This window comes from Musa acuminata, chromosome BXJ2-8 (genome assembly GCF_036884655.1).
Source record: "Musa acuminata AAA Group cultivar baxijiao chromosome BXJ2-8, Cavendish_Baxijiao_AAA, whole genome shotgun sequence".
In the NCBI taxonomy this organism is placed as follows: domain Eukaryota; kingdom Viridiplantae; phylum Streptophyta; class Magnoliopsida; order Zingiberales; family Musaceae; genus Musa; species Musa acuminata.
The window spans coordinates 46,430,853-46,566,987 of NC_088345.1; the positions used below are offsets into that span (position 1 = coordinate 46,430,853).

General features: G+C 38.5%; 8 protein-coding genes across 13 annotated transcripts; 3 read left to right on the plus strand and 5 right to left on the minus strand.

The window, feature by feature from the left end:
• Positions 1-1,624: 1,624 nt before the first annotated feature.
• On the minus strand, positions 1,625-14,420 carry LOC103995261 (elongator complex protein 2). The gene is made up of 10 exons (XM_009415811.3): positions 14,187-14,420; positions 13,994-14,081; positions 12,394-12,479; positions 11,082-11,235; positions 10,337-10,497; positions 9,579-10,250; positions 9,137-9,446; positions 7,916-8,133; positions 5,665-5,842; positions 1,625-2,422 (listed from the first exon to the last, which is right to left on the minus strand). Exons 1-10 carry the CDS (start codon positions 14,313-14,315, stop codon positions 1,932-1,934), a joined length of 2,487 nt encoding a protein of 828 aa, XP_009414086.2. The 5' UTR covers positions 14,316-14,420; the 3' UTR covers positions 1,625-1,931.
• A 1,243-nt stretch (positions 14,421-15,663) lies between these two features.
• LOC103995260 (potassium channel KOR1) lies at positions 15,664-30,483 on the minus strand. Its single transcript, XM_065122016.1, has 14 exons — positions 30,075-30,483; positions 28,729-28,953; positions 28,577-28,640; positions 26,776-27,115; positions 24,777-25,072; positions 24,318-24,398; positions 23,005-23,103; positions 21,620-21,841; positions 21,276-21,464; positions 20,353-20,428; positions 19,977-20,271; positions 17,626-17,747; positions 16,372-16,660; positions 15,664-16,107 (listed from the first exon to the last, which is right to left on the minus strand). The coding sequence occupies exons 1-13, from the start codon at positions 30,305-30,307 to the stop codon at positions 16,425-16,427; spliced, it is 2,478 nt and encodes an 825-aa protein (XP_064978088.1). The 5' UTR covers positions 30,308-30,483; the 3' UTR covers positions 15,664-16,107; positions 16,372-16,424.
• A 6,552-nt stretch (positions 30,484-37,035) lies between these two features.
• LOC103995258 (dihydropyrimidine dehydrogenase (NADP(+)), chloroplastic) lies at positions 37,036-43,292 on the plus strand. The gene is made up of 7 exons (XM_009415809.3): positions 37,036-37,347; positions 38,932-39,195; positions 39,281-39,451; positions 40,761-40,873; positions 40,977-41,163; positions 42,018-42,127; positions 42,888-43,292. Exons 1-7 carry the CDS (start codon positions 37,075-37,077, stop codon positions 43,042-43,044), a joined length of 1,275 nt encoding a protein of 424 aa, XP_009414084.2. The 5' UTR covers positions 37,036-37,074; the 3' UTR covers positions 43,045-43,292.
• Positions 43,293-44,352: 1,060 nt separating this feature from the next.
• LOC135619738 (DNA-directed RNA polymerase I subunit 2-like) lies at positions 44,353-72,121 on the minus strand. Its single transcript, XM_065122018.1, has 27 exons — positions 71,781-72,121; positions 71,603-71,676; positions 71,401-71,520; positions 70,205-70,281; positions 65,264-65,327; positions 65,022-65,092; positions 63,589-63,666; positions 63,461-63,506; positions 61,732-61,912; positions 61,610-61,662; positions 61,410-61,483; positions 61,177-61,294; positions 60,109-60,196; positions 57,750-57,862; positions 55,745-55,872; positions 55,586-55,665; positions 54,865-55,106; positions 54,629-54,793; positions 54,360-54,524; positions 54,200-54,274; positions 53,348-53,451; positions 53,191-53,266; positions 50,373-50,498; positions 50,142-50,285; positions 48,466-48,678; positions 47,583-47,837; positions 44,353-45,166 (listed from the first exon to the last, which is right to left on the minus strand). Exons 1-27 carry the CDS (start codon positions 71,938-71,940, stop codon positions 44,747-44,749), a joined length of 3,510 nt encoding a protein of 1,169 aa, XP_064978090.1. The 5' UTR covers positions 71,941-72,121; the 3' UTR covers positions 44,353-44,746.
• A 12,590-nt stretch (positions 72,122-84,711) lies between these two features.
• Positions 84,712-87,567, plus strand: LOC135619739 (plasmodesmata-located protein 7-like). The gene is made up of 3 exons (XM_065122019.1): positions 84,712-85,645; positions 87,139-87,240; positions 87,345-87,567. Exons 1-3 carry the CDS (start codon positions 84,916-84,918, stop codon positions 87,353-87,355), a joined length of 843 nt encoding a protein of 280 aa, XP_064978091.1. The 5' UTR covers positions 84,712-84,915; the 3' UTR covers positions 87,356-87,567.
• A 4,151-nt stretch (positions 87,568-91,718) lies between these two features.
• On the plus strand, positions 91,719-94,300 carry LOC135619740 (probable inactive receptor kinase At1g48480). The gene is made up of 2 exons (XM_065122020.1): positions 91,719-93,182; positions 93,320-94,300. Exons 1-2 carry the CDS (start codon positions 91,814-91,816, stop codon positions 93,925-93,927), a joined length of 1,977 nt encoding a protein of 658 aa, XP_064978092.1. The 5' UTR covers positions 91,719-91,813; the 3' UTR covers positions 93,928-94,300.
• Positions 94,301-100,535: 6,235 nt separating this feature from the next.
• LOC135585039 (DNA repair protein RAD4-like) lies at positions 100,536-119,967 on the minus strand. Of its 4 annotated transcripts, none has more exons than XM_065122024.1 (15): positions 119,818-119,967; positions 119,685-119,741; positions 119,462-119,586; positions 118,703-119,002; positions 118,498-118,590; positions 118,332-118,424; positions 118,149-118,250; positions 114,952-115,001; positions 109,956-110,711; positions 107,309-107,696; positions 107,028-107,222; positions 106,795-106,947; positions 105,878-106,087; positions 104,416-104,823; positions 100,536-100,854 (listed from the first exon to the last, which is right to left on the minus strand). In XM_065122024.1, exons 1-14 carry the CDS (start codon positions 119,861-119,863, stop codon positions 104,434-104,436), a joined length of 2,958 nt encoding a protein of 985 aa, XP_064978096.1. In that variant the 5' UTR covers positions 119,864-119,967; the 3' UTR covers positions 100,536-100,854; positions 104,416-104,433. The 4 variants fall into 4 exon arrangements, with proteins under 4 accessions (XP_064978096.1, XP_064978094.1, XP_064978095.1 ...); XM_065122022.1 differs by having other exon boundaries at positions 118,703-119,017; XM_065122023.1 differs by having other exon boundaries at positions 100,536-100,927; positions 118,703-119,017.
• Positions 119,968-121,406: 1,439 nt separating this feature from the next.
• LOC135586155 (uncharacterized) lies at positions 121,407-129,990 on the minus strand. Of its 3 annotated transcripts, none has more exons than XM_065122027.1 (5): positions 129,479-129,990; positions 123,224-123,399; positions 122,855-123,121; positions 122,679-122,747; positions 121,407-122,582 (listed from the first exon to the last, which is right to left on the minus strand). In XM_065122027.1, exons 2-5 carry the CDS (start codon positions 123,344-123,346, stop codon positions 122,265-122,267), a joined length of 777 nt encoding a protein of 258 aa, XP_064978099.1. In that variant the 5' UTR covers positions 123,347-123,399; positions 129,479-129,990; the 3' UTR covers positions 121,407-122,264. The 3 variants fall into 3 exon arrangements, with proteins under 3 accessions (XP_064978099.1, XP_064978098.1, XP_064978101.1); XM_065122026.1 differs by lacking the exon at positions 129,479-129,990 and adding an exon at positions 123,893-124,676; XM_065122029.1 differs by lacking the exons at positions 122,679-122,747; positions 129,479-129,990 and adding an exon at positions 123,893-124,676 and having other exon boundaries at positions 121,408-122,582.
• Between the last annotated feature and the right edge of the window lie 6,145 nt (positions 129,991-136,135).

Sequence of the window (136,135 nt, forward strand, 5' to 3'; positions counted from 1 at the left end):
AGGGTGGGGGGCGAGGGTGTTCGTTTAGGCGCGTTCGCCTTCTGGGAATTTGGCAGACGCCGGAGATGGCGAGCGCGTTGACCACCAGTGGAAACTTGTGAGAAGACGGGAATGGCCTCGGTGGTTTGACGGAAGGACGCTCGTGTTCTCCGTCCCCCATCCCGGCGTCGTCTGACACGAGACGGCTCGAGGGCCGAGGTCACGGGAGGCCGCCCGGTGCGCGCGGTGACGAAGACGGCGCTTGCTTTTGTCGTTGCGCCATGTGAGGCTTCGCGTGGGGATCCTCTCCAAGTGCAGGTTTTAACGAAGGAAGCTCGACTGGCTTCATAGATATCGGCCCCACCTTCTTTTTGTCAGTCGGGACTCATCGAGCCGTCAGATCGTATGACGTTCCCCCATGGTCATTGGACAGGATCTTCCCGCCGGACGCGAAAGACTGTGTTTAGCTTCCCACTTCGAGTGGAACCGGTAATCGCAGGCAGTAAAGAAAGCCATTGCTGCGTCAATCAAGTGGCAGGTTGCCGTGCGAGTATCGTTGGAGGGGGGAAACGCCAACCTTTGTCTTCCTTCTGTTTATTGTTCTTCTTCTTCTTCTTCTCCATTTCTTACCAATAACAAGTTTGAATATATAGTTGATCTGTGTGCTTCTTTCTAATATATTTCATGTATTTCTCGTCAGAGGCATCTCAGGTTCTTAATTTCTTGGATCGAGTGTCTTTACATACCATGCCATATTGGACGAGATTTGAGTTCCTGTAAGGTGTTGGGTTACATCCCGTCCAATCTTATACCACCCGATTCGACAGTGCTAAAATGGCTGATATTGCGTATCATGCAGTTGCTTTGGGGGAAAATATATATATATATATATATATATATATTACCTATAAAAGCTTTTAATATTAAATTTCCATCAAATGATAATCTCCTTAATTAATTTTTATTTAAAATATTATTTTTATCAATTTGATGAAAATATTTTCTCTCTGACATTTTGGCCGCCATCCTTTAGTTTTTCACGGTGAGCAATATCTCTTTTTCTTTCTTTTCCTTTTTTTCTCTGATAAAAAAAAATGAAAGATCGAGAATATTTTTATTAAATTAATAAAAAAAATTAATTAAGAAAGCGCCATTTGATAAAAGCCAAGACTATTCTAGATAAAATGTCAAAAAAATCAAACCAGCACACGAGAAAAATGAGATTATCTTAAGCTTTTTGGATAGCAAGCAAAATCAATGCACAGCCTCACGTGAAAATGAGATTATCTTAGCTTTTTTGGATCCGTTCAGCAAGCAATCAATGTGCAACCTTGCGAATTATCTTACCAAAACTAGTGAAAAACACATAAAAATCAAGCTAAGCAAAACCTCAAGCAATTGTACAAGAAATCAAAACCAATAAGCAACAAATGATCTCATGAGGAAGTTGTTGCGGCTCACGAGGGCCATAATACCTAAGTTAGGTTCGTGTATCCCTCAATCAGATTTGAGATGAGTAATCTGAGATGAATCAGGAAATCCTTTGCATTATTTTAAAAAATATGTTTAATTTGCCATTCAGATCTGATTGAATCGGACGAAGATACTTAACCTGTTATCCCAATGGGTCATCCATATCCAAATGTGTCCTTAACGATGAACCTTTTGATTCATGAAAGAAAAGAAAAAGGCTAATACAACACATAGTAGTCTCAACAGAACCCACAGACATTTTGGTTACAAGAGGTAAATTAACATTCTTGCTGCCATTTTTGGGTGCACAACCAATAACAAGATAACAATACACGATACATAACCACCATCGGCAAAATCATACTAGCTGGAAACACATTTCATGAAACCCTATCTGTTCCAGCAAACCCTAGCTGGAAACACATTTCATGAAAAATGACTCTGTTTAACATTGGGGTTAGTACACCTGACAAGCATCTTCAATAATCGCAGACCTTGAACACCCTAACACTTTGATCCGCTCCGCAAGATGCAAGTTCCGTGGCCCTTGAATCACCAGCGCATCGCTCCCTCCAAGCTAAACGGAGCACCGTCGAAACATGGCACAGGACAGGATCAAATCGAATCGAAAGAACAGCACTAAATGCTGATGGCTCTGAGTCACGACCAGCGGCGGTTTTTCCAGCGGAGACACTCCAAAGTTCGATGAGACCATCATCCATGCCAACAGCAAGAATTCCAGAGTTAATGGAGCGTTCACGGCCCACCCAAGCTAAAGCTGTAACACTATCATGGAACTGGGGCAAGATAGAAAGCTGCTTGACAGAAGAGGAACCGTCAACAGCCCAGATTTTGACAGTCTTATCCCTTGACCCTGTTGCAAATTCATGGCCGAATGGGTTCCATGCACACGCCCATATTATTCTTTTGTGTGCCTCCTGCTTGGCGATCAGATGATGACTGGCTTCCCCTAATTCACAGAAGGATAAAATCATCTTTTCAGCAAAACATATTATAAGGTTCACCTGAATGAGGTTACTAACAAGTCATAAATATAAGAGACTATTTCAAATAAAGATTAAGGAACCAGAGCCAAGTGGAGATTCTTCAAATTAAATCACAATCTCCGGTAAAAAATTCTAGTATATGATTAACATCAGATTTCAGAGAAACATTCGAATACTAAAAAGATAAATATGAATCACATTATGATAATGATAAGATTTTCTTTTGGTAACAGTGACAGACAGTAATTGGTTAAGAAGCCCACAAAAGTCTATTGTGATCAATTGAGTAGCATATGTTGCCTTCCTATATAGTCATTAAAATCGCATAAAAGGCAGCTCAGAATGTTTGTATGTTTGTATGTGTATAAAGACAGATTTCTAATAATAATCAAGAAACAAAATCTACCATGTATATACAGATGTTTATATGTGTTTACTGTTATCATATAATCTACACTGAAATGCATAAAATATGTCTCAGATGCGAAAAGAAAGATTAAATAGTCCTCCGTGGTGCTTATGCATTCATCAACAGGCCCAAACTATTTCACTTTTCCAATTAGGTATGTAATAGACCATACTTCTAATTTACTCCAAACAGGCTCAAGGGTTGGCCATCATTACAAACCATATAAACTATGAAATGGTTTTCAAGGAAAACTTTTATGTTCTGTAAATGCAATTACTGGTTATTCAGGTAATCAATGTGGTTTACTCAGCTTTCCTTTGTGCCAGTATTTTAACAGCACAACAGTCTATTCATGGTTCCAAACTTATTGGTGATGACTAAAATAAGGGTTGCACAGTAATCACATCAAATATTTAAGTTATGAATTTATTTTCTTTCCTTACTTGTTATTATAATTTAAGGAAATCTTAATCTACTTCCTTGTTTGTTGATATGAATTAAGGAAATAACTATTAAGTATTCCAAATATGATAATATCATATTTGTTAGTATATTAAATGAAAATAATTTATATTAAATAAATACGAAAATTAAAATAAATTTCCCTTAATAGAGGCTCATCTCCTCCTATTTAAAGGGAGGGATTTCTCTCCTTCATTCCTCACCTAGTCGAGCTTGACAGCGGGAGGAACGAGGAGTTACACCCTGTTGACAAGAGGTAGGTTTCCCTATCTTTCTTAAATTTAAAAGTTTTAGTTTTTATTTTGATTCTTTAAATGTTAAAAGTTTTATAGTTTGAAAAATATGTATCAATTCTTTAAATGTCAAACTTTTTGTATTAAAATAATTAGTTAAAGTTTTCATAATATTTTTTGACCCATGATTAATATTTTTATTGTAGAGTTAAATATGTTAAAAATGTATTTGTTTTATATGATATTTCTTGTATTACAGTTTATCTTTAATCTTATCTGGATTAAAATCTTGTTAGATTAGAATATGTTATCTAAATTCCTTTTTGATATTCTTTGATCTGAAATTTAAAATATATTATTCTAAATGATTTAAAATATGACTAGAATATATTGAAATTTTATATGTGTTGAAAACATGATTTTTATTTGAATTTAGAAGGCTATTTCCTTGTATTAAAACTTATCTCCCAATCCCTCTTTTAATGTCTTATGATTTATAGTCAAATTTAGAATGTTATTTCCTTATATTAAAGCTTTTCTCCTTGTCTATCTTTTAATGCATTATTATGTTTTTATTTATATTGTTAATGGGTATATGCTATGATATGAAATTGAATATTAATTGGAATGAAATTTCTCACAGGCCAGGCCCAACCCACGGGTCAAGCCTTGGCCCGTAGGCTACCCCAGCCCAACTATTATGGGCGGTCATATGCGACGCACATGACTAGTCCATGGGCCAGGGCTAGGTCAGTTTTGTGTAATGCATGCTCAATCATGTATAATGCACATGACCAGTAGATGGACTGGCTCAATCTAGCCCAATGTTATTGTTGAACTTGAGCCCAAATGTTGATTGAACTAAACTAGACTTGATTAGTCTAGATCAATTCAGGGTGATTCCGAATTGATTGACTTATTCAAGTTAGTTTAACCTAAATTGAACTTAATCTAGTCTAAATTATACTAGTCTAGGGTGGTTCCAGACCAGTTCAATAAGGATTAGAGATCAGTTCAGTTAGGCTCTAGTAAATCAAGTTCAATTGAATCGATTAAACTAGAGTTCAAGTCAATTGAGGGCTAATTTATATTACTTGATATTGATGATATTTGAAAGAGACATTTTAAATATGTTATTTCATCCCGAAATGGACATGATCAATATGAGATTATATTATTTTCCTACTGAGAGCAGGTACGGCGATTCCCTTCGGGGATTAGCGGGCCGTCAGACGTGGCGACTGGACGGTTCCTCCATCCGCTGTTGGGAGGAACGTGTCCCCACTTTGGCGGGCGTGGGACACCACTCCATCCGCTGTTGGGAGTGTGATATGAGTTTGCCTCCATCCGCTGTTGGGAGAACACAAACTCATCCCGTAGGGTAAAGCCTCTTCATCCGCTGTTGGGGAAGTGCTCCTTCGGATATTTGATATACGCCAATGGGATGATTGATTGAATTTTGATCATGTATATATTTTGAGTTGACTTTTGGGGTTCCTACTCAGCGTTGCTGAATTTTCGTTGTTTTTGATTTTCAGAGCAGCCTCCCTCTAGTACTAAATCAGATTCCAGTGGAGAGCGCACCTTCCTCTACCGTTAGGTAGAGCCACTTGGATGATTCTTGAAGTTAACATCATCATGTTTACTTTTCTATTTATGATTCGATGAATAAACGGATTGTAATAAATGAATTGTAATAAATGTTTATGAATGATGAATAAAGTGATGTTTATCTATTTGACCTAAATGTGTGGAAAGATTAAATAAAAAAAAAAAAATCCAGGATGTGACATGCGCTTACTGCAGCACCATGAGATGTAACCGAGCACCTTCTGACAAGAACTCACATCTGGTACAACATGGCATGGTATGTACAAACACTTAATACAAGAAATAAGATGCCTCACATATCATTAACCTTGGTCAATGAGCAATATTTTAAAGGGTCAACGTCAACTCTCAATGTTTGGATATAAGACAATTTGGTTTTATAGCTGACATGCTCTAATGTCAATATTGAAATACTTATATCCAATGTTTAGCTATAAGACAGATTGAAAAAAGCAAACATCTATCTTCATTAATAATCAGAAAAACATACTGGATTTTCCAATTGAGAAGATGGAAAAATGTCGATCCCTTGAAACAGACAAAAGAAATGCATCATCATGAGAGAATTCCAGCTGTGTAACTGTTAAGTTGTGGGATTGTAAGCGACCAACTGGTTTCCAAGATCCAACCTGCCATAGCCATATTTCTGCTACAGTTGCTGACTGCGCCTGCATGATAGAAAAGAAAATATATATCTTTGCTGAAACCGTAAGTATAGACAACTGACAACGGAGTCTGTTAAAAATAACTTATTGAATTTAGTGTCATAAACAAACTTATCATAAACATTGGCATTGTCTTAGATAGAACCTGAGTAAAAGAATTGAATGAAGAAAAAGCTATCAAGCATTAAAATGTCAATTTAAGAGTCATATGTCAAAAGCACGTAGAACTTTTGGGAAAAAAATATTTTCTAAAGAACAAGTTCAAACTATTTTACTTGCTATACAGATGAAAAAACAAACCATTCACAATTTCTAGCTATGTTAAAAGCAACACAGAAGTCGAAAAATACATTGTGATTATGGGGAACGGTATAAAATGCAAGAGGGTTCAAACCATAAAATCAACATTTTTGAGAGGGATAAAGCAAGAAAATGTCATCCAAATCATAATCAAGAACCTTAGAGAAAATGTGGTATGAGGTAGTTAACCTGGCTATGGAGGACCACGAGAATTAAGACTTAATTAACCACTTCCTCTGATGTAGAGTCTTTTTCTTTAGAAAAACATATTCTCTTTTATCCTATCCAAAGCTTTTCAAAGAAATGATTGGTGCAAGGTTCAACATATCGCCCCAATTGGTCTGTACCAGATGGTATTTAATGGTCCAATGAAAAATGAAGGGTGGATTGCCACCATTTAGGCAGTTCGGGACCTATATAGGGGTTACAGCCCGGTAATCTATTAAAACCTGTCTTACTGTCTGATTCAAAATAGTTAATTCGGTCCAAGTATTTAGGGTTAACCCCCCTTCGTACAATGGCCCCACTCTCGTATTTGCCTCCCTCAGTCCACTCATCACCACGAAGTACTCCTCTCCTCAATGGCCTCCTGACCTTCTCTCATCTTCTCCTCTTCCCCCTCTTATTTTCCTTCTCCCCTTTCTCTTTTTCTTCTCCTTCTCATCCTTCCCCTCTTTTGGTACTATGGTACATACCGATGTATAGTATGTCAGTATTCCAGTACATACCTGACCCATAGCAATACAACCAGGGACTCACACGGGCCCGGTATCCTAGATCTAGACCCATGTATGATTAAAAATGTCATAAATCGATGCGTAACATGCAGTATTACTAGTCCGAGGCTAAACTGACATGCAGAACAGGGTTTTTCACCTGGTTCCATCTGCTATCCAGGTTATTGCCCCAGTCCGGTTCAGTATCAACATCATAAATCGATACGTAACATGCAGTATTACTAGTCCGAGGCTAAACTGACACGCAGAACAGGGTTTTTCACCCAGTTCCATCTGCTATCCAGGTTATTGCCCCAGTCCGGTTCAGTATCCAGGTTACCACTCAGTAATCTGCATGAACAAAGTGGTAAACTCACCCAAAGGACGCTTGAACCAAGTTCGATAGTTGTAGCTATCTTTTAGGTAAGATCTCTCATTCACTCAGTGCTATCTTGTCGCCCCCTACTCACTACATCCCACCTGCTCAATATATCTCTCTGTCTCCTCATCCTCCTCCTACTCTTTTTCTTTTCCTCTCCCCATATCGCTGTCAACCAATATACTGATGTACCATGTATCATTATATTGGCATGTACCAGACCCATATTGGTCCATCCAAGGTTGGGTATGGGTCTGATAACCAAAATTTGAAGTCATGTTATGTTTTACACTATACTAGCTGATCAAAGATCAGATACATTGATTTTTGGACCAATCTTAAATCAGGTCAGCCAATCCAAATCAAGATCATTTGATTTTAAAATGATAGCTAGATGACTAGTCACACCATAAAACGGAATAATTCAATCGGATTTAACAGTAAGGTTACCCGTGTGGTCTAACCCGAGGGGTAGAGGGACCATGGTGATATTGAATTGAAAGTATTAAGAATCAAATTGACTAAATATTAGTCGATGGATAAAATCAAAACATTGACCCAAACTTCAGGGACCAGTTGTCATTATTCCAAATATTAATAGACAACAAAATGAGCAAACTACAGCTTAATAGGAACAATTTTTCTATATTTGAAAAGATCATATCAGTAACATGAATATACCTTGCATGAAGAAGCAACCAGCTTTCCCTCATGGTCACAGCAAAGAGAGAACAATTCATTTCCATGACCATAAAGTTTGTGAGACTCGGGCCACAATGTATGCCATGATAGTTGCTCCTCAACGGGAGGTTCTGTAAAAACCGTGGGCACCGCATCAGGAACTGTTTCCAGAGAGTCGGAAGCATCACTCTGAAGCCTGCTTGGAGTGTCAGTGTTAGCTGCACATCAACACAATAATATCAGGCACAACTATAACTCAGACATCACAATATAAATAAAAAAATTATACAGACAACACATGAGTACAAAATCCTAGAACAGAAAAACTGGGTAGAAGAAGGCTGAAAGTAATATTCATTACTGTATGCTGGTATGTAGTTGGATACTAAGACTAACAATCAGAAGTAGCAATAATATCATTTACAAAACCAAGGATGCTGGATTGAGTCGATATGCATTTATGATGGTTTGGTCACAGCAACTGAAAAGAATGAAATTGCATGAGGCATAACAATCACAAGAAAAGAAAATCAGATATTGAAACTTACTAGACTATAATATACATATATATGTGATTGTATTACCTATGGTTCGCCTTATCGGTCCGTACCAATATAGTGATCACCTATCGGCACAGTATAGCTATAACGAGTTATACTGAACGTACCAACACATGGTACATGGGGGCATGCCGATGTATCACCTGTACCAGTCCCCTGTCAAACTGGTATGTACTACTCGTACTGAGCAATATGTCATGGAATGACGAATCTTGGTATTACCGTAGGCGATTGTCCTAGATCTTACATAGACAATCAAAACCACAAGAAAACAAACCAATATTATGAGCTTCCAAGGAAGCAAAATGCAAAAAATAGTTCATAAATATTCAAAATTTCCAATATTTTGAAAAAAAAGATAGTCAAATTCCACAAATTGGCGGCCTAACAATAAATAAATTATGCACACCTCTCATAGAAACATTTCTTAGGAATTAAGTGGCACTACTTACAAGCCACAATGTTAGTCAGCTATAGAAATCAGCCCAAATCCAGATATTATTTGGTCACTTATTAGCATGGGTATACCACAATTGATCAGGCAGCCAAACAATGGAACCACAATTTAGCATGGGTATACCAAGTACCAACTATATGGACCAACAATACTATTGACTAAACTCAGGTATATATCACCAAGTGATCAGGAAAAGAACCTCACCATGCATATAAATGGGCTTCTGTGATAATCCAAGAGCAGACATGTTAGCCCCCAAGATCTGTACATCTTCATTAATATCCTCAAAGCAGACGGATTTTTGGACTGCATGCATAAGAGTCTTCAAAAATGATAAAGGAGACTCAAAAACTCTAGCAACTTTTTCATCAGCGCCACTAACAAACCGATGATTTCCAGTCCCTTGTATGATGGCGACACAATTAATATCGTGACCATGAACTTGTGGACGAGCGATTTCATGCCAAGGAGTCCTATCACCGTCGCTATGCCATGGAGCAAAAACCCGAGTAGTCTGCAAATAAAGAATTGACATGACATTAATGAACTAAACAATGATGACTCTTGTAGAACCAGCTAAGCATGCAATTGACACAATGATGACAAAGAACAATCAGAAAGCTACATGATGAGCAAAATTACTAACTTGGTCATGGCTAACAGATAGTAAATATTCACCATTCCTGGCCCATGCAATGTCTGATACAGAGGCAAAATGACCAGAGGGGACCTTTTGTGGCTGCCAATTTTCAAAATCCATGCCAGTGTTTCTCCATAAATGAAAAGATCCACCATATCCATGAGCAAGAATTGATTCACCATCCGGTGCCCAGTGACCACCATAAAAGCCCAAGGCAGAGTGACTTAACTCACCAACAGTCACCACATTTACCCAGATACCAGTGTTTTTCTCAGGTCTCCATATCATCATTGTCTTGTCCATAGATGCTGACAAGATGCTCATCGGTTGGTGAGCTTTACTTCCATTAATAAATGGAGATTGCCACTCAACAGAGTATACCCAATCTTCATGCCCAACAAGCAAAGATTCCAAAGAAACCTGATAACTAGTAGAACCAGCCAAAAACAAAGGGCCTTCAATGTATGATGTCAAGCCAATTCCTTCGTCCTTCTTGTACGGCACCTGAGAATTAGATGAAGAAAGATGCATAACCATCTTCCATATGCGTATGCTTCTGTCCTGAGATGAACTTGCAAGGAGAAGGCTTTCATTTTCACCATCTAAACAAAGAGGTAAAGAAAAGTCCAAACTTCTGATCCAATCTGTATGACCTTTTAGCTCACAAGCACAAATAAACTGAATATGTAAAAATTACATCAGTTATCAATTTGAGTAAAAAATGGAATAAGAAAAAGTGAAAACTCTGGGCAAACTTCACTTACATTCCCTTTATGATCACCAAGGTAAATGTGAATCTTTTGGTCTAGGCCCCCCATTGCTAAAATAACATGCCCTGATTCTCCTGGCAAATCTGCTAAAGACAGTGCAACCATAGGCTTTGAACCCACAGAGAGAGACTCCAAGCAAGAAATTTTGCAATCTCCTATCACATGATCAATGTAAGAACTCAATTAGTCAAAAGATATTGATGAAAACTAATGAAAAAATCATTATTTGTAACAAAATCCATAAAATTAAAAGCAGCATCCTAGTGCAAAAGGCACCCACCAATGTGGGAGCTAGGGATGGTCAATGTAGCAACCTTGCTCTGGCAAGCAAGCTAAGAGACTTTTTCCAATGACTCTACCCTAGTCATCCAAGTTGCAAAGTCACAACTTTACTAAGGCACCAAGGTAAGCTAAAAATCAACACACTCAGTATCAGTATATTTTCAATAATTCCAGGCCAAAAGAATTACCAATGACACAAAAATACATTATTGCCTACTATGACTTGCTTCCTTTCCCTACCATAGTCTTGCAAGTCAAGATTCTGGGGAAGAGGGCAGTCAGGCAACCAAAGTTGCTTTCACAGATCTGGCCGAACATATTGGCTGCCAAATCAATCAATGAAACTCATCAATCATCATGCATGAAGAGAGTATGTGATGTGCTTTCTTGTTATTATGCATCATATTAAGTTCAATAAACAGTAGAAAAAATTAATTTAGCATAGATATTAACTTACGCAAAGTAGCATATGGAAGAACCAATTCCCATATAACAACAAGGCCATCAGAAGAAGCAGAAGCAAACATTGCTGTAGTATGGGAAATTATCAGGCCACTTAGACATGTAACACCTTTCTTATGCACGTCTGATACTTGTAAAATACTTCTCCACTGTAGCATAGACCATAAGAAAGAAAAGGTAAATTATGATGTTAGTTAATTGGCATCATCAATTAGATAAACTAAAATCATTTGAATAATAGAAAATGATGGAAAGAGATATTAAACAGTTCTTTGACCAGCACTTATTTTAAAAAAGTTCAAAACAAAGCGACTAAAATTAAGATTAAAGAAGCTTCTCAATGAAAACTAGGACAACTATCATAATTTCCTGAATATATACCAGACTGGCTCTAACCCTGAACTAGTGCACAGCTTTTAAGTTAAACCAATTTGATCATTGTCTATAAAGTAGCCCCTACAACAATTTGCAGGGTCAAGCACTACATTACATATACAATAGCACCTTAAAGTGTTTTCGACTTATGGTGACCGCTATAATGTTCTAGTGGTCAATGCTTGCTACATTGCATGCATGTAAAGGTTGCTTGATGCCCAATTCAGCATAAATATTTCTTAAAAAAAAATAAATGCCTATACTATTAAACCTCCACCACACTCTACTACAAGGCCCAAAACTCTACCCTGATTAAGTTAAAAATTAAAATTGTTATATTTTGATATAATGAATTTCCATTTCAATATCATAATACAACTACTCAACATAAAGCTTGTAACCTCTAACATGGACATTTGGAATTTAAATCTTTGTTATATTGAATTACAGGATTTCTTTTAATAGTATGAATCATAATTTACGTTAGTTATCTGCTTTAGACTTGTGATGCCCGGTATAGCAACCACTATACTATTTGCCATGAAAGCCCTTTGCCACTGTGTGTCTGCTATTTGTTATATATAACATCAATTTGGTTGACTCTAAAGTTCAAGTATCCAAGAATTTTCACTTCTTGGCAACCAGGACAAAGAAGAGAAGAAAAGAATGTACATTTTTTTCCTCCCTCAGTTTAAAAGCCTTTAGATCTTTTATTTCCGACTGGTATCAGTTAACAGCAATGAGATAACTGTTCAGAATGGCAGGTGCAAACCAGTATGACTAAAAACAGTACAGGACTAATATACCAAAAGGCAATCCTTGACAGTGACCACAAAAATATTAATGTGTCTTCAAAGAAGAAATTAGGAGAAAAACAGATGCTTCAAAATTCAATATCTACAGAATAATGTCAATGTTATCTAACTGAATACCTCTCTTTTCTTGAGGCCTATTTCCCATACAATGAGGACACCATCAGAACTTCCTGACAGAAGATAATGCACCTCGGCATGTTGAACTGTCACAAACATTTTTTAGTAATTTTAGAATCCACAAGAATTATTTAAGAAGTATACATCATGACCAGACAGTTGTGATTCTTCTTCCTATAAGGTGCATTTAAATAAAAGAAACAAATATAAAGGCACTTTTAGACCCGTATGTCTTTAAGAAATCATCTGTACAATCTGACTACAGGATAATCTTTCACCATTTGGATGCAAGGATCTCCTACAATGAATCATAAAATAACAAATATGAAAGAAGATAGTTCAGTTGAAAATAAATAGTCCTAACGGAAGAGAAAGATGGACAAAACATAGAATAGGTAAGTATACATCATTCAGCCTTTCAGGTCTCATCTCCATTTATATCCGTTTTTTCCATTCATTTCTCTATAAAAATGTTGTCAACGAGTAAACATAAAATGGGTAAGTTTACATTCATAAAAAATGATTTTTAAAATAGAATAAACCATGGATTGTGCCAGTGGTCAGTCAGTAGAGTAGCTAACCTCAAATTTTCAAAAGGCAGGGGAGAAAACCATGGAAAAGATGACTTATTTGAATAACCCAGTGACCTACCAATTGGCTTGAGAAAATCAGGGGGGTCCTTCCCCCTGAATAAGGCCTCAAAGCTGGTGTATAATCCACCTTCTTCCCCTTGGGTAGAGGAAAGGTGTCTGAGGCAAGCCCTTTTTTGGACCTCCAAAAACATGTTAATTCAAAGCTTCCAAACTAACAAAAGGTGGGCACCATCCTTCTTGTCAGCTCTTTCAAATCAGTGATATTCCCTTTTGATCAACATAATTATCTAAGCAACAGCTTTAGCATTCTTTTCCAGGACATACAAAGTAGAATTAGAGGCTCAAAAATTGACCTGCATGGTGATATGTTAGTTTCACACATCCTCCCTTTGGGTGGAAAGTATTAAGAAATCTTTGGATCCTCTTTTCTTTGTATATATTGTACCAAAAGAATCCAAAGCTTTGTCAACCTTCACAATTTTAAGATCCGTTTCCATCTAATAAATAGGTCCTAGATATCTCTTCACTGGTTTAGCAGATAGTCACCAAAGAACTGAACCAATAGACCAGAATATATGTTAATACTAACCAGTTATCACCAAAAAGTTCAGCTGCTTGCTGATATTTTTAGTAGCCAATGAGTTAAAAGTTAAAAATATCACAAGAAAAGCTAAATTTACTGATCATATACAAAAGATGACGCCTTCACAAAGCTGGTCCAACTAACTGGAAGATCTCATCTGAAAATTCTGTGAAGAATCTAAATTCTAAAACTATAAGGAAAAAAAAAGTAAATAAATATCTAGGCAAGTTAATTTGTCCGGAAATCAAGTAAACAATTTGAAGATTTCTTCTAAATAATTAATAATTGCTCAGTTACATACAAAAAAGTCACTGGCGATCTGAATTAACCACCTTTTTTTGTCATGCACACAAAGAAATAGCGAGAGTTTATCCTTATGATACTGAAGAACATCATAATATAAAGAAAAGAAGAAAGGTGACACCTTTGAAAGCATCTTTGCTAGAAGGAAGCCACTGAGTACAGTTAACGACGGCCTTGTGCCCAGGAAGCGTAGTCAATATCTGAGCAGTCTGCAACATAACCACAACAAAGGAGAACGAACGAATGAGAATCGAAAGAAAGCGGTCGAGAAACTAAACGAGGACAGGAGAGAAGACATGGAGTAGTTCACTCACCTGCGGGCAGAAGATAGCGACGGCGTTCTGGGCGCCGAAGGCCACCAAGCCCGAACGGCCCCAGGAGACATTGTTCACGATGCGGTTGCAGCCGGCGCCGATGAATTCCCGTTCGACCGCGAGCGCCATCGCCGTCGCGGCCTCTTTCGTGGAGAGTATACGGCTTCGGAGAGGACGACAGGACGCTCTATTAAACCCTACCACGAACACCTCTTGCGGTTTCCCGGCGTGGCTTTCGGCTCGGTGAATCGGATTGTGGATCAACCGGTAACCCGATTTCTCAATCCGAATCCGATAACATTTATTTGGCTGATGTGACCTCAACTCTGACGCATCCCTCTCCTCTACCCGTCCGAGCTCACGCTTTTTAGGACTCGCCTGTGCTACTCTTCATTAACATGATGCTATGGTTTGATCATTATTATTTTTTGGTTAATCAAGATTCATAATGTGAAGTCTACTCGATTCAAATATGATATGGACATATCATGTAGGCCTCGGAGACGAAAAAAGATTAAGTTGAATATATTATATTAGTATCATATTTAAAATATATATTTCTTTTATTGTCACTTAATATTTTATAAGCGATGATAGTTATGAGATTAGTAATCTTTTCGAAATATATTTTTGTCTCTAATTAATTAAACTAGATTTGATAAATAAATACTTTGTAGGTCTTTTTCACCTGCAATAGTTCAAACAAATTTTATAATTATAGTAGCGTTAATCTAAACAACCTAAGATATGAGATATAAATATTTTTTACCTAACAAATTTTTTCGTCCACCCACAAGTAACGCATCATCAAAAGAGTAATTTTTTAATCTTTTATATACGTTATAATATTTGAAAATCAAATCAAATTAGATCAATTTTGATAATGTATATTTTAGGTTCAGGCCACGTCACGATTAATGCCACGCCATGCTACTGTTAAGTTAGTAAGAGGAGCATCCTCACACGTCGAGCCAGAATCCGTATCAAAACGTTGCTCGGTACGTCCCGGGACAACAACCGCACAAAGGTACCATCTCACCTCTCAAGGATCGATCATCACGCCAAAAATCACAATTGACCATCGTATAGTAGTATAAAAACTCCCAACCGGCATTTGGTCTAGGGGAGACAAAAAATAAATCAATCCAGCATTGACTTACTCGTCGAAGGGGCCAAAGTTGGCAATTACCCGACGAGGCCCATCCTTGCAGGAAAGCGGCCACCCCCCGAGCCACGAGCATTCCGACCAAGAATCGTCAACCAGCATCCCGACGATGAGCCGCCAACCAACGTCCGAACCGAGAGATACCAATCAATATTTCGACGCCACACACCTCGTTTCGAGGGCTTGACCGACCTCGACAATCAGCTCAGCCGACCAAAGGCTCCCGACATCAACCCGTGGACCAGGTCGTGTTGACTCATCAGCCACGACGCATCAGTTCATCAACATTTTTCACCGGATAAAAAATGATAGTACACACAAATTTTGAAGAACATATTTGCATCATGTAATTAGGATTGACGACCAATAAAGAACTCGTACGTTTCATCATATCCTTTTTTTCAGAACTCGAACACTACTTGAGTTTGTGAACCAATTCTAAACCCACCCGATTTGAATGTTTATTTTACTTGACATATTCATTGAAAACATAGATTAATGAGAACAATAATTGGACTCGTAGGTAGGTGCGAATACCCAAAAAGAAGCACTCCGCTGCTATCCCTACGTATGTACTTTACAGGTATGTTTCCATCCACCTCAGAGTCCACGCTTTCTCACACTTTCAGCCACCGTTATAACATCAACCTTACGTTTCAATATGTTCTTCACAGTTCCTGTCTATTTTATGTTGTTTTCCAATGCCTTGAATCGAACAAGTTGATACTGTCTTTGATTCCTGTCACCATTGCGTACCTGAAATATCAAGCTTAGAAATGTCAGATGATTTGGAAACATCAAGTTTGCATTTGTTACTCAGTGCCTTGTTGAATACGGCTGACTGTTTATGTCAGATCACACGTCGTAATGTATCAGTAGATGATTGATCAACAAGAAATTTAATTTAATGATTTAAATCATTAATGATTTAATGATTTCAACTGTAAAAATTGTTCGGCCGACGGCTTGCCATGTGATACACATTTTGTATGATACATGTGACAAATAATCTGATCTCACCTCTGTGTTAATAACGTAGGGCAACTGAGCTGGTTATTCTTCGTAGCAGTGTCTTAATCTGCAACAAGGTACAGCTTCTGGTTGTCACATATCATGGCTACATCAGATATCCTCCCTCCCTCCTCTGATAGAATTCGTGAGCCTGAGCAGTTTAGCAGCTCTTGCGAGGACTCGATGAGTTCTTCCATGGTGAGAGGTACCCACAGCACTACTCCCTCCTTTCTCTTTTCTTTTGGGTCCCATGGGTGGAAAGGGAACACCGTGCATCTCCTCCGGGGTTGGGTTTTGTCTGAGTGGAAAAAGAATGACAAGAAAATGTCAAAATATAGTGTTTTTGTACATGTAAAATGTTTGGTGCAAGCCGTATAAACAATGATGCACACAGGACTTGAGATAATAATTTAGGGGTATTTATAAAATGCCAAGCAGTTATTTACAGAAAAATAGATAAATTAGGGATTACTTGGTCAAGACATTGGTTGCAAATCTGACAACCCAAGCAGTATTTACAGAATAACCATAATAAATAAGGATTTCTTATGGATTGTAACATTTTATTTTGGTCAAGATACTAGTTTATAACAAAGATTTAAATACTAGTTCAATATTGGCAACCTGTCAGACTGGCATGGTACCCAAATTCTAAGTAATATTCTGATAAAAATGTCAGGATATTAGTTATAACAAAGATTCTGGTAAATACTAAGTAATTCAATTTTGATAACCTGGTATAGTACACAAATACTAAATAATATTCTGACCTATTACTATCTTTTATTTATCATTGGAATCGATAATAAAAAATGTGATATGTCCAATGATATTTGGCTATATGGAACACGATGTATTAGGGATCTTTTATGACTGGTGACATTGTACTTCAGTCAAGATATCAGTTGCTGCAAATATTACTGCCAAGAAAAATAATATAAAAAAAACTGATATGTCCAAATGGTACTGAGCTATATGGTTCATTTTTTGGTGCTTTCTTGGATGGGAACAATGATTGAAATATTCGGACCTGATTGGCATATTAAGTGGGTGTTGATAGGAAAGTGAATGATGTATAATGTTGCAATAAAAAAATGGAATAATGATGGATACCAATTTTAGCATTAGTTGTGGATTCAAACTAAAAGTCTAGGGTAGAAAGCAATTTATCCTGAAATGTAAAACTAAATTTAAGAATCAGCTATGAGAATGCAAGATCTGAGAAGCAATGTGGAAAGTGTTTGAGAGCTACAGTGCATCTACCTTGAGTTTGTGTACCACGATCAGGAAACTTGGAGAGCTCTTCAAGTTTTGCATCTTCCAGCATCATCATCAACGATTGGCTTCCACATTTTACTGCTTCATCTAATGGAGTACTTCCCCACCTGCAGTTTAGCAATTTCTGCGACTAATGTTTACATTCATAATAGAGACTGCTAGTAAAGAAAAGCATAGCAGAGAGATCCATACTGAATGCCAAATCCAGTCTATCAAAAGAATAAGAAGAGTTTTGATGTCTCTTAAAGCTTTGGCATGATATTTGTGACAAGTAAACACTTGGGGAATTGCTGCAAGAATTGGATCCAAAAACTAGTATCCAAGATTTGCAGTACACAGGTTTGCTTCTACAAGAAAAAGCTACTTTGTTTATTTTGCATGTTGTTGTCAGACTGCTTTATGAAAAGTGAAAGAAGCATTTATTGTATTCATGAATGGATTAAACAAATATATAAATTGATTAGAAAAATTTCATATATAGCCACAAAAAGTTCACTCGATAAGAAAAGCCAGAAAAGAGAGCAATGTAGGTTACTAAAGATAGGTAATATTACTTAAGTGCTAATTATTCCCAGATTTTTTTTAAATTATTTTTTCCTATTAGATTTGGATAGAGTATTACATGCTTTTACTTAGTTTAAAACTCCTAGTTCTACATAGTCAAATAGTCAGTGTAATTGGATCCTACGACTGTATAGCCTCATGGATAATCTCTGTTCAAGTCAGTGTAATTAAGCAAGACAGCTGAATTTGACCTTTGATTGGAAACTCCTCAAAGAGATTGTTGTTGCTTTTTCTCTGTTTTCATGTTTGCTTCTTGATAGAAATATATGATTTTACCTAATTTAAAATCTCTAGTTCTACGGAGTCAAATAGTCAATATAATTAGATCCTACAACTGTATAGCCTCATAGATAATCTCTATTCAAGCAAGACAGTTGAATTTGACCTTTGACTTCAACGTTGGAAACTTCTCAAAGAGATTGCTGTTGTTTTTTCTACTGTTTTCATGTTTACTTCTTGATAGGAATATATGATTTTACTTAGTTAGGAATATATGATTTTACCTAGTTTAAAATTCCTAGTTCTACATAGTTAGGAATATATGATTGATTAGTTAGGAATAGTTAATATAATTGGATCCTAGCCTCATGGACAATCTCTGTTCAAGCAAGATAATAATTTGACCATTGACTTTAATATTAGAAACTCCTCAAAGAGGTTGTTGTTGCTTTTTCTCCTATTTTCATGTTTACTTCTGAATAGGAATACTATCAAAATCAATAATCCTATCCACGCTCCTAACATCCTACTAAAGAGGATATAGCATCACAGATCTATAATTTCATTAAATTTTTATAAGAAAAAAAGGAGCATATTCGAAATTCAAAGTATAAAAAGATTTAAATATATTACCATCTATAAAATAGACATGTGGAGAACCGTATGTATCATGGATTGGACACTTACAAATTAGATAATGCATAAAACACTTGTTAGATTCTTCGTATAAGGATGTGTTTTTATAATAGAGACTGGAATAGTTCAAAGCACTGTAAAGGACACTTGTTCGATTCAATTTCTTAAATGTATTGAACTACACATGACTTAGATAATGTGAGAACTAGGGGCTCAACAATATAGATAATGTATTGAACTACACATGACTTAGATATAAAAGGAATATTTACTGGGTATATTCAAATATTCAATATTTATTAAAATAAATAAAATGACAAAAAAAACTCAGACATAACTGAGATCAAGATTCAAATTGCTAGAAGCTACCACAAAATGTGCTAGGCACTACAAATCAATTTGTGCACATGAACTTATGATGTACAACTAGGCAGACAAGATTAAGAGTTGTTGCAATCTAAAGTCATTCATTCTATTCAAGAGAATAAGTTTCCTGATGATCCATGTGTTGAGAGTGAACAATATTATGAGTAACAATATTTTAGCAGTAGCTTGTCTAAATGGAAAATGTTGTGGATCTGTTATTCATTATATCATAGCAATACCATAAGTGTTAATAATGGTATTCATATTTGTACCATATTATACACTTTCAAGGAAAAAAATTGTGTATCTCCATCCCATTTCTGTCTGTAACTATGTTTCACTAAATATTGTCAACAGTAACAAATTTCAAATATACACCATTTTTAGAAGCACAACAATGATGCTGAAACTATATTATCTTGACATGTGAAAGAAATTCAAAAATTCATGATAAAGCATTGAGTGTCACAAGGTAATCATAGTTGAATAAAAAGGGACTTAACAAGCACATGTCAAACAGATGCAGAAAATGTTATGTATCAAGATAGTACCTGTCAATAGCAAAAACACTTGCCCCAGCTTCTAAAAGTATTTTTGCGATAGAATATAATCCGTCAGCAGCAGCTATGTGGAGTGGTGTACGATGATCATAATCGCTTGAGTTTGGATCTACTCCATACATCAAAATCCTTCTAATAAAATCTGAGTCTCCTCTTGCAACAGCTGCACAAAGTTGACTGCCAGCATCTTTAAGATCTAGTTTGGCCCCTTTACTATGGAGTAAAGAAGCCACCCGGTCATGACCATGCTTCACAGCTTCTAACAGTGGTGTGTTTCCGAAGTTATCTGATGACATGGATAATGCATAAACATTAGCAATGCAAAGATGCTTTGTGTAAAGTAAATTGACATGTACACAAGGGGTACCAGAAAGGTTGATATTTACGCCTTCTCTAATGAGGAATATTGTGATGTCTTCAAACCCTCCTGAAGCTGCAAGATGCTGGGCAGGATAATAAAGTTAATAGGTTCATACAAAAACTGAGTAAATTGAAAGAAATATCATGATAGTTTGACCTCCTATCAAGTATTTAATCATATGGAATAATAAGTAATGGTCTTTTGTGTAAAAATAGTCATTGCATGACAGTTGAAAGTTTCAACTTGAAACATGTAACTTTCTTCCTGTGTTCATAAAATATTTTAACCAAAATGATCATTGTTAATGATGCATGTTTTAATTGGTATGTCCCTATTTACACCATGAAATACTCTAATACATACAGATCCAATCATCCTCCTTGTGTCATGCATGCTAAAGTCAAACACTAAAAATGAAATTACAAAAGAATTACAAATTTCAAGGGAATCAACATAGGTCAATATGGTGACTTAATGATAAGAACTCAAGAAGCATGAGCAATCCTGACAAATACCATCTGAAATACTAAGGTATCCTTTATTTAAAGAGAGTCTTTCCGTAACTAATAAGCTTAAACCGAAAAGGATAACATTCAGATATCATTGTAGTTTTTCTTGGTCCACTTTTCATTTTGAAATTATTATCTACCACTCCAGTGTTAAGGTATTTCAGAAGTTACAGAATTAATGGAATTGGGGAACTGGAAGTTTCAGCTTTGGGTTGATTTTCTGGCTGATGTTATCCCTCTTTCTGTTAACTTATGAAAGACCAAAGTCACCAAGCAACTAGAAAAACTTGCCATTTAAATTATATAATCAAAGAGAAGAGAGAACACGAATACACATTTAATCATAATCCACTGAAAGAAAATGATTAGTATGCAATTTAGAACTAAGAATGTTCTAAAGTGTATTCCATTAATTCATACCAAAGGTGAACGCCCATCATAGTCTGTCTTCTTCGGATCAGCTCCCGCTCTTATCAGACCTTTTAGATGACGCAGATCTCCATAGTAAGCAGCACTATTAACCTTTAAAGCAAGTTCGGCTTCTTGCTTTCCGATATGAGATGTGATATCAGATTCCAGTTGTTTGATACACAAAGTAGATTCGTTTCCCTTTCATGTACAAAAATGTTCCATTAATAAACATTTAAAGAATTGTGGAAGAAATTAGTGGATATGAAGATTCTAGCAAAGAAATGCAGAGGAACAAGCATTAGACAGATATTCAAACAAAGAATTGCCTGACAGTAATGTGCACAAAACTTTACCTCAAGAAGGTTACTCAATATTGTCCTTCCATCCACAAAATACACCTCCAGAATATTTGTGAAAAGTTGCTTATCAAGGCGCAAGAGTCTACAGAGTTCACAGACACGAACTGTATAAGGCTGAGGAATGTTGCAAAGAATGGCAATTTCTCCAAATGAGCTGCTGGGCTCTAATTGCGTAACAGTCTCTTCTGATCCATCTTCACCAACCGCTATTCCTTCCTGGGGGAAGAAAAGTGTTAAGAGATAGAAAAGGCAATGTCCATAATGTAATTTTCTCAGTTGGACTTGGAATTGTACATGTTTAATCCAATTTTATTATATAATCCTAATGTTTATGGGTGGGAAGAGAAAGAAACCCACATTATACCTAATAAAATCCAAAACATGAGGGTTATTTAATGCTATACTAATTCCTTTTCATGTGTGGCAGGTGTCACCTTTTAATACTATTAGGTCTCACAAAAAAAATCAGATTATGTCCACCTTATTCCTTTTCATGAACTTTTCATTTGCTATAAGATCATCTTTATTTATCAAACATCACTTAATACCAACATAATGTCATGTCCTACAAAAAAAAATTGCACCTTAATGTATGAAACCATTTCGTGGCATCCATTTAATCTTATGAACAAGCAAATATAAATGGTTCAAAAAATCCAAAATTTATAGTTTGTAATAGGGTTTTGAATACCGATTCGTACAGGCATACCAAGCTCTTCTCCGTACAGTATATACTGGTATCCACCGTCAATACACCAAGGCATATTGACGACATGCTCTAAAACCTTAAAAATACCTCAACCTACCACACCGTACCTCGATAACGGTTGAAATCCGAGGTGGTACTAGTCGGTATGCCTCGATACTAGTCGGTACACCTCAATACCAGTCAAAACACTAGTATCACCCAGTAGAGAGTGGTCCATGTATTGGTACTTTCTCGGATCGGTATGCATTGCTCGTACCAGATGGTACACATCGAAATTGAGAACCCTGATTTGTAAAATCCCAAAGAATTCTATTCTGCCTGTACCGATCCATAATAATCAGTATATAGTGGTCCAAGCATGAACTGGTATATGAACCACCCCATTTCAAGCAGTTCAATCCAGTCCAATAAAAAAAATATCTTTTAATTTTAAAGCCCCACTCCTTTAGGGCTTGTGAATAGCCAAAGTGAAAATTGTTATGCACCATTAACAAAAGTTATGTACACTGCTTATTCAAATACATAAAGCGCTCAAAATGAGAAATGTTTACTATGCTAACTATTGTATATAATTAGAATTCCTGCTTAACTATGACCATAAGTTGGACCCTAACAAATAAAATATCTAAAGAGAAGAATGATGTACAGAATCATAGATTATGATTGTTACCAGAACACCATGGCAAACAAAATATAGCTGGTCAACTGCATTGCCCTGTTCCAGAATCAGTTCACCTGGAAGGAAAAACTCTTCCTGCAGCCTGATTACCTGCAACATCATATCAATGAATTAAATACTGTTTTTTAATTGAAATAATCTAGAAGAACAATCTATTTTTGGACAACATGAGACAATGCCTTCCCAGTTCATTGTGTTAAAATCACCAGCCAATAAAATTGAAGAAGAAAAAGCAGTTTGGTTCAGAGGAAGAAGATTTGCAACACAAGATGAAGCATAATTTCTTTAAAGTTTTTATGACAGGATTGTATTAAATACATGGTCAGTAGTACATTCTTAGACAAAAGAAAAAATAGAGGCTAATTGAGGAAGCTTCAGAATGTTGATTTGATGCATCCCTTACATGACCTGAGTTAGAACAATTTGGGAGTTGATTGGATTTATTCTAGAATCAAACCATTCTGTCCTAAGATTATGGAGCTAAATGCACTAATTTAGTGAATTAAAACATGTTCTATGTTCATTAAAGTAAAACCAACTTTTAGATTTTTTATTAAGTAGGACTAAGACTGGATATATGAAATACAAATTTATTAACACAGAGACAAAAACTTATCATTAAGATTGATGGATAGTAGGGTCGAAAAATTGGAAAGGGAGTATTGAGGGTTGTGTTATGTTCGTGTGACCTTTTGATTAAAACAAAAATTTTGCAAAATAGTTGAAACTTGTAAGGCCAGTCATTCGTTACAGTTCAGTACAAATGAGAATCTCAAGTTAGAAGTGTGCAGTTTCTGTATATGTTGTTTGCCCATGTGAATCTCACTGAAATGACAGCTAAGTTCAATGAGGTTCTCACTTAAGTGGGTTCTAGAAGGGTGAGTTTTATGAAGCCTTGCTCCTGCATGTGGGATGCTGACTTTATAATTTGGGTACATGAAGCCTAAGTCACAGGCCCACCCACTATATTAAAATGCCTTCCAGTGAATCAAGAACCTTTTTTGTTTTCTATGTGATTCTCCAATGGTCAATGATGTTAAAAATCAAACAACCTATAAAATCGACATCATGAGTAGTAATCAATCAAAAGTGTATTCTATGAAGCAATCTTTTAAAAGCCAATACGAATATATCATGGGGACATGAAGGCAACAAGTATTCATTTTAGCCGTCAAGAGGGAACATGATATTTATATGAATGAGGCATTCAGCACTTGAATGATTTATTGACAGTAATTACAACATAATGTGGAAAATTTTAGCTATAAAATCACTTGCTTAATAACAAGATAGAGAAGGCTTACAATCTGATTTATGAATTCTGATGAGCATCCCTTTAAGAGTGGAACATTTTCAATGCATGGTCTGTATAAAGTTTGAGAAATCTGCAAAAAAAGGATCAGTTTGTTATTACAAAATATCACAAAAAATAAGGTATGGAGCAAAGACATCAACATCATCAACAAAGGATATGATGAATGATATAACAGTTCTACTAGAACTTGTAAGTTTTTTTTTCATTCTTTTCAACATATGAACAGGATATGCTATACTGGTAAGCTGCAAACTCATACAAGAATAAGTAATACAAGATAAATTTTTCCGTCCTAACAGTTCAGGAAATAAGAAATTTAGGACTCAAAAGTCTATAAAAACATAAGTATCACGTAATAAGGTAGACATGAAACACCAGAAAATGGAAATGGAATGAAGAGTTGTAACTGTTTTACTCATAATGGTCCAGGGATTCTTGTCATTTGCACCTTAGCACGAATTGAAGCTGGAATATCTTGGAGAACTGAAGCTTCAGTATAGCTGCTTTCATACTGCAAGCGCACATGTCCTTTAATCTGGTCACGTATGTCCTTCCCTAATCTGTTTCTGTTCATGTATCGTATAAGATCTTTCATTTTGTCTCTAAACCTTTCTGTTTTTGATCCTTTCACAATCAGTGCAGTCATATTACCAATAAGATAAGCTCCCAGAATCATATCAAAAGAGACATAGATCATAATAAATACCATTTCTCTGGGATTGACTGCATGTATGTCTCCATAACCTGTAATCATCAGAGTAAAAAAATTGAGAATTTCAGAAAGAAAAAAAATCATATAAAATTATGACAATCTGTTGTAAAGTAGATCATTAAATACCAATTAGATGAGTCTTAGATGACACATCAAGAGTATTAAAGCTAGTGTTTGGAGAACATATATGGTAAGAAAAGAAGAAAATTTCACATACAAATATCATACATATTTGTATATGAATATATAATATTCATCTGATATATTTTTTGCAGTTTCCAAATTACATGACACCTTTGCTCTTTTCTTCTTAATTTAAGACATCCAACTTCAGAGATCAACGTTAGAATTTATCTTCAAACAATGTTTATTGTTGTACTACTTTTCATTATTATCCTGAAAAGTTTTGTGCTTCAAAATCCAAGCCAGCACAGCAGAACAAATTAATCTTCCACAGTAATATGATGTTTTAACTAACTTGTCTAACAAGCTTCCAAGTGACTAGATTAAGCTAAATTTATAATACAAAGATCCAACCGAGAAATATTATAGTTTCATCAGCTAGAACAGAAAATTATTAGAGAAAATTTATTTATTAGAAAAAATGAGAATTAAAGGACAATAAAGCTACGTGAACAGCTCAAATGGCCAAAACCTTGTCCATAAAAACTATGAACGTGAAGAATTAGGTTACATATGCAAACTATAGTTTAGTTCAAGGTATACAGTTTCGAATGGTACCGAGCGGTATGTATCGGTTCGATAGTAAACTGGTACGCGAACCGCTCGCTATCGGACGATATTTATTTTATATATATATATATATAGAGGCGACGTCGCCTCATTTTTCTGCAATGTCACCCCGCCTGGGGAGAAGAGAGGCGACATCACACATTTTTTTAAAAACTTTTATATATAAATATACAAATAAATAGATATATAAATAAAAGATTATATATATATATATATATATATATATACACACACACAGAGAGAGAGAGAGGCGATGTCGCCGAATTTTTTTTTTTTTACTTATAAATATAAAATATATATATATACCGAGCGGTATACCGCTCGGTATATAGTACCGTATCATACTGAGAGAATGTCAAAACTTTGGTACGGTACAATATTTCAATCCTTGGTTTAGTTATACAAAAAACTGTCCATGTGTATATTGAATGTAAAAGAAATTTCGTTGCATAAGCAAATTATTGCTTAATTGTAACAGAAAATGCACAAGAATTCATGGATCATGTCAAGTTATCAACATAAAAGACTTGCAGCAGTTAGGGTCTCAAACAGTTGTATAACACTGATGTCCAAGTAAGATAAAAGAGAAAATGGAGGTTAGCAAGATATGGGATGTCCAGAAATACAAGTTGCTTCAGAATGAGATAACAATACATCAAACAGATGCTCCTGAACATTTTTGGCAAAATACAATGTCAAACTTCATACTTGTAAGCACAAGGTTGGTTCTGCATGTACACACTTCAGCATAAAACTAGTTAAGGATACCACAAAACAACATGAAGGTCTAAATAAAAAACTTGACAATTGATTTTTGCATATTTAGGAGAGTGCAACTTGGTATGTCTATTTAGAAGATGATTGCTCTGTTTCTTGATGAAAGGAATAACCTATAGTAATAGAGCCTCTCTTATTATTTGTGAAACACATAATTGCATACTTATATTTATTTTTCTTAAATAAAATGTTGACGAATACTTACCAACAGTTGCCATGGTTACTATGGCAAAATATAATGATGTTATGTAGCGCCTCCAAAGATCAATCTTTCTGAAATGGTTATAGTTGTAATCACCCAGCTTTAAGCTTCCTATCCACGTATAACTTTCCATAGATTCAGGCAGAGTGGTTGCTAGGTAATAAAAAATGCAGGCAGCTGTATGTGTGCAATAGAGTTCCACAACTATAAGTTTAACAATTCTTGTGAACAAGTAATTGATGCGAATATCCTTCTCCATCTTCTGAAAAAAAGCTGTGACTTTGCGAACCCGAGTTAATCGAATCCACAGTAGGTATCTTATTTCTTCTTTATTTCCTGAAGCCTGTATCAGCAAATTGAACAATAGAAACTCTTGACTAAGCTTATACATGCAAAAAAACAACCTAAAGTAGAAGGGTCAAAGGAAAGTAAGTTACTTGAGAGTTGAGACATCAAAAATAATGTAAAAACCACATCCTTTTTTCTAATGACTTTGATATATTGTAAAGTAATAGCACTTGTTCACCTTTAGTTTGCTAATAACGCTCCTTTCATTCAAGCTTAATAATAAGTTAATAGCAAACAATCATGAAAGTCAACTAATATGGAGAAGGGCCAAAAAGTCACAAATAAATGAGCCAAACATTTTTTTCAATAATAACCAAAGCTCAAAACTTGAACACTCAATTCAAATACTTCCCTAGCATTTTTTCTGCCAGTTATTTTATTTACATATTAAGGTCCTTTAAGCCCCCAGTTTCAATTTGGCATGCCTTCAATTTTCAAGGCAATTAATAGAAGAGGAATGGTCTTTGGAGTTACAGGTTCAATAATTTTACAACTTAGTTAATACAAAAGGAATGGTTTTCGAAATTGCTGGCTTGAATTATGGTTGATCTTGCCTTCTGCAATTTAGATTTCTCTTAATCCACTTTATTAGCAAGATTCAAGATTTAAATTATTCAAAAATCTGCTTGACAGTTATTCTAGTAACTCCCATCAACCAAATTACTTAATTGTCAATTGACAATAACTTGAATAAATCTCGAGTCAATGTTTAATTCCAGAAGCATCTAAGAAGATTTATAAAAAGGTATTATAAACCAAGGTCTGTCATACCGAAGCGTACCGCCTATACCGGGCGGTACATACTGGGCGGTATGTACCGGTCCGACAGGTTACCGGTACGCGGACCGTCCGGTACCGCTATAGTGCTACAGTTTTTTACTGTAGCACCGCGGCAATGCTACAGTACTATACTGTAGCACTACTACAGTATAAAAAATATAAAATTGCTCGGTATACCAGGGTGTACCGCTCGGTACGCCCTGATGTACCGCTCGATATACCGGTACCGTATCATACCAAGCCCGGGTCGAAACGTTGGTACGGTACGATACAGCGAACCTTGCTATAAAGTATAAACTAATTACACTAATTTTCTTCTTTTAGTAGCAGCTTTTATATTTAGTTTTAATTGTCCAGTCCTTATTATGCAGACAGACATGCATACAATCTAATAGGACTTCACATTCTTCATTTCCATAATGGTTTTGAGGATGAAGGTGAGCATGAATTCTTTGTACACCTTTGCCATAGTTTTTTCATATAGTTGAATTATTGCCGATTGATGATCTTGTGACTAAGTAGAAAATTCCAAAGACTGATCGACGTCCTAAAGGGCTCCCAAATACACTCTTGTTAAAGGTAAAGCAAAAAAAAAATCCGATGGAAATTTTGCTGGCAGAAACGTCATACATCATCTGCTTGAACCAAAAGCAGAGATATGAAATTAGAACGTTACCTTATAAATATAATCCCAAGGAAGGCAGCCGAGCAAATCAAAAACAAAGTTCGATTTCATGTACCTGAGAACATCAGGAAAACCTCAGATGAAAATTATTTCCGAAGTTATTAATCCAAATGCATAAGGAGTATGAACAAAAACGAGATTACCGCAAGGCAATGGCCGTGGGGTTGCGTACCATGCGGTACGTGTGGGGATCCCGGTAGGCGAGGAGGAATTGGACGAAGATGTCGACGAGGAAGGCGACCTGTCCAGCGACGTCGAGAAGGAATAGGTTCTTCGGAAGCCCAAGGAAGAAACCGAACTCCATCGGCGTGAAGAAGGACGAGTACACCGCCCACAGCAATATGAACTGCGTCCATAACTGGTACCACCTGCACCACCACCACCACCACCATCAGCGCCTCGGCCAGTTGTACCGTTAATCGAATCTCACCGAGAGTAACCATAACACAATTGGGCCTCAACTGCGGCTAACTCGTTTGGAAACGTGAACTCGGCCCCGTGGGTTGGCAGCTCGAGGTCCACAGGACAGTAGGACCCACCATTTTGTCCAATAAAAAGTAGCCATGTCTGCAAATTAGATGTACCCTGACATGGCCAAAACAGCTGAGGTAGTACCAACATGCGGCACAGGCACTTCTTGTACAGCGCAGCTCTGCACTGGTCGCCTAAGCGGCGAACAGCTGCAGACGATGTACCAGTACGTAATGCCATTTTAAATTTGCGAGGATCGCGGAGTCTAAGCCATACAGCGAAGTATATATGCATATCCACAATATAAGTTAAACAGGTCTTAGCAAGAACATGGAACGTAGCAACACGACAAATTTCTGATCAACTTCAAACGTCGAACATCTCCACCAGCTGGAAGGCTACACACAAACCACACCACGCAACCCTTGTAAGTCTATTTTACCATCAATTTAGCTGACTCTGAAGAGTCGATTGAGGTTTATGCTTTTGTTTTCTTTCACACATGACATGTATGTGTGAAACTGATAGTTTTCTTTTTCTAACCTTTGTGTGTCCGTGTATGGAGAAGACAATCCTGGATTCAACTCTTGGTTAATGAACATGACTAGTTTTTACACTTTATATCGTGATTTGCCAGAAAGTTCACGGCAATCCGAATTTGATATTGATGCATAACAAGGGGACTTCGATAAGGTTCATTGACCAGTCTCTTAAGTTCTCCTTTCACATGTTATGAAAGGGAGGGTTGGGTCCCGCACGGACCCGCCAGGGTTTGGCCAATCCGTTGATGGCATCAATTTGTATTACTACTTAGTGTGAACTAGACAGAGAGAGTTATATGATACTTCTGTTGAGATGACGCACTTTCTAACCGTCCGTTGAAGTGCCATCTTAACGCTACCGTCGACGTCCATTTCGTGGATCGCAATCGAGTTTGCGGAAAAACTCATCTAAGACTAAAAAATAGAAGGAGAAAAGAAAGGAAGGAGCGAAGGAAGAGGGAGGGGGAAATTGTTACCAGTTATCAGGGAGGATGACGAAGCGATCGAGGAGCTTCTCGCCACTGGGCCTGCAGGCGATGCCGAGCCGGAGGTCGGACGCCAGGAGCGCGATGAGGCTGCCGCGCGACGACCCCATCGGCTCCTCCAACTCCTCGTCCGCCGCCACGTCCTCCTCGGCCTCCGCCAGCCGGGGCGCCATCACCGCCGCCAGTGCCCGCCTCCACCGGGCCCGTGCTCTCTCCCTCTCCATGATCGGGTCGGATCGGAACGGAAACCTTTATGGCGGGCGGATCTCGATGGGAGGGCGAGGCGAAGGCTCCTCCTCCGCCGTAAGGATTAGGAGGGAGCGAGAGAGAGAAAGAGAGATGGGGTGAAACGAGAAGGACACAGCGGATAAAGAATTTGGAGAATTTATAGGCGCGCCGCGCGCCACAGGAGAAAGGGTGAACTAAAATAGGTCCCCGGGCGCAGTTTAATGGAGGCTGCTGCGAGAATAAGGCTTCTTCCAATGCACCTGCGGCATATCTTATCTTATGATATTAATATTTTATTTATTTATTTTCTATATATTTATAGTAATGCACCTATATATATATATATATATATATCCATCTCGAAGTGTTTTTTTAACGAATAAATCGTGTGAATCATTAATTTTATTTGTTAACTTAATAGTTATTGGTGAATTTCTGAAGAAAAAAAACTTTGAGTTTTTCACGTAAAACGTTTGAAATATTTTCAGATAGTTATATGAAGATACTTTTTTATCTTTATAATATTAAAAAAATTATGCATATTTCTATTGCTATAGCTCAAGCCCTAGTTATACCTTTATCTACATCTAACCACTCGACCCACTTACCATTAACAATGTCACTAAGAGTTAGTCAAGAAACCCTATATGGGTATGGTTAGGCCTCACATAAGGACTATAAGGAATGGGGCAATCTTGTGTTTGATAGAGAAAGATGATTAACCTTCGTGTGAGAGCTATAGGTGACAATAGGGCTTTGCACAAGAGTTGCGAGCAATGATGGGATGACGAGAGCCAAGGGAAGTATTAACGAAGGGGGAGGGGGGGGTGGGGCGATACAAATTTGATAGGCCCTCACACGAGGGTTGTAGGGTAACGATGGGCCCTAATACAAGGGCTATATGTAATGATAAAACCTCATGTGAGAGCAACGAGGAGATGACAAAGGCCAGACAAGGTTGCTAGGCATAGGGCAAAAGGGTATGACCAACAAGTAGAGAATAGTGATTGACAAACGTAAAATGATCATTTCTAAAAAATGAGTGTTCTCAAAATTTTTTTAAACTTGGAACACTCTATAGAATAAAAAATAAAAAAATCAAAATTAAAGAGCTTTTTTGAAAATTCGCCATGAATGTCAGATTTTGATATATGTCAATGTCATATGAATTCAGACAAAAATTGTTGTGCCATGTCTATCAATAGTGACAACAGCACCACCATATATAATGGATGTATTGATTGGATATAAGGATCATTTTCCCTTCATCTCTAGTCATGTAATCTTATCATCTACTTTAACATTTTTATACATGATAAAAAAAATTCATCTTGATTTTACTGCTTTCTTATGCAACAATGAAGAAAGGATGGATTAAGAGTACACTAAGTTTGTGTTGCCCTATAAGTTAATCGATCTTTCTCTCACTAAATTGTGGTGTCCACAAGTTGAAAAGTTGGGTTTCGTTGACAATGATGCTTTTGTTTTCTTAAGATCAATTGCTTGATATTTTTGGTTCTTTCTTCAATGACACCGTAATTATGGAGCAAAGGTTACCTTTTCAAACAGTCGATTATCACAATCACATATATTTCATGAACATAGCTCATTGTTCACAATATCATTTTCTACTGTCCTTATAACATTCATATACGGTGCATTAATTGCGTATGGCACATGTACGGTACGAGAAGCTCATAATCACGTATAAAAAAATAAACTAAGTAGGTCATTAACTTCACGAAAAAAGATCATTATACCCCACAATTTCTGAAGTCTTTCCATATAGCACTCATAGGTTAAATATATTTTTTTTATTCGACTTGATAATCTTAGCGTCCTAACATCCCATGTCTAGGAAACGCATGTAGTGTTTTAACCATAATTATTATCTATCAATAATTAATTAAAATATCTAGAGCCTTTTGTAGTACGATATACGATGATCATTGGTTGAGATTATAGTTAATGTCGGGAATAATTATGTATAACGTCTAACCATCGATTCACCCACTGTTTCCACATGTCATATTCTTTAATTCTAATTCCATTTTCATGTCAAACCTATGTTTCTGGTTTGGATGCATTCCCAGTCCAAATGGCAAACCAAACCCACCCACTGTTTCTTCTAACTTAATATGTGGTCAGAGAGAGACTCCATTTGAGCGATGGAGGATACTTCCTTCCATATAGTATTGATCGGTGGCACACGGACCAGCACAAGTAATGAGCTAGCGTGAGTAGATTACTTGGTTAATACTTCTTATTGCATGCGAGCCCTCAGTATAGACTAATGAACTCCAATCCTCACTACAGAAAGACCTTACGAGTGCCAACAAGAGAGAGAGAGAGAGAGAGGGCGTTAGTGGATCTCATTAGGTCAGGTGGGAAACAACTATACTGCGAGCCTGTAATGGGATCTTAGTGGAGATGAGCTCAATGTCATTAAGGACATGTCTAATCAAGGGTTTGCATATTTAGCTGTAATGGCACACAAATGGAGGATTAAACAAGAAGTCACTGGTACAAAAGACGCATCATTTCCACGTCAGGAGTTGATTCCTTAGAGCTTCAAGTGAAATATTCTATCACAAGTGTGATCATAGTTTGCTTACAGGCGAACTATAATAAGAGATGTCGTATCTTGAACTTGTAGACTACGTTTCAGTGTTCTCCGTTCTTTTCTCTCACGTACTGTCTCATCCAACCATTGCTTCCTTTTTCCTCTTCTGCTTTCCAGGCTATATGTAGTCCTTACTACACCTTGTAATATAGTATCAAACTATGCTTAACTTGTGACTACTATCTAACTTATATTGAGAAGGACATTCGATAATCACGTCTCATTCTCATCATATTACGTGGGGCTAATGGGAATCTCAACACCTATCCCCAACCCCCATCAAAGGAGGAGATTATACTATATATATATATATATATATATATATATATTGCCAAAGTAGTAAAAGTGCCAAATTTATATTGCATGGAAAGAGAAAATGATCCTGAAAACTTGCTAATCTAACTTGCGACTTGCTTGATCAAAGTAACTCAACATGGTTTGCAAATATTGATTAGTAAAAAAAATTTTAAATTGAAAGTGATTTTTTTATGACTCCACTTTTAATTTAGGGCAACAAAAGTCCCCTTTCTTCCATTGGAGTTTACATTTCTTTTTGTTCATAGATGGCCATGGAGATAAAGATTGTGTTTTACATTCAAATTTTATATTTAAAGAGAACGTAATAAATTCATGCTTAAAAAACATGGAGAAATATATAAGATTTATTATCTAGTCTTGAATCGATTGAGCCTTCAAGTTAATTTAACTTGGATGAATTTTTTAGTTGAATTATTTATCAACCTATGCTATTGTTGCATGCATGTATCATTAAAGTGCTAGAACAAATTATTAAACCATGGAAAATAAATCTGATTGTAAATGATATCAACATAAGGAATATTCAACCTCAGTATTTCAATTAAGTTACCCATTTGATCAAGCATTCTCTTGTCGGTGAGCATATCAACGTTTAGATGATACTGCCAATCGATTCAATGCAACAAACGAAAGCTATGAACTGAAACGCAGCAAGCCATCCATTTCTATTTTCTTCTCTCTCTCTCTCAAAGTTTTCTCCGACTATGTTTCCCTTCTTTAAGGAACTTAAGGCTAAGAGTCCATAAGATGTGAACTTATGAGAAGTGATATATGTAACAAGAAAAAGTAGAAGTTGATGAGACGTTGGAGATACTACTTTGGACTCCAACTTGGTATTTTACATAGTGCACATTGATTACAAGACACCCACTCTGGCTAAAGAAGTGATACCCCACTGTACAACTGCATCCCATGCACGTCTTGGCCATCTCTTCTGTAAAGGAAGAGGCAGATGAGATGATCCATCACTTCAATAAATATTTCTTGGTTTGGACAGAAGTGTAGCTTCCATACTTGGGAGGTCAACAAGACGAGCAGCCATTTGCATTGCAGTTGAACATCTCTTTCACAGGTAGAAAAGTGGCCTTTTTCCTGGTGTTCATGACTCATGCACCTATCGGCCTTTTCTGAAGCACCATCCTGATGATGTGATCCCCCATGCTCGGTTTCTGCACACTGAAACCACTGAGTTTGTCTCCGGAGGAAAAAGGAGAAAGAAAAGGAAGAGGATAATTTGATAGGTACTGATCCATATGAGATCAGTATGCATTGAAACACTTGAAATGACTGGGAGAACTGCACCTCAATCCAGTTGACTCATATATACCATTAGAGTTATTTTAATTCTCATGTATTCCCAGGGATGAGATATTGGCATGTCTCTTCAAGAGTCAAATGGGGTTGCTTCTTTGATCTGTCCCTTTCCACAGTGCAGTCGCAGTTAGTGATCATCCCTCAAGAACACTCTTTTTTGACTGGTCAAGCTAAGTTGTAATGGTTGGTGCAGTGTTATCTGAAATGAATTAGCTTAATAAAAAAAAAAACAGACCTAAACTTGACCTAAATAAGCTATAAAATAATGCATCTTAAAGTAACATTTTCAAGGCATATCATAGTATTTTACTCAAGTGAAACCAAACTCATAAAGATTATTTCACACATATCTTGGAGGTCATTTCTTGCCTTGTATTGTATTCTAGTGCAGCCTTATGCTGTCACCATCTCATGCAAGTTGTGCATCTACATAAGCCACTTTATCTAAACAAAGACTGTATTGGTGCTATGCCCTATCTTTGTCTCAATCTTAATATTCTGATAGCTGCTGTTTTAGATTACGTGGTTTGACCTAATTCTTAGTGTTTTCTTCCACAACATTTCTTATACTAATAATGCTATTTTTTTCCGGATGATGTGGTCTCTTGGATGATACAGTGAGAGAGCTACTAAAGTATAGAATCTTCTAATTTTTAGCACAATTAGCTAGCTAGAAACTCTAACAATTGGTTGCAAGATATATATCAAGATGATCAATAGATACCTAGAAATTAACATGCATTTAAGTGAATGGACATGCTCCAAGAAAATATGGTTTTAGATATGAACTGATGTCAATGTCAGATGAGGTAATCTATGCAAAAGATAACTTATAATCGTCAATCTCAAGAGCTTTTACATCTTCAGATAACTATGAAGCATTAGCTTCGACAGGGCATGACATGCCTCTTACGTTGTAAGGTCACTTAGCAGTGATACCATTCTATTGAACAAAATATAGAAAATATTGCAACTAGAAAAAACTGTATGTATATCATTTTTCATAGCATATGATGGCATTGCAAGATTTAGTTATCATTATAGCAGCAATCATCAAAATGTTCTTTTTGAGATGGCTTTGTATTGGCTTAGTGGCTTCTATGGCCACTAAGTGTTCAAGTAGAACTCTCCTTGGATGAGCAGTCACGGAAAATGAGCCACCATTGCCATTCCTAATATAAAGATGGAAGTTTGAAAGGCCATTCCTACTGGAAATGAAGGTTAAGAGTGTGTTGAATCTCATTTGACAGTAGCATTATTGATTATAATTAACCTTATGTCAGATGAATATAAATTTTGATTAGAAAAGGAAGTATATAGTTATATAAAAACGTATGTATATTTCTTTCTTACATTGATTGGGTCAACCCATTAGACAAATTGGTTGCATTAGCTAAAGAGAATAACAATAAAAAGAGAAGATAACAAGCCCGGAAATACGTATATGTTAAATTTTGTTTGATAAACTATTTTTAGGACCGACTAATAAAGATATTATTTGTGAATTTTAACATTATTTTATTAAATTAACGAGGTATTAGAAGTTTTATATGATCGTCAAATATTTTTTATATTTTTAAAAATATATAAAATTATTTTTAGGCGCATCATATGTTTATATAGTTAAGATAAAAATATTAAGATGGATGTATAGAGACTTCACAATCTAACATAACATGAATACTTAGAGCTGAGCATATTGCAGCTTGTAACTTAATCATGGTTTTTGAGAATATACTCAGACCAATTGGAGGTAATTATGGTGTTAAAGTCCCTGTTCTTCTTTCTAGGCTTGCCTTCGTGGGCTTCCATGGGCTATGAATCTTCTCTCTCTCTCTCTCACTCTCTCTCTCTCTCTCTCTCTCTCTCTATATATATATATATATATATATATATATATAATACGAAGTTCCATAGAACATGCAACGTCAAGTAGTGTCATACTGACACCTGGCACGGACGGCGACACTTCTCTTAATTATATTCATATTTTATATTAATTAGATAGTAATGATTTATTTTGTCTACAGGTGTGCAGACCATTTGCTTCCATTATCTCTTTATATCTCTACGATATGTATGATTATAATATGATTTTTTATATTATAATGAGTTACGAAAACTGGACGAAGAATAATGGTGAACAGAATCTTTGCACTTCAAGAATTGCAAAGAAATAAATGAATGAATATAAAGATATGGATTCCGTCTCCCACACACAAAGTTCTGCCAGCGAATTTGTCTTTGATTGAATGAGTAAAGAATTGAATGCTGAATCACGAGTTAGGATCGGCTCCAACTATTCTCCGTCGTCTTAATAAAGAATTTGATTTTTTCGCCGATCAATTATGAACGGTTAGTGTAGCTATTGACGGTTTCGATGTTGAAGTTGAAGGTTTTCATTTAAAAGAATATTTGGAGAGGATCGTTCTCGTTTGCAATACAAAAGTCCGAGCTCTTCGTCTCGCTTCGTCTTTGCAATCGGTTTCCTGTTCTTGCAGATCCAAAATGGCGACTTTGTCTTTAAGGGGGCCGGCGGGGAGCAACTTGTCGCTGGGGCCGAGGAGGGCGGCTGCTCGGCCAGATCTCCGGCTCCGCCGAGTTCGGATCACCGCGGCGGGAGGGGGTGATGGCGCCGCGGGCGAGCCGGACCTTCGAGTTCGAGTAAATGGCCTGGAGATGCCCAATCCCTTCGTGATCGGGTCCGGGCCGCCCGGGACCAACTACACCGTCATGAAGAGGGCCTTCGATGAGGGGTGGGGCGCCGTCATAGCCAAAACGGTGCGATCCGGTTCTTTTGCTTTTTTACACTGCGTCGCAAAGCCGAGTTCTTGACCTTTTTCTTCCTTAAAAAGATCTCCTTTTTATATGGTTCCTTTTTTTTTTGGGTTATATTTGGCATCGAATTTGATCCTGATATTAGATTTCTAAATCTGAATCTTAATTATATTCTCTGTTTCAGGATACAGATTCTTTTTTATATATAAATAGATTAGAGAAAAGTAATATTCTTGTACTAATCTTTGATGATCGTTATGATTCTTTGGAAGTTGAATGATCCATCCAACTAATTGGGATTATCTTGATCAATCAATTTCTAGTTCGAGCATCTTTGTTTTTTATTAGTACACTTCTTAGATCTTCAAAGAAGGCGGCATTTGAGCGTACTGCCCGTTTGCTGTCGTCAATGAAATAAAAGCGAAGAGAAACGGGAAAGGAAGCTAAATAGCATGATGATGTAAGCTATTCTGTGCTGGTTGACTTTATTATGCATTTTGGACACATCCTAGTTCTGCCTGTAGAAAATGGTGGTATCACAAAAGGATTCTGTATATGTGTAAGTTTGCATGTGGGATCTGATCTTGGAGTGCATGGCTGACACATTTGTGCAGCTGGAACCTGACATAGAGCAAACGTAAATGAAGTAGTAGATCAGGAATTGAAGATGGAGATATACTGGTTTATTTTGTTGGACAAATACCACGACTTTGATAACAAAAATATTTTTTTAGTTTTGTATTATATATCAAGATTACAAGATAAGAAGGGACATTTTACCTCAAATTCTAGGTTTGATACTATACGTATGCCTGCAATGTCTTTCCATCTAATACGTATAGAAGCATGGCATTGCGGGTGATGACATCATCTTTCAAAAAGAAAAAAAAGTGATTGCATCTACTTCTGAAAAGAGGAAAGACAGAAGGGAACACAAAAGCAACTTCCATTTTCTCCAATGTGTCTTAACCTTGGTTATCCTCTCTTTTCTTTTGTTTACTTCTCTCTCTCTCTCTCTCTCTCTCCTTTATTTCGCTATATATTCCAGTTATGTCAAGCCAATATGGCTTACCAGCAAGTTGCAATCCTTTATGACAAAAACACAATTCAAAAGCTCATCATCTGGTATAGATATTTTGTCATGGAATTTTATGGTAACTGTTCAGCACTGAGATGTTTATCATCTGGTAAGCACCGTACAGTGACTGGGTGGAATACTCCATTCTGGACCAAACAAGGCATAAGCAGTGGTCTGCATTGGGGTTGACTTCGAACTGATAACAGTCCAAACTGGCTAGTTTAGGTTGTTTTTAAAACCTTGACACCAATAACCAGTGCCACTTCTAGAATCTTAAACTTTCTAACTATGATGAAAATTTTCTAATTAATTTTGAATTTCTTCAACTCCATTATCCTAATAAGAAATATTCAGTTAATTTTACAGTTTCTTTGAGCCATTTACTCACATTGTTGACATTTTTTTCCTTGTTAATATTAGTATTATTCTTCAATTTGGAAACGAAATGTTGGAATTTTCTTAGTGATTTCCATTTTTTTTATAGTAAATTGATGTGTTTTCTGTGCCAGGTATCCTTGGATGCTGCGAAAGTAGTGAATGTGACTCCTCGTTATGCTCGGCTTCGGGCAGGATCAAATGGGTCAGCAAAGGGACCAATTATTGGATGGGAGAATATTGAACTTATCAGCGATCGGCCTCTTGAAACTATGTTAAATGAGTTCAAGCAACTAAAAGAAGAGTATCCTGATAGAGTCCTTATTGCTTCAATTATGGAGGAATATAATAAAGATGCTTGGCAAGAACTTATTGAGCGAGTGGAAGCAACTGGAGTGGTAATTTTCTTCTTTTCCCTTTTCTGTCTAATGTTTGAATATCTAGAATGAACCAATTTAACTTGTTAATCCTTCTATCAATCAGGATGCCCTTGAAATCAATTTTTCTTGTCCTCATGGGATGCCAGAGCGGAAGATGGGTGCTGCAGTGGGGCAAGACTGTACACTTCTGGAGGAGGTATGTGGATGGATAAATGAAAAAGCAACTGTACCTGTCTGGGCAAAGATGACTCCAAACATAACAGATATTAGTCAGGTCAGCAAGTGCACCGAATTTCAATTGTAATCTTCTCTTGCATTTAGTGTATCGATGTTTAGTTTACTATCTTTTCCTTAATGAAGAGAAATTGCAGATAGCATTCATCAAATATAATTTGATGATGGCAACTGTTTATTCATTATTTTTTACAGCTGTTGACAAATGGCTATTCGATTATAACAATATTAATGATGCTTCTTAATAGGATATTTGGTGTAAATTAATCTAATATTTTATTTCATGCAGGGTTTTGCATTTGTTTAAAGGTATATTTTATTTATTGAATGTCAACTTTTTGGTTAGTTTATGATTGGAAAATAGTTCACAACAAGGACCATGCTGTTGTTAGTACTTTGTTAGTATCTGCATGCTGTATTTCATAAAGCTATTTGAAGTTTTTTCTGAAACCATGTCATCACTTGACAGAACTTTGAAGTAGGATATATTGTGAGAGTATGGATGTCTAAATAGCAACTGATTTTGTTAAATCACCCAATGTCTCTCAGTCCTGGCTATCCTAGATATTCATGAATATAATTGTGTCATCTGATGTTCATCCAAATTGTCAAATCAAACTAACAACATATTTGATTCATCCAATGCCTCTCGCTTATGGATTTGCATATGACTTACAGTGCCATCTCATACTTATCCATCTAATCAAATTAAACTATTAACTATAGACCATAGTTTAGATATTAATGTTCCAGTGTCATCTAACGTGAAGTTAAAGAGAAAATCAAAGACAAAAATGTGTTTAATTCGTCCAATTGTTGCAGCAGCCTATGATCTTGGGTACATGTTCCCAGTTTAAATGAAATAGTGAGTTCAAATGTCAGAAGGCTAAGCCATCTTTATTTCTTTCATGTAACAGGTTCAAAAAAATAAGAATTTTCTGATCCTAGATTTTTTCTTCCTTTTTCCATTGCTTTTATGGTATGCACAAAGTTCACCTTTTCCAAAAGTGCTTCCTTTGGGCTTTGTGTTATCTATTACTAACCTTTTCCAAGATATAAGATTAAAAAAATATCTTTGATGTGTCAGCTTGGTTCTTGCTGCTGTAACATAAGGAAAATTAAACAAGGTCTTCAGTGTGTCAGCTTTGTTCTAGCTAGTCCATGAGCTATAACTGTGAAAGGTATATTTGTTGTGCTATTATGATCTCTGGAAGCGTGCTTTCGTCTGAAAGTTGTTTTTGTGAATTCCTGTTTAAATGGTTCAGATGTTTCTCCAAATTGACAAAAGTTACTATATATTTACTTTTTTGGCCTAGTAATCTCAACAACTTGTATGTTACCTTCTGCAGCCAGCTAGGGTGGCTTTGAAATCAGGATGCGAAGGTGTTTCTGCAATTAACACAATAATGAGCGTGATGGGGATTGATCTCAATACATTACGTCCTGAACCCTGTGTCGAGGGGTTAGTTAATAGCTACTTAACTGGACAAATCAGAGCCTCACTTGATGTTATTAATAGCTTCATATTTTCTTTTTCTTTGTCTCTTTCCTTTTGCTCTTTACAGTTACTCCACTCCTGGTGGCTACTCTGCAAGGGCTGTCCATCCTATTGCACTTGGAAAAGTTATGCAGATTGCAAAAATGATGACAACAGAGTTTGGTAATACAGATTGTTCACTTTCTGGGATCGGAGGAGTTGAGACCGGTGGTGATGCTGCTGAATTTATTCTTCTTGGATCAAATACTGTTCAGGTTAGCATTTAAAGAAATATTTTGTTGTGTATGCCATTAACTTACTTCATTTGCCCACAAGTTAATTTGAATAGCTCAATAAGGTTCTATTTAGACTTAAGATCTCGCATGATGTTTTCTCTTTTTGTAGTTGGATATATACCCCTGTATATCTTCATTTTATTGCTGCTAAGCAGCATCCTTGAAATGAGTCCCTCGAGGACACTTTTCTTTGGTCTATGCAAATATTGGTCCTTCTAATATGTGAGAAGCTATGTGCTTCCTGTAGCTTTAAATTCTAATTAACAAGAAACATCTTTTCTTTTAGAGATAGAAATACAAGGCTGTATATACTAAATGATTCTTGACCTTTATCTACTTTGACTTCCCTATTTTTTTGTAGGTTATTTCAATGCCTTCCTCTTTATGTTCAATAAACACTGGATGCCTCAATATTGGATCATTCATGGAAAGAAGATTAAAAAAATATTTATCAAAGTTGTGGAACTTTAGACGATGCAGGAACCCAGTTTTACAATTTAGTTATGTAGGCTTTATGTTGAAAACCGTACACTTCAATTTTAAATGATCTTGTATGATTTTCACATATGAACTTAATCTATTTAATATTGGGACATCGTTCACCATTGACGGCCTTAGAATAGGTTGTGTGAAACTTATTTAGGAAGCTGTGGAAAAAATTAAAGCATGTATGGATGACAATACCATTTGAATTTGATAGCTGTATGTTCAATCAGTACAGGACTAACTCATCCTTCGATGGAAGCTATCATTTCAGCTTCCTATTTTAGTGTTCTGCTTTACATTACCTGCATGCTGATGGCTTGCTAACCGTTCTGTTCTTTTCATCATAGGTATGCACAGGTGTAATGATGCATGGCTATGGTCTTGTCAACAAGCTTTGTGCTGAGCTGAAGGATTTTATGAGGAAACACAACTTCTCATCCATAGAAGATTTCAGGGGGTATGATCTGTTTTCTTTTATTAGAAGTGACATGATATTAGGAGGAATAAAAGATATTTAAGATTCATAAATTTTTAATGAATGCATACAAGTACAAAGTTTCTTGATTTGTTTTAGTGGAGTCTTCAAACAAGACTAACCATATCAAAAAAGTACAAAGTTCTTGAAATTTCATCTATAATTATAACATTTAATGTGACATTGATTTATATCAGATTTAATCGGATTATTGCATCATTTCAATGTTTTGATTCTTTTATAAGGTAACACATTTATATGTGACAAAATTGCATATGTCCCTCTCAGAATCTAGTCTTTGCAAAGCTTGACCCTTGAGAAGGACAAATAGTTATAATCTACATTATTTAGCCATAGAAGATATCCAAATTTTTGCTCTGGCAACTATTCAGTTGCACACTTGTTCAGGGATAGAAGATACCGATGTGCACTCATATATTGTATAGGGATATCGATATGCACATTGTATATGTTTTTGCTCTGGAAACTATTACAGTTTCACATTTGTTCAGGGATAGAAGATATCCATGTGCACTCCACTCATATATCGTATGGGGATATCGATATGCACATCATATATACATGTTTACCTGATGTAATACCTAGTATTCTCACACAAAAGATGAGATCAAAATCGAATCATTATACTGTATACTTTTCGTGACTTCGAACCAACCTTCATGAATGCTTACCACATTTCTGTACTATGAAGTTCTTACTAGCAGTTCTCTCTTTATTTCAGCGTCTCCCTTCAGTACTTCACCACCCACACCGATTTGGTGAAGCGGCAGCAGCAGGCGATTAGGCAGAGGAAAGCCGTGAGGAAGGGTTTGCAATCAGATAAAGAGTGGACAGGGGATGGATTTGTGAAGGAGAGCGAAAGCATGGTGTCCAATTAAAAAGCCATGGAAAGTGAAATAAATGTTGGTGAGAAACCAAGGAATTCTCCTTCACGCTCATGGGAAATAACATGTTCTTTTTATCATATCAAAAGCCTGTACTCTTTCCCTTTTCATGTTCTATCGTGTTGAAGATGAACAAATTACACATGTCAAATGAGATGGTGGCATGATTATTCGTATGTGTTGTTTCATTTTACATCAATGTAGAAACACATCAAAAAGTGGCAAAATTATGTTTTGTCTCATTATTGGGTACTTAGCATCAATTGTATAAAAGAGCTTATTGTTACTGTAAAGTTTCTTGTTTGCGATCTATATATCGATCTTGTTATGCTCATGAAAAAAATGGCAGACGGTGGGGAAAGAAATCACAAACCACAAAATGAAGATCTTTTTTACCTTATTATACGAAGAAAGGCGACATTAAAAGCTCTTATTTCAATCTCAGACCACATGATTGCTCCAGCGAGATCGAAACAACCATTCGCATGAGCATGTCCTGTAGAAGGATCGAAGTCCTTCGAACGTTCGCATGGGAAGGCAAGTGTTACTTCCAAACTTGCAATCCAAAGCGACAGGTGATAGATAGTGACGTGCGAAAGTGAATGTTGTGCGCCGGTGAGGAGCTGAATCCATCGTATGTTAATTAATGTTCACAGTTTACACATGAAAAGTTCTTCATGACCTCTTTCGGATGTTGTGCGGCCAATCTGCACATCCTGTCGTTGACACCGAAGCGTCTGTGAGTCGTACGCTCTCCGAGCGGATTCTCACCCGAATCCACACTTCCCCGAGACTGGAAGACTTGATGGCTCTGACCACCATAAAGTCAGACATTGGCAAGATTGGGAAGTTGTCATGCATCATGTGGAACATTCTGACACATCACATCACAGGATTGGGAAGTCATGTCATTTGATTCATCTCTAAGTGTGTTACGAGAAAGCTCACTATAATTTCAATGATATATATATATATATATATACACACACCATTTTGGAAGGTCATTACGTCTTATAACATTACCTATCCGACTAGTGGCATGAATGCTTCCAAGAGAATTTAAGGTTCTAAAAATAAAATTTAAAATTCCACTAGTTCAAGAAGGGATTTGCCAATCATGCTTCTAAACATCATCACATATTTTGCACTGGAACTCTGGGATTTGTACTTACTGAATCTTTGATCTTAAATTTCCACTAGTTAAAGATATTTACTAGATATTTCGATATCTAGCGACAGAGATGCCAAGTTCACATCCTGGAAGATAATTACTGTCAGGATATCTCTAAATTAGACTCAAAATAACAAGAAGATTACAAATGGATTTACCATAACTCACAAGGTTTATTTGTTTCGCGGTCCACCACATTATATAGCTAATGTCAACTTCAGCATAATGTACACATAATTACTGTCAGCATAATGTCAACCACAAGTCATTTTTCATCCTATAGTTTCACCTCTAAGTAAAACTACAAAAAAGTTACAAGCATCAAAATGGCACAGGGCACCAATGATCTCAACTATCTTCTGCTTAATTGCTCATCCCGAGCAAAAGCAAACTCCACTTGCACTTCAATTCTCATCCGCATTGTTAAATCAGGCAGTGTCAATGTCCGGAATCTTACAGTGCGTCAAAGAACCCCAGCTTGAAGTGGTTCCATGGGAAAATTGTTGGGAACTTTAACCACGATCCTTATGTACATGAACCTGCTTGGTTACTCAATTGGAGCTCCATTTTTATGTTCATTGCTGCTAACTCTGCTGCCAAATACTTAAAGACATAAGGCATTGCCACAGTCTCCATCCCTTTGCCTGTTTTGCAAGATTGGCATATATAGTTCTTGGGAGTTCTTGCCGGCGGCAGACCATGGATTTCACGCACTGCTCTCTTCTGAGGTTGTATTGCAGTGGCCGTCAGTACACTTCCGCAGTAGGAGCATACATCTGCTATGTGGTAGTCGGAGCATGAATGAAGCCTATCATGTAAGAGGTAGGCAGCTCCATGAGCAAGAACAGCATCTCGTTCCATTTCTCCAAAACGAATACCTCCACCTCGTTTCCTTCCTCCTATTGGTTGCCGGGTGATCTGGTCCACAGTTCCAGTCGAGCGGACCTGAATACATAAATGCAAACTATTTGAGTGTACCACATGCAAGTTCAACAATGCTGCAAAACGGGAGTAATCAAGAAATACAGAAGAACATAAGGTAATTAAGACTACTCATCTAGAAAACTGAATTTTCATCAGCATATATGTAGATCACATCAAAGATTAAGTTATGCTGTTCCAAAATGTAAAGCCTATTGAGTCTGTAAGGGACCATACAGAGAAGCAATGCAACTGATATTTCACATCTTGGCTCATGATATATCTCAGGATAGGCATGCCACCCAATGTTATTTGTGTGATCTAATCCATTGTTGGAAAACAATCCTGAACTTGCCCTATCATATCTGTTTCCGGTATATGAAATAGTAGACTTGACTAACTCAATTCTTATGAAATCTCGAATCAGATCATTTGTTCATACCTCAACAAAGGAAGCGTGAACCTCTTCAGGGAACCTTTTTGTTCTTGATCCCAATTCAATACTAAGCAAAAGTCTGAACTAATTGAATACTCGCGTGAGAAGTTCCCCATGTCCTACTAATTCATTGGATACATACAAGCAACTATACTGTGCAGAACTCAATTTTTAAACTGATGACGCTGACTACAAAATTCCACTCTTCATTATAGAAATGAAAATAATAAGACACAATCTTCAGGTTATTTTTTGTTTTGCAAACAATGGAATTATCTATTCTCTAACAAGCCAATTCAATATAATTAACAAAAAAAATTCAGTATGAGAACTCTTGAAAGCAACTTAATTGTTTTAGCTGAAACTTGTGCCCTAACAAGCATTAGGAGTCTAGAACTAAATATATATTTACCCACATGAAGCACAAATTTTGGTAAAAGAATGAATATGATAAATGGTTGCAGGAATTTGAAAGAGGAATAAAACCGTTATATTTATTTCAACTTCAAATGTTTCATTACGAGAACTCTTGAAAGCAACTTTTTTTTTTAGCTGAAAAATTGAGCCCTAACAAGCATTAGAAATTTAAAACTTGAATATATAACTTATTAGTTCTAAATGTGGTCACTTCTAGCCACACATCGACCGACATATAATTTCTCGAATCACACTCGACCGATTTGAGTCCAACTCAATTCCGAATTGGAATTGGGCATGTTTGAGAACTATGCTTCCATAATGCATATAATTAACAAATTCCACTATGCCGAGGAATGATCAGGTCAAGTTTTAGATGTGTTAGTAAATATCATATAGGACTAGTCTTAACCCAGCCTCAGACACTAACAGGTCAAGAATTCTTGGCCAATGCCCAACCCACATAGTCAGTGGATCGGGTTGGTTTGCCTCAGAGCGGTGGGTCAGGACAAGATTTACATTGCTTTTCTAGAAGTTTTACAATCCTCAATTCCACATTTATTAGAACCAAAAGAGTGGATTAGAATATTCTAGCTTGCTTTTTATGCTTTTCAGAATTTCTCATGATAAAATGAAGCTAGTACTCTCTAAAGAAGGAAATCCACTCCCCCTAGTGCCAAACACCCAACTTAATGTAGCACAGTCAACCACCAAAATCATTCAAATAGAATAACCCGAATAGGGTGATTTCATGGTGACTGCAGTTTGTCCGAGGTATATCACTCAGCATTTGGTCCAGGTCAGCATTCATTCGTCCAACAGTAAACTGAGATCCAAATTGAGTGAATTGCATGGTTTGGTCCAGTATGAATGGCCTGGTACTGGTAAGATTCTTTTTGTTTTTGACAGCTCTGTTATAGCTCTCTTTTATGCTTTTCTCATTCTTTCTCTCTCTCATTTACTCTCTCTTTCTCTCGCCCTCATTCACCACCTCCATACAGCATCACTTCTACCTCCTCCGCCATGCCCATATTGCACCGCCTCCTTATCTGCGTCACAACTCGCCTCATACCACTATGCGTCATCATCTTCCTGCACCTCCTCTTCCTTGTCCTCCTCCGTTAATCCTTCTCTCCTCTCTTCCCGTCTGATTTGGGTATACAGAAGTGTTGGTATGTCAATATGTACCAGCCACCAATCAGCATTGGACTGAATGTTAAACCTTTTATTGTCCCCTTCCCACCACAAAAATAGTAAGCAAGCGATATTATGCTTCTAAAAAATGATACATGGTCTATCAGAGTATACCTGAATCAAAAGGTAAACTAGTATGATAACATTAACAATCATTTATTCAGCAACCCAAACGACAGCGCAACAGTGGAAATATTGACATGCCTCATTTAACATATGTAGTTGTCATCAAGTTTGCTGATTTCCAGGTAGCAGCAAGAATAAAATTACACAAGGAACATAATTAGCCTACCAATATTTATCGACAGTAAGAACCAGATAGCAATTATATCATGCACAAAATCATCAAATGACAATTATTGATAGGTTTACAGATAACAGAGGATAGGTCACCTGAAATTTATCGGAGACCATGTGTCGAAGTCGTTGGTAATAAACAGGCCCAATAAAGATCTCACAAGTCAACTCTGTACCATAAACTCCACTGTACAGGACCTCTACTCCATGATAGTTAAAACCATAAGAAGTCAGCATTGGACCTAATTCATCAACCACAGAGCTTGATTTGGATGGTTTATCCTCATCTGCATTACAGACTGATCTAGAAAAAGGGGTTGCATCAACAAATTTTCCATGCAGACTTCCTCCCTGCAAAGTTACCCACAGAAAGAAAATGCAGCATCACCAAGGATAGGATAAAACACAGTGGAAAAGCTAACAAAGCAAAATAGCAATTAAAATTTACATCATCCATCATGATGAAGATGGAAAGCATAGTTTCTTAAAAGCTTGACTTTGAAACTTTCCTGAGAGGATAATAAAATGAAAACATGTAGTCCACCAAAATGAATGTAGTGGATGCAATATGAACTCTTAAACTATACAAAAGTAATAAATACAGACCAAAAAGACATGTCCGATGCTAATGCCAAAATATATAGGTCTACTACAGAAATATACAGTCCATCTAATCCCATGCTGTCCCATGAAAAACAGTATACAACTTCAATGTACTGTTGTTGTACATCTCACTTCAAGTTAACAATATAATGCATTGTGAAAATGCATTAACAGTATTATAAATTTAACAATTGTTACATTATGATGGACTAAATAGATATTTTCATTATCCAAAGGATTAAACTCGCACAACATCTAATGAACTAAAATGGTAGAACTATCATACAGGTGGGGCATCATGTCATATTGAAAGAGATTAAAAATTCATTCCACTGCAATCAAGTACAAGAATAAGCAATGATCAAAATGACAATACCTTGGCTGCAATAGATTCCAAAAGCATTCCAATAGTCATTCGTGAAGGAAATGCATGAGGATTAATGATTAGATCCGGTCGCATCCCGGTAACCGCAGAAAATGGCATGTCAACATCAGGCCACATCTGAGAGCAGACACCTTTTTGTCCATGTCGGCTGCTAAACTTGTCACCAATAATAGGATATCTGGTGCGCCGGGTACGAATGTTAACCTGGAAAACAAATAATTATACTGCACTCTAAGCTGCTGTTGCTCACCATTTGATGTGTAAGAGCAGTGATTTCGATGTCCAAAATATACTAATGGCATGCAGTCAAATCTACCTTGGAAACTGTAATAATTCATATTTCATGAAAGCAGAAAGAAGCATTACATTGTGCCCAGAACCAATAACAAAAGTGACAGTTCGTATCTAATGGAGCAACAGGATATCAATATAGGTTTGTTTTATTTTAATTTGTTTCTATTATTTTTGTTTGTTTATTCATCTGCCAATTTTACAGCTAATATTTCTCATTGTTTCGACTTATGCTTCACCTTAAGAAACAGATTGGTGAGTAATATAATGAACACAGTGATCTTTTGACTATTGAAATGCAGAAATATCTGATGTTGTCATAAGTGAATATCTTTCACATTTATTATTATATAAGTGAATTATAAATAGTGCTAATTACAAGAGTCATGAAGGATATGAAATGTAGCCATCATAACAGTTGATGTTGTTATAAGTGAATATCTTTCACATTTATTATTATATACTGCTAATTACAAGAGTCATAGAGGAGATACTAATCACAACCCAGGATAGCTTTTAGAAAAGAAAGATACTTACAGGAGAAGATTCTCCTTTTTAGGAAAATAAACCAAGGGAAAATCTGCTTTAATATACCTTGATTATTCTTCATGGTCTGCCTACTTAAGCAAAATTCTCATAGACATGTATATTTCATTTTGAAACAGATATTGTTATTGACAATAAAGCAATCAAACTCTCTTTCTGTGTGTGTGAAAGAGAGGAACATTGATACATGGTTTATTTTAGTTAATGGCATCCCAATTTAAATTCTTTGTCTGTATCATTTCGACTTCCTACTGATAAAGTGATAAGGTCTGTTTTAACTTTTAAGTGCTTATGATAACTGATAACAAGTTACATATGGTTACTGAAGCCATTCTCCTTTTCTCACCTGATCTAAGCCTAGATATTCATATAATCACTGATCCTTTTCTAGCCTAAAAAGAATCAGATCTAGCTCTGCTTTTAACACCTCTTGTCAACCCTGACATTAATAATTTATAAGCAAATTCACAAAAGAAGCATGTGCTTAAATGCCTAAGAATGCCTCAGAAATTGATTTTCTCATCAGAAAATCAATTCCTGATGTTTTAAGGCATCATATGAAACATAAAGAAACTCATGAAAACATATACCATAATCACTTCATATGAACATTCACAATATATGTTGGACTCTATTTTCTGTTCAAAAATTTAAGAATAAATGTTTGTTTCATTAATTATGATTACCACAGACAGAAGTTATGGAAGATGATAACTGATCAAGGCATTCAGCATAAACCATTTGCATGTTATTGAAGTCTCTTTTCTGTTTAAAGTTTTACAGATACTCCTTAACAGTATCCAAGCTAGGCCTAAAAATTGTACATCTACCTTTTGCATGTAATTTTTTGAGCCAGTACCATCAACAGCAACATAGTCAATGATCACATCTTCTGAACCCTTCAGCAAAGTAGGTTTGGTAATACTCGTTAAGGTATTATAAGTGCTATACAATGGCTCACTTGGATGTATGGTCTGCAAAAAAGAAAACATTACTTCCATTTAAAACATTTACAATGGTAATTTGTTGAAAAATGTAACTTAATTGTTGGAAAGGATCACCTGTCCAACATAAGGAAGGCCATCTGAATCAATAGAAAACTTCAATTTCCTGTCATTGCTCCTAGCAAAGATTTCCAAAAGCCGATCTTCCTTTTCATGCTTATTTGCCAAATCAATCGACTCTGTCTGCATAAAGTATAATGATGGTGATACCATATAGGTGAAAATAGGAAAGTATTCATTAATGGCCTGACAAATTATATGATATGAATAAAATGCACAAGCTTTCTTTATCTAATAATCCTCCAAGTGAATTTACCTTTAACTCATTCCAACATGTAACTTCAACACAGACTATCTTAGACCAACTCAAAAAAATACGATTGCATGTCATTGCTTCTTAAAAAAATAAAACCACTCACAATTATTTGCAAGCACATATAATATTGACAAACTGTTAATTAGCCTAACATGAACCTAACAATAGCCAATATGATAAATGTGAGCAACCAAATAACTAACATCAGTAGCATAGTGGTGGCAGCTCTAGTGCTCAAAAACCATCATGATCATACTAGCACTTGATAATGCAAAAAAGTACTAATTGGACAAGTCGTAAAATATAGCCACCAATGTACCACATATTAAGTGGCTTGACTATTGTCCAATTGATTCACAATTGGCAGATGGTGCATTAATTCTAATGTCATGGGAACAATACGATGCATGGACCTACGAAATTACCATCTCAACATCTAGCCTTAACAACCTAAGACAACATACATTTTGATATTATTATGTGACTCTACTGATAAGGTATTAGACTGCATCTTCATATGTAATTAATGAATCATGTGCTAATTTTAACACATCCAGAAGTTTTTAACTAATCAAATTTTCATTTACAATTCATTATACATCTTCAAATATAAGTTGATTCATTTTCAAGGTAAATATAAAAAGGGTTTGGATGGATCCAAACTAGAATGAGTGGTTGGCCCATACCGACTTGTACCAAGCATTGACATGGTATAATATTTAGTCTGATCGAGGACCTACAGTGTACATAAAACTTTTCCCAAAATGGGATATCTAGTGCACTATTCTTAAGGCCCAAAACAATCTCTTTATGGTGCCATATGGATCTAAGCCATTGCATACTCTTCTTTTCTAGAAGCTGAAGTCCCGATCATTCTCTTCAAGGTATCATGAAAAACCCAAAGCCATCTTCTAGCATTTCTTGTGGTATTGAAGTGGGTAGCTTCCACCATGTTGCTACCTAAGACTGGGTTGTTTTCTCTCCTCAAAGGGAGGATAACCGCATCTTAGATGTAAATATCCAAATAATGTGGTAGGTACTATTAATAGTCCATAAACATATACCATGCATATGACGAATTGTAAAGAAGTATGGCCAAAGACATTTTTAGTTAATGAACACAAGATATCTCTGATCCTTACTATTACAAACAGAAGACTAGTTAATTGGCCAAGCACCCTCCTTCTAAGATGAAGTTAGGTCCCTTTCAAATAATTTCCTCAATTGATCAAGATCATTAACATCCAAAATCGAAGAAGCAATATATACATTGAAAAGAAATGCTAGATAGAGTTGAACAAACAAGTGTCCCATAATGTTGCCACTCAATTAACTTTAATCCTCCCATAGACAATAGCATTTATGCTGGATAACTTCTACTACTGTTTGCAGATCTTGAAAGTGAAGCAACTAATTATAATGTGTACATGGATTTAATTGTTGTTTCATAGTATACTATATAATATAGTGCAAACCCAAGGGCAAAAGAGTGGAGACTTTCATCAGTGCAGGAGACCTACAATTTGTAAGCCATACAAGAGTAAGTAGAAAGGTTGTTTCTGTGACTTGAACGCTGGTCACCCAAGTCTGAAATGGCTCCGATAAAGGTTATATTATTTTTTTCCTGTTCTCAGTTCCATCATCACCATTAGCTAATTTCCCCCCTTTTTGTTCTACTCTTTTCAAAGAACAGTGGCATGCCAGTCAGTACGGCATGGATGCACATTTTCACAAACAGTTGCCAACCCTAATGCAACAGAAACTTATATATCCTTGGCATGTTCTTAGCTTCCATCTCTTTGATACTCTGTATGGTTCTACATATGGTTTGAAAAACCACGTGGACCAAAATGAACCAGACAGCAAATATTGGCGTTTGCAGTGTCTCAGGTCCGGTCCAGGGGTTTTTATATAAAAACCCTTTACTGAAAATTTAAACTCTCTCTAAAAACCCTCTATGAAAGGTTATACATTAAAAGTTTTTTATATATAGCCTCCCTCTAACTACTGTTAACAGTAAGTAATATATTGTTAACAATAGATTTTTAATTTAATATCATATTTATATTTAAATAATTATATTTATTAATTATATTATATATTTTAATATTTCAAAGCGCCTAGCACCTCAGGCTTTTTGGGACTTTGGCACTTAACGCTTTTTAAATCACTGTCGGTATGTGCCAACCACTCTAGCTAACAACCAGCATGGGGTTCAATAACAAAATTTTATAACATGGTTCTACAAGCATTAAAAATTTCATTCATAATGTATTAGAGATACACCATTTTCATCCTTGCTCACCAACTGCTTTGTGCTTTAGCCTATTTATATTGCTAGAGGGCATAAAAAAAAATACCTAATTTGCTTATTACAAGCCACATAGTAGAAACAAGAATCTTGATGGGTACGGGATGATGAAAACCATAGTCCCCTCAAAAGAGACTAAGAGGTCCATATAATAAATGGATTTAAAATACATATGATAGATGTCAAATAAGGTCATATAAAACATGTAAGTCAAAAAATTAAAAAAAATGAAGATGAATGAGACTAACCTGATATATGTGCCCACGGCATAGCCCACGATCAACAGATGACTTATTCAAGATCATGGCATCCTCCATGTCATAACTAAAAGAAAGAGGGGAAATAGCTTAAGCACTAACCTACGAATAAACAAAATATAAACATTTATTTAGTTAAAAGCTTTACCCTGTGTAAGCCAGGACAGCAACAATTGCATTTGTGCCTGTTGGGAATTCATCCATGCAGTATTTACTGTATGAAGCAGTCCGAACAATTGGTGATTGAGGAGTCTACAAACAAAATTCCAAGAGAAAAAATAAATGGTGATACATTAAAAATAGAATGAACGAAGGGAAAAGAAGGTATTATCCAATAACTAACAGTTAAAATAAACACATATGATGTTGATACCACGACAAAGTATTGAGTATAGTGTCGTAAGAAATTTAGAAGGCTAAGAAAAAAATGACAGATCATCATTATAATTTTTGAACATAATGAATTGCGTGTTCTACTTGAATTTCTCCAATATTCAGAAGCATAGCAAGACTTGCATCTCTCTAATATGCTGCCCATAGAGCATAAGACAAAAAAGGCTCTTACAAAAGTTTTCTTTATTTAATGTTTTGTACCTGTGAGTTTGTGGACAGCTTAATATGCCATTTAACTAGGAGAAAATGGTTTCACAGATACCTTCTAGCCTACACACCATGAACTTTTAAGCTACTTCAGTTTATAGCCATATACCCTGATCCTATATATATATATATATATATATATATATATATATATATATATAAGCACCATGCACATAACTCAACCACTATAGAGCAGAGGAATGTGCCATCAAATAAAATTTCTATGGCGTGAAAACAGTGGAACTAGGCTTCAGTCCGCTATGCTTGATATTCTCAAGTATGCTGACCAAAAAGGACAGAACCAATTAGTTCTAACTAGGATTATGGCTCTTAGTGAATAATGCAGTTCCTCTTGTCGTCAGATATAACATCAATTTGAAGTAAAGTTATATGGACAAACCTGAAGGTGATATGACTTCAGATCTGCACGATATTGCAGAGCTTGGGCAGAAAAACCCATTGTCTGTTTTGCCATCTGAAAAAGCAAGCACAGGGGACATCAGGGTGAGTCAAAAAACAACTCAATTTAATGATAGCTCACATGTCAGTAACAAGAGGACCTGGCACTGGTACATGTTTCGGGGACTTTGATTATGATCAGACCAGGGTGTAAGATTGGCAACCACACTAAGTATTCCGGTCGGGTGTATTTCCTCATGCGTCGCAGGAAAGAATTCCCTTCTTCCACCATTTCCACCATCAGGACATCTTATTTCCATAAATGCCTATGAATGAATATTATAAATATTTTAGTCCTCATTGTACACATCTAAAATAAAGAGAACATTTTCAGAAATCTACAGAAACAAACAATAACTTAGCTATTTACCTGTTCAAATGGCCCAATAAGTTCAATATTCTTACTTCCATCGGTCACTTGGATAAGATTTATAACCGGCCGGATAAATCTGGATGAATTAGTAAACATATACAAGCCAGGATATGCCCCACCAAAACTTAAAGGTACGTATCCAACCTCCAAATCTTCAGGAATCTGCAATCACCATGATCAAAATATAAAATGATCCAAACAAGCATATAAGTAACAAAGCCAAGAAGACAGACCCCGCAAATGCCAGACAGCTTTAGCCTCCGAATATGTGCAACTGCTTCCTCTATTTTAACAGAAGAAATAGATCCTACAACACATCCATCTAAAAGAACATGAAGAACTTCTGGTGGCCCAGCACGCTCAAGCTTAGGAAGCAATGGTGTCATCCCAATCCCAACCAAAACAGATAATATGGACATTCTTATCTTGAGAAAATCTTTGACTCTTCCTTCTGAATCATAGAAAGATGCAACACCTGAAGCACAATTATAGTGCTTAAATTACAACAAAAAATGGTATTTGAAAGATTAATTATGTTTTTTCAAGATCAACACAAATAAAACAGTCGGTGGTAAGAATTTAAATCTAGGTCCAATATTGGCTCAGGTAACAAGTCAGACCATTGTTGTGCCTGTATATACAAACCCATACGTCTTGTATCATGTGGTCCAATACTGATGATCAGACTAGTAAATACCAGTCGGTATAAGTCTATAGACCACTTCAACTGATTTTTTTTTCTTGGTTAGTAGAACAAGCATCAAAATAATGTTAACATGACATCCTACTACTGCTTCAGGTCAGAGCATAAAGAGGAAAATTGAAGGATAGACATCCAGTAGTCTGCTAAAGGATAATTGAGCCACAAACAAATAGTAGATCAAGATACAAATTTGATGCTTAGAAACTTGACATTGTAGAAGACATGTAATGTGGTTTATGTCATGAACTTACGACAAGCACAAGTCATATGGTTTAGCAAACCACAAGGCTCCCCATCAGGTGTATTAACGGGGCAAAGAAAACCCCAAGACCTACAAATTGGGCAACAAAATATGACATATATAGAAAACAACTGTAACCATCCAGAGACGAAAAAGTGAGATAACATACTCTGGTAGCAATTTCCGTACACTAGTAGTGCGCATTTTTGCAAAAGAAGCACCTCTATGAACAGAACGAAAATGTGAGAGATATCGAAAGAAGTTGAGTCTCTCTGCCTGAATGCTCATTCCTTCTCTCTACAAATTGAAAACAAGATACCAGTAATTAAGATATAAAAAACCAAACAAAACGTAAAAATTATAGGATTCATCAATTACCCACACAACCAAGATATCCCTGCATAGACACAAAATATGTTCACTGCAATTTTTAACATTCACTGTATAAAATAAGCCTAGAAGATCAACAATATAAGCTATTTATTTATTAAAATAACTAATAAAAAAATATAGAGAAAAAAAAAGAAGATTTGTATATGATTATTATTGATTTAGAGAAAGCCTACCATAGAATTCCTACATACATATTTATTATTATGGGTTTTCAAAAAGAACTATGTATCCACTAATTAAATTGATCCTACTAAGAATATGTATGATAATATAACTATTAGTGTTAGAACTATAGGGAGTGTATTTAGTGAGTTTCTATTAGTATAAGATTACATCAAGGATTTGCATTAACTTCTTATCTTTTTACATTAATAATGGATGAATTTATTAATGTATAGGACTCCCTGGTATATGTTATTTGCTGATGATATTGTTTTAGTCAATGAGAGTCTAAACAGATTTGATTCTAAACACGAGTTATTGAGGCAATCTTTAAAAATTAAAGTTCTTATTAAACAGAACTAAAACTGAAATGCAATTTTAGTAATACTAGGAAAAGACAAAGACAAAAAAGATATAATTAGGTTGGATGGACAAGAAGTTCAATTAGGTAAAAGTCTTGGTATCTTGGATCAATTATTCAACAAAACAAAGATTGACAAAAATATTATTCATAAAGTTAAAACAGGATGATTAAAAAAATGATGAGATGCATAAGGAGGATCATCAAATACCTTTAAGATTAAAAGAATAATTTTATAAAATAATTGTTAGACCAACATGATTTATAAATTGGAGTGTCGAACAGTTAAGAAATAACATATACAAAAATATGTTGTTAAAATAAGAATATTGAGGTGGATGTGTGAAGTTACTAGAAAAGATATGTTTTTATTCGTGAACAATTATGTTTTGTTTCGATAAGGGATAAAATGAGAGGATCGTTTAGGATGGTATAGACATATGCTTAGGAAATCTATAAATGCAATAGTCAAAAGATATAAAATGATTGGGTGATCTAAAGAGAGAGAGAGGAAGACCTAAAAAAGCTTTAATAAAAATTATAAATAAAAATTTGAATACTCTTAACTTAATTAAACATATGACTTTTATCATTTCAATGACAATAAAAGACCCATGTAGCCGATCCGAAATAGTTGAGACTTACGACTTTGTTGTTGTTGTACTACCGAATAAAATATGTACTAAAAAAAGAAAACATCCAATGAGAAAAAAAATCATTACCAGATGTCAAATACTTCACATTTATTACTATACTAATTAAAAAAGGAAACCTGAACAAGATTAGTTTCTATGTGACTAAACCACATCCCTTGATAATTCTTCTTTTCCCAGATAATTTGACAGTCTTTTAATCTAAACAAACAATTATCAACAGAATAGTATATCAACTCACCACCTTTTATAGTCTATCATAATACCATTTGCATTTGAAAGTGATCTATATGACTGATGACCTCAATGGCTCAACCTATAGAAATTTCTATTTTCTAGAATCAAGATGACACAATTGATGCCACACAGCTCCTAAAAGGTGAAGATGAAAGAGCCATAATGACTTTTTTTTTTGCATAAATGTATGTACTTAGTCTAATACTCTAATGTCCTTAAGATAAAAGCAATGACAAAAAACAAGTCACATGACCACCAGGTCTCATCTCACAATAGAATTTACAATACCAAAATTAACATGAAATGTCAAACAAAACAAGATTTAACATAAAAAATGGTGTTTAGCAATGATGGCCAAAAGTAAGCACCTGAGGCAAATCTAAACCGGATGCTGTATTTAGCCTTCCGATTTTTAACATACTTTCAATAGCCCTGCCAATAGTTGCAGAGCTACGACTAAAGAACTTCTTAACCTGTGTTACTGGTTTGTAAATATAAAATGTTAGCATCAAAGCAGAAAGTCTGATCACATAGAGACAAGGCATAAGTTCTACCTAGTCAAAAGCTCTGTGAAGAAAACTGTATCAATATCCATGCAAAATTTAAATAGTTCAATGAAGCAGACGTATAGAATCTAGAATTAAAGAATGTTGGACATAACATACTGAGAACCAAAAGTCAAAAGATAAAGTCCAGTAAAGCAGATTCAAGGAAATACAAAGGGATCAAGCTCTCAAAATATTTGACTCCGAAACAGAAGGAACAAGAAATTCCAAGGACAAAGCTCAAAAATTTCTACAGTGACAAAGAACCTATTAATATGGTAATTGAAAATTTACAAGAATTATAACACATTTTATTTTATTTTTCATCCTAAAATTGTGCTAATTAAAAATTGGTTTTCTTAGGCAAAGAATAGTTGGCACAAAAAACTCAGAGGACAAACGAATGTAGCCATCTTACAAGAAAAGGTTTAATAACCAATCTGATACCAGTTACAACAACCTATCAAACAAGTTCGTTACCTGTGCCAGCAATCAAATTCCATTTTTTCTTCCTTACTTTTGCTATTTGGATGCTTTTCCTAATTTGAACTAGCATCAAATTGGAGAACTAAGTCCTAAAATATTGAATCATACCATGTCTCTACACTCAGAAAAGCTACTGGTCCACTCAAGTGCCTTGATCTAAAAAAGTTAATTTTTATCATAACCATAGCATTTAAGACCACATAATAAAATCATGAGGATAATATTTCAATTTGAAACAGAATAGTAGATGAAGAGTTAAGAATACTAAACATAATTACTAAATTATATATGATCAAGTACCAAAAATAGAATGGCATGCCTTATAAACCTAAAACCACATTAGTGGCATGGGACTTAAATGGGCCCATATCATGTGATGTTGGTAAAACTGATAGAGTGATAGTATTGTTAAATAGGCCAGGCACAGTGGATGAGTCCATATGTAATATTCTCTATTAGATGGTGTATATGGACAAAGCCAGAAATCTCGCTAGAGGCACTAATCTAGTTCTGGAACCACCTGCGCAAAACAGAGAATTGACCTATATTAAATTGTAATAGTCAGTACCAGTTTATATTGGACTTATATGTCTTGGTTGATATACCACAGCCTACTTGGATCCAAGAAGTGCCACATAATACGAGTCTTATTAAAAAATTCATTACAATAAACACCATACAAGATGCTCAAACATGCACTCGAACTTGACATGTAATGTGCAACAAACAATGCACTAACCACTAGGATGTCTCAACATAAGAAAACAATGCACTAAACATAATACAAGTCAACATTATGAGGCACATTATGGAAGTTTCTCAAGTCAACATGTGTCATACGTGGGTACCGCTACCATACTAATCCATATATATGAAAAGTATAAATGTGTCTAAAACATAGCAACATTCAAGTGTAAGATCTCTAATTACCATTCAAGTACATCTGTAACACCTTAACCTATAAGTTACTATGATAAACTCCTAAACATTTCTTTTGAGGAGCCAAATCTAAGTGTGCAGGTGCACTCTGAGAGAAATGGTAATGACTTGGATACTGTCTCATATGATTACCCATATACAAAGTGAGAGTATTTGAGATAACACAGTTTCCATCTTTCAGAATATCCTTGTAGATTCTGAATGCTCCCCCACCATAACCTCCACCCTAAAAGATCTACGGCCATTATTGCTTCACGAGAAACAACACATTTTGGCTGTTAACCCAACCCCATTTGCATTAGACCACATGATGGCGCACATTTGTTTTTATATCATAACCACTACACCCAAAAATGAAAACATGAAAAAATGTAGATTTTTCCCTCAAAATGAGTTCCCACAAATTTCTTTTTAGAAGTGTATAATCACTTATATACAATCTCAAGTCATAGTCCATATTTGATGTGTAAATATTGGGCCACTGGCGTATGCAGAATAGATAAGAATGTCATAATACATGCATGAGTACAACAAGATGACCACCCATGTGAAAAATATTCTGTTTCCGAATGCAAGTTGAACTTGCTGACCAAATAAATGATAAAACATCCAAAAATAACATTATTTAGCATGAATAGGAAAATAAGCATTGTTTCAAATGGCATGAATATTCAAAAAGTATGTTTGTTGGATTATAGTTTACAATGTAAAAGAGGCTAATTGAATAAATCAAAGCAAAATTATGTTTCTAACATACGATTCTTGATATCGATGTTTTTTTCCTTCTTTGCTGTCTCATCAAGAAGTTGACGTTTTGACTTCTTCAACCAACCTTGAAGTCTCTCCTGCACATAATGATTACATAAAGTACTATTTGTACATTCAAAGTACAATTATTGGTAATCCACATGATGTGGCTCAAAAATTAAGTTGTATTATCAGTTACAACTCAACTAGGACATCAATGTCAAACAAATGGAGACATTTATGAAGCAATTAAAAAAAGCTAAATTTTGAAAACAATAGTTTTATAATCAGTTTCATTGAGACAACCTGTTGTCATTCTACAATCTACAACGAAACAAGAGCTTGTTTGTCTAAGCTAAGACTGTATATGTTGCTTTACTGCAAGGTATGCAATATTGTACCGTACTGGTGTTTCGAGGTTAGCTCGGTATGGTACGGTACCGGTGTACCGAGCGATACACCAGGGCATACCAAGCGGTACACCCTGGTGTACCGAATAATTTTATATATTTTCTTTATTACTGAAACACTGTAGCACTGTAGTAGTACTACAGTGTAATACTGTAGCACTGTAACGATACTGAGCGGTCCAACCATCGGTCTGGTACATTCCGCCCGTACCGGACGGTACCATTCAATACTGCATACCATGCTTCACTGTATATGTTGCTTGACGTAGCTCCTATTTATATGTACAAATTTCTTCCAATTGTTGTCGATGAATTACTATTAAATTGTTACTTGCAACAACTTGCATAAGCACATGTAATCTACCTAGTAATACATGAATCAATCATATGAGACAAAGCTACTCTTTCATCCCATGCTTATGAAGAAAGCCAGTTTTCATTTGGATCTTCCACATGAAGAGTGAATTATATCAGTATCAGCATATAGACCTATCAGTAAACAGCTAAGCATCAGCTAAGTCGAGAAGAAAGTACTGATAAAGTACTAAGTTACTAACTTAATAGCATTTTGCTTGATGAAAAAAGCTCCAACTTAACAGCATCAAGACATGAATAAAGTACTAATAGATGATAATTCACATAGAAACTTAAAGCCATAAGCAGCAAACCTTAAGATAAATGGTTATCAAATGCCCAGGCAACAGAATCTCTTGATTTTGCAATGCATCAGGATTATCAGGTGCAGCAGTTTGGTCCACAAGGGCATAAAGTTTCTGCAGCAGAAATCTAAGCAAGCACGGCATTAGGCAAAATATTTGTTCATACTGTTTGGTAAGAAAAGTCCAGAACAAGAGGAAGCACACTGGACAATATAGGATGACAGTAAGAGGTATGAACCAACATTAGTAAATTGAACTTGTCATGGTTGCTTGCAAGATGAACAAAGATATAGTCTCTAAGAACAGCTTCGGCGACCTACAGGAAATAGTGTTGGCATTTAACCAAATTAGTTTATGCTAGCAAGGCCAAAAAATAAAGACAAAAATAAAAGATAACTAGCATAAAGAATGGTGTGGATGGTAGCAATATAGTTGAACTTACAGTTGTATGACTTTCAGTTTCGAATCCATCCATGGCAGGTCGGAAGTACTCTCCTACAAAGAACATGCACAAATTATTTAAAAGCACAAACCTGAACAAATGCTCTAAGAATCAAAGCATACCGATATGCTTTAAGCACTGAGAGCGAGTCCAAAGGGACAAATCTCTGACTTCATCAAGAATTATTTGAGCTCTTTCACCAATAAGTTGAGTGGCAACTGCACCTTTTTCTCTTTGGTATCGATCATTATAACAGCATGTCAAGCTCACAAAGATTTCATGATCATTTGTGTCAATGAGAGCCTGTCAAAAACCAACTTACTATGTTGTAGTGGAACTATTTAAGGAAGCAAAGAAAAAAAATGAGGAGATAAAGAAGACAATTTCAATTTAAATCTGGGTTTTTAATTTCGAATGATACTGCCCGTACCGGACGGTACATACCGGGTGGTACGTATCGATCTGCTAGCAGACCAATACACGGACTCTCTGCTACCGGGCAGTATTGTCGATTTAGGCTGTTTCCGCCCCGTTACCACGAGAAATCGATCGATGACGGTCGATTTTGACCATCGCCGCCTACTATGGGGCGATATTAGCCGAGGGAGAAAGAAGAAGGGAGAAAAAAAAGGAGAACCTAGAGATCCGGCGCCACTCTCCCTCGACGATCTCGATCCGTCGTCAGACGCCACAGATGAGATGTCGCCTCCGCCTCGTCTGAGGCGACGAGGCCTCGGTGTCGTCGATGACTTCTCCTCATCCACGAGAGAAGAAGCCTCGACGATGTTATACGTGCAAGGAAGTTGTCGCCAAGGCTTCACAAGGAGAAGAAACGAGACGTCGTAGCCCTTTTTTTAATTTTTTAACTTTTACATATATACATATATATACATATACATATATATACATATACATATATATACATATATATATGTATATATATGTATGTGTGTATATATATATCGAGCGGTATGCCAAAGCGTATCGCTCGATATACTCGTACCATACCAGACCAAGCTAATTTCGATACTCCGGTATAGTATCAAATTGCGAACCTTTCATCTAACAATAAAGTATGAGATAAGGCATAAGCAACAATAAAGTATAAGACAGCAATCACCTTCATGATACACATGGAAATGTCAACTAGCAACACTGTCATACTTGCATGAGAAGTAGGTAGCCAAGAAAAACCAAGATAAAGGGGACTACAACATGTACATGCCCATCCCAACAGACTCTATGTGCACTCAAATGTATTCATTTAATGTATGTTCGAATTTCAATATGATCTAATCAGGGTAGATATTATTCCACCCAGATGAGCCCTGAACTTCAGATGACTTTGCACTTATTAACGAATATGTGTCTAATTATCTGGCTACATAAGATTAGTATCGACATAGTGTTTAATTCATAGAGTTACAATGATAGTTTAACTGATCTATTAAGAAGTAAAACCAAATGAGGGCATTCCTGCAACAGTTATATAAGATCATACTTAAGGATCAGACTGTTCTTTATAAGTATAGTAACAATTTGGTTGTATTTTTCAATGCTTGTCATTGCATTCTTTTTTTATTTCTTTTTCCTTTTCAAGATGCCTCCACAGTCTTGTCATATCCATATCAGTTGCAATGACCTCCTGATCTGTACTCAAGGTGATGAAAATAAAGCAAAAGCTAAACTCCCTGAATCACTTTCCCTGCTATCACATAAAACTTTCAGAGAAAAACTTCCAACCATTCATTACTTGTAGATAACTCCATCTTTCTTATGTCTTAAAAGTAAATATGTTGAGTTACAAGACAATACAATTTATATATGCGATTAAAGTCTATGGTAGCTCACCTTCAGAACAATCCCAACAGGAAGCAAGAATTCCCTTCCTCTTATCCTAAAATATCAAATAAAATAAATTAGTGTCAACAGTCCAAATTTGGGTAAATTAACTTAAACAATTACATATAAATTATTACCAAAATCCGAGTCTTGCACTTCCATTTTCAAGGTAATACAACTTAAGTGTAACAGAAGATTGATCTTCTCGAACACATCTACAAGACATAAAGAGTATAGTGAATGATAATTTATATCCTACAAAACCTTATTCCTCCATACAAAGAGGATTCCTGCATGCCAAAGATCAATTTCTCATAATACCAAAACCATAATGGCAACTGTTCACCTTGTTCAATGAGAGTTCAATTTTCAGCAAGCCACAGTGCATGATATTGCAGTGAATGTCAGAAGAACTGAAAGATGTGATTGTGCCTCAAGCAATGATATGAAGATAATAACAACAAACCACTGTTCCCAACTATTTTTTAAACTACAAGGATCATTTGCCACCATTAAACTCCATCAGAGCAAAGCCAAATAAAACAACAATCAACAAATTAGTCCATAACGTTTCTAGCAAAATATATTTTTTAGTTCCTCCACGGCATTTGGTTTCACTAATCAAATAAATAAAACATGTCTTTCAAGCTCATAAATAAATTATTTAATAAATTCAGACCATCTTAAATGATTACACCATTTCATCCAAATATATCTATAATTATTTTCATGAATGAAATTCTTTTTGTTTTATCTTTTCCAGTAATTTCAATTTATTCATGCTGTATCACTATCTCTAGATATGTTGGTTCAGAAAGTTTTCACCATTACAACATTAGTAAAACTTAATCAAGCTACACCAAGACCTTAGTTCAAGCCACATCAGTGACTTTATTTATTCTGAACTTCTGCCTATTTCCATACATAAATTATATCACATTCATCACCAGATCAACATAATTTTAAGATATCACTAGTGTTTTTGTAATAGTCTTGCATAATTCCTGATATCAATTTCATGATCAAAATCTAGGTAGTACAGTTGTGTCCCAACCATGCTGCAATCCTTTGTCTTCACAATATCTCGCTTCAATTTGTGTGTAAATTCAAGGTCTCAATTTCATAAACAAATATGAGTTACATTTCCAGTCAATGTTTTCAAGTATCTGTATAACAGGTGATTTTCAGGTTATTTTCAACTATGCTATAATAAGTTGGTTCAGAAGTGGCGATAAGAATCAAAGTCTCAAGCAATAATGTTGTCACGCTTTCAATCTCCCAATGATCTCGCCATAAATTTTATCTTCTAAGAGCATGCAAGAAAAGTTATTGTTAAAGAAGATTGATATCTATATTTATTAATGAGAACATAAGAACTTTGCAGAATTTAAATATCATATGAAACAATATACATGAACCAAAAGAATCCTGATCATAAGGATATCAAAAAATGGCAAAATAGTTTAAGAGCACTTGTTACTGATTCAAATAAATTTTGTGGAAAGCATTTGCAGAAGAGCAATGTGAAGATGCATGTGAACATAATGGAATGAAAACCCAAAGTTAGCACCTCATAACGACAGCTTTATCACCGTATCCAGGTCCTCGATTACGAAATGATTTGCGCACCATGCTCATTGGCTGAAACACAAAAGGAACAATCATACATAAGCAATCTACAAAAAACAGATACGAGTGCAGAATAAATCACACAAATCCTAACACACTCATTTTTTTTCTTAATTACAGAATGAACTTGAAGGATTAGACTGATTCTCATAACATCTAAGAGTTTGTTAACAAGTGCCTCACGTAGTTTTGCTTTTGTATGATTAAAAGTCGCACAAGACGCTCCATTCCATTGCAAATGAAATACCTACGGAGTACCAAAAAACATTTCAGAAATTGTTCAGCAAACAAGAAAAAAAAAAGGATCAAGTGAAGTCATAGCTATTTCACTACAGGAATATGGTAAGATACCAAAGAAAAGATCACATTCTGCTGACCAACAGATCAAATATTAATTGTTAAGTCTGCAAAGCATAATGAAACTAGTGGGCAGTTAATTTCTAAACAAAGTGAATAAGAAAGAAGCATCAAATTTTGATTCTACACATACATTCAGTATCAACATAGAAAGCATTGCTCTACGTGTCAAATCCGACAAAAAGACTACTATGCATCAGTGATTGAAAGAGGCGCTCGGGCGCTCGCCTAGGAGCTCGGGCGAGGCGAGGCGAGGCGAGGCCCAAGCGCCTCGCTAATGTCCCAAGCGGCACGCTTCAAACAGGCGCCGCCTGGGCGAGCGCCTCGCTAATGTCCCAAGCGGCGCGCTTCAAACAGACGAGCGCCTGGGTAAACCAAGTGACCGAACCAGGATTTTAGGTCTGGTTCGGTCCTGGTTCGATTGTTAGTTGGTTCAATCGAACCAACTAAACCGATATAACCAAACCGATATAACCCTAACCCGCTGCCACTGTCGCTCCCGATCTCGTTGCTCGTCGCTGCTCGCGCCTCCCGCGAGCCTTCCCGCTGCTCGCGACTCCCGCGAGCCCTCCCCCTCCCCCTGCTCGCGCCTCCCGCGAGCCTTCCCGCTGCCGCTCCCGATCGCGCCTCCCGCGAGCCCTCCCGCAAGCCTTCCCGCTGCTCGCGACTCCCGCGAGCCCTCCCCCTGCTCGCGCCTCCCGCGAGCCCTCCCCCTGCTCGCGCCTCCCGCGAGCCTTCCCGCTGCTCACGACTCCCGCGAGCCCTCCCCCTGCTCGCGCCTCCAGCTGCTCGTGCCTCCCGTGAGCCTTCCCGCTACTCGTGACTCCCGTGAGCCCTCCCGCTGCTCGCGCCTCCCGCGAGCCCTCCCGCTGCTCGGGCCTCCCGCTCCTTTCCCTTCCCCGCTGCCGCTGCCGCTGCCGCCGCTCGCTGCTGCTTCCTCGTTTCTCCGTCAGGCTATACTCTTAATATTAAGTTTATTTGAATTTTGAAATGATTAATTTTCAATACTGTTAATAAATTAATAATATATTATTTTAATTTTAATGTTGTTAACTTTTATTTATTTAAAATTATTACTAGGTTTCAACATAAATGACAAGTGTAGAGAACAACTCAATAGAGTCTCCAATGGTATTAAAAAAGGATCCTGTATGGAAGTATAATTATTTGAAGGCTCCGAAAGATCATAATGCAGTGATTTGCATATTCTGCGATAAGACAACCAAAGGTGGTATTTTTCGTGCAAAACAACATCTAGTAGGAAATTTCAAGAATACAGCAGCTTGCAAAAAACGTCCACCTGAGGTAAAAGAAGAGTTGTTGAGTTATATGAATGAAAAGAAGACACAAAAGAATGAATCTTACGGGAATTTACCAGAAGACAATGTTGAACATCTCAGGGATGAAGAAGAAGATTATTCTATGAGTATTAACCCAAGTGAAAAAAGAGTATACGACAAAAAAGGAAAAGAAGTTATGAGTACTAAGAAAGGTAAAAAAGGACCGATGGATCTATATATGCTTCAAGGATCCCAGAAACAACAAGGGCAAGCAGGAGGCTCAAAATTTAGACAAACAAATATAAGTGATGCTTGTGATAAAGAAATAAGAGGAAGAACAATTTAGCACATTGCTCGCTTCTTCTATCAGGTTGGTCTTCCCCTTAGTACAACTCGTTTAGACAGTTTTAAGGATATGATTGAAGCTATTAGAAGATATGGTGCAGGATTAAAACCTCCAAGTTATTATGAGATGCGAGTTCCATTGCTGCAAAAAGAGTTTAATTATACAAATGACTTACTAAAGGGTCATAAAGAATCATGGGCAACACATGGTTGCTTTATTATGTCAGATGTTTGGATTGACAGGAGGCGCAGGAGTATAATTAATTTTATGGTTAATTGTTCTTTAGGGACTATGTTTGTGAAGTCAATTGATGCTTCATCTTTTGTAAAATCTGGAGACAAGATATATGATTTACTTGACAACTTCGTGGAAGAAATTAGAGAACAAAATATCGTTCAAATCATAACCGACAATGGAAGCAACTATGTTTTAGCTGGTAATATTTATCTTTTGATTTTGTTAATTATTTCATCTTCAATTAAGTGTGTTAAACTCTTAAGTCTTATCATTTTTGTTATCCTTTGTCTCTGTTATCCTTTGTCTCAGGTAAATTGCTTGAATCAAAAAGACAACACTTGTATTGGACTCCATGTGCAGCACATTGTATTAATTTAATGTTGGAGGATATTGGAAAGATCTTAGAAATCAAGAAAACCTTAGAAAGGGCAATTTTTGTTGTTGGATTTCTTTATAATCACATTGGGGCTTTGAATATATGAGAGAATTTACAGGGAATAAAGAATTAATGAGACATTGTGTCACCCGATTTGCTACTTCATTCTTGACATTACAGAGCGTGCATCGTCAAAAACATACTCTGAGAAATATGTTTACCTCTGAGAAATGGGTGACAAGCAAATAGGCAAAAGAAGCAAAAGGCAAGAGGGCTACTAATATCATCTTAATGTCATCCTTTTGGAATCATGTAGTTTATATATTAAAGGTAATGGGCCCTCTTGTTCGAGTTCTTCGGTTGGTGGATAATGAAAATAAGCCTGCAATGGGATATATTTATGAGGCTATGGATAGAGCAAAGGAGACGATTAAAAGATCTTTTAATGAAAATAAAGAAAAATATGAGAATTTTTACAATCATTGATGAAAGATGGAATTGTCAACTTCATCGTCCCTTACATGCAGCAGGATATTATTTGAACCCTAAATTCTTTTATAAGATTAAATCTGTTGGATTTGATATAGAAGTTTTGGGTGGGTTATATCAGTGCGTTGCAAGATTAGTTCCCAGCCTTGAGGTTCAAGATAAGATTATTCATGAATTATCTTTATATAAAAATGCTTAAGGTCTTTTTGGAATTCCAATTGTCGTTCGATCCAGGACAACTACCTCTCCAGATATTAATAATTTGATATAATTAATTTCATATATATCATGTTACTATGTTATTGCTAATAATAACATAAATTTTGCAGCTGAATGATGGAGTCTATTTTGAAATTCCACCTCGAACTTACAGAAATTTGCTATCAAAGTACTTAGTTTGACATGTAGTGCTTCGGATTGTGAGCGAAACTAGAGTGTCTTTGAGCATGTAAGTATTACTAAATATTTTTATTTTAATTAATTTATTTATTTAGATATATGTATTAATATATTTTAAAATTATATGACATGACAGATTCACTCGAAGAGAAGAAATCGGTTAGAACATCAACGATTGCACGATCTTGTTTACATAAAGTATAATCAAGCTTTGAAGACTCGTCATGATTTGAAAAATAGATTTGATTCAATCTCATTGCAAGATATTGATGATTCAAATGAGTGGTTAGTAGGAGAAATGAGTGCTAACTTGCAAGATGCTGAAGACGAGCTTGTATTTGAAGATGATAGATTGACATGGGGAGATGTGGCAAGAGCTTCAGGTGCTGGAGAATTACAAACATATACAAGACAGATGTCAAAGAGAAAAATGAGTGCAAAAGCATCAAGCTCGACTCCTGCTATTGTTGAAGACATAGAGAATGAAACATATCTTGATGAAGAGGAAGGAATCGAAGGACAAGAGGAAGAAGACGAATTCAACGAAGATGATTTGTGTGAAAATGACGATAATATTGATTACGATGAATGACTTTGATGTAAAATTTTATTGTTTTGAATTTTGAAACTTAATGTGACATTGTGATTTTGTATCTTAGATTTTCTTAATTTAATACCATATTTTTATTTAAAATTTTAAATAATTATATTTATTAATTATATTATATATTTTTATATTTTAGCGCCTCGCTTCGCTCGGGCGAGCACCTAGCGCCTCAGGCGTTTTTTGACCTTGGCGCCTAACGCTTTTTAAATCACTGCTATGCATAATCTTAAATACCTATAAGCAAGTGGCCTAAAAAATGCTCAAGCCTAGGTTAATGATAATAAACATCAGGGTTCTCAATTTCGATGTGTACCGCCCAATACATATCAATCCGAGAGGATACCGGTACGCAAACCGCCCTCTACCGAGCGATACCAGTGTTTTGACTAGTACCGAGACGTACCGGCCGGTACCACCCTGGATTTCAACCGTTACCGAGGTGTACCAATCGATACGTCCTAGCATGGTAGGTGAGATATTTTTAAAGTTCTAGGGTGTACCGACGGTACACCCTAAGCGCACATACCGTACCGAGCAGAGCTTGGTACGCCGGTACGAACTGATATTCAAAACCCTGATAAGAATACCCAAAACTATATACTATCACAATCATCCTCCCATGTCCAATATGGGGTTAATTATTCCCTGGTAAAAGATGTGTATCTTATGGTGGTAGATATGCTTTGATATCAATTGTCATGATCCAACTCAATAGAACTACCGACCCAATAATTTGAAGACCCAAGACTGTGTGGAGAAAAAATTGCATAAACCCAACATTAGTAGGCATATCTTGATGTCTATATTATCATAATCTCCCCCACTTTGAGGTGCCACCAACAAAAGCTCATTATAGAGGATCGCACAGTGTCAGACCATTCAAAAGTTCATAATCACTAAGAAAGAAACTGGAAATCTAACCGCTAGAATTAGTAATTTCAATGATTCAGTGCACATTCCTTTCTCAACTCCAAAAGGGTTTCTTAATAAGCCATTTAAGTAACAATGCAATGAAATTATGAAATATACCTACCCACCCATTTCAGTTGCCTCCTCCTTGTGGGCAACCAGTTTTTGTGGGTCAGCACCTCGTAAGTGGCAGAGTTTCGACTGCAATCACAAATACATGTCGATGTAACACTTAATAACATACAAGGTCATTTTTTTATAAGATATATTGCCCAAAAATTTAAATAACAGACAGAAAGGCTTTCAGAAGTAAACTATGATTGGGGAGAACCTTAATATGGTATTGTAGTCAACTTAGGTATTGTGATTATATAATTAAAATATATATTCATTTTTTTATTTTTTAATATATCCTCATTTCACTACTTTGATATAGGTATCAATAAAACCTTCAGAGATGAGAAGAGAGATGCAGAATTTTACAACTGATATGACTCTCCAGATGCAACACATCCTGAATCATGCTTCATTTCCTTCTGATTGATTTGAGAATAGACAAAATACATGAATATTACACCAATGTTGTTCATTAAGAATTAAAGCATCATGTGCAACTTATATATCAATCTTAAGGCATATGAACTTGTATATCATGTTCCAGGTGATGCATATGTGTCAGGTGAAGATAAGTTCTTCGTGCATGGCATGACCAATACACAATAGCAAGCACACTATAACAGGTGAATGAACAAAATATACCCACTAAAAGTTTCATACAAGCAGTGGTCCCAATATGGGTATTTTAGTGCTTTTTGGTCCTTCCTGCTTATGTATGCTGAAATGCAACAAAACATCCCTATTTCCGCTCAAAGGAATTTTCTCAAAATTGAAGAATTTTAGGCTGCAATAGTCCATAAGTATTAACCTTCATTAGATTCATAATTTCCTCCAATCCACCTCAAGCTAAGTTAACAATTTATGTTTTACTGGGTGGACTGAAAAGTCCATAAATTAAATTACAAAACACTAACAATGTAATCTAGTCATTTTTTGTTATCTTTATAGATGTGCAAGACAATTGCTACAGCTGAAAAATCATAACTTCCAATTTATTGACTAGGCTTATATGTGTGTGTACACGCAACACAAGGAACCAACGAATCGCCAGTAAATATGAGAATAGCCGTGTCTCAGAGAAAGAAATCATAAATTCCAATTTCTTGACTAAGCTTATATGTGTGCGTGCATGCTATACCAGAAACCAAGGAATTCTCAGTAAATATGAGAATAGCTGTGTCGCAGAGAGAAATTACACCATACCTTTAACATTATTGGCAAATGTCCAAAATTGATGTTTTCTCTGACAACAACTCCTTCGTCATACTGAAAACAGACAAGCGCCCTGAATTCTCCTTTATAAGATATCCTAGCCTGCCTACACTGCTTTCATCCAAGAGGCGGGGATTAACTCACAAATCAATAAAGACACCAACGATCAACTCTTGAACATAAAATCACCCACCTCGTGGGGAAACAAGGGTTCGCTCAGGCGCCCGTCCCTCATCGGAGGAAGTAACTGCGGCTTCTCCAAGGAAAGTATCGAAACACGTCAAGGGAAAACCAATTCATAGAACACGATAATTGGCGAAAAATAACAAGAAACAAGCAAACGAATAAATTGAGGATTTTAGAAAGGATATCTCTGAGCTTGATTCCGGTGTGAGGGTCCGAGATCTCGATGGGCCGTATGGAGAGGAAAGCCTTCTCCAATCCTTCATCGAGAAAGTAATCGAACGACTCGATGTGGGGACGGAAGAGCTCCTGCAGCGCCTGGAAGTCGGACTTCGACGTGGATCCCATGGCCGACACCTACGCTCCCCGCCTCTCTTCTGCGCCAAAATTGGATCTTTATACCAAAGGCGGCTGCCTGCGACAACGGAGGCAGGTTCGTCCAAAGCGGAGCTCGACGAGGAAGAGATGGAGAGAGGCGCCGGGGAAGAGGGGTGTGTATATGTAGAGGAAGAGGTTGGGGTTTAGACGGACTGGTAGCGAGAATGCCCAACCCTAGCGGGGTTTTATTACCGTTGAAACGGGTTCCTACTCGGGTTCGGATCCGCGACGAAGGGACACGGTTGACACCTCCGCATGTGAAGCAAAGAAGGATCCGAGAACACGTGGAACCCAATGATTGGATGGCTTAGATCCGAAGCCGCAAGTTATATACAATAGAGTTCAGATTAGGTTTATAATGGTTATTAATACTAATAATTTTCTTATGTTCCTCTGCTTCTCATACTTCTTTTTTTTTCCGTATTTTGCATTGATAATTAATATACATTTTTCTCTTTTTTCTGTGTAATTGCATAAACTTTGTGTTTTTACATGTTTATTAGTTTGGCTTTTTCCAATATATACAAAAAATCGAGAGTTCGAAATCTCAAAATTAAATGGTTTTTCAAGTTCTTATTTTCTGATCTTGCATATAAACATTGGAATTTGGCAAGATGACAGAAAATTATTATCTGTTGATGTGGTGCATTAATAGCTACCATTAAAACACCAATATTGAGACATAATGTGCAATTCAAGGCCTTGCCACAACCAGATCACAGAGAAGGAAACCAGCAGAAGATGTTCTCTTCTGCTGCACATCTTCTACTAGTTTTTACTCGATCTGATCCTTTCCCGCAACCGGAATCAAGCCCAGCGGCGACGGTGAACGCCGGCGGAAGGCAGGCTTCATCTCTACCTCAGCCTGCATCTGATGCTTGTTGATCTTCTCATGCTCTTGCTTGATCCTCCAGACTTGGATGTGAACTAAGACATGGTGTGCCCGCTGCTCTCCTCTACTCTTCTGATGCACGTTCTCCATTGCTAGAGAAGTGAAACCAAATCCTGACCCTGTTTCTTGAAATCACATTCCATTTATACCAGAGGGGGTGAGGGGAGGGTATGAAGTTTGAACATGGCTAAGGAGTAGGAAACTTGTCGTTTGACCAACACTTCTGAAACGTTGGAGACTGGAACATGGTCTTCGTCCATGAACAGAGTTCTAGAACCCGTGTCTTTCTTGGAAAACTAGAACAGCGTATCTACAAGGACAAACATTTAAGTATACAAGAGAAGAGCTAAGGAGACTTTTATTCTCCCATGCAATAGACAAGTAAATGCACAAACTTGACGTCTAAACCCCTCGAATACATCATCTACATCTTGAAGACTATGATATGTGTTACGGTAAGTAACTTTTTAAGCTGTGGCCTCGGGGTCGACGCGGCTCGGTTCTGGGATCCGGATGTCGGGGATCTCGGGCGTCGTCCCTCGGGGTCTCCCTGTGGTCGGGCATCGTGGTTCGGGATCGGTCGTTCGGGTCGGCAGGTCGGCGGTTCGGGTCGGCAGGTCGGCGGTTCGGGTCGGGAGGAAGCTCCGGGAAGAGGCGACACCGTCTTCGCACCTGCACACAGGTCGGGTCGGGGTGCTCGACCCGACCCCTCCGACGATCAAGTTAGAGAAAGATGTGGAGGGGGTTTCGGAGGAAGAGAAGCAGAAGTGCTTTTTAGTGTGTTCCGCTCCCTGTCCCCTTTTGTTTGGGACTTGGGGGTATTTATAGATGAGTTTGAGTGTTACCTGACGTGCCCGTTTGCAGGGCAGGACTGTACCTTTGGTGGCGTCTGACATTGCCACTGGGGCTGCGTGGGAGGCCGAGCTACTACAGGGTATGGTGAGCCTCGGGGATCGTGTCGCTCAGGGGGATGCTATCATGGCGTGTCACATCGCCATTTTTACCCCTATCATATGCCCCCCCGAAAGGAGCTATGCGTCGGTTTTTGCATGCGGGGAGCCCGATGGATGGCTTCTTACTTCAGGTGGGCTGTTCATGCGGATCCGAGGGGCACGACGCAGGCGGGCTGGCCGCGCGGACGTGTCTCGAGCAGTGCAAGGTCGAGGTGCGCAACTTAGTCAGGAAGCCGAGCAGGGTTGGTCTCGGGGGCAATGGAGCTGATGAGGGCAGAGGAGCGCAGCGCAAGCGGGCTGGCCGCGCGGGTGTGTCTTAGGTGGCGTAAAGTCAAGGGCCGATGAGCATCGCAACACAGGCGGGGCGACCGCGCAGGTGTTTCGGGATGGCGTAGAGCCGACGGCCGAGGAGCACAACACAGGCGGGGTGACCGCGCAGGTGTCTTGGGATGGCGTAGAGCCGAGGGCCGAGGAGCACAACATAGGCGGGGTGACCGCGTAAGTGTCTCGGGATGGCGTAGAGCCGAGGGCCGAGGAACACAACACAGGCGGGGTGACCGCGCAGGTGTCTCGGGATGGCGTAGAGCCGACGGCCGAGGAGGTGCTTGGCCTTTGGCCGACGATTGGTTGCGGCCGGGGATCGGCTGTTCGAACATGCGCGGGCGCGGGAGGCTGGGTCGCCTTTCTTCTGGGGAAAGTAAAGGGTTTCCCCTTTTGGGGCTGCCGGTTTTCGAGGCTGACGTGATTGGGCGCCTTCGCACCGCGTTGCTGCTGGTAGCCACGTCATACTGCATTTATGGCGAGGTGATGCTCTCTGTTTTTCGAAGAGTATTTTGGGAGACGAGGGGTTGCGTTTCGGCGGGACGCGACCCGCTTATAAGTAGCCTGAGGTTAGTCGCTAGGGTTTCCTTCATCTATTTTCATCGCGCTACTTCGTATACCTACACTTGTCTCGCATCAGTCGTTCCCTCTTTCCCTACTAAAGGTCAGTGAGAATGGTGTCTTCCTCCTCCCTTTCGTCCTCTTTGAAGACCGTGGAGACGGCGACTTCGTCGAATCCCGCCTCGTCGTCCGATGAGAAGGCGGCCCGGGCCCTTGAGGCCCTAATGTGTTCGCACGACCATGACTCTACCGTGGGCGAGTCGTTGCTGAGCCTCCTCCGGGATCGTTATGGTATCTCGAAGGAGTTCGTCCTTTGTGCTCCTGAGTCCGGTCAACGGGCATATGACCCAATCCCTAGGGGCTTCGCCCTTACCCTAGATGCTTTCGAGGCCGGGCTGCGCCTCCCCTTCCACCCCGTCATAACTTCGTGTGTTTCCTGGTGGCGTATCTCCCCGTCTCAGATGGCGCCGAACTCGTGGCGCTATCCGGCGGCGTTTCTAGGGGAGTGTCACTATGCCTGCATAACCCCGACCCGTGACCTCTTCCTTTCTTGCTTCCGTCTTACTAAGGGGTTGGGGGGCTACTATCTGTCCGCTCGAGCGGGCTTTCGGGTGAGCGGGGCCCCTTCCAGCAACAAGGGGTGGAAGGAGCGTTTCTTTTTTGTCAGCCGCCTGGGAGATTGGGGTTTTGGGGTTCGATGGGGGGCGCGTGTGATAGACAACACCGTCCCAGTTTTGGACGACGAGGGGCGCCGAGGGCTCCAGAGGCTTAGAGAGGTCCTCCCGGTCTCCCGAGCCATCCGAAATATGTCCGAGCGGTGGTTGGCGGAGGCGGGTCTCAGCCCGGTGCCTCTAAGTATGCCCCTCGGGGCGGTTTTAGGGGTTCTCTTTTCGCTCATGGGTTGCCCGCTTAACTGATTGTTGTTTTGGCTTTTCCTCGCAGAGATGGTGCGTCTCGAGGCCCTTCGAGGGGTAGAAACTCCTGCGGCTGTGTCGGACCGTTCGCCTTCTGTCGCCAGGGCGGGAACAAGGGAGGCCCCCGTGGACGTCGAGGCCGGTCAGCCTCGGAAGAAGGCACGGGTGCTTCCGAGCGACGGTCCTGAGGTGGTCACGGCCTCAGCGGAAGGTGTCATGGCACCGGCGGCGGGGGCTGCCGCAGCACCGGTGGCTGAGGGCGTGGTGGCGCCGGCGGACCATGCCGCGGGGAGTCAGGCGGAGGGCGAGGCTGGTCCGAGCAGGCGTGTAGCGATGGAGGCGCCTCGCCAGCCCTCCATTCGCGAGCTCCTTCGTCTTCCGCTCGGGAGAGAGGACGAGCCTTACTTGGCGCAGGAGGTGGGCGCTCTTCCGCGCGGCGCGGCCACTGACCCGTTAGTCGGCCGGTGGGACGGTCTCACCCGGGGTAGCCGGGTGTGGGCCGATGGTGATTGCGCGGCCAGGTTCGTCCGCGGAGGGCTGCATCCCGACATAGCTCGGGATTTATATACTTTATCCTCCGAGGCTCTGCTTAGTAAGTCCGCTAAGTCACTGTTGTGGGTAAGTGTTGTCTCGCCCTTCTGCTCGTGCGTTTTAGGACGCCTGGTTTTGACCTCTCTCCTTCCCTAGGGCAACCATTATGCCGCCGCGCTGATGGATCGCGTCCGTGATGCGGGACGGGTCATCGCTGCCCTGAGTAGTCACAATGCCGAGCTCCGGAAGCAGGCGGACGAAGCTCGGGCTGGAGCGGGCCCTGAGGCTGTCGTGGCGGCCGAGCGGCGTGCCTCGGATTTGGAGGTGGAGGCAGTGCGCCTTCGGTCGGAGCTCCAAGCATCCACGGAGCGGTCCGCGGAGCTCCGGATGCGGCTGGAGACGTCCGAGGGGCGTAATACGGAGCTCCAGACGAGCCTGAGAGCGTCGGTGGCCGAGGCTCGTTCGGCGAGGGCGGACTCCCTCGAGCTGCTCCGACGCCTTGAGGAGTCGCGGGCCGAGGCACGGGGAGCTTCAGAGGCTCTTGATGCCGAGATCCGCCAGAGGCCGGGGAGGGACAAGAAGCTGATCGAGGACTACAAGGACTCCCCGGGATTCCAGCTCGGCCTTGTTCGGACCGGGCGGGTTTCCTACGAGTACGGGTATCGGGTTGCCCTTGCTCGTTTCAAGGTGCGCAACCCCGGCTCGGAGGTTGTGGAGGATCCCTTTGGTTCCTTCCCCGAGGACTTGGATGTCGGCATGCCATCCGATGTTCCTTTTGACGACAGCCCGGATGCCCCTGAGGGGTGATGATCTTTGTACTTTTTGTAACCCGCTTTTTGAATGAACATGTTCTTTCCCTTCTCAAGTAGATTGTTTGCGTCTTGGTCCGACTCTGTCTTTAGCCGGATCTTTTCCTTACGGAAAGTATTTTTTGAGATTTTGGGCGTTCCAAGTCCTCGGCAGGGGATGACCCGCCATTGTGGTGAGTCGGAATGTTCCGATTCTAATGACTTCGGCCGCCCGGTATGAGCCTTCCCAGTTTGGGGCTAACTTGCCTCTTGCCCTGGTCGGGTTGCTGACCTCGGTCCTTCGCAGGACCAGGTCGCCTAGTTTGATGGGTCGGGGTCGCACCCTTCGGTTGTAAATCTTTGCGACCGCCCTTTTGTACGAAAGGGCTCTCACATGTGCGTTGGCGCGCCGTTCTTCCAGCAGATCGAGGGCTACTCGAAGTCCTTCGTCCGAAGCATTCTCGTCGTAGCTTTGTGTTCGGAGGGTGGTGATGGCTACCTCAGGCGGCAGGACAGCCTCAGTTCCGAACGCGAGGCTGTATGGGGATTCTCCGGTTGCGGTTTTGGGGGTGGTGCGCAGCGACCACAGCACGCTGGGGAGTTCGTCTGTCCAGGTCGATCGGGCTGCGGTCACTCTTCTTTTGTCCATCCAGGATGGACCGGGTGGTTACCTCCGCTAGCCCGTTGGTCTGAGGATGGGCCACCGAACTGAATCTCAGCTGGATGCCATGATCGACACAGAACTCCCGGAATCTTCTGCTGGAAAACTGAGGTCCATTGTCCGTGATAATGGCCTTGGGCAACCCGAACCGAGTTACAAGGTTCTTCCACACGAATTTCTCTATTTGATGTTCCGTGATTGTTGCTAGCGGTTTGGCCTCGACCCACTTCGTGAAATAGTCCACCCCCACAATTATGTACTTCCGTTGTCCGGAGGCTAGTAGGAAGGGTCCGAGCAGGTCCAAACCCCACTGCGCGAATGGCCATGCGCAGTCGATGGGACTGAGCGGGACCGCGGGCTGTTGGGGTGCGCGGGCGTGCTGCTGGCACGAACTGCACCGCCGAACGTAGGCTTTGGCGTCCTGGGACATGGTCGGCCAGTAGTAGCCTTGACGGAGTATCTTGTGCGCCAAGGTTCGCCCGCCGATATGCTCTCCGCATATCCCCTCGTGGGTTTCGGTTAGGACCATATGGGCTTCGTCTGGCTCTAAGCATCGCAGGAGGGGGTAGGTAAATGACCGTTTGTAGAGGCGACCACACTCCACGGTGTACCACGCGTGCGTGCGACGCAGGCGCCGAGCTACGACTTCGTCGAGGGGGAGGGTTCCATCTCGCTTGAAGCGCAGCAACTCTTGTACCCACGTGGTCGGCGCGCCGCCTGGGGCTGTAGTTGCTATTTCGACGGCGCGGGTAGGGAGCTCCTCGATCTCTGGCCATGTTTCGGAGATCGGTTTTGACGCCAGCTTAGCTAGTGCGTCGGCCCGCTCGTTCTCCTCCCTCGGAACGTTGGATAGTGTGAAATAGCGAAACTTGGCGGTTAGGTTCCTTACCCGTGCCAGGTATTTCGCCATGGTCGTGTCCCGAGCTTCGTATCCGCCGTTGAGCTGCTCGGCCACAAGTTGCGAGTCGGTGAGGACGCGTATCGCGGCCACCTGCATCTCGAGGGCCAGTTCCAGCCCTGCCAGGAGCGCCTCGTACTCCGCCTCGTTGTTGGTGGCTTTGAATCCGAACCGAAGGGATCGCTCGAACGAGCGTCCATCGGGGGCGGGGAGGACCAGCCCTGCGCGCCGCCCTTTGGGTTGGCCGAGCCGTCAACGTGCAGGGTCCAAGCTTCGGGAGCTTGCTCGAGATCTGCGTTCTCTAGCTGTGTCAGCTCCGCAATGAAGTCGGCTGCCACCTAGGCCTTGATGGCGGTCCTGGGCGAGTAGCTTATGTCATGTTCGCCGAGCTCCACCGTCCATTTGAGGAGCCGTCCTGCAACATCAAATTTTGTTAAGACCTGCCGAAGGGGTTGGTCGGTGATGACCTCCACCGGGTGTGCCTGGAAGTAGGGGCGCAACTTCCGAGCTGAGAGCACCAGGGCGAGCACGAGTTTCTCTATCAGCGGGTAACGCTCCTCAGGCCCACTTAGAACGTGGCTGACGTAGTAGATCGGGAGTTGTTGGCCGGAGCTTTCCTTGACCAGGACGGAGCTGACTGCATGCTGGGAGGCCGCCAGGTAGAGGCCCAGCTTCTCGCCCGGAGAGACGGAGGCGAGCCGGGGGAGGCTGGCCATGTGCTGTTTTATTTGTTTGAAAGCTTCCTCTCATTCTGGTGTCCACTGGAAGCTCTTCGGGCTCTTGAGCGCCTTGAAGAATGGGAGGCAGCGATCGCCCGATCGGGCAAGGAAGCGAGACAGAGCGACAAGTCTTTCGTTAAGTCGCTGCAAGTCTTTAACCGTCCGGGGAGACTGCATATTGATTATAGCTTGAACCTTCTCCGGGTTAGCATCGATTCCTCTCTCGTGCACGATGAACCCGAGGAACTTCCTGGAGGTGACCCCGAAAGCGCACTTTGTGGGGTTGAGCCGCATGCTGTACCTGCGTAGCGTGGCGAAGGCCTCGGCCAGGTCGGCAAGGTGTGTTATGGCCTCCTGGCTTTTCACGATCATGTTGTCCACGTAGACCTCCATGTTTCTCCCTATTTGATGGGCGAACATCTTGTTTACCGTTCTCTGGTATGTGGCCCCAGCATTTTTCAGCCCGAACGGCATGACTTTGTAGAAGTACACGCCTTAATTGGTAAGGAAGGCCGTGTGCTCTCTGTCTCCGGGTGCCATCCTGATCTGGTTGTACCCTGAGTAGGCGTCCATAAAAGAGAGTCGTGCGTGACCGGTCGTTGCGTCGACCAGCTGGTCGATCTTCGGGAGGGGGTAACAGTCTTTAGGGCATGCGTCGTTGAGACTGGTGTAGTCAACACACATCCTCCAGTTTCCATTGTGTTTCTTCACGAGGACTACATTGGACAGCCACTGAGGATATTTGGTTTCTTCTATGAAGCCTGCGTCTAGGAGCCGGTCCACCTCCTCTTGTATTGCACGCTATCGGTCAGGAGCCTGGCGCCGGGCCTTTTGTTTTACCGGGCGGGCGTCAGGTGGGATGTTGAGGTGGTGCTCCGCGATCTCTGGGTCGACGCCCGTCATGTCCGACGGGGACCAGGCGAAGACGTCGGCATTTTCCCGTAGGAGACCGACGAGTTGCTCCCGTTCTTGCTCAGGTAGTTCCGATCCGATCTTCACGGTCTGGTCTAGTCGGGCTTCTATCAAGGGAATGTCGACGGTGGACCCCGTCGGCTGGGGATGAGGAGTCGGTTTTTTCGTTTCCCGCGGATCCGCCAGGGGTGACTTGGTCCTGGTTTTCTTACCCAATGATACGGCGGTAAGGTAGCACCGCCGGGATTCTCGGGGGCTTCCCGTGGCTTCCCCGACTCCATCGTGAGTCGGGAATTTAATGGTCTGGTAGTAGGTCGAGACGACCGCTCTGACTTTGTTGAGGGTCGGCCGACCGAGTATGGCATTGTAAGCGGTAGGGAGGTCGACCACCAAGAAAGTGGTCATCACCGTCTTCGACCTCGGCGGGGTCCCCAGAGTCAAGGGCAAAGTAATGGCCCCCAGGGGCGATATTGAATCTCCCGTGAAACCGGTGAGCGCCAAGCACATCGGGCTTAGGGTTCTTCTGGCCAAGCCTAGCTTCTGAAAGGCGTCAAAGTAGAGTATGTCGGCCGAGCTCCCCGTGTCGACCATGATCCTCCTCATATGGGCGTTGGCTACCCTGGCGGATATCACCAGGGCGTCGTCGTGGTCGGGTTGCTCGGCAGCTCCGGTTGGGAAGGTAATCTCGGGCTCCGGCTCGTGCCCCGAGGCTTCGGGGGCAGCTCGAGCATACGCCTTCCTGCCTGACGTAGAGCCTCCTCCTGATGCGGGACCCCCGGCTATCACATCGATGTGCCGCTCGACGGGGCCCTCTGGGCGAGGAGACTATTCTTTGTTCGGCCGGAGGTACTGGCCGAGGTGTCCTCTGAGGATAAGCTTCTCGATTTGCTTCTTCAATTCGTAGCATTGCTCAGTGTCGTGCCCGTGCTGCCGATGAAATCGGTAATATCTTGATCGGTCCGCGAGCTCTCGCGGGTTCCTCATCGGGCGAGGGTCCTTGAGCAGCCCTTTCCCCTTCTCGTGTAGGAATATTTCAGTCCGGGACGAATTCAAGGCGGGAAGAGGAGGCCTTGGGTCAGGTCTGTCCAACTTTCGTCGAGAGGCGGCGGGTTGTTGCTGTTGGGGCAGCTCTGACTTAACCTTTTTGTGTTCCTCCCGCCTTCCAGCCATCCAAGTCTCCGCGGCGATAAACTGACTAGCACGTTGGAGCATCTCGGGGACCGCGACGGGGGGTCGCTCCACGAGCGACCAGAAGAATCTGGAGGGTCGGAGGCCTGTCATGAATGCCTGCATCAAGAAAGAGGGGTGAGCGTCCGTCAGTCCATGGATTTGGGTCGTAAATCGGTTCACAAAATGGGAGAGGGGCTCATCCTCCTTCTGATTGAGCCCGAGGAGCAACGCCATGGACGGCTTAGGTCGGGCGTACGCCAGGAAGTTAAGCTGAAAATCTTTGGCGAGCTGGTCGAAGGAGGCGACGGTCCCTGGCTTCAGGCCGCTGTACCATGTACGGGCCGGCCCCCGCAGAGTCGTGGGGAATGCCCTACACATCAGGGCGTCAGAAGTCCCGAATAGTGCCATCTGGGCGCGAAAGGCGGCCACGTGGTCTGTCGGGTCGGTGGCGCCGTCATACGCGTCTAGGGAGGGAAGGCGGAAGTGCGACGGGACCGCCTGCTCTTGTATCTCGGGGGTGAATGGAGATCCTTGGCGTCCGTCCACCCCGAGCTCTCTCTTTGACTTGCGGACTTCCCGTTGTACCTCGTCAAGCCTTTGACTGACAAGGCGTAGCTGAGCTCGCAGGGCAATAGTCGAGTCGGCGGTCGGAGCGTCGGGCTCGGGTCGACTCGTTGTGTCTTCTGCTTCTCGGCTCCCCGGCCGAGCTACGGGGTTTTGAGGTGAGACGGGGAGCTCAGGGAGTGGCGCGTGAGTCTGGACAGGGGTCTCCCGTTGTGGCGAGGGCCGGGTCGCGTGCGGAGGGGTCCATTGGGAGACGATCGGGATGATGGTCTGGACCATGCCGGTTAGGGTCCGGACTTGGTGGGCGAGGTCGTGAAAAGCCTCGGGCGATACTGATGGCGGGCCAGCGGGTGCGCCGTCGGGAGGCGTCAAGCCTGGGTCATTGAACAGTTGCCAGTAGCGTTCCGCCACCGCTGCAGGGCATCCATCGCGGGCTCCGTCCTGCGGGGGGTGTTCCCCCGAGGCGGGGAGCCAAGCGGGTGAGGATTCGCCGGGGTGGATTCGCTGGTCACATGACATCTGGGGCCCTCCTTCTAGTGCCAATCTGTTACGGTAAGTAACTTTTTAAGCCGTGGCCTCGGGGCCGACGTGGCTCGGTTCTGGGGTCCGGATGTCGGGGATCTCGGGCGTCGTCCCTCGGGGTCTCCCTGCGGTCGGGCACCGTGGTTCGGGATCGGTCGTTCGGGTCGGCAGGTCGGCAGTTCGGGTCGGGAGGAAGCTCCGGGAAGAGACGACACCGTCTTCGCACATGCACACAGGTCGGGTCGGGGTGCTCGACCCGACCCCTCCGACGATCAAGTTAGAGAAAGATGTGGAGGGGGTTTCGGAGGAAGAGAAGCAGAAGTACTTTTTAGTGTGTTCCGCTCCCTGTCCCCTTTTGTTTGGGACTTGGGGGTATTTATAGATGAGTTTGGGTGTTACCTGACGTGCCCATTTGCAGGGCAGGACTGTACCTTTGGTGGCGTCTGACATTGCCACTGGGGCTGCGTGGGAGGCCGAGCTACTGCAGGGTATGGTGAGCCTCGGGGATCGTATCGCTCAGGGGATACTGTCATGGCGTGTCACATCGTCATTTTTACCCATATCAATATGTTCCATATATTATCACGAGTTTGTGCTGCTATTATAAGCTTTGGAATGCCTTCAGGGAGGAATTCCAAGCAGGTTCTGACTTATGTTGGTCAACATGGAGTGTTTGAATTCCAAAAACGCCACCATGGACTGTGGCACTAATGCTTTTGTTATGATAGAGAACACTGTTAAATTCTTCAAACATTTGATACACCAAAGACTCCAATCAGTTGCATGGAAGAAAAGCATACATGTCCATTTTTTTTACTCAAAGTTACTAAAAAAACAGAGACAAAGGAAGCTCTGCCTCGGAAGACAAACAAGAACACAGAAGACAACATATGTCATGGATTTCTGACAAACTTTTCACTGAAGTCTTCAACATAAGCATCCATATTTATCATTTTTAATCTATTGCAAGATCCAAAGTAAAAAAAAGGTATCAGAACTATCAACAACACTCAAACCTGATATAATTGGATCACTTTTCAAGTTGCATCACTTGATGTTTTACAGCATGTCTTATGAGTTGCAGATAGCAGTTCCAAATCACCAAGCATCAGATGTTGTTCCACTTCTTGCAGGAACACATCCTCCACAGTTGTTGAATTTGGATGAGATAGCAGTCCAAAACGCCATCACTAGATTGTGTTTGATGAGATAAAAATAAATGGCTAGAATATAAAAATAAACTTCTTGGTCTACAAGCATCTACCTAATCTAAATAACATGGATAATTGAAGCATCATATTTATTTAACACTGTTGATCATGCTCTTATGCTGACTAACACAAGCATATGATGATACATAATTTGACTTTGGCAACAAGTACTGGTCCATATCAAAATATCTGTTGTAGCCATAACATTTTGCACATGATCTATCAAACTCGTGATATTATTTCTCTGCATTCTCATACTTCTTTTTGTTCCAGAAAGAAGAGAATATGAGAAACAAGAGTGACAACAAAGAACAAAAACAAAAGAAGACCAGAACATCACAACCACAACAGAGACTTCCAAGTCAACTTTCATAAAGCTTGTCTGATGCACACCACCAGCCTCATCTTGTGAACACACACTGTTTCCAGTTTGTCTCCAAGCAGAATCCAATTTGTTGTTCTACAACTGGGTCTCTGAAGCCTATCATCTTTGTCCAAGTTGTGCATTCTATAATGGTTCCCATGTCACTCACAAAAACACAGTGTCAGCAAGAACACACCTAAGTTTTGGCTATGCTTGCATCTTTGTCATTGTTTTTTTTTCTGTGGATTAGTTGGTACTTGGGCCATTCATCATTTAACATCATATTTAAGTGGTTTAGTCTATGCATAGGTGATTGACTACATATTATTTGACCTTCCAAAGTCATCATGATTGAATGATTGTGCATGGCCTTCATAAGTACTTGGATTCTCCAAAATGCAAATGGAAATATATGTTGGCACAAAGTACATTATACCAGGGCTTATCAATTACAGAACAACTGCCTAGGAATGTATTGACTAATTAGGATCAATAATTAGCCAGAATTATGTTCCAAGATTTCAAATTAGGATATACTTTTATATGCTAATAAAGCTTAAATTACTAAAATCCTTATAGGAGCAAAGATTAGATGAAGATGACCTTAAGTCAATCTACATTACTGATGTGAATTTGACTGGATGGATGGTCAGGATCATCTGAGAGCAGGGATGCGCCCCATGCTACCAGACCAGTGAAGTTTTGAGGATGCCAATATGTGCTTCCTCCTCAAGCCACCACTCCTACCTTCTCTCTCAGAGAACATTCACCTCGCTGTTGTTCTTGTTCTCAGAACCACATCCCACCCCATCTCATTCCCTCTCTCACCTCTCTTCATATATAACCCCACTATGGCCTTTCTTCTCTCTTCACCCTTCCCCTTCATACACTTTCTCTCACTCCTTTGCATAAGAACATTTGGACTAACGAGAAGACACACACACACACACACACATAGAAAGCGATGTCTGAACTCTTGCTCCTCCTTGTATTCTCTTCTCTTGCGTCCCTGACGACGTCGGTCGCCGACGACTACACTGGCTTCGTCTATGCCGGGTGCTCGCAGCTCAAGTACACCCCCGGCTCGCCCTACCAACTCAACGTCGAGTCCCTACTGTCTTCCATCGCCAACGCCGCCACCTTCTCCTCCTACGCCAACTACACCTCCGCCTCAGCCGCCGCCTCATCCCCGGTCTACGGCCTCTTCCAGTGCCGCGGTGACCTCTCTTCCTCCGACTGCAATTCCTGCGTCCGCTTCGCGCTGTCCCAGCTCTCCGCCTTCTGCCCCTTCACCGCCGGCGCCGCCGTCCAGCTCAACGGATGCTTCCTCCGCTACGGCAACGACTCCTTCGTCGGCAAGCCCGACACCAGCGTCCTCCGCAAGAATTGCGGGCCTGTCGCCGGCGGCGGAGGGTACAACTCGGACGTGCTCGGCATGCGCGACGCCGCACTCGCCAGCCTGGCGTCGGGCTTCACCGGTGGGAGCTACAGGGTCGGCGCCGCCGGCTCCGTACAGGCGATGGCGCAGTGCGTCGGGGACCAGGGCGCGAAGCAGTGCAACGACTGCGTGGCGGCGGCGGTGGCGCAGCTCAAGGCCGCCTGTCCGTTCGCCGTCGCCGGCGATGCTTACCTCGGCAAGTGCTACGCCAAATACTGGTCCAGTGGAGTCTACCATTCCGATTCTAACGATCATGGTAACCGCTCCTTCCTCTGATCACCGACGGTGCTCCTACTCTCTGCTTTCTTGTGCTGTTTTTGGAATTTAGTCTACTAAATTATATACTTGTAATGGTCTTTTGATGTGATATTGTGATGAAAATTGACCATAAATCTGCTTGTTTGGTATAGTTTGTGACTTAAGCTTATCAACTTTTGTTGCATAGTCTCTGTCTTGCTTGTAGTTATTGTAATTAGTTTTTGGTTAGTATTTTTTATGTAGCAATGAGATCATACTATGACCATCTTCTTCCATAAAATGGTTCTATTTTCACTAGCAAACATCCTAGTGGAGAATCCATGATCTTGTGTTCTATCAATAATTTGCTTGGAGGGTTCAAATTGATCCATCACAATTAATAAGTAGTCCAGCAAGTAACATGTGTGCTATACAGATGCATCTTAGTTATCTACTCTTGATTTAGTCATTAGATTGTATATATTGATTTAGTTATACTTGTTGGAAATTAATTAAGTCTTCATCAATTTATGCAACTGCAGTATTCATTGCTCTCTTTGATAGGACAGTGTTTGCCACTCTAAGTAGACCTCATGCCTTCCAATAGGGAAGTTGGACCATAGATTGGCATCCTCTGACAAATCAACTTCAGATCACATCATCATTCAATTATTGAAGTCCTTTGAAGGAGTCTCTACTAATTGTATAAAGTTCTATTAACTTCATTAACAGTAATTTGTCCATTGATTATCTCATTTCAGACTTTACACACTGTGCATCCTAACATGATTTGCCCTGAGTTGGTGTTTCATTTGTTCAAAGTTAGACTGATGAACCATAAAAGTTGGTTGGTAGCAGTTTGATCAATTCAAAGCATGGATGGGTCCACACAAAGAGTTTCTACATTGGAAGGCCACACATTTGTTCTAATCTAATCCCTTTCTCCCTCTACATATCAAGGATCTGTAGCCCCTGCTCCAGCTTTATAAATCCTAACAGTGACAATGTTTCTGCAATAATTCATTATATTGCTGGACATTGCTGGTTTAGTGGCCATGAAAACCATATTTCTGTAAATTTTAGTCTCTGAAACTTCTGAATAGTATAGAACATGCTTCATGGAGGTTTTAGAACCATCCAAATTTATCTTGAAATGGTAGGAACCCTCGTTTAAGATTCTAATTCAACTCTATCTCTATATAAAACATACTATAGCTTACATATAATGACAACAAAAGATAAAAGAGTAAGATAAAACATAAAAACACGAAGGCTTTTTTGCACAAGTGTACATAAAAGTCACTTGATAAAAACAATAAATGAGTACAGCCAAAATTTAGTATTGTTGAAATTTGTGTATCTTAAGATCTTAAAATTTGGAGTTGAAAAATTAAATAAGTATGTTACAAATTGAATGAGGTATATCATCTTTTATCTGTTACCTTCACAATGTCTCCTGGAAACCTTTTCCAAATAATTTCTCATTTCCAATGCAATTAACCTTTTCTTCAGGTGATCAGGTTGGGAAAACAGTGGCAATCATCATTGGGCTCATTGTAGTAGTTGCACTCATAATAATCTTGGCTGCCTTCCTCAAAAAAGTTGGAAATTCTGGTCACTCTCATCCTCCTGCTCAATCTGATCTATATATGCATCTTGTATCCATATTATCATCCAGTTCAAATCCCCTAACATGTGTTGTTTTGGTCCATTTGCAGGTAAAGACTAAGTTGAGGTGGAGGTAATTGCTTTTGGCACCTTTCTCCAAGTTTTACCTTCTTTATTTTGATGTTTCTTTTCAGTAAATAATGTTGGGTTTCCTTGCATGAGTAACGTTGACAAAACAGATAGAAGGAGAAGATTCCATGTAACAAATAATCTACATTGTAGTTTGCATTTTCTAGTGAGTTATTCTTATCTATGAGGTGGATCTTTTCTTGAGCATGTTGTTCTTGTCTCTTGAGTTGGTGGTATGTGGTCTGTGATAGAGATCTGGGTATCATGGTAGGTGACACAGATTCATGTTCTTGGGATTGCTTGAATCTTAATCAAAGCAAATGGGATATCCTTTTGCTTACCAACTCAATCACTTCAACCAACTCGACTCAATTGGCTGTTGATTGGGATTGATTAATGCAAAGATTGCTTATATACCGAATGCTTTTCTATTCATACATTAGGATTTACTACTGATCAACCTCTGTTTTATCAGTATTCATAATTTGTTATTGTCATGTTTAATAGTATACAAATATTTGAAGAAGTCTTTTTTACCTATGTAATGTATTCGAGAAACTGTCATGTCAATTTTCAATTAAGAAATAATAATGCCAATAATAAAAGTAGTCTACTGAAAGAATAGAAAGATTTTTTTAACCTTAAATTATATCTTTAAACCAAAAAAATAATATTATATTCCATATGTTTGGTTAAGATCAAGTGTGATATTATGATATCGCTTGTGCATTTCTTTTGACTAAATTTATTTCTCTAATCCATCAACTAAGTGGGAGATGTTTGTTATGATATATTTTAAAGTTGGGCATTATATTTTCATCAATTATTTTAATAATTTTTCTTCGATACTTAAGTTAGCGAGATGAGGGTTTTAAAGAATTAAAACCGCTAGAGCACTATAAAATAAAATAGGCTATAGATTTTTTTCTTTATATATGAGTTAAAAAGGGTATTCATATTTCCTTGCATTGTTAACGACATAATGGCCTCCTTGCTGATTGCATTAAAAGAATCCCATATATATACATATATTTATGTATTTATTGGTGAATGATGTTTTTGCTTACTGCTCACACACAGACACACACACACACTCTCTCTCTCTCTCTCTCTCTCTTTCACAGACACAACCAAGCATGCACGCGAATGCACATAAACAACATGAAAGCTAAGTTAAAGTTTGATCTGCTGGCCAACAAATTGAACTGTTGATGGGACCTGATTAATGCATTCATGAAATCCCACCAACATCTTCCGGCTATAGTATTTACAGCTAATGTGGTGGGTGCTGCTGCCAGTACTGGTTAGCCCTATCTTCCTACCTTCAATTAGAACCGAAAAGAAGTGCATGGGTCGTCATCTCACTGTCGAACGAATCCTGTAGAAATCGAATCAGTAAGTAAGCCTGATCAATAATCTTAAGAGAACTAGTTGCAGATGACTACCGAACTGCTTGTCTTGGGTGCAAATCCACATGCATTTACTTCTTGATCATTTAGACTTTTCTCCTTGACCTTGTCTCTCCTCCTCCTGCACTTGTTTCTCCAGTTCATGTGGAGGACAAGAGGAGAGATTTATGTAGAGTCCAAGAGGTGGCATCTCAATCTCAAGTTCATGGCTGGAGTTGGTTCTGCTGTCAACTTAAAGGAGATCATGGACAACATGAATGGTAGGAACAAGAAGATGTAGAGAGGCTAATGTGGGTGGGTGTGCAGATACCTCCTCACCACAGCAATAATCCACTAAAATAAAACATATATAGAGTTGTGTTTGGCAGCAAGAGTATAGCTGGTACTCACAGCACAGAAAAGAATAAACAAACTTTCTTTGATTTAGTGGCTCAGGACCTGACATATTTCTATCATCTGACAAAGAAATTGAAGCTTAACATAATGAAGACATAAACTTGGATGGAACATAAGCTAGAGAACTTTTAAGTGTAAAAAATGGTTGGATATATTAGACATTGTCTTTCTAGTGTTAGTTTCATTAACAAGGTTATGAATTTGTTGCATCAACATCTAGCTAGGGAGACAATGAACACAGAAAATAGACTAAATTGCACATATCTTACAAAAGTTGTATTCTTCCATGTCTTTGTGGCTTACAATCTTCTTTTCATAGACTTTCATCTTCTTTTTTTTTCTTCACATTTAAAATTATCATAACAAATAAATTGAGGGATGAAAGCTTAATCTTGTCTCTATAAAATCCTTTGTTATGGGACTCAATAGCTATCAAAAAATGGCTTGAATATAAATATATATAACTAGCATATCCCATATATGACACTTAATAAAGGCTTTTGGATGTTAACTAGACTCCAAATAGGACTATAATAGTCTCCTAAAGTTGCCTTAAAAATTAGTGATGAAGATATATCTTAACCAAGATGTCTCTTGGGCTTAATTTGGATCATAGCTTAGACATGAATCTCTTGGGCTTAGGAAGTAATATTTTAGTTATCTATATCAAATATATAAAACAAATATTCATTGCAAATACACTATTTTACTAAAAGAACTCTCCTATATTTTCAAGATTTTTTAATTAACTATAATGTTTTAAGGACTGACTTATTAGGTGTAGTAAGTTGACTTGTGAAAGAATGAATTTGCATCATAGTAGTTCTCATCCATCAAGTTCACCTTGTCCCCATGATGATGATCCAAATCCTTGAGAAATATTTATTAGGTATAGTAGCTTGATACTGGCTTTGACTTAGAGATATGACTTGAGACCTTATTCATACAAGTAATTTAAACCGTATCTATGAGCTTTCCTTATAATTAAATATAATAAATATCTTCCAAACCTAAGATACTAGAAAAGTAAATCTACTAATGATGATGATGATTGTAGATACCTCAAAGGCTAAAGGTTTAGACAAACCATTATGACTTACATCAATCCTGCAATGCAAGAAACTATCATACAGTAAAAAAAATCATATGGCGAAGCCCCTAACACTGCCTTGTTCAATGAACTCGAACTTGTCTTTTATACACAAATTCTTGTAATCCCTCTTTTGATACTCTCTCTCTCTCTCTCTCTCTCTCTCTCTCTCTCTCTCTCAATTCATACGTAGAAATTCTTTTTGGAAACATGACAAGAGCAATTTGAAGTGTCTCTATTCTAATGTCAATTCATGCAGGCTCACCACTACATATGGTAGACTATTTCTCTGTTATTATTCTTAAGAAACATGTCCACCATAATTGTTCTAAAGAAATTTTCTTCTTCCAAGTATCTCTCCATATCCATCCAGCCATGCCAATCTGCCAAAAGTTAAGAAGCTTTCTTCACCGTCTCCTATCATGCTCATTGCATGCACTTTCGGCAAAAGCAAAAAGTGCAAAAGGAACATGAAGAAAAGGCTCTCTTTATGTGACCAAAAAGAAGAACAAGGATGATTTCTTGATGCAGTTTGAAGTCCTGAAGATTTATCTCCATGATTTAAGGAACAATAGTCACTACTTTGTTCAGTAAAATGTGAATTATCATCCAATTTAAGTTGTGTTTGGATCAACATTTTGACCTGATAACTCAAATATTGACCCATTCCCATTTTTCTACGGACAATGAACCTAATATGTTTTAGTCAATCGAATTATGCAAATTGATACAATATTTCGATTTTGTGAGATAATATATTCATCAGTATTTACATTTCAAACTTATATAAAATTTTATTTTAAAATTTACTAGAAATTATTTTTTTTTTCTTTTTAAAATTAATAGGATTTTAATAACATTAAGCGGAATTCAATATTCAATATTAAAATCCCCACAATAATAACAATTTTTAATTTCGATATATATTTGTAAATTTTTTGATAAGTTATGTTGATGCTTATCAGCTAAATCTAAAAATTTCTGATGAAATAATTTTTTTTTGCAATTATAAATAAGCACAAGTAAAAGAAAACAAAAGGAAATAATATATTAAAATCCCAATTGATTGCTCCTCCGAATCTCTTTCTACCCTAACTTCCCGTGGAACGCGGGCCGGCCACGGGGACCCACCTGAAAAGCCTTCATAGAACGAATCACAAAGTAGGTTCGTCGATGGGTAATCGATGATGTGGTACAAGATATATCTGCCGCCCGCGACACCCAGAACCACATCCCACGTCTTCCAAGCCTAGCCAGGCCTGACACGTGTCAAACTCAGGATAAGTCTTCCGAGGCGTTCCCTGGAATCGACGGCCTGATCTTACCGATAGGAAAGCGCGGGACTTACGTGGACCGTCTGGCCGGGTCCCGCACAATGGAACCTCTCCCGACCAATTAATTCCTTGTTTTAGCTTCCTATGCCCTTTCTTCTGTGTTCCTCTTATTTAATGTAAGTTGCCGGCCCTTAACTCGTTCGCCTGCTCCCGACGGAGCATAGAAGTCGTCGTCGAGTTCGAGGAGGAGAAGGGGAGGAAGAAGACTACTTTATGGCTTGATGAGCTTCAATAGACTTGACCATCCAATGATGGCGTCCGGTCGCCGCTCGATGGGCTCGCTGTTGCGTCTCTTCCTTTTCTTCTCTTTCTTCTGCTCGTTGTTCGGCGGCGGAGCGCCCGACGATCTCGCCTCCGACCGCGCTGCGCTCATTGCCTTCTCCGCGGCCGTCTCCGGCGTCACGCGGCGGTGGAATGTCTCCGACACCTCGCCGTGCGCCTGGTACGGCGTCACCTGCGCCTCCAACCGCGTCACGGAACTCCGCCTCCCCGGTTCGTACCTCCTCGGTCGGATCCCGTCCGGCACCCTCGCCAATCTAACCGCGCTCCGCGCGCTCAGCCTCCGCTACAACCTCCTCTCCGGCAGCCTCCCACCGGACTTCGCCGCCCTCACCAACCTCCGGTATCTCTACCTGCAGAACAACCGCCTCTCCGGCGGTATCCCCGCCGCCGTATTCTCTCTCCGCCAGCTCGTCCGCCTGAACCTCGCGGGTAACTCCCTCGACGGAGGAATCCCTGTGGCTTTCAACAACCTCACTGGCCTTTCGACGCTGCTCCTCGACCACAACCGGCTCTCCGGCGCGATCCCCGACCTCCGGCTTCTGGGTCTCCTCCAGTTCAATGTGTCCTTCAACCAGCTCAACGGGTCCATCCCTGCAAGCCTCCGCGGTTTGCCCGCGAGCTCCTTTGTAGGAAACTCCCTCTGTGGTCGGCCCCTCGCCCCCTGTCTCGGCGAGGGTTCGCCCTCGCCGGCGCCGTCCCCGTGGATCGCCAGCAACAATGTCGATAGCGGCGGGAAAAAGAAGCTCTCCGCCGGCGCGATCGCGGGTATCGCCATTGGCTCCGCCATCGGCTTCTTGGTTCTCCTCCTCCTCCTGGTTCTCTGCTGCCGAAAGCGGGAAAAGGACGAGGCTGGACCAAAGGCGGGGGAAATGATGCAGCCAGAGGCGGAGATGGCTTTGAGGGGCAAGCGAGAGGCGGCGGATAATGTGGCTGGGCCACCTCAGGTGGCGGCCTTACCTGCGGCGGTGGCTGGAGGGGCGAGTGGGAGCGCTCGGAAGCTGGTGTTCATCGGGAAGGTTCAGGGGATATACGACCTGGATGACCTGCTGCGGGCATCGGCGGAGGTGCTCGGGAAAGGGACGGCCGGGACGACATACAAGGCGATGCTGGAGATGGGGATGGTGGTGACAGTAAAGCGCCTCAGGGACGTCAACGTCCCTGAGAAGGAGTTCCGCGAGAGGATGGAGGCCATCGGCGCCATGGACCACCCCAACTTGGTGGCCCTCCAAGCTTACTACCACAGCAAGGATGAGAAGCTTTTGGTCCATGAACTCGTGCCAAACGGAAGCCTCTCCTCCATCCTTCACGGTGAGCCCTTTCTTCTTCCTGGGTATCGCATTGCATGTCCTCGAACAGTGTCGGTGTTCCTTATACTGAATTCTTCTAATGTGTTCGAAGAATTGTCAAGCTAAGTACTCATGCTCTCAATTCATCTTCCACGGCAGGAAATAAAGTATCGGGTCGCACCCCTCTCGACTGGGAGACAAGGCTGGAGATTGCTCTTGGAGCAGCACGGGGCATCGAGTTCATACACCTGCAGGGCTCTGGTCTCACTCATGGCAACATTAAATCCTCCAACATCATTCTCTCGAAATCGAACGAGGCTCGCGTCTCCGACTTCGGCTTGAGCAGCCTGGGCTCCACCCCGATGCCCAATCAACGCGCCGCCAGCTACCGCGCCCCGGAGGTCACGGACGTCCGGAAGGTCTCCCAAAAGGCCGATGTTTACAGCTTCGGCGTGCTTCTCATGGAGCTGCTCACAGGCAAGCCTCCGACGCAGGCGCTCCACAACGAGGACGGCGTCGACCTGCCCAGGTGGGTCCAATCGGTCGTCAGGGAGAAATGGAGCTCAGAGGTATTTGACCATGAACTGCTGAGGCATCAGAACGTGGAGGAGGAAATGATGCAGCTGCTGCAGCTGGCCATTGACTGTGCTGTGCAGTTCCCAGAAAACCGGCCATCGATGTCGGAGGTTGTAGCTCGGATCGAAGGGTTCCGCAGCAATTCTAGCATGACAAATCAGCAGCAAGGGGACACCGCCTTTGGCGATTGATCGAGTCATCTGTTCCTATCATCTTCAAGGCATCTTCTTCCATGGATGAACCAAAATTGGATTGTTTTTGTGTTTGTCCTGGGAGTAAGTCGATGGTTATTTTATTTTCCTTCCATTCCTTTTGAGTTGGAACTGTTCTTGTGGTTCTTCTTCATCCTAAATCTCCTGTTATTATTTACATTTGTTATTTTTTGGAGGGTTGTTTGATGCTGAGAATGAGTCCCTGTCCTTGAGGACTCTTCATGTTGTTTCATCTTGAGGTAATTTAACTTTATTGTATGGTAGAAGTGATGCTAGGATTGATGCTTCTTGATCATTGTTGTAATTACATTCTATGTATGTTTCAATCAAATAGTGGAAGATTCTGTAGCCTCATTACGGCTTTGCTAACCTCTCCATTCTCATAGGTTAACAGCTAACCATTGAAGTAGTTTTCTTGTGGGGTTGCATGAAATTTCTGTACTTTGGTGACCACCAACTGTATGTTATCTTGTACTGTATTATATGGACAACAATATAGCTGCCTTCAGTTCAGTGTTGACCAAACCAAAATCTGTCACTAATTCTCCAAGATCTGCTGGCATTTTGGTCAGAGTAGCAGCAGCAAGAACAAGGCTTCATTCAAACTTGATGAATCTTCTTCAGGTCTTCTACAGGTTTAGCAAAGTAATACAGGAATCAGGCCAGACTCTCTTCACTTGAGTTAGGTGGCTTCTGGTAATCAGATTTCTCCACATAAAACAACTCAATTCATGAGTGGGAGTTGAGAATTTGGACAAAAGTTGACACTTTCTTGAATTAAATCTTCAGCAAGGGTTTATTGTTTATGCTGCACTTGCATTTCCATTATTTGGAAAGGTTGGTCATACACAGCTAGCATTGAGTTTTATTAGATAAAATTAGTGCTAGTTTAAATTGATTTCATTATAGAATTATTACATTCTAAATCATTCTTAATGCATTTCCTTATTGAAATAGAATCATAATATTTAGTTTCTTTGCATCTCATTATATGTATATAGAGATGGGCTCATGTTTTCTTCTGGAATTGGTACTGGATATTAGTGAAATAAGTTTTTCCTTCTTTTAGCAGCAATACAAAATTCGATGCATCAGAATTAAATAAAGTTTATGCATCATAATTTGGTCATATCATAAAAAGAATTATTAACAGCACCTCAATAACTACAACATCATAGAAATGATTGTTGATTGAATATTTGACAAGATAGATGAGCAAAATATTCTTATGATTTATTGAATTAGATGTGCTTTATAAATTGTGTGATCTTTTTGCAGAGAGAATAACAGTACATCAATTCTTGCAGTTCCTCCCTATCTTTGCTGCCATCACATTTTTAAGGGGACACAGAAGAGATCATATCACAAGAAACAGCCCAAAAAGAGTGATTTGCATGTTGCCAATTCTTGCTCTAAAATATGAAATCTGCATTCAAACAGCTGCAATATGAGTCATAAAGAAACCATATTTTAATCTTGAAGAATATTTCAGGAATAGAAAAAAGTTCAAATTCTCAAACAAAAAAGTAGAGCATTGTGGAGTTGACGAAGGTTGGTAGTGCACACCATCTGTTCCAGTAGTTCACACAGATGCAAACTGGATGAAATAATAGCAAAAAATATTTTTTTTCTGTAATTAAAAGAATTAAAGTTCTTGAGCTGTTCCACTTGTTCCTCGGAGAGGCTGGCATGCGTGACATGACATATTTGAAGGGAAATGTAGGAGCATATCATTAATTATTGATGATGAGAAGTTGTACTGTCCAGCACGTAGGAATTCTATATAGTTCTTATGCAGTAGTTTCTTAGTCCTTTTCATGCTTAACTCCATTTTATATAACATTTTCTAAGCCACTTAGTTTCTTTTGTCAACTCCTCCAAGCAAAGTTGTTCTTCCCATAAGCTTGATGCTTTATCAGCCCTATTAATTCTTTTTTTTTTCCCCATGACATCCCTTCCCTCTGTTGAGAATTTTATTTTTGTAAATCTCAATTTTATCCTTTTATTTTATTTTATTTTTAAAATTTAAAATCGATTCGAATTAATGAACCCAAAGGCTTTCCTACTCTTTTGTGTGCCATCTTTTTTTAGCTGTTTTCATTGTCTCCTCGTTCTCTTCCTCATTTTTCTTGTTTTATTTCTCATTAAAAAAAAAAAAGAGATGGAGGAGTAATGACGGAGCAAAAGAGTGAAAGAACAAAGAAAAAAAAAAAAAAGGATCGAACTCCTACATTAAATCTGATTTAATATAAGATCATTGAGAGATAACGAGAGACGAGCGTTATTTTCATTATTCTAAAAGGATATCTTGAATAAATTATTAATAGAGATGCATAAAAAAAAATTAATTAATAAAGATTTTATGATAAATTACCCTTTTCCTTTTCCTCTAATGACAAAGATGACAAGTGATGTTTCTCACATTTTGCATTTGGCAAAACTTCTTTTAACATACATGTATTACATTCGATTATTACGCAAAAGAATATCCCGAGTTTAACATAAAGCTATACATCAAAGAAATCATATATAAACACTAATTATCCATAAACTAGCATATATTATTTCTTTTGAGGTGAGTGGTCCACAATATCCCACCAACGAAAATATTCGTGTTCCCAACGTAGAAAGAACGAGGAAGAAAAAAAGTTTGATTCATTATTCTTTTAGTTAATATAACGAAAAAGAAAGGATCCAAAATCATATATAGCAATTTCTCCCACTTAATTAATTGGAAACCTTTACCAGTAACCATAACTTACATACGAGGTTATATCTAATGTCATATTATACAAATTGACACATCTCATGAGTTCCGTAATGATATTGGTATATGTCATGCTTCATAAAGAACCAAATTAATACAGATACTCTCATGAATATGAGATTTACATTGGATCAATAGGTTGTTTGTAGTCTCAGTAAGCTTCTTCAGTCGGTGGGCTCGTCAATAATGGCAAATGTCATGGTGATAGGCTAATTACATATTAGCCTCTATAGTAAGCTATCTCTAGCTTAGTTCTTATACTTTAAAAAATTATATTGACATTCCTATAATTACAAAAGTGAAATCTCTAGGTCAATTTATTATGACAACATTAGTTTTACGTCGACGCAATATTACTGTTGGTGTTGATGCTAGTGTCAATGACGACGCAGATGTAGAGTGATGTGGCACAAGCGACGATGAGATCAACGACATACTCCTCGTAGAGATGAGTGGCATCACGATGAAAGTGAATCTTATTGTCGTCAAAGGTGGTCAAGTGAATACCTCTACGTCGACACCAGTGACATCGTCGTTTTCTACTAAACATTAAAATTATATTTTTATTCTTTATTATATATTTTTATTATTAAATTAATATTATTATGATAAATAAATGTAAATATTTTATTTTTATAATTATAGAAATATCAATATAACTTTTTAAAGTATAAGGATCAAAATAGTAAGATAGCTTACTACAAGGGTGACCTTGGATGGCTCCGGGACTTCAGGATCTATCTCGGCCAAGGTTCCGAGGACTTCAGGATCTATCTCGGAGGTCGTGGCAGCTTATGCCCATCGTCAAAACGGTGACTCGAGGTTCGTGATCTATGTGAAAGCTAACGTTTGTAGTGAGACAGTGGAGATAAACAGGTCGACAGCGAACCTGATGCTACTTGACGACGGAAGAGATGCCACCGAGGCTAATTCTACGTAAACGGACGATTTCGTGCAACTCCTCCATGAACTTTGAATCAAGTCACCACTTTTGGTGTTAGATATGGAATTGGAGTATTGTTGATACTTTTCTTTTGACTGTTGAGTCCACAAATCATGCACATGGTTGGAATTGTTTGAATGACTTCTCCAGCCTTATCCAATCACTACGACGTCCCCATGCAAGTATTCATCTTTGACTGCCTCGTTCTCGATCTCCTCCGCCTTGTGGTTGCAGTCATCACCGGCAACGTCATGACGTCGAGAAAACGGCCGGACTGGAGAAGAACCAAGCCGTCGCCCTCCGATCAGGGTCGGACCTCTCCGTGTTCTACCGCTGCAGATTCAAGGGCTACCAAGGCACTCTCTATGTGCACTCGCAGCGGCAGCTCATCTAGGGCACCGTCGACTTCATCTTCAGTGACGCGGTAACCGCTCTCCAGAGCTGCAAAGGAACCAGAAGGACATCATGACCGTGCAGGGACGCGCTGACCCCAACACAATAACACGGGCATATCGATCCACTGCTGCCGTCGACCACAAACCGATGCAGGAACGCCTTCAAGACCTACCTCGGCCAACCATGGCGGAAGTACTCGAGGACATCCACCGGGAGGCTCGAGTGGAACGGAAGCTTTGCGCTGAGCACAGTACAACTACGGGGAGTATATGACCACCGTCACCGGTACCGACACCAGTAATAGTGTGAAGTGGCCACGGTATCACGTTATAAGGAGAGCGTCGAAGGCTTGTGAGCTCACCGTCGGCAACTTCTTGGGCGGTGACGAATGGATTCCGGTCACTGGGGTCCTAGTCTTTGACAATAATCTTGGAGAAGGCTAGTAAACGTTGATCCAACTCAAGTGAAGGGAATTAATTCCTACCACCTCACACTTTAGTTATCTCTTAATGTCGTGGGACTAATTATATCACTCAAAATTACCATATATCTTGATTGGACATTAATAATTTAAGCTATCATATCATGAACATCTAATATATATGTTGAAGATGTAATATACTCACATAAATCATAGTTATGAGAAACGAGCCAGTCATTGACTTGAACTAAACCTCGAGTCACTGGTTCAAACAATTGGTCAATCAGCAAAGTCACATGTTTCATTAATTAAAAAAACAAATTATAAATACCATAATAGAAATATTTAAAACAATATTGAACACAAAAAACTATGGAAAATTTGGACAACCTTAATCACTAAAAAACATACAAAGTAGATAGAAAAAGTAAAACATAAAGATTGTTATGCCTAACAATGCAAAAAAAACCAATATTCAAGAACGAGAATATTAACTAATAAGGTTAAACAAACATTGACTATCAATTATCAACTAATTAATATAAAATTAACTAGACACTTCTAATGACTTCTTATGTTAAATGAAATAAATTCTTAAGAACTTTTTAAGCATTAAATGTAAACATGCATCCAGAATACATAATGTATGTAGAATGTAATAAATGAACGAGTAGATTATACATCAGATGCAGCAAGATCACAAACAAAACTCAACTTGAGGTTATCCATTGCATGCGGCAAGTTCACCAACAAAAGTCAACTTGAAGAGGCAAAAAATAAATGCATGAAAGCAATTTTATACCCTAGAATTTAACCTCCAAATAACTAAAAGAGCAAACCTGAAATCAACTCACAAATGTCCAAAACAATCCTGTGAAATATCTTACCTAATAGATGAGGATCCAAACTTCCAAAGGTTGTAGATGAAATGAAGAATCATTCAGAAAGGAGAAACCATATTAGTGTTGACAACATCAAAACACCCAAATGATCACACTCATCTTCACCAAAGCGCTTCTTATAGTCAGGAAAAACTCCTAGAAAGTATTTTATTGTTACCTATGATTTCTCAATCCAATCCAAGACTAAAAGTGGCATCGGTGTTACAGTTGTGGGTCTGATCATAAACCAGATGTCAAGATACTTCCAATGAATCACACAACAGTAAACATCAATTGAAAAATGCTACATAAAACAGAAGGAATTAAGTAAATTATAACAGAAATCATATTTAAAATCTCTTCCAATCTCTGGAACAAAACCAAAATTAGAAAAAAAAAAAAACATACACACAATTACTATACCTCTGTTCTTTTCTCGTCATCTTGTTTTTGTGTTCTTTGCCTATACTTTGTTCTCTCCTTTTGGCCACGAGATTAGGGCAACAACGACTGAAGAAAGAAGCCAATGAAGATCTGAACCCACACCATTGTATCCATTTCTCATGGACAGCAGAAGTGGGTTTGGTTCGACATATTGTACTCTCATTGAGGGTGTTCCAGTTATATTATGCTTTGTAATAAAATCGGACCGGCCTTCCTTGACATAGCCTGTTCATGCGAGTTCATGGTATACTGAATCAACTCAAAGCCATTTTTAAGAAAAGACAGTCTGATAAGTAGTTTGGACTGGTCAGCAGTCCCATTACCCCTTTTTTCAGTCAGATAACTGGTCTAATCCGATTTTTGACAACTCTGATGTGTGCAAAACAAGTGACATTAAACATGATCCATGCATTAGAATGCAAAGATCTCTTTTATTCTGTGGAGTGTTTGATTACTAAAAGGACAAGCTTGAAATTTGTAACAGTACATCCATCCACCACAGGTGAATGTTGATAAGCTTTAATGATGCTTCAATAATGACTGTCAAAGGACAAAAACTGATGAACTACTTGTATACTGTTTGTGGCAATAAAGAGGCCATTACTTAGCCCCTTGCTTTGCTGTTCAGTACGTCCTTGTACACAGGAAGAATCTAATAACTACTTGAAACAGAAGGTGTAGTTGTGGAATGAATGCAATAACTTGTAGATGATACCAATGAAAATTCCAAAAAGATGATATCAGTGAAAATTCCAAAACATTTAGACAATGGAATATTGAGAATGATTTCATAACAACCGTTGTAACAAACAGAAGCCAACTCTATATAATTTTTTAACTTGGGGTGTTATCACAACTAGAAATGCTTCAAATTTGGGTATGCAGCTACTCATCCCAAAGTCAAACATTTCTTCCGGTTACTGTGGTTGGATAAATTGCACAGACAAGGTTGAAAAATAAAAGAACTATATATTACAGATGATTGGGACATCCTTCTGATGATTGAGATTACTTTTTCTTCATTTGTCCTTTCACAAAAGTATGCTGTCAGATGCTGTTCAGCAACAAAAGATGGTTAGTGCTATCCCGAGTATGGTAGGCATACTGAGTACTATCATCTGGAAAAACTTGTCAAAATAAAAGCTTTTATAATCTCCCATGAACATGAAAGATGAACCAGCAGAAGCTAAAACAATTGACGGATGAAAAGCCATTAAGCACATTCAATCAAAGTGAAGACTACATAACCGATATACTCTCACCAAAATCTATAAACAAAATAGAACAGGTATGGGTTCTAAAGAATGCATATATATACCTGATGGCCTTTCTGAATAAACCAACATAAACCTTGCATATCCTAAGAGGCATATGACTGAAGAAATCAAACTTAACTGTGAAAGTACCCATTCAGAAAGGATGGTTATGAACACAGTGTTTTTGGTGTCTTCTTTGAGAGTTGAGACACTGGTATTTGGACAAGCCACCAAAAGCAACTATTTCCTATTTAAGAGATTTAAATTTTGGAAGACATCAAAGAAAAAGGTAAGTAGTCAAACTATGAACTCAATACCTTTAATTTTTACTGTTTTTTTATTTTCTTTGGTCTGCCGAAACTGAACTAAACAGATGTTGATGAAGAAAAAACAAAACTGTGCTAAAAATAGCACTAATTATGATTCGAGAATAAAAATTCACCAAGCTATAAAGTCTGGGGTATAAGTAACCATTTGTAATCTGTAATCATCCTTAAAGCTGAAGTCAATAATTCATCATGTTCAATTGACCTATGTGATAGTTTATTTCACATTGGGACTCAAGTAATGCAACATATGGTCCTAGATTGATGCATTAAATTGTCCAAACGAGTGTCAATCAAGGTTCGCAATTTCGGTCTGTATCAGTGTATCGAGACTTGCTCTATACAGTATATACCGAGGCATACCGATTGTATGCCAGGGCGTACTAAGCGGTATGCCTAAAATAATTGAAAACACTAATACATATTGTATTAGTGTTTTTAACTAATTTAGCCTAAAAGGTCGGTAACGGTTGAAATCGACCAGTACCACTCGATACAGATTGGTAACAATCATGTGTTGAGAGAATCTTGGTCCGGTATGTACTGCCCATACCAGACGGTACACTTCGAAATAAAAAACCATGGTTTCAATTACCAATGACTTGGGCATGAGGCTAGCTCGTATTTGGTCCTCAAATAATACTGATGTTGTAGATCTCACCAGGTCCTCAAAACCTAGATTAAAAAGTATTACAGAGACCCAGAATTTTGCAACCAGAAGTAGAACCCCATATTTCTTCCAAGAATCTCCTAGTTATACTAAAGCAACTAGAATAAGAATATCCAACCTACTAGGGTAGAAAGAAAAAAAAGCAAATTTTACATAAAAGTTGATGAACAAGGAAAAGTTCCAGAATACCAATTTGAAAAACAAAAACACAAAAGCCACAAGTGACTTAACAATTCTTGGCAGTAAAAAAAAATCCAAAGCAGATATCATTTTCCAGCCCTAAATGTTCAGTCTTATGTCCTCTATTTTTTTAATTGCCTATGAGAGTTAACTCATCTTTAAAACGAAAATAGTGAAAAGCTATTGTTTATTTTAAAAAATTTAAGGTGTTTGACTCTTCAAAAGGTTTCTTAGATTTTTGCGTTTCCGGCACATGGAGTGAATATAACCTGTGAGAGAGGCTTCAATCCTACATTGCTAAACCAACTAACCTTCTATTTATTTATATGCCAATTTTTATCACTGTCACAAACAGCTTTCAAGTGTTTTGGACTGAACACGACATGCATCCATGTGCTCCTAGCCTCAGTGCACCATGTAAGAATTGCAAAGCCATACAATCTGCTTTCTCTTGCCCCTGTTTTCCATGACCTATTCTCCAAATCCAGATGATTATACTCCTCTGTTCCTCTTCTAACTGCCTATTCTCCAAATCTAGGCTTAGGTGACTAGTCTCCTCTTTTCTTCCTCTTCTGTTTTACACCACTTGTTCTCACAATCTAGGGTACTAGTTGATTGTAACTTTTATTTATTTTCCTCTTCTATTTTTCCACCACCTATTCTCCCAGTCTAGCAGTAAATTACTAGGCAAGAAGTACCTTTTTCTAAGTGCAAAAAAATGTAGCCAAAATATTTTGAAGTCACCATGGACTCATGGAGATGGCCGTATTGGCATCATATTTAGAAAGGAGTCACCATGGACCCTTCTGTGACTGAAATCCTCTCTAAAGATGCACTGTTGATGTGTACAGTTAAATAACATCTTCTAATCTCACTTTATATCACCATGAACCCTTCTGCGACCAAAATCCTCTCTAAGGATGCACTGTTGATGTGTTCAGTTAAATAACATCTTCTAATCTGACTTTGCATCCAATGGCTAGTTTACAATCAGCTGCTCTGTTTATATACAACAGCAACCTTACTCTATTTTTGTTAATCTCAATAGTGCACTAAGTTTTCAAAAGAGAGGTCATAAGGTTTCTTAGGTTAGGATCACAAAAAGCTTAGAATTATTTTTATTAACTTTTTTTGGCCAATCACTACATATCTAAACAAATGACATAAATAGATCAGATAGGTGCAATAAGAAATTAAGTTTGAAAATAATTTTTTTTTTTATGACAAATGAAGCAGGAAAGATATTTCAACATCCATCAAGTTGTTTGGCTTACAAGCACCAAAATTTATACTGGAAATTCTTAATTATAGTGCATGAGTAGTAGCATAGCATGAGTTTGGCAGCTGCTTACAAGGAAAAGCAAGTCAAAATGGACAATAAGGTCATTCTAATAAAAGGCAAAATGGTGATCATAACGAAATAACTAATAAGGTTACAAAATGTACTTATTCAACATAACAGACACAAATAAAAACATAACCATCGATGAAGGCAAAAGAAAAAAAAAAGTTTATGCACTAGTTTTCCCATAAAACTTTAATAGGGACATACTTAGCAGATGCCTTATCTTATGTTGTGAAATTAAAATGTAAACTAAACTACTAAACACTAATGAAAATGATATGGGACAAAGCATATAATCAAAATTCCCTAATCATGTGCAGAGAACCTTGTACAAAGCCCAATCGCAGGAAAAAGAACTTGATGCCAACTACAAATAATTGGAATATTAGAGCTTGTTGTTGACCATGGCACCATTCAAGGGTTGGATAAACAAGACTGACAACAAGACACCAAATTAAAGGGCCATTTCTTTGGTAGGGAACGTGTTCTGGAGTTCATATACGAGAGCTTGTATTAATTAGGATTGGAATTAAACAAAACTGAAACTGAGAGCTCAGCAGGATAGATCGACAAGATAGATCACCAATGCATGAAACAATTCAGAGAATATATAATTGGAATATGGCTTAATTACTAATGACTGGTGGAGGTTGAGTTAAAAAGAGCAGAGGAATCAAACTAATGTAGGATATTCAATTGTTTGTTTCTTGAAAAAACTGAGCAGTACGGATTTTGAACCTATAACATGAAACGATGTAAAAAGGCCATAATACAATATGTAATACGAGAAAGTAACCTAGTTAGAGAAGTAATACACTTCCAGCAGAGAATAACTTACAAGTGCAAGATTGATCTGCTAAAATTCCTCCACTTCAATTGAGAATCCACATGAACATCGCTTGGTCCACACTAACGTTTTTTCATCAAAGCTCTGGTTCTCCACAGGATATACATGTTCATGGTCATGATCGGATGGAAAAACAGGTTTTAATTCTTGACTAGATCCATCGCGAAAATCTGAGGCTGAGGGCATGTTGCCATAAGGACTATTTTCTTGAGAAACATTTCTATTACTCTTTTGATCATTGCTAACAGTCTCATGTGTGGATGATGAGTCCACATATGAGTTCTTCAAATGTTGTCTCATAATAATGGAGGAAAGCAGCTGGAACCACCTTGAAAGGGCATGGTTCTCATTCCTCTTTCTCTCTTCAGATTCTCTCCTTTCTTCTTCTTCTGCATATGCCTATTTAAAATGAAGATTCCAACAGAAAATAATGGTATATCAGTCAGAATAAACATCTAAATGTGAACATATTGCAGCAAGCAGTCAGTTGCTGCAATATTATCCACGTGAATGCAAGGAAAGCCAACAAGACATCTTCTGAAAGGACAAAAAAGGCATGAATGTACCAATGAATAAGGAGTAAATTACCACATATTGCAAAAGTTTTATAATATGAAGAGATACTATGTAAAGTTTCTCTATGTAATTTTAAAGCAGAATAACAGTCATTCACATAACAAAATTCATAAAAATACTTCGAGTCCAAATACAAACAAATAAGGTTATCACATAATAGTAATTCAAAATCCAAAATTTGTGTTTCTTTTAATCAACATCTCTATAAGTTTCAAGGTGCCCTAAGCTGCCCACTATCAGTCAGAACGAGTATCAAAGTGCAACACATATGCCTTCATATGTTTCAAGTATCTGATGTGAGTCAGCAAGAGTTTAACAAGTTTTGTTAACAAGACATGACAAGATTTTGAAGCAGATGCTAGTTCTTTGAGAGGTGCTTCCTACTTCTTTCTAGTGATGCACTAACATCAGACGTACATAATGTGGCCATGAGGTCCTTAATCTTATTGCACTTGTAGTCTGCCAACCATCTGTACTGGTTCTTCAATATTTAAAAAGGCAAATTAAGTAAACAATAAACAGACAACAGCTAGAATGCAGTACTTTATGCCTTTGACCACTTTGAGACAGTTACATGATACAATAATCAGTCAAGGTGCTCTGATCAAAATATCAAATAACATGGGTCAGAGTAGGCAAATCACATGTAACTTGCTCTTTATTAAACTCAATAACAAAAAACTGTTATAAAATTATAAAGTTACAAGAGTCATCAACATTGTGAGCAATGACGTCCGGAGAGGTCTGCTCCTTAAAAACATGTACGTTAGGATATGTAGTCTAGAATTGGGATTGTGGTAACTGCAGATTGTAGAACCAAAGAAAAGTTTTAAAATTAAACTAAGAACCGGAAGCAGATGAACCTGATAAAGCTTACCTCCAAGATAGCACCTTTGAACTCACTACAAACCACAATCCCATCAAATGTAGGAATGCAGCGGCCATTTCGAAAATCAAATCCAACCATAGCAGGTGCAAAATCAATTTCCAGTCTCTTTGCAACTGGAACCAATCTGGGTAACCTCAAGTGCGTAGTACCAGGTGGGAGACATTTCTCAGACCATACTTCCACTTGACCACGCTCATTCTATATAGATATTCATGAAAAAAATGAGTCAGTAATTACCTAAGACATCGACCAAATATTTAACCAAAAAAATTCAGGGCAGTAAGATGGATAGTGTAGCTGTATACTGCATATCTAGAAAGAAGTACTAGAAAACCATAGAATAAGTAAATAACGATGAATCTTAGTTGACGTCACAAACAAGATGTCTTCCGAAGACATCTTGTATTACATAAATAGATTTGAAATGACAGAATGATTGATACATCAGTGTGAGCATATTGAAAGTTCTTTACAAAGTGACGAACTAAAAGTAGAAAAATATAAAGCATAGCGTTACTAATTAATCAAATTAGAAATTCAGAAACAAATTTCACCACGATGACTGATAATAGCAATAAGCCTAATCAGCTAAAACAACAGTCTCATTGTTGCTACAGAGATTAGTAATAAAGACTAAAAAAATGCGCATCTGAAGTTTAAATTATGCCTAATCCGCATTATAGACATGAGTGCAACATCATATAAGGCACAAGACTTCTGACTATAAACTTGGTTTCCAAATAATTAATGTTTATCCTAATTGCAGAAGCAACTCCATGTACCCAATAAATTTATGACGACTAAAAAACCAGAAGAGAGAAACACAAACAAGGTCACTTTTAAGCCAAGGGATAAGGAAAAAGAAACTATGATTTTTTTTAGTAGAAAGTGAAGTATACTATCACCTTTGGCACAATCCCATTTACAGCATGGGGGAGTTTTAGTGGTTCCAATTGCCACTTCCCAAAAAGTTCTACAGAAGGTTTGCCATAATCCTCTTTGGGAACATCTACTTCAGTTGTCTGTCCACTGACAAAATATCTTGAACGTTTCACTACCTGGAAAAGAAGAAAAAAAAAGGTTTACATAAAAGAAAGGCAGCTGGATAATAATCATGTTGATAGTTTACACTTTACACCTTTGCTGGCATTTCACTAGCTCTAACTTGCAAGCCCTCCCGTAACCACTTTTGCTTCGTTTGTAGGTTCTGGACACAAGACCGAGGATATACAGGATGACCTGAACAATAACCAAGTATTGGACCTTTTGGATATAGGACTTGATACTTCATCAACCACTTTTCAATAGCATAAAGATGGTGATTTTTATAGGCCTACATTGCATAACAATGCATTAGGAAAAAGTTATCTTCACACAAAAATCACCAAGTTATTACTTGTAAGTTTCTCATGTAGTTACCAATTGATTCGTAGGAAGAGGTTCAGTTAAAGCCCTAGTTGCAAGTTCCATATCTTCAAGAGAGTCCCTTGATTCAATCCAAAGGCAGTTAGGTAAAGCTTCAAGATCCAGTGACTTGGTAAGATTGGACACTTTCTTACCCAATCCATCAGCAACACATGGACTTTCTAGGGGCCTCTGAGAGGTAACCTGATTATTTCTGAAATTCATTTCAACAGAACTGATCACTTTCTTCTCTCGATCAGAGGGAGCCTTTCCATGCAATTCCTCCAATTGAACCACACTTCCAGCTGTAGCTGATTCGAACTTCTTTAGCGGTGCCAATACTGCTTCCCACCACTGTGCATTTATTCTTTTGGAAGCAATTTTGTACCAGTGCATGCAATACCTGAAAAACAGTTAAGTGGATTTCATGATCTCTAAGAAGCACATTCTTTCAAGTTTCAACTTCTTGTAAAATACTGGGTAGTTGTTTAAAAACAGGATTTCTCAAAATTGATTTCTTTCATATACTGGTAATAGAGACTGGCCTCACCATGCTATTTTCTAAGTATCCCACAAGTCCTTGAGAGGCATCAAGAAGCTTCACAGATAAAGGTATATACGAAAAAGGGTAATTCTTTCTCACAGTCCAACAAAATATCCAATCAAGTTTCAACCCCACAAATCCATGCCATATAACCACAATTGAGAGCAGTTACCTAAAGCAGTTCTAGCAGATGTATGCAGGCTAAGAATAAAGTGTTACATCCAAGGTTCGCAATACCGTACTGTACCGGTGTTTTGACCTGTGCTCGGTACCGGTACCGGTACGGTATACCGAGCGGTATACTCAGGTGTGCCGAGTACTGTAGTTCTACTACAGTGCTACGGTGCACTCAGACCGGTAACAGGCGGTCCGCGTATCGACAACCTGTCGGACCGGTACGTACCGCCCGTACCGGGCGGTACAGTTTGGTACTGCAAACACTAGTTACATCTATAAATAGAGAATTGTTTCCATGAGTAAAACCTGGTCACCCACTTTGCGAAGGACCAACATTACCCCTATAAATATGATTATGTAAAATTTAAATAATAATATATTTTTACCATTTTCAACATTTTATTTTATTTAAATTAGTGGTTCAAGTGTCCTGGCTTGTATTAAGTTAAATAACTACTTGTTATTGGTGTAGATGGTCTTGTATCGATATATAGACTCTATAATATAGAGTCTATATTATTAAGCATCCGATACACTATTCAAAACTAGTTGCAGTACAATATTGAATGGGTATTGTGTTCCATGTGGATGGTAGTTTAGCTGCTTTAGCCCCCCTCTCTTTCTTCTCACTCTTATCCTATTTTTTCCAGTAGTATTAATGAGTATTCTTCACTGGAAAAAACCTAATATCTCTTCTTTCTTTTATTATTTCTCTTTCAATGATTATAAATACCAAAGTTCCTCTCCCAGCAGCAAAGCATAGCAGTTGGGATTTTTTGGTTGTTCCTTGTACAGATTTCAATCTAATAATTTGTATGCAAACTTATCACAGGCTTGTGAGACATACACAAGTGACATAAGTCATAAGGTTGCAACATGATTCTGAGTGGCAAAGGCCCATATCAACAGTAGCTTTACAATCACAGAGAAAGAAATCAAGGTGACATAAAATAATATAAATCTCAAACAAATTTATCACAAGCTTGTGAGACATTAAAAACAAACACAAGAGACAAATGTGTTGAATTAAGGTGGTTGCACTATGATATTGAGACCCGAGCACCTCAATGTGCTTTATCGAGGCACCTTCAACTTACTGTTGCTCAGATGTGAATGTCATCTTCAGCAGATGGGCTAACCAAGATGAACCATTTGGGCGCTGGGCATCCCAGGCACTTGTCTGAGCTACCATGAGCTTAATCAACTCAACATTGTCAGTCTAAAGCCCCATGAGCCTGGTTCAACATGCAAGTGTTAAGAATGTGTGAAACATGACCTAGGTGTAGGCATGCAAACTCATGAGCACATGACTCGGCTGACCAAGGTGCAAGCAGACAACCATTTACCAGCTTGAACCAGCATGGACCTGAACTAATCGCATTGACCAGCACGGAACCCATATGGATCTATACAAAAGCCACCCGGTCAGTACCAGTCAGCAAGCATCCACGTCATTCCAAAGTATACCTTTCAGCTCATACCAAGAACATGGCTATAATCCACGAATGGGATATACAACCATTTTTGCCAAGTGTTCAGTCTGTTATTGAATAAACCAATTAGTTGCAACAAGTAATGGCATTGTGGCATCATCAATCTGCTTAATTCACTGCCTAAAATGAGTGCCTATTTGGTGCATTCTTTGTTCATGAATGAGTGATAATACAACTGTTCTTGGCTCATAGCAAGAGGAAACAAGAGAAAGGAAAAAGAAGGCAATCAGAAAAATCAAGCGATTGACTGGAAATCTAAACAATATCTCTGTAGGAAACCAAGTAATACAGTTAATTTCAAAGAAACAAATTTCTTGAATTGAACTTTTTGTTTTTCTCAACCTTAATAATAGTATGAAGATTGACTAGATATATATGTATTTTGAGTTGTATAATCATATTTATCTAAGAAAGGTCCATTTTAGGATAGAAATAGTGAAGGTCATACCTGCGTGACACATCTTTAGCACCATTTCCAGCAAAAGCAACAACATATCTCAATGGTCTTCTACAAGCAGCAGCTGCAGCTTCTACCCTTTCTGCACCATCAACCATAGCATTTGCAGCATCAACATGCACCCATCTTCCTGTTAAAGTCTCTCCGCTGCAGTAGACTTCTGCCCAGTACAAAGGAGGCCCAGTCCTTCTAGACCAAACTGCACCAGAGCTACCATGCATTGAAACTGAGGAATCTACAGCACTTCTTAGTGTTGGTTTTTTCACAGAAGAAGCTAGTCTTGCCGAAGATACAGGTGACTCATCAATCTCAGAATGTAATTTCTTATCTGCCACAGCTGCAGTGGTTGCTGAAATGGCCATTTCCATCTCCAACATGAACTCCATATCCCCTTTTCTTTTTGATTTTGTGTCCTGACAATTAAACTTGTTATTGCACATTCCAATGGTTGATGTATAACTGACTGGATCATTAGAAGAACAAGCAGCTGCAGAAACCTCAGGCAATTTCTCCTTGCAACCTGAACCTTGCTGCTCCTCATCAAACTTATCCTTACCAGATATTTCCAAGTTTTCATTATTCTTATTCAGTAAATGAACACCAGTTATTTTACTAACTGGACTAGGTGCCAAGACCGAAGTTGAAGGAGAGAATATTCTCATATCCATGCTTGCTCCATCTTGCTTTGTGGTTCCAGTTATATCAGCATCTGGCTTGAGAGAAGCCACATCAAGAATAGACACGAACCTGAAGCAAAGCATTTCCTTTAGTAACTGATGGAAAGTGCTTAAAAGAAATAAAGAGGTTGCATTATAATAATCAAGTGCATCTAACATTATCTGTCATGGATATAAAGCTTGTCCTGCACAGAATGGTTCTCTAAGTCAACAACAAGAATCCATTGAAGATGCATCAAATTCCCAAGTTCATCTTCTGATATCAGTTAAGCTTCTCTAGCCTAACTGCAACAACCAAAACTGTATACTATCTAAAGTCAATAGACAATATCATGTATTTGCATGTTGACCCATACTCCTTGATATGAGTGGTACGTGTCAATTGGATGAGATATTGAAACACAAAACCAACCAGAGTCGGTTGTCTACCTCATATCAAAGTGGATTGTGGCATGCCAATAAATACAGATCATTACAAATCGGCACAAGTTTAATTTAGAACAGGATTTGTATGATATAGGCCGAGACCAACTGGCATGACTTGGTATAGGTCTGTGAACTGTTCAAGCTGAGCCAGTCCAAGATATTATTCACTTGCATGCAACTACCAACAGGTTTGTGCTATAACAGTATTAACAATATTACCAAACATAAACCTCGGTTCTATAAGAATCTTTAACAAAATCTCAGAATTCATTTTCCAATGCCTTAAACAATATGATCATTAGAACTTTGCAATTAAAACAAACCTAAGTGGAATAAAAAATGACAAGAAGAAGCCGCTACACAACAACTCCCAGCAATCTGAGCATCTTAGTCTACGAAAAGCTAGGTGTCTTAGTTTGACTGAGTCTAGATTAGTCTATTTTGATTTTTCAGGAATTGTTGGAAAGTTGCTTTATCAATAATTAGTTGTGTTCTTGTAAGACATTATTATTTTTTGGGACTTACTTTTGTTTGATCGATAGAAGTCTTATCTTCTAATGTACCTAGATGATTTTAAACTAGGAGAAGTTAATGATCTTATATGTATTTTTTAGTAAATCTACAAATAGTCTTAGAAGGTGAAAATTGTGTGACAATCTCATGATGAATTTTTGATGTAAAAAAATACTAATTTCTTAAGGCTTTTGGCCTTCTTTTCTACTATTGCTCTATGATAATATATCTTTTCATCTTTAATTCTTCCTTCAAAGCTTAAACCTTGTCTTTTCCCAATCCAAAGTATCTTGCTTCTCTTATCTTACAGTCCAATTAAAAAACTTTAATTGTCTTTAAGTATTCATTGTACTACTTCATTGACTTATATTTGTGATGCATATTATACTAGATAATGACAAAATCATCCATTACCATGGCTCTCCATTTTGCATCATATGGGACCAACTAAAAGACAACTAAATCTGTTATAAGGGAAAAAAAGAGTGAAATGACAAGAGTTAATAGAATATATATTGAAAAAAGAAGACTAGAAGTCAAAAAGAAATATCCATCAAGGAAAACAATAAAATTGTAAAAGGGTGAACAATGTGCTTAAGACCCACCAATTTGGGATCTAGGGATGGGCAATGTATGATTCCTTACTCCTACAACCATAGAGACTGTTTTCATGACTAAAATCCCAATCTGGGAGGGCGAATATCCACACCTTACCTCTACAAGTAAAAGCAAAACAAACCTCACTTAAGCTGCAAAGGAGAAACCTTACCATTTACTAACACTTGCCCTCCTGGAAAAGTAGTAAGGTAAAGATATACTATTTCTTTCATCCAAAAAGTTCATTGTATCAATGTCATACAAATTTCACCATCTAATGCTTTATTTATAGACTAACTAAAAATGCTTGTATAAAATAAGGACCCAATCAATTTTTCCCAACACAAATATATCTATAACTCTTAACCAAGATTCCAATCTAATCATATCATCTTTTCAAGTGAATGTATAATAAAAACCAAAATAATAATATAAGGCAAGGATTTTAATTTTGGCTAGCAAACCCGTAGTGATCCTGCTCGGGACCACTACAGATCCCATACCAGCATACCATGTTTCAATACATTGGTACACACCAAGTTTCAAAAAAAGCCTGAAAAACTTATTGCCCCAGGCCCCCAAGTCCCTTTACCGAGCATACCGGGTGGTACAAGTCTTGTAAGGAGCAATACAAGACTTGTACTAGGTGTCCCACTTGTTTACCATGTTTTTATGTTGGTAGGTTGTCGGACCAATAAAGACACCCATAACAAACCATATTGAGCATTATTGCAAATTTTTTATATAAGACTCAACCTACATTTATTAAACATTTAAAAATTATTAAAATACTCCTAAATTCATCAATAAAAATTCTAACCTACTTTCACAAACTAAAAACTTGAATTCGCTTGGATTGGAATGCATCAATCATCTTTCTGCTGCACTAAACTTATCCTCAAAGTCTCGTAATGAAGGTACACTAGTTTTTATCTTTAATTTTTTTCTTGGATTCATATTTAGCATTGATCCTGCTTTATATTTCTGCAATCATTTGAAATCATACTGTTTTGTTGGTTTCAAATATCGGGGCATGACATAAAGGTAAAAGACCACAAATGAATTTCAAGGTAAGAAGTAGGCATCTCAAAGGTTTCAAACTTGCTTTGTTAAGAGAACATCTAAAATAGAGTAACATTGTCATGCAAATCCACATGCTGACTTGATAAAGCATCGATCACAAGTGTAAGACAACATAACAATGCAACAAATAATTACAAGAATTTAATCTTGAAATAAGAATGAAAAAGGTGAGAAGAGAAAGACATAGTGAATTATAATAACAAGAATAAAGCTGAAAGCAATACTCAAATAATGAAGATAGTAAGATCCTAAGGAACTAAAAGAAATATCCATCATACAGATAAAGAAAATAGCAAGACCATTAGATATGAAAAATCACAGTTTCTTTCCTCAAAAAAATTCATCATACCATTGTCTAATATGAAAATTTGTCTCCTATCAAGTGCCTTATTACATTATGGAAAAAGGAAGCCTCTAAGTTAAACATAGAGATAAAAGAGGGAAAAAAGATTGAGAAAAAAAGTAGGAGAAGAAAAGAGGGAAGAGAGATAGAGAACTTTAGAAGATGAGATCTTGCATAGTGCAATAATTCAATTCTAGAACATAATGGCTACATAATACCAATTTATAGACTCTCCTCAGCTGATACAAAACTCATCTACTCCATCTAAAACTACATATTTCTTAAACAATCTATTCTGAATCCTTATCTGACTAGGAAAAAGAGATATGTCAATTAGCTAGCTGTCAATTTTATCCACACCACTGACACTCATCGGTGCCTCCAATGAGTCTCAAACACCTAAGAAACCTGTGATCAAATCAAGTTTGGGCTTAGTTTAGAACTCTCCAAATGGATAAAGGTCAATCTGGACTATTGTTGCAGATTAGGAGTAGGAGTTGACCTCATTGACCCATCAATTTTGACCAAATATGATCAAACATTAAAATGAGCTGCCTATGATGATTATGTAAGCCTCTAAGTAATCTTGAGTTGTTGATACAAAATGTGGGTCTTTTCCCTGGGCAGCCCATATGGTAGGGGCATCCAAGATTACTAAGCCCCCATTGTGAAAGGTTGCCCTGGTTCGTCCCTTAGACTATCCTCACAAGACTTGAGCTGACCCAATAGAGCTAGAGTGGAGTCTTTTGTTCTCATTTCACAGGGGCCATGTTTGAGGACAAAGGCTGCGGATCACTAGAAATTTGTATCACAACATTGTTCTACATGTTTCATAATCTAAGGCTTCATTTATGACTAGATAAGGTTGAATAAGAAAATGACTATATCTTCTCTATCCTACCATCTCCTAGTCCAACCTCATCCAGAATCATATTTCTTTCTTATTTTATCATCATTTTTCAGTGATAAATAAAGATAATACAACATAAACTCAAACATCCAAATAAAAAAAATAATCCAAAAACCAATGAATAAAAATATAATTTAGATTCAACCAAATTATAAAAAAATTAATCCTAGATTCAAATACGATATCCTTTCTCACCAATAATCTCTGTTAAGCATAATAGGGTAAGTTTAATAAATAATTTTCAAAGCCTCTTTTCTCACCCTCCTCTACCTCCCATAAAACCACTAACCTCAACTGACAGCTCTGAGAAAGATAAAAGGGCACTTTATGAAACTACAAATTTATAGATGGAAGAAAAGATATTCAAGTTGTGGTTCGACAAGTGCTAATTGTAAATTAGATAGCCTATTTGACTGTTTAACCATCATGTCCACATACCGAGTTGTCAGATTGAGAGCTCTAAACAAGGCCACTGACAATGCAGCAACCTACACAAATAAATCCAACTATTAAAACATTTCATGCAATTCTTCAAGTAAGTAGACCAAGAATTACTATCTATATCTTTCACTCAAATGGAAAATGCTTAGCGATATAAATATATATATATATATATATATATATATGCATAACTGGACAAAAAGAAAGCACAATGTTTGTCTTATATAAATTTAAACTTCAGGCAAGGATTGAAAAGACATGAAGGCACTAGAAAAGGAGCACAAAATTGCATTAGAAGAACCAAAGTTACATTTGATTCACATTTCTTGTTATTCATTGACCAAGAAATCACCTACAGATATATAAGACTTATGCAATGAGATAAAGTTCACTGCCAATTCAAAGATCAGATAAAAAAATAGTGTGACATATTTAAGACAAATTATAAAATTAATTTAAACCAACCTGACCATGGATTAAGAATCTCACAGTCGTAAGAGACACCAGAGTCGAAGAAAAATACAATATCTTACTCAGCCCCTTGATTAATAATAATTTCTCCAAGATAAGGAAAACAACAGTTGAATATTAAGAATTGTGTTCAAGGGCATCAAAACAATCAGCATAATAATGTTCTTTGATGGCCAATAACAACTAAGTGAGCTTTGTGGAGGTGATATGCAATGTTCAAGAGAAAACATCTATTCCAGTTCGACTTTGTCATACCTTTCTTTCTTCTTTAAGTAGCATTGCTCTTGCTTCATCTTTTAAGTTTGAAATCAGTAATTTAAAAAGCGTTAGACATCAAAGCCCAAAAAAGCCCGAGGCGCTAGGCGCTCGCTCGAGCGAAGTGAGGCACTAAAATATAAAAATATATAATATAATTAATAAAATAATTATTTAAATAAAAATACGATATTAAATTAAGAAAATCTTGTAAAATTACAATATCACATTAACAAAGAGTCTCAAAATTCAAAACAATAACAATAATTTCAAATAAATAAAAATTAACAATATTAAAATCAAAATAATATATTATTAATCTAATAAATAAAAATACTATTACTAGTATACAGTTAGTAGTATACTGTTAATATACTATTAACATACTATTAACAGTATACTATCGAAGTGAGAAGAGTGTGAGTAAGAGGAAGATCAAGGCTGCTGATTGAGAGCAACAGCAGCGGAAGAAACGAATGACGACGGTGGCGGTGGCAGCGATAGCAGCGAGCAACGGCAGCGGGAGCGACGAGCGATGACAGTGGTAGTGGCAGCGGTGGCGGGAGCGGCGAGCAAGGTTAGGGTTGGGAAGTCGCGAGAGAAAGGTTGATATTTATGCTTTAGTTGGTTCGATTGAACCAACTAAAGCACTGGAGACTGAACCAAACCTAAAACATTGGTTCGGTCACCCGGTTTAACCCGGGCACTCGCCTGAAGCACCCGACGCCTGGGCTCGGGCGAGCGCCCAAGCGACGCCACTTTGAAGCGCGCCGCCTGGAAATGAAGCGAGGCGCTCGGGCCTCGCCTCGGACTCTTCCTCCTTAAGTATCAATATCACAAAATTCTATTTTTGGCACCTCATTTTGCAACTATCAAATCCTCACACATAATAACTTTTGTGATAAACTATATCTGTGCCAAATGGGCTAGTCTTTGGCACCTATACCTTGTAAATAGCAATCATTTCACCTTGTCTTAAACATTTTCCGTGTCTTCATGGAGATCGGAGGATTATTCCAATTTTGTGAGAATAAATTGCAACTGAAAAGGAAAATTGTCCAACTCCACCAAACAACCTTCTAAAATGTATGGCAAGCCCTCTTTTATTTACATTTATGACAAACTTTAGGAAGATAGTTGATCATAAAATTTTATAAAATAATATATGGAGCAAGGTTTTTAATATCATTCCGTATCACTCGGTATGAGCGGTACATATCAGTTCGCCAGCTGATCGGCACGTGGACCGCCCACTACCAGGCGGTATCAGGTATTTGGCTGCGGTGAGGTGAGGCCAGACGAGGAAGAAAAGGGCATTCGAAAAAGAGGGAGAAACACCGAGAAAGAGGACCGTAGAGTCACCGATGCGTCGTCACCAGCGTCTCGATGAACCTGAGCCCATTGAACCTCGATGTGAACTTGTCTTCCATGCCCTTTCTCGATCTCGATTCGACGCCTCCCTCCCCTGACGATTCCAATCCAAGAGGTAACAACGAGGAGAGTCATACCTCTTTGGAGGAGGAGTTGGAGGAGTGGGGATCAGAGGAGGTGGCGGCGAGAGCAGCAGAAGAGGCGGCCGCGACGAAGACAGTGAAGACCCCAGTCTTCTTCATCTCCGAACGGTCTCCTTTGTCCACTGTCGTTGCACGAAGAACCTTTCAATGTCGTCTTTCTTCTCCCCACCTCCTTGACGTCAAAGGCCGCAGGCAAGGTGACGATAAGAAGGATAAGGAAAAGAAGGACGAGGCAATGACTATGAGGCTAAAATTGATTTTTATAATTTGCTCGGTACCCCATACTGTATCGTACCGAGCAAAGCTCGGTACATCGAGATGGTACGAGATTAAAAGTCTTGATATGGAGAAGTCTCAAATTCTTGCTCTCCTCATTAGCTGACTGGCATGTTAATAAAGAACAGGTTTACAGCATTGACTTAATACCTTAATCTATATTCTTCGATATCAACTAGTCTACAATGCTTTCAAACTTCTGACATGAATGCGCTCATGGATGACCTCCAAATTTAAAGTCTACTTACCTGCATTGTGCTTCTTAGCCTTGATTAATAATTCTTCATCAAACAATGTCAATAACCTACCAGTATACTAGTACTTGGAGTCTATTCTGATGTCATCTATATTCATTCTCTGAACAAATGCTTCTATTTACTCTGAGAATCAAAACAGGTGATTCATTGATTGCGAAATTTTTTTGCAGACCTACTTAATGTGATCTTACCTTACAGTTTCACACTTGGTTATGATCCTAACATAAAAGATATGAAAGAAACTGCTTCAACAAATTGTTGCAGTCAAATAAAAAAGCCAGGCAAGTGAAGAAAAATTCGAACTTCACAAAAAAATTTCCACTAACTATCTAAAGATTGAAAATGAAGTTCACAATCTAAAGTAATGACCAGAATCATTAAGTAAAAAAAATACATAAAAAATAGCAACAGAGATAAACACCTCTTCAGCTGTCCCCTCGTGGGTTTGAAGGGCATACGCAAGATTTGCATTAAAAGAACCCTTATCAATGCTCTGGCTTCTTACACGGAAATTATTACTGAACTGCAGGAAGTACAGAATTTGTGAGAATGTCAAGTAGTATCTGCTATGTACAATATTCAGACTCATAAAAGAATCCCTTACCCAATTTACAAGGGCACATAATCTGTTAGCCGTTAGTTTTTGAACCTCTCCTATTGTCAGCAAGTTGACTGGTAAAAGTGAAAGTAAAGAAGCCTGCAAAACATCTGAAAGTTTAAAGAAAACTTGTTTTATGTACAAAGATTGACATGTAGCAGAATACAAGAACCTGAATCAGAGAATCATTGCAAGCATTGTCAACAATCCTCCCTCTTGCAAGTAGACATAACAGATGCACTTTATGAACAAGCTCTGCTAATTCCTGAAATAATAATTACCCTATGTTTGCCATATTAACAGTGCCCTAAAAAGAATCACACATTGCATAGAAGTACATCCTTAAACATAAACCTGTCTTGATAATTCAGAATTACCTTATCTTTAGCAGAAATTCTTCGAGGAAGCTTCTTTTGAGAACACGATGGTGAGTCAGTGAATTCAACAGTGATCTCCCTACCAACATCATGTGAATAACCTTCTAGATTCTCTGGAACAGGAATGCTACCCTCTTCCCAGACTAGTTCATTTGCGTCATAAGAAATGTCTTCTGCATCACCCTCTTTTACCAATGTGCTTCCTTTACCATTCCTGGTACTACAACCCTTCAGATTAAATTCATGAACACAATCTTTAGTATCTATGCTTCCACTATTCTTTCCAGCTGATTCCTCTACCTGAGATAATAGGAACTGAATATTTTTCATTAGTATGTACCCAAACTATGGCATAAACTTTATAGAATAATGAAAATGCACTACAAAAACTAGTTTTATGTCTCGGTGCCTACTCTTATCATAATGTGTTTTACCCCATCAGCCTCTCACCGTTCAGAAATACTGAATCAAACAACCACAGACAGCTACCACAAACATAAAAGAGAACAAATTTTCATCAATGAAGCAGATAAATAACTAAAATTGCTAAGTAGTCATGAATGCTCGAGCAGGCGAAGAAACAACTCAAAGATAACACCATCCTTCTGTCTCTGCGTAAGCAAACATCATATATCACAACAAGTCATCCTGTGGTTCCATAATGACTGATCCGAAGGCTCCACGCAAAGCTTCTAAAGCGTACCTAACAACACTTCATGTTTATAACCTTGGGGGGAAAAGAACTAGAAATGGGCGAACCTTCTCTTCGGGCTCCCCATGGTAAGCGACACTTTCTTTCCGCCGTTTAGAGCCCAAAGCTGTGTGAGAAGTTGCCTTTTTCGATATATTGACGGTCGTCTCCTCCAATCTAGCGGTTAGGGAACCTAAAAGCGCAAATTGGAGGTAAATAGTAACCAGAACGATGCCACTTTCAAAAAATAAATGAATCGACGAAGATGACAGAAAGAAATCGTTACAAAACCTTTCCCACGCTTCGATTTAGCGCCAGAACTGGTTCCCACTTCGGAATCATTCTGGGCTGCGGAGAAGAATCGACAAATGAGGGTTTCTGCGCCGAACTAATCAAAATAGGGAATAGGGTTAGGGAAACAAACCGGGTGGCGTTTCGGCTCGGCGTTTGGATTGATTTCGCGTTCGCATCTCCAAAACCTTTCAACTTCTCCTCCTCCTTCCTTATGCCTTGTTCAGAAGGGGAGCGGAGTGCATCTTTGATGGTTGGGAGTTCGCCGCGCGGGAGATCTTAGGGTGCGAGTGCGGGTAGATCAATCATGCTACCGTGGGTCGATCCGAGACGTCCAAAATATTTATTTTCTGATAACTTCCGAATGACCGAATCGTCCTTGAAAACTTTCACAGGTAATGAATAATATGTTAATACTTTATTATAATTAGTGACCATAATTCAAAGAAATCATTGAAAAGGAGACTTTTGTAAAAGCACATTCGAGTTATTGAATGGTTAATCTTTTTAAAGGTCTTAGAACGTTTCTATTGAAACCTCAGGATTGGCTAATGTATTATTACATAAATAATAGATTTCATGTTCGAATTCACTTTCAATGTAATAAAATTTTATGAATAATATATACCCTAGAGAAGCTACAAAGTTGGTATAGATTGAGAAAGTATAACTAATCGCAAACTATGTAATTTGTTTTTGTGTTTTCTTGATAAATAAAGATAAAATCTTCAACTCATATGGATTTCCATTTATAGGAATCTTGAAATTGTAATTGTAGGTCCTAACTAAAATGACATCTTTAGAAAGTAAGAAAGATGACAAGTATCAAAATATCAAGAGAAATGCATAAGAAGAACCAATCATTGTCAATCTACTTTACTAGATAGTTTTTCTCCATCTAGTTTGTATCGAATGTCCAGTTGACAGTAGCTTAATTCCAAAGTTTCATAGTCTAAATCTGATTGATGAGAGAGAGAACTACTTGGCCTAGTTGATCAAGTAATTCAATGATCAATTTCCACAAACCACAAGGAGACTTCATTTTACTCATTTGTCGAGAATTAATTTCAAGAACAAATAATATAACATACTATGTTATGTGCCAGAGGGCTTAACACACAACTGTCCAATTGTAATACCAATATGTAATATGTTTAGACAGGAGTTTTGTAAGAACAATTTAACTTATCAGGGCACACAAATATTGCTTTGAATCCAATTGTCCAGTCTCTTTTGGTCCTACCACTCCAAACTTCTCTAATAAGAACACCAGTCCAACAATAATTTTAGATGTATGATCCAATCCGAGTTCATGGTCATCCAAAAAAGAGAGTTGATTCCCAAGTAGATCAAGAATCCACTCAGACATGATATGATACCAACATAGACATTAAGCATTTCCATAACCAAAGTGTTGGAAAATATTCACTGGTGGAGAAAATAATGGCAAACACATTAAACCTGGCATAGAAAATCAAGCATGGGATGTGCAGAACTGCAGATGTGCCAATTTACTTGAATCTAAATATGCCATGTATGTATTATTTACATATATAATGCAAGCTTAAGTGCCTGGTATCAATGCATCATCAGAATCTGCAACAATTTTCAGTGATCTTCTAAACAGTAAGGGTGCCGAAAAGGTAATTATTTTTCTTCAAGATCAGAGGACCAAAGGGACTAACATAATCTAATTCCTGATATAACCATCTTTTTCTCTATGATATAACACTTGAATCATATTGGGACAAGTAATCAGAGATCCCTATAAGACTCTCTACCACAGAGTACATTATGATATCTCTTATCTGATATTTTATCACTGAAATGAACAAATAATTTAATCATACATTACAGGCCTGATTCAAATGCAAACTCAATTATGCTAGTTTAATACTTAGGGACTCCCCACTGTCCATGGTGCTCTTTTGGTGTGCCACAAACCGTAAGTCCTCTCCTCGAAAGATTGATATCAGCCAATGAAATTTTGCTTGACACATAGCAACTTCAGAATCTACTACTGTTTTCAGGAACTTTCTTGGAACAAGCATATGGAATGGTATTGGTCATCCTGAAAATGAACAACTCAGAGCAAAGCACCTCTCTTGACAAGGTGAATGGAAGAAATATTAATATAAACAAGAACAATGTATTTTGTCATACACTTGAACATAAATTCATTAAAGAAAGTAAGAATGGTCCTTAATGCTCATGGTCTTGTATCGAAAGGATCTAAGTAGAGAAGGTAAGAGATAAGCAGTGGATGTAGTTAATCAAATGCACACAAACAGAACAATCTCACCTCTCCTTGCGCTTTTCCAAGGAATCGTGATAGTGATGCCTTATGAGCTTGAGGTATAGCTGCACATATAAATCACCAATCTATTTATTTACCTGGGCTATTTAACCTGATAAAAAAGTTATCAAAAATTTAGTAGACACAGAAACAAAGACTGTATATGAGATACGATTAAAATCCTCATTATTCTGGAGAAACAAAGTTTGCCAATTCATCAAACCTTAGAGCTAATGACCTCTTGGCATGTCAATTGCTACAATTTCTAATCCTAAAACTGAAGTTTATTTTTTGGAAATTTCTTGCCAGCTTGTAGGAACCATGGAACCAACAGCTTTAGTCCCCATTGTGTCATCATAGGTGCTATCACCACTACTTGAGCTAGCCACTGTATATGACATAACTGATGTCGAGCATGAGGGATATGAGCAGGGTGATACCACATGATTCCTGTTAGAGCTCAAAGTTATTTTCATAGTTAAACCATCTGATTCTACTACTTCAGTTGGGACTGAGGCTGCAGCTAGTAAGGGTGCTTCAGATCTCGAATTCATAGCATTCGAAGTCACTGTAGATCCCTTAGTCGCCAATAACATAATTACCTGAGCATGAAAAGAAAAGTAATCAACAAAATTGCTTCACAACCATGGTATTCACATCAAAATTGGAATACCATATCCAATGGAATGTCGTCATACACATTTATGCAGTTCCCACAGAAAATAGTTAGCTGAGCAGTCATATTGGCGGTAGTGTTGGCCATATTGCTGGATAAACGAATACATCATGCCATATTGTCAACAAAATGGAATGTATAGTGTCTGAAGAAAAGAGTTGAAGGCTTTCTCCTGAAACTTATCAGAAAATATCTTACCTTGGATTTAAAGCTCCAAGCACAGGGCCACCAACAGGGGGTGCTAATGGTGGTGCCACATCCAAAAGGCTGCTGCTTGACGGAGGTGACTGCTATATTAGGGCCATTTAGAGCACCCACAGTCTTGAACGAAGGACTGCTCATGTTGACAGGACTAGAGTGATTTAACTTGTGCTGTGAAGAATCAACAAAACCAGTGTTCTGAGGCTGATATGCATGGAATGGATATTGGTTCATCCTTCGCCATATGTCGAAACTGAAGCATTTCTACGAGATCAAGACACAGCAACATGCCAGTTTGGTGAGCAAAATGACCAGTGTGATGATTGATTACGTCTAAAACCAGTTGGAAAATCGATGCACACGTACCTGATTGGCCTCAAAGGCATCAATGGCTGATACAGGTTGGAATCTCGAAGATGAGTGTTCATCAGAGACATAGTTTCTTGACTTCTCCTCTTGTGCATCCTTGTAGAACATGGATGGCTGCATGGTAGACTTCTTGTTCAAGAACGGCCATTGCACTGTTGAAGCTCCTTACAAAGCTGAGAGTTAGAAACAAATGCACAAGCAGATTTGGAATTAGATCAGAAGCATCTACCATTAATTTGACTATTGATTATTCTCAAAAGCTATACAAATCGACTGACCACTGACATATATCACAATAAAAACCACCTCAAAAATTTACAATACGATGGGTCTGATGGACTCTGATGGGGATATGGACAGGAATAACCTTTGTATAGGAACAAATACTAGAAGACTAAAATACGCAGCGGAATAAAATGGAAACATAATCAAACAGAACACCAAGATATACGTGGAAAACCCCTTCAATGTGAAGGGTAAAAACCACGGGGCAAACTAGAGATAATTCACTATGAGAATAATGAATATACAAATCTCAATCTCTTGCCCAAAACCCAAGCAACAACCACAAGAGAATAACTGGGATACAAGGATCACGTTACTGCCCACAATATCTAAAACCTCCCAAGTAATCACAGCAAGAGCCTACTGTAAATTTGATCTAACCTGAGATGAGAACACTGCTAGATGATTGTGAACAGTCTCTCTGCGTTGTCCTTGTCTTCTTCCCTTTCTTTCTCTTCCTTTTCTGCCTTGTTCTCCTTCTTCTCTTTGGAATCTCGTGGCTCCTAAGATCTGCCTCGTTGTTGCCTTTTTATAGCTTTAATCTGCCTCTAAAACGCAGCCACCACACCCCCCTAATCTTAATTAGGGTTAGGTTAAGAGGGGGTGTGAGCTGTGGGCTGATAAAGCCCACATGGGCTGAATATGGGCCATCAGCCCAACAACCTCCCCCTTCAGCCCATAAGGGAGGCTGTCCCATGACTCCTCAATGTGAAGCCATACCGACCAACTGTCGGCATATCTCCTGTCTTTCTTTTGTTAAGGTCTTCGTCAACATGTCTGCTCCGTTGTCATCTGTATGAATTTTCTGAAGCTGCAACTGCTTCTCTTCAAATACATTTCGAATCCAGTGGTATCTGACATCTATATGCTTTGACTTGGAATGAAACATTGGGTTCTTACACAAATGGATGGAACTCTGGCTGTCACAATGCACCACATAATTTTTCTGTTTCAGCCCCAATTCTTGTAAGAATTCTTTCATCCATAACATTTCTTTGCATACCTCTGTAGCAGCAATATATTCTGCTTCTGTGGTGGAGAGAGCAATACACCTTTGTAACCTGGATTGCCATGACACAGCTCCCCCTGCAAAAGTAAGTACATAACCTGAAGTAGACTTCCTCGTATCTATATCTCTTGCCATATCTGCATCTGTGTAACCTGTTAACGCAGGTGGTCCACCTCCAAAGCTTAAACAAACCTTAGAGCTCCCTCTGAGATATCTAAAAATCCACTTCACTGCTGCCCAGTGCTCTTTGCCTGGATTTGCAAGAAATCTGCTAGTAACACCCACTGCATATGCGATGTCCGGCCTCGTACATACCATTGCATACATTAAACTTCCAACTGCTGAAGCATAAGGAACCTTTTGCATTTTCTCCTTCTCCTCATCACTTGACGGACTCTGTTCTGAGCACAACTTGAAGTGACCTGTAAGAGGAGAACCAACTGGCTTAGCATTACTCATACTAAATCTTTCCAATACCTTCTCGATGTATTTCTCCTGTGACAACCAAATCTTCTTGTTTTTCCTGTCACGAGAAATCTGTATGCCTAGTATTTGCTTTGCTGGCCCCATGTCCTTCATTGCAAAAGACTCACTCAGTTCCTTCTTCAACCTGTCAATTTTAGACATATCTTTTCCAAGAATAAGCATGTCATCAACATAAAGTAAGAGAATAATAAAATTCTCACCAAACCATTTGATGTACACACAATGATCTGAAGCCGTTCTTTTGTATCCATTTTCTGTTATAAATGAATCAAACTTTCTGTACCACTGTCTTGGAGCTTGCTTTAGCCCATACAAGCTCTTCTTCAACTTGCAGACAAAATTATCTTTACCTTTGACTTTGAAGCCTTCTGGTTGTTCCATATAAATTTCCTCCTCCAAATCACCATGAAGGAAAGCTGTCTTCACATCTAACTGCTCAACCTCCAAGTCCTGGCTAGCAGCAATACCAAGAGCAACACGAATAGAAGACATTTTAACAACAGGAGAAAATATCTCTTCAAAGTCAATACCTTTCTTTTGACCAAAGCCTTTCACAACCAATCTAGCTTTGTACTTTGGTTGAGAACAATATTCTTGAGTCTTCAACCTAAAAACCCACTTGTTCTTCAAGGCCTTCATTCCATTTGGTAGCAGCACCAAATCATAAGTGTGGTTCTTCTGAAGAGCATCCATCTCTTCCTGCATAGCAACTAACCACTTCTCTTTCTGCTCACTCTCAACTGCTTCCTGGTAACTCTCTGGTTCACCTGCATCAGTAAGCATCACATACTCATCTGTAGAGTATCTTCTGGAAGGTTGACGTTGTCTAGAAGATCTTCTCAATTGAGGTTCTGCGGGAACTTGCTCTCCTACTTCTTCTTGCTCAACATGTCCTGCAGGTAAATCAATATCAGGCTCTACACTATTTTCCTGCACATCTCCCCCATCACCCTGATATACTGGAGGAATAACTGGGTCACAATCTGCTAATCCTTCTACAGAAGTCTTGGCTGGTGCCTTCTTCTTCAAATCCTCAAAGGTTTGATCCTCAAAGAAGACCACATCTCTACTCCTGAACACCTTCTGCTTTTCTGGATCCCAAAGCCTGTAACCAAACTGATCATGTGAGTAACCAAGAAAAATACATTCTTTAGACTTACCATCTAGCTTGGACCTCTCATTATCTGGAACATGTGCAAATGCACGACAACCAAACACTCTCAAATGCCTGTAGGAAACATCTTTCCCTGACCATACATGCTCTGCAACATCACCATCTAGGGCTGTACATGGTGATAAGTTGATCACATCAACTGCAGTCCTCAAAGCCTCATCCCAAAACCTTTTGGGTAGCTTGGCCTGTGAAAGCATACATCTGATCTTTTCCATGATGGTGCGGTTCATCCTCTCTGCAATTGCATTATGCTGAGGTGTACCAGGAACTGTCATCTCATGTTGGATCCCATGCGACCTGCAATAGTCATTAAACAATCTCATATACTCACCACCATTATCTGATCTTATGCATTTCAATTTCCTTTCTGTCTCCCTTTCAACCCTGGCATGAAACTCTTTGAAGACATTAATAACCTGATCTTTGGTCTTCAAAGCATAAGCCCAAACTTTCCTGGAAAAATCATCTATAAAAGTGACAAAATAAAGTGCACCACTTATACCAAGAACATCAACAGATCCACCAGGAGTTTTTGTCCTCAAAGGACCACATACATTTGTATAAACACGGTCTAAGGCATGCATTTTTCTAGACAAAGCAGCACTAGCAAATGAAACTCTATGTTGTTTACCAGCCAAACAATCAATACAAGGGTTCAGATGTATACCTCTGAGATCTGGTAATACCTCTCTCTTGGAAAGAGCTTGCAGCCCCTTCTCGCTCATGTGTCCCAATCGCCTATGCCACAACTCCATACTGAAGTCTTTCTCTGTAGCATTTAACTGCTCACCATAAGCTTTAGCCTGCAACCTGTACAAAGTATGACATTTCTTTCCATTAGCTATAACAAGAGAACCCTTATTGAGCTTCCATTGCCCTCTGTGAAATCTGCTTTCATACCCTTCATCATCTAGTCTTCCAACTGAAATTAAATTTAGCCTCAAGTCAACCACATGCCTCACATCCTTAAGTACCAACTTACAGCCAAGGTTGGTCTTTAAATGGATATCACCCATGCCAATGATGTCTGCTGTGCCATAGTTGCCCATCTTGACAACACCAAAGTTTCCAGACCTGTATGTAGCAAAAAACTCCCTCCGTGGTGTAGCATGATAAGAAGCACCTGTGTCAATCACCCACTCAAGATCCTGACACACACAAGAAAAAATATCATCAGAAGGAGACAAAATCAAATAATCACCACCCTGCACTGTAGCTGTAGTATTATCCTTTGACTCTGTAGACTCCACTTCTTTTCCCTTTTTCTTGTTCTTCTTAGGTTGCTTACATTGGTTCTTGTAATGTCCTTTCTCACCACAGTTATAGCAAACAATATCTTTTCTTGATCTTGACTTGCTCCTACCCATACGTGAACTGCTTCTAGACTTTGACCTTCCTCTGTTCTCTGAGATAAGTGCCTGTGAATCATTCTGAGATGTTGCCGAACTCTTTCTTCTCAACTCCTCATTCAACAAACTGCTTGTTACTTGACTCATAGTGACAATACCATCTGGCGCAGAATTACTAAGGGAAACCACCAGTGTCTCCCAACTTTCTGGTAATGAACTGAGAAGTAACAATGCCTGCAACTCATCATCAAGAGACATTCTCATAGAGGATAACTGGTTAGTAATACTCTGCATTTCATTCAAATGCTCAGCAATAGAAGCACCCTCTCTATATTTTAGGTTCACAAGTTTTCTGATCAAAAAAGCTTTGTTGCCAGCTGTTTTTCTTTCATAGAGACTTTCCAATTTTTTCCAAAGAGAATATGCAGAAATTTCAGTAGAAACATGGTGAAATACACTATCATCAAGCCACTGTCTAATAAATCCAATTGTTTTTCGATCTAACCTCTTCCACTCATCATCTATCATAGTTGTAGGTTTTGCACTATCCCCTTGCAAAGGTCTATACAAATCTTTGCAATACAAGAGATCTTCCATTCTTGGTTTCCATATCATCTAATTATTTCCATTCAAACTAATCATGCGAGAAATATTACTGGCCTCCATATTCAAATACAAAAATTAAATCACCAAAATCCCGCTCTGATACCAGTTGATGGGGATATGGACAGGAATAACCTTTGTATAGGAACAAATACTAGAAGACCAAAATACGCAGCGGAATAAAATGGAAACACAATCAAACAGAACACCAAGATATACGTGGAAAACCCCTTCAATGTGAAGGGTAAAAACCACGGGGCAAACTAGAGATAATTCACTATGAGAATAATGAATATACAAATCTCAATCTCTTGCCCAAAACCCAAGCAACAACCACAAGAGAATAACTGGGATACAAGGATCACGTTACTGCCCACAATATCTAAAACCTCCCAAGTAATCACAGCAAGAGCCTACTGTAGATTTGATCTAACCTGAGATGAGAACACTGCTAGATGATTGTGAACAGTCTCTCTGCGTTGTCCTTGTCTTCTTCCCTTTCTTTCTCTTCCTTTTCTGCCTTATTCTCCTTCTTCCCTTTGGAATCTCGTGGCTCCTAAGATCTGCCTCGTTGTTGCCTTTTTATAGCTTTAATCTGCCTCTAAAACGCAGCCACCACACCCCCCTAATCTTAATTAGGGTTAGATTAAGAGGGGGTATGAGTTGTGGGCTGATAAAACCCACATGGGCTAAATATGAGCCATCAGCCCAACAGACTCGAATTCCAAGTGCCCCCGTTTTCCTTTCCAATACAGAAACATGAAACGCATATCTCAACCAACAGTCGAGCAAAAGTAACTAGAGCAGCAAGAAGTTAAAGACAAGAATCTTTCAAAGATAGCATCCATTACAAATTTGAGCCTCTGGCTTCCAACATTTTACTGAAAAACTCAGCTGTTAGAGCACCAAAAACACAAAAATCATATCTTTTTCCAAAGAAACGAACTAAACCCATCAAGAGAGTAAGTTACTCAGCATTAGAAACCAGAATTAATGCCGTTGCTGAAGCCAATCAAATCTCCTACCGTTTCAATCTTTAGAAAAAAGAAGGAATAAAACGCCACACCACCATAAAAGCGTCGTATTTTCCGTACTCGGTCTTCGTACCAGTTGCCAGATCCACAGCTCACAAGATTTGCTTCAAGAAAATATAAGACCAACCTTTTATCTCATATATTCCAATAATTTTAGCAACCTAAGTCGATCAAATCATTCAAAATCACACCTTTAGCCGAGAGTCGAAAATCAAACCTCAAATAGTAAGGAAAAACGATTTGTTTAATTATAGAAAATAAATTACAATTAAAATTAAAGAAAAGTTCGATGGATTGAAAGCTTGAGCAAACCTGATCCCTGAATCTTGGCGGCTCCCACCGGTGTCCTCGTCCGACGTCTGCGGGTCCAAATCCCTCTCGTGAGTTCCCAAGAAATCCGTCTCCATCACGCGATCTGATTCGTACGATGCCTATACTTTCTTCTCTCCTTGCACCCAGAGCTTCTCCTCCTCCGTCAGGAACCACCGAAGCCCTCAACAAAAGCCCTCCTCCTTGCACACACTGGAATAAATCGGCTCCCTTCCGGTGGTTGATACAGGGAGGAAAGGGACGAGGCTGGAGAGACGTCGGACGACGGGGGGCACTGGCTGGCGTCGGTTCCGGCGCACGTGCGCGAGCGGGGAGATTCCCCGCGCGCGATTAACCGGCCCTGACGCTACCTCGTTCCGCTCTTCGTGACGATGACTCGGCGGTGTCCATAGGTGCACCGAATCGTACACGCCGCGTGACTTCATCCGCGTCATCTTTTTCTTGCGACGTATTTTGATCGGTTGACAAAAACACGACTCGAGCCATCCGCACCCAATCACGAAGTCAGATACGAGATTCGGTTGATCGATTTCTCCCTCAGTTGCTACATGAGCACAGTAGGATTGAGTTCAATCAGGTCTAATCAATGAGCCTTCTGTGAATCTAAAGTACTGATCAGTGACTAAATAAGTTATATAACCCTAAAATGATCAATTTTTTGTTCCTTTTTTATCCACTTGTAATAGTCATGGATCATTTGAATACTGTTGATGTTAAAAACTGTGTTAATAATATAATTTTTAAGCATAATTATATTAATTAAAATTTTAAGATGATGTGAGAGTAAAAGATTGGATGTTTAAATCCTCAAACTTGATCACTTATTCAAAAAAAAAAATCAATCAATTGAAGTCAAATTATACGTGTTGGGTTTAAGCATGTAATCCATACGTGAGCAAGAATGTTAAGAATATAAATATCTTATTTATTTTAATATCATTTTTTTCTATTGAGTTATTTCTAGCCTCGTCGAATTCAATTTAGAGACACTTAAATCAAATTTGTAATAAGTTTGAAAAGAAAAATAAATATCTAACAGGGTATATATAATTAGTTAGTTATCACTTTGTACGTGAACATCACAAAAGACTCATAAGAAGATAAAGGTCCAAGAAACCCAACACCCTCCTACTCACGTGGATAAGAGTCCAAAAGATAAGTCAGGTTAGTTACCAAACTGTCGAGCTAAGGGAGTTGTTTATTGAATCGATTGAGTGAGTCTCGGATTCAAGTGGAGTGGAGCGGTGGTGGGATAGCTTACTAAACTCTATGATTAGGGAGCAGGATGCTCCCTCGGTTGGTGGCTCGATAGGTCTTGGATGCCTATGAGATGTTAACAATTCATTGGGCAAGAAGACCCCAACGAACGTCGATGCAAAAGGTTGTTGAACTATCGACGGTGGTTGAGCCAGTGGCATCACCCGCTGGTTTGACTAAGGTAAAAGCGGGGTAACATGTTGTATTATGCCGACTAATGCTTGCATTTGCTAGGTAAGCTTCAAGAATGCTTTAGTAGAAATGAGTAGATTGATCAATGGCACTCCTGAAAATGAGGGTCTAGCATCGTTGAATGAACGCTAATACTGCATTGGTACTTACAACGACGTGGATGTATCTATATGGGGAAAGGGCAACTATTGACCTATCTGAAAGTATCATGAATGAGAAGCAGAGCCTCACTTGAATGTTCATGGACAGGGTCAAATTGCAAACGTTTCTACAATATCGGACCCTCCTTCTAGTACTAAAATATTAGGAAAAAAATACTATTGATATCTTCGTGAGCACAATATGCCCTGATCCGCATGTGAGGAGTCATCCGAAATAAAGCGCGGTTTCTCTTAACTCATTTCCTGCATAAAGGCTGAGGTCGAAAAAAGCTTCCCGAGTCGATCCCCATAAGTTAGTAACGATGTATCTCTCCCCTAAACGATGTATCTCTCCCCTAATCTGGAGTTAAGAGTGTATTTTTATGATTAATACTATTGATGTAAAAAACTATGTTAAGAATATTATTTTTTAAGTATAATCATATTAATTAAAATTTTAAGATGATGTGAGAGTAAAAGATTACATGTTTAAATCCTAAAACTTATTCACTTATTAAAAAATCCATCACTTGGATTCAGATTGTACGTGTTGGGTTTAGGCATGCAATCGATACGTGAGCTTGGATGTTAAGAATATAAATCATATCTCATTTATCTCAATATCATTTCTTTTTTTTATATTGGGTTATTTCATATTCAACTTGATTTAGACACAATTAAATCAAATTTGGAATAAGTTTGAAAACAAAAGTAGGTATCCAAATCATATTGAAAATTGAATATTTAAATAATTCTTTCAATTCAGATAATTTCAATTTTAATAATATTTTATTTTATTATATTTTGTTATAATATTTTTATAAAAATGGATGTCTCTTAGATGAGTAAGAGATGCCTTCTTCTAAAAGATAAGTGATTAGGGATTTACGGGAGAAGGACAAGTGTCCACCTTACATAAATACTATATATCCCTTTATAAGAAATAAGATATTAGGGATTCGACACATGTACTTAAAAATATGTGTATGACATATTTCTTTAATGACTCATATAAGTCTAAGCCTAAAACCGAATACAAATATATCTTATGCCCAAATCCTATTATAATTTAATAAAAAAATAAAATATACAAATTATAAGACTTCTATAGACATTTAATCTCATATGGCTTCGATGTAGTAATCTAAAGCTTTCTGCATTCTCTTGAACTATCGTAATGACGGTAGTCCTCTGATCCCTATCAATAATGCATTATATAGTAAAATTTAAAAATATCATGAAATTTAGAAGATATTTTTGATTTGGATCCATATGAACATATTCTAATATTTTATTATTTTAAATATTTTTTGACATATTTTTTGAATTATTCAGTTCCTGCATGGTGTTATTTTTTATTTTTCATTCAATTTTTTTTTTAAAAAAATTATAAAAAAATTCATGCACTCATGCAGTATTTTTTAGTAGTTAATCTTATAATTAGGTCTCAACCACTTGGTAAAAATTTGACCATAAAAATATATATTTCTTTATTCTTGATGTACTATTTTTGGCTAAAATCTAAAACTAGTGCATCACATAGCAGCACTTGTCAAAATATTTTGAAACTTTGGAAATATCATTGCATTGGATCCACATGGACATATCCAGTATTTTATATTTTAGAATTTTTTTTTGATATTTTTCTGAATTATTCAGCCCCGACATCATGTGTCATTTTCTTTCTTGCCTAACTATTTTAAAATTTCACCAAAAAATCCGACACTCTCAGTATTTTTTTGACATTTGAGTTTCTAAGTAAGTCACAAACACTTCATAAAAATTTGACCCACAAAAATATTTTATTATATGTGAAGAAGTGCATTACATAATAGGACTTGTCAAAATGCCCTAAAACTTTAAGGATACCTATGCATTAGATCCACATGGACATATTACAATATTTTTATTTTCATAATTTTTTTCAAAAATTTTCTGAATTATTATGTTCTTGCATAGTATGCCAGTTTTCCTTTTTTTAAAATTTCATAAAAAGATCATGCACTAATATAATATTTTTAACATTTGAGCTTCTAATTAGGTCACAAACACTTTAAAAATTTAGATGTCAAAAAATATTTTATTATATGCAATGCACTATTTTTTACCAAAGTCTAAAAATAATGCATCCTATAGTAGAACTTGTCAAAATATTCTAAAATTTTGAGGATACCTTTCTATTGGATCCACATTGATATATTCTTTTTTATATATATATATTTTTGAATTATTTAGTTCTTGCACAATGTGTCTTTTTTTTTTCTAAAATATTCAAATTTCTATAAAAAAATTTATGCACTCATGCATAGTCACAACACCCCTTCAATCATAAGCTTTTTATTCCTAAATGTTCATCCTTTCATCTACGTGCCTTCGTCGATGCTTGTTTCTTAGGTTGATAATATCGATAATAGAATATTCATATTATCCTATATTATCTTATAGTCATAACATCTATTATGAAAGCTGAGTATCAAATTATCACCATCACTACTATAGAACTCAATTAAGTCACCAACTTACTTCACAAACTTAGAGTAGACTCTCGATCCAATTCAGCAATATAATGTGATAATATTGGTATAACCTATGATGCTCAAATCTAATATTCAACTCTCGCATGAAATATATTATTATCGACTCCAACTCCGTGTATCTCATATTCATATTTCTAACCAATTAACTAATTCCCTTACAAAGCCATTTACTCATAAAGTATTTCACAAATATCATTTCAAGATTAACATCTACGACGGAAGCTTAAGCTTATAAACACATTATAGAAGATTAGGATAATCATGTATTCCCACTATGTCAAGATCCTTAATTAAGCCTAGGCTCAATTATTATGATACATGCACACGATTGAGGGCAATCTATCCTTCCTCAAACGTTTATATATACTTTGTACCTCGTATAAATGAAACATTAATCTTTTTATGGCAAATATTTTCAGACGCTGCATGACCAAGGCGGAGATGATCTTTATAAGGCCTTGATACCCATCACATACGGCCATCTATATTCAAATACCCATTGCAGGGAAAGAAGCGATCGCGTGATCACAAAAGATTGTTCTGTCACAAGCATTCTGTTGTAAGCAAGACAAAGAAGAGCTCCCTCCGTCTCTCTCTCGCCATAGTTTCCTATTGCCATGGGCAACAACGCCAGCCTCTTTCTGATGCTTGGTCTCCTGCTCTCTGTTATTCCCTATAGAGGTCATCCTTCATCTTCTGATATGATGATATAGCTATAGTTTTTACACTGACTCGTTTCTCGACGCTTGCATGCAGGGGCATCAGAGACAGGAACACACTCCAGTTATGACGACTACATACCTGTTTCTTCCGTCGAACACCGACCTCTCGACGACGTGATCGACAACTTACACGGCCACGAGTCTGCTGTTAGACAGTGCAAGGATTGTCGATGTTGTTCTGCCAAAGACCCGAGCAACTGCCAGACGATGAGTTGTTGTCAAGTAATGGTCTGCCTCGAGCCCGGCCGCTTATGTTCTTTGAAGCCGATCAGTTGCGACTGCAACAACTGCAGCTGAGAGAACTTGGCATTGCTTCCGTGGGTGCAGACTAGTGGAGATGGGACAAGATGAAAGGAGACTTTTCTTCTTTTGGGTTCACTTTGTGAGCAGCAGTCTGCATGACGAGGATTGGTTGATATGTATTCAGCAATAAAAAGATTTTTTTTGAAGAGTGGTAGCCTTCCTTACTTTCTTGATTAAAAATTGGACCTATGTTGCATTTAAATTTATAATTTTTTTGATAAATTTCTAGTATATATTTTTTATTAGAAAATATATCTATCTTATTATACGTGCATGCATCTGCGGTACATCTCAGGCCAAAAAATTCAAGCACCGAAATGTTTATGTTCAAGCACCGAAACCACATCCTACAAAAAACATAAAAAATAAAAAAATAAAACATTAGAGAAATCGACTTTGATCGGCTATTATTATTATTATTATTATTATTATATTTTCAACACAGCTCGAGCTTTATGTTCTCTTAATAACAGATGAAGAAAAAACTCATATTATACTTCTGCTGCAAATGGAGTGACATCTTGCATATATCAAAATAGAGACGCATTGCTTCCGGAGGAACTATCTATTCATCACGTCTAATGATTTGTTAATCTTTGAGTAGAATCATCCTATCTATCTTTCAGACAAAAAACATAATAATCTCATAAAATAATAAAGCATGTTTATTTTAAGATAAAATAATATTATCAATCAAAACATCTCGAATTAATTATCCTTTAAATATCATCCGTGAATATATATTATCGACTTAAACCCCAACTAAGTCAATCTAATTAACTTAAGCCTAACTTGATTTAACTAGAATCTAACTGAATTCTCCTCTAACCCTCGTAACCATCTTAAATTAATCTAATTTAGATTAAATTGAATTCAATTTATGTCAAACAAATAAGTTAAATTAGTTTGGAATCATCCTGATTAATCGGCATGGTTCAATCAACTATAGGCTTAAATCAAGCAAAAGAGAGAATTGAATTAGGTTACATAGTTCAACAACACTCAGTCAGAGTCTCAAACAAGCTCCAAAGCTCACCCAAACTGGCAAACTCAAGCTAAGTCATCAATCAGGCTTCAAAGCTTAATTCAACCAACCTAAGTCAGCTCCTACTCATTGCCATGAGCCCAAATCCCAATCTTAGTGGGACTCAGACTAGATAATTATATTAATCTAGCAGACGGAGATCACGATGAGTTGGATGGAAGCCAACACTAACCCCCTTCTAATTAGCAATCGATGGAAGAATGTTGCAACAAAAGACAGCAACGTTTCCATCCGAGACGTGCAACAATGACGAGAATGTTGCATATAGAACGTCATAGTTCAATTGACGGCTATGTGGAACTCTCTAAATGGGCCATGTATGCTAAGTGTTACATAGTCATTCTCAATGACGACAACATAGTCTAATTAATCATGAAGTCTTATTGGACGATGATAGTATATTGGAATCGACTACATAACATTATTCATGATCTACTCGACCA

What these genes read in the sequence shown, in the direction of transcription:
- LOC103995261 (XM_009415811.3), bottom strand. Translation starts at nt 14,315, where the DNA reads ATGGCGCTCGCGGTCGAACGGGAATTCATCGGCGCCGGCTGCAACCGC. An exon ending in TTGGTGATCATAAAGGGAAT is followed by an intron (nt 10,251 to 10,336) that starts GTAAGTGAAGTT and finishes TTACATATTCAG; the next exon opens with TTTATTTGTGCTTGTGAGCT. An exon ending in CTTCTCAATTGGAAAATCCA is followed by an intron (nt 2,423 to 5,664) that starts GTATGTTTTTCT and finishes TCTGTGAATTAG; the next exon opens with GGGAAGCCAGTCATCATCTG.
- LOC103995260 (XM_065122016.1), bottom strand. Translation starts at nt 30,307, where the DNA reads ATGGAGAGGGAGAGAGCACGGGCCCGGTGGAGGCGGGCACTGGCGGCG. An exon ending in AGTAACCATGGCAACTGTTG is followed by an intron (nt 25,073 to 26,775) that starts GTAAGTATTCGT and finishes TGATGATTACAG; the next exon opens with GTTATGGAGACATACATGCA. An exon ending in CAGAATTCATAAATCAGATT is followed by an intron (nt 23,104 to 24,317) that starts GTAAGCCTTCTC and finishes ATGATGTTGCAG; the next exon opens with GTAATCAGGCTGCAGGAAGA.
- LOC103995258 (XM_009415809.3), top strand. Translation starts at nt 37,075, where the DNA reads ATGGCGACTTTGTCTTTAAGGGGGCCGGCGGGGAGCAACTTGTCGCTG. An exon ending in TTGGATCAAATACTGTTCAG is followed by an intron (nt 41,164 to 42,017) that starts GTTAGCATTTAA and finishes TTTTCATCATAG; the next exon opens with GTATGCACAGGTGTAATGAT. An exon ending in TCCATAGAAGATTTCAGGGG is followed by an intron (nt 42,128 to 42,887) that starts GTATGATCTGTT and finishes TCTTTATTTCAG; the next exon opens with CGTCTCCCTTCAGTACTTCA.
- LOC135619738 (XM_065122018.1), bottom strand. Translation starts at nt 71,940, where the DNA reads ATGGGATCCACGTCGAAGTCCGACTTCCAGGCGCTGCAGGAGCTCTTC. An exon ending in AGTGCAAGACTCGGATTTTG is followed by an intron (nt 63,507 to 63,588) that starts GTAATAATTTAT and finishes TTGATATTTTAG; the next exon opens with GATAAGAGGAAGGGAATTCT. An exon ending in TGATAACCATTTATCTTAAG is followed by an intron (nt 60,197 to 61,176) that starts GTTTGCTGCTTA and finishes CATTATGTGCAG; the next exon opens with GAGAGACTTCAAGGTTGGTT.
- LOC135619739 (XM_065122019.1), top strand. Translation starts at nt 84,916, where the DNA reads ATGTCTGAACTCTTGCTCCTCCTTGTATTCTCTTCTCTTGCGTCCCTG. An exon ending in TTCCGATTCTAACGATCATG is followed by an intron (nt 85,646 to 87,138) that starts GTAACCGCTCCT and finishes CCTTTTCTTCAG; the next exon opens with GTGATCAGGTTGGGAAAACA.
- LOC135619740 (XM_065122020.1), top strand. Translation starts at nt 91,814, where the DNA reads ATGAGCTTCAATAGACTTGACCATCCAATGATGGCGTCCGGTCGCCGC. An exon ending in CCTCTCCTCCATCCTTCACG is followed by an intron (nt 93,183 to 93,319) that starts GTGAGCCCTTTC and finishes CTTCCACGGCAG; the next exon opens with GAAATAAAGTATCGGGTCGC.
- LOC135585039 (XM_065122022.1), bottom strand. Translation starts at nt 119,863, where the DNA reads ATGCGAACGCGAAATCAATCCAAACGCCGAGCCGAAACGCCACCCG. An exon ending in ACGAGGGGACAGCTGAAGAG is followed by an intron (nt 115,002 to 118,148) that starts GTGTTTATCTCT and finishes TTATTTGTGTAG; the next exon opens with GTTGCTGCATTGTCAGTGGC. An exon ending in CTAGTGAAATGCCAGCAAAG is followed by an intron (nt 106,948 to 107,027) that starts GTGTAAAGTGTA and finishes CTTCTTTTCCAG; the next exon opens with GTAGTGAAACGTTCAAGATA.
- LOC135586155 (XM_065122027.1), bottom strand. Translation starts at nt 123,346, where the DNA reads ATGCAGCCATCCATGTTCTACAAGGATGCACAAGAGGAGAAGTCAAGA. An exon ending in ATGCCTTTGAGGCCAATCAG is followed by an intron (nt 123,122 to 123,223) that starts GTACGTGTGCAT and finishes TTGATCTCGTAG; the next exon opens with AAATGCTTCAGTTTCGACAT. An exon ending in CTTGGAGCTTTAAATCCAAG is followed by an intron (nt 122,748 to 122,854) that starts GTAAGATATTTT and finishes TCGTTTATCCAG; the next exon opens with CAATATGGCCAACACTACCG.